General features: G+C 40.3%; 10 protein-coding genes across 12 annotated transcripts in view; 3 read left to right on the top strand and 7 right to left on the bottom strand.

The window, feature by feature from the left end:
* Positions 1 to 1,562, bottom strand: part of leg1.1 (liver-enriched gene 1, tandem duplicate 1) — a 4,207-nt gene extending 2,645 nt beyond the window's left edge. The window contains exon 1 of the mRNA XM_078274723.1: positions 1 to 1,562. This exon is cut by the window's left edge and continues 46 nt beyond it. Within this exon, the coding sequence (XP_078130849.1) occupies positions 1 to 252 (252 nt within the window). The 5' untranslated portion in view covers positions 253 to 1,562.
* Positions 1,563 to 3,611: 2,049 nt separating this feature from the next.
* Positions 3,612 to 11,458, top strand: stx7l (syntaxin 7-like). The gene is made up of 10 exons (XM_078274793.1): positions 3,612 to 3,713; positions 5,367 to 5,460; positions 5,620 to 5,689; positions 6,027 to 6,117; positions 6,263 to 6,400; positions 7,994 to 8,040; positions 8,143 to 8,233; positions 8,348 to 8,420; positions 8,831 to 8,913; positions 10,148 to 11,458. Exons 2-10 carry the CDS (start codon positions 5,376 to 5,378, stop codon positions 10,241 to 10,243), a joined length of 774 nt encoding a protein of 257 aa, XP_078130919.1. The 5' UTR covers positions 3,612 to 3,713; positions 5,367 to 5,375; the 3' UTR covers positions 10,244 to 11,458.
* A 32,850-nt stretch (positions 11,459 to 44,308) lies between these two features.
* ccn2a (cellular communication network factor 2a) lies at positions 44,309 to 46,835 on the top strand. The gene is made up of 5 exons (XM_078274376.1): positions 44,309 to 44,578; positions 44,812 to 45,028; positions 45,139 to 45,381; positions 45,502 to 45,713; positions 45,831 to 46,835. Exons 1-5 carry the CDS (start codon positions 44,516 to 44,518, stop codon positions 46,125 to 46,127), a joined length of 1,032 nt encoding a protein of 343 aa, XP_078130502.1. The 5' UTR covers positions 44,309 to 44,515; the 3' UTR covers positions 46,128 to 46,835.
* Positions 46,836 to 48,956: 2,121 nt separating this feature from the next.
* chga (chromogranin A) lies at positions 48,957 to 56,779 on the bottom strand. Its single transcript, XM_078274375.1, has 8 exons — positions 56,506 to 56,779; positions 56,159 to 56,208; positions 55,323 to 55,416; positions 53,754 to 53,822; positions 53,542 to 53,628; positions 51,988 to 52,296; positions 50,759 to 51,195; positions 48,957 to 49,705 (listed from the first exon to the last, which is right to left on the bottom strand). The coding sequence occupies exons 1-8, from the start codon at positions 56,549 to 56,551 to the stop codon at positions 49,622 to 49,624; spliced, it is 1,176 nt and encodes a 391-aa protein (XP_078130501.1). The 5' UTR covers positions 56,552 to 56,779; the 3' UTR covers positions 48,957 to 49,621.
* Positions 56,780 to 59,698: 2,919 nt separating this feature from the next.
* Positions 59,699 to 67,155, bottom strand: LOC144533849 (phospholipase B1, membrane-associated). Its single transcript, XM_078275415.1, has 16 exons — positions 67,098 to 67,155; positions 66,742 to 66,806; positions 66,103 to 66,193; positions 65,928 to 65,986; positions 65,556 to 65,623; positions 65,179 to 65,222; positions 64,301 to 64,421; positions 64,133 to 64,184; positions 63,896 to 63,976; positions 63,728 to 63,793; positions 63,541 to 63,632; positions 62,815 to 62,896; positions 62,461 to 62,562; positions 62,155 to 62,250; positions 61,815 to 61,886; positions 59,699 to 60,695 (listed from the first exon to the last, which is right to left on the bottom strand). The coding sequence occupies exons 1-16, from the start codon at positions 67,153 to 67,155 to the stop codon at positions 60,558 to 60,560; spliced, it is 1,287 nt and encodes a 428-aa protein (XP_078131541.1). The 3' UTR covers positions 59,699 to 60,557.
* A 259-nt stretch (positions 67,156 to 67,414) lies between these two features.
* sel1l (SEL1L adaptor subunit of SYVN1 ubiquitin ligase) lies at positions 67,415 to 78,341 on the bottom strand. Its single transcript, XM_078274391.1, has 21 exons — positions 77,754 to 78,341; positions 77,566 to 77,603; positions 76,581 to 76,776; positions 75,163 to 75,330; positions 74,372 to 74,477; positions 73,662 to 73,824; positions 73,465 to 73,518; positions 73,232 to 73,291; positions 73,061 to 73,142; positions 72,765 to 72,919; positions 72,494 to 72,550; positions 72,309 to 72,377; positions 71,802 to 71,879; positions 71,482 to 71,544; positions 71,132 to 71,219; positions 70,728 to 70,876; positions 70,449 to 70,614; positions 70,051 to 70,125; positions 69,693 to 69,865; positions 69,403 to 69,531; positions 67,415 to 69,233 (listed from the first exon to the last, which is right to left on the bottom strand). The coding sequence occupies exons 1-21, from the start codon at positions 77,839 to 77,841 to the stop codon at positions 68,961 to 68,963; spliced, it is 2,430 nt and encodes an 809-aa protein (XP_078130517.1). The 5' UTR covers positions 77,842 to 78,341; the 3' UTR covers positions 67,415 to 68,960.
* Positions 78,342 to 79,654: 1,313 nt separating this feature from the next.
* arhgap18 (Rho GTPase activating protein 18) lies at positions 79,655 to 101,355 on the bottom strand. Of its 3 annotated transcripts, none has more exons than XM_078274581.1 (18): positions 101,222 to 101,355; positions 93,200 to 93,428; positions 91,562 to 91,700; positions 89,256 to 89,338; positions 88,828 to 88,980; positions 87,764 to 87,827; positions 86,459 to 86,580; positions 85,486 to 85,557; positions 85,190 to 85,283; positions 84,440 to 84,531; positions 84,106 to 84,183; positions 83,768 to 83,927; positions 83,587 to 83,669; positions 83,281 to 83,487; positions 82,858 to 82,992; positions 81,886 to 82,007; positions 81,720 to 81,775; positions 79,655 to 81,509 (listed from the first exon to the last, which is right to left on the bottom strand). In XM_078274581.1, exons 1-18 carry the CDS (start codon positions 101,254 to 101,256, stop codon positions 81,421 to 81,423), a joined length of 2,013 nt encoding a protein of 670 aa, XP_078130707.1. In that variant the 5' UTR covers positions 101,257 to 101,355; the 3' UTR covers positions 79,655 to 81,420. The 3 variants fall into 3 exon arrangements, with proteins under 3 accessions (XP_078130707.1, XP_078130705.1, XP_078130706.1); XM_078274579.1 differs by lacking the exon at positions 101,222 to 101,355 and adding an exon at positions 99,924 to 100,282; XM_078274580.1 differs by lacking the exon at positions 101,222 to 101,355 and adding an exon at positions 99,924 to 100,282 and having other exon boundaries at positions 86,459 to 86,577.
* Positions 101,356 to 103,905: 2,550 nt separating this feature from the next.
* Positions 103,906 to 107,299, bottom strand: fkbp6 (FKBP prolyl isomerase 6). The gene is made up of 8 exons (XM_078274803.1): positions 107,106 to 107,299; positions 106,408 to 106,525; positions 106,218 to 106,307; positions 105,920 to 106,146; positions 105,434 to 105,553; positions 105,115 to 105,312; positions 104,206 to 104,315; positions 103,906 to 103,978 (listed from the first exon to the last, which is right to left on the bottom strand). The coding sequence occupies exons 1-8, from the start codon at positions 107,178 to 107,180 to the stop codon at positions 103,906 to 103,908; spliced, it is 1,011 nt and encodes a 336-aa protein (XP_078130929.1). The 5' UTR covers positions 107,181 to 107,299.
* Positions 107,300 to 107,762: 463 nt separating this feature from the next.
* On the bottom strand, positions 107,763 to 114,464 carry tmem244 (transmembrane protein 244). Its single transcript, XM_078275259.1, has 6 exons — positions 114,372 to 114,464; positions 111,020 to 111,105; positions 110,766 to 110,842; positions 109,101 to 109,226; positions 108,712 to 108,756; positions 107,763 to 108,512 (listed from the first exon to the last, which is right to left on the bottom strand). The coding sequence occupies exons 1-6, from the start codon at positions 114,462 to 114,464 to the stop codon at positions 108,415 to 108,417; spliced, it is 525 nt and encodes a 174-aa protein (XP_078131385.1). The 3' UTR covers positions 107,763 to 108,414.
* A 4,343-nt stretch (positions 114,465 to 118,807) lies between these two features.
* tmem200a (transmembrane protein 200A) lies at positions 118,808 to 138,408 on the top strand. Its single transcript, XM_078274921.1, has 5 exons — positions 118,808 to 119,520; positions 132,536 to 132,670; positions 132,971 to 133,263; positions 133,445 to 133,608; positions 134,056 to 138,408. The coding sequence occupies exons 2-5, from the start codon at positions 132,543 to 132,545 to the stop codon at positions 135,169 to 135,171; spliced, it is 1,701 nt and encodes a 566-aa protein (XP_078131047.1). The 5' UTR covers positions 118,808 to 119,520; positions 132,536 to 132,542; the 3' UTR covers positions 135,172 to 138,408.
* The last annotated feature ends 5,019 nt before the right edge of the window (positions 138,409 to 143,427 follow it).

Genomic DNA, 143,427 nt, shown 5'->3' with positions numbered 1-143,427 from the left:
ACTGTCTGTGGCATTAGTCCCCATTGATCCCATAAAAGGGTCTGTTGCAGCTATCATCAGACGGTAAAGACTCATGCGGTGAAGGAAGTGCCATGGGTCGGGGGTCAGGATGCCATTCTGTATCGGCAGGTCAGTCATTTGGCCGGCCGTTTGGGCCCACAGGATGGGCATGCCGTTTTCTAAAAATACAGCAGAGCTGCTAAGAGACACTGCACATGCCAGGAGAAGGCTGAGGAACGATGGACGCAGCATGACTGAGGAGCTGGGTGGGTCTACTCTGGACTGACACAATAGTCACAGAAATGCACAGTTTATATACTCAGTTTAAATGTGCTGACATACATATCACATGGACTAACCAGGTTCAATGGACCCTCAATGACAGACAGATTAGATAATGTGTGTAGAGCTCAATACTATGCAAATACTCAGATCGGAAAGTCTCTTTATCATGCACATACTCAACTCAACAAGCAGATTACCATGATCCATGATCACTGACAACTGACAATGTTTTTCACAGCTGAACCAATCAACTAACATGGGTTATATCACCCATGTGATACAATGTTTAATATTGCCTTGTTATGCTTACATTTTCTGTCTTAAAATAAATACATTCTGAATATCCAGAATTCAATCTATTAGTAAAAAATGATTGTCATTTGACCTTTGGCCAGATCACTTGACTCTGCATAGAAACCCAGAGATCTGTTCTGCTGACTGATAAGAGCAATGCCCTGTTTGTCAACAGTAGTAAATCCACATCTACAGATGTGACTGACCACCATACTGTTTGCCAATAATGGGGAAAGTGGGGGAAAGTGAATGAGCAGCGCTTGTCCCTCCCCTCATCACCACTACTGAGGTGCCCTTAACCCCAACTGCTTCAGTGAAGCTGCTCAGTGTCCAGCAGATTAGACTGTGGTTGTACTGGGCAGCTTCCAGGTATGAATGTGTACAGATTGTCGTTGCAAATGAGAAGTTATTCTCAATCGACTTACCTGGATATATAAAGGTTAAAAAAAATAATGTTGCATTGGTAGACTTGGAAGACTTTGGACCTGATGACCCATGTTCGAACAAAAACGCAGCCGATGCCTCTATGGTATAAAACCCAATTCCAATGGGACGTTGTGTAAAATGTAAATAAAAACAGAATACAATGTTTTGCAAATCCTTTTGAACCTACAGTATATTCAAATGAATACACTCCAAAAACAAGATATATATTCAAACTGATAAACTTCATTGTTTTTTTGCAAACAGTCACTCATTTAGAATTTGATGCCAAATTACAGTGGTTTTAGTAACTCAGCACTCTTATGGTTCACTTTTTACCTAACAGATAGGACACAAGTATGTGATGTTGAAGGGACCCTCCCTGATCCACAGAGTAAAACATGCAGGGTACCCCAAGGTTCAATCCTGGGGCCCCTGTTATTTTTAGTATACATAAATGACATATCACATATCATTGCTATTATATGCTGATGATTCTGCTTTACTTGTCCCATAGTGTAATGTAAAAGACATTGAAAATACTCTTGGCATAGAGCTTGAGTCTGTCAATCAGTGGCTAGTAGACAATAAGCTCTCTATGCATCTGGGCAAGACTTAATCTTGTTTGGTACAAAAAGGAAGTTGGCAAAATCAAATACTTTAAAGGTGACGTGTAACGGGTCTGAAATTGTATCTAAATCAAGTGTCACATATTTGGGTTTAACATTGGATCAATCACTTATAGGTGAATCCATTGCAGCCAAAGTTTTAGCCAAATGTGCCTGTAAGTTGAAGTTTTTATATCGTAAGACCAAGCTTTTTGAATTTTCTGTAAAGAAACAAACTCTGATTTAATGTCATGTGGATTTTGCTTGTTCTGCATGGTTTTCTGGTTTGACTGTGGTAATATCCTTTACATAATGATGTTGGTTTTTAATGCAGTGCCGCCTGAGGGATCGAAGGTCACAGGCATTCAATGTTGGTTTTCGGCCTTGCAACTTACATGCAGAGATTTCTCCAGATTCTCTGAATCTTTTGATGATGTTATGGACTGTAGATAATGAAATCCCTAAATTCCTTTCAATTGTACGTTGAGTTGAATTGAAACGTTCTTAAACTGTTGGACTGCTCACGCAGTTGTTCACAAAATGGTGAACCTCGCCCCATCCTTGCTTGTGAACGACTGAGCCTTTTGGGGATGTTTGTTTTATACCCAATCATGACCAATTAACCTATCCACCTGTGGAATGTTCCAAACTGGTGTTTTTTGAGCATTCCTCAACTTTCCCAGTCTTTTGTTGCCCCTGTCCCAGGTTTTTTGGAATGTGTTGCAGGCATCAAATTCAAAATGAGTGAAAATTTGCAAAAAAAACAAAGTTTATCAGCTTTAACATTAAATAGCTCGTCTTTGTAGCGTATTCAATTGAACATAGATTGAAAAGGATTTGCAAATAATTGTATTCTGTTTTACACAACCTCCCAACTTCATTGGAATTGGGGTTAGTAGATAAAATATGATAAAGTTCCCTCAATGCCCTCTAGGGTGCCCTTCCTGTTGGCTACTGAAAATGCGAGAAAATGTGAAGAATACCCTCCAGTAGAGAAAACGTGATCAAGTGCCCTCTAGTAGACAAGTACATTTTGATTGACAGCTTTTTAAAAGCCCGAACCTGTTTACAGCCCGACTGTACAAAAGGCCGTCTATCAGCAGTGATCAGAGTGCATGTCGGAGAATAGCGCGGACACACGCTTCACACCGCGAGCGGGCACACGCACCACTCGGCAGAAAAGGGAGAGAAAGAAAAAAGAGACTGCGCCGCACGCACACAGCTCTTTTGTCTTTCGTCAAGAATGAGTCATTTATACATTTTCTAACATAATTTATTCATGACTAACATAGGCTGTAGGCCACTTGGAAGTTGGAACAAAGAAATAAAATAAGTCCTCCAGAGGCCAGCCTCTGTTTCACCTCCTCAGCATCCATTTAGCCTACACACTAATCGAAACGCATCACCTGACCGCTCATTTACCACACAACCTGAAGCGCAAGCCCGAGCCTGGCCCGAGCCCGGTCCGAGCCAGTGTAAAATGAAAGAAATTCTGACTGAACCCGACCGAACCCGTCGGGTCGGGGAGAGATCTTCAGCTCTACCCTATAGGTTGCCCTTCTAGTGGTGAAAACAGGATTAAGTGCCCTTCCAGTAAAAAAAAAAAAAAAAAAATGTAATAAAGTCCCTTTTAGGGTGTCCTTCCAGTGGAGAATTGTGAAGAAATGCCCTCCAGGGTGCCCTTACAATTGAGAAAACGTGATGCAGTGCCATATAGGCTGCCCTACATGCTAGAAAACGTTCTGTGTGCTATTGCAACCCCCCATTGCACTCATATGACTCCATATTTTAGGTGGAGGAAGGCAAAAAAGTAACACTAATATAACATGTTTTTCACTTGTACTGAAACAGCTGACAAGCTGATTCCATTTAGTAGGAATATGCAGTGTCAGCATTTATAACGAGACATAGGCAATTACACGTATTGTCACAATATTCGTTTTCAGTGTTTTTTGTTGTTGTTGCTATATAGCCGTTCCTTTGTCATAAAGTAATTTCTACCAGTGATTTTTGCCTCCACTGCTCCAGACATCATGTGACGGGGGAGGGGCAGAGAATCAGGAAACACTGCTGCTGTTGCTGCTGCTGCAAGTCACAAGAAAGGTAAAGTCTAAACTTACATAACTGAGCTGAACATTTAGGAAGATTGACAACACTGATGGATTAGCGTGATAAACACTAAATAATGTTGCCGTTTCATCTTTAAGAGCTAAGAAATTAAAAGTAATTTGTTCTCCCCGGAAAACGAGAGAGAAAAATCTTCAAATTGTGCTGCGACTTTGTTTGTAACTTAATGACTTCTGCACCCGCTGCATGTTGGGTCCAACAGAGGAATAAAGTTATAATAACAACTTTAACCCGGATGATAATAAGTGGCTCGTTAGTAAATAGTGATCATGTATGCACTCCTCTTCTTGTCACTGGAAAGCTCCTGTGATTTCCGCATTATTCTTGCTGCCAGCTACTGTACTAATAAAGGGACATACACACACGGGCGGACAGGGAGGGTGCGACACGTTTCATTAAAGTGGAAGTCACGATTCAGTGTTTAAATTTGCCTAAGTAAAAACCACCAAACGTCTCCCCTCTCATAGCAATAAAAGGGCTGAATAGCCTCTGTTTGAGAGTTTCTTAACAGATTGGGATTTGCATGGTTTCAGTCCTCTTGAGTCAACAGTACAGGAAGTCTGCTGGGCTCTAGTAAACATCCCTGACCCAACCCTGTTACATAGGCTTTATATACAGTAAATAAGAGCAGATGCCCCATTAGAAAATGTATTACACTTTGCATTTGAAATTGACAAACTATTAAGAAGTGGTTTCCAGCCTTTTTTCCAAGTCCCTGTCAGATGAATACCCCGTAATAGGCCTACTACAATTTTCAACTTTTTACGTTTTAAAATGGATTTTAAGTAAATGTGGATATGCTTTTTGTTAATAATTTCTCCTAATGATTGATATGTTCATGTTTTAATGTTAATGTGGTCAAGTTTACATTTGTATAGAGTGTCAGGAGCATTCAACCATTTATCCAGGCATTACTTTGCGTATTATTCAGTGTCCCACTTCATGTGGATCTCTTCCTTTTTAGATGTGCTGTGTTTCTAATTGTCTTGCATATGTATGCCTTACTGCACCACAAATTGCCACTTGGGGACAATATTAATAAATAAATAATTATATCCACTAAATGTAGCCTAGCTAATTATTTCAACAGTTTATCTAATAGTTTTAGATAATTATATCAAAGTGAGCCATCATATTAGCTGGTAGCTTACTTGTTGCTGTGACATACATTGAATACATTTACATTAACGATCACATCAGGTCATACCAATTTGTAGTCATTTTTTGACACATTCTTTTTAATCAAATCATAATTTCATTTTTTTTTTCCCCAGTTAGGGGACTCCACAGTCTTTCCATTTCCCCTGTTACACCTGCTGAAGTACCCCTGTTTGGGAATCTCTCTTTTGGATAATAGTTTTAACATGACAATGAAAACTGTACACAAAGTTGGGTCAATAAAGAAATGGTTTTGTGAGTTTAGTGTGGAAGAACGTCCCAGTTTTGAGGTGTTCTCAAATTATGTATGGGTGTAATGTTTGTTTGGATGTCAGCCCAGATGCCCCAAAGGTTTTTTAACATCAGTCACCAACACGTTGAAATAACTGCAGTTACTATGGTAATGTCATAATCTCTGTCTCACTCATGAATGAATGAAGTGACAGTCTGTGTTGTTGTGTGTCCTCACAGCTCTCCATCATGGCCTACCAGGCTGGGTCTCCAGAGGAGCCCAGTGCTTTGGTTCACAATATCAGTTCCAACATCCAGAAGCTGACACTGCTGAGTAATACACACACACACACACACACACACACACACACACACACACACACACACACACACACACACACACACACACACACACACAATGTGAATCATGGTAGACACATGGAGATATTTCACCACAGATAAACAATGTCTGCACTCTTTTCTTCCTCACCAGCCTCGGAGCTGCAGAGGGCAGTTTCTCTGCTGGGAACAGAGCAAGACAGCAGCCAGCTACGACAGACGCTGTGAGTTATGGGGGAGCGGCAGGGTTTCATAATTGGTCTATTACGGTAAACATCTTAATACAAATGCAGATGGAGAAAAGGTTAAACCTTTGAAGCACACCTGTCTGAAAGTGATAAATCATAACACATTACATTGGGTCGATACTAATAGTGTATTTGTTATCTAATAAAAGCCTAATGCGGATATTGGCAACTCCACACACAGCAATGAATGTGTTGTTGTTTTTTCAGACAAACTAACTGTGTATCATTCCTACTGAAATTAGGGTCCTGTGATATCTTTTTTTCCCCTTTTTTCATTTAACAAAATAAAAATATATTTGTCTTTGGTCACCAGGCAACAGAAACAACAGCAAGGCAACCAGCTAGCGAAGGAGACTGACAGACTGATCAAGGCATTCAGTGCACTTCCTGTTGGCCCAGATCAGGTACTGAACTCTTAACTTCTTCCTTAACTATTGTTCAAAATCACAATTCCCCTACTTGTTAATTTCTTTTGTTCCACACTGTTTTGTTTCACAAGCTTTTATGTATTGTGGCCTTTCAGTTAACATTTCTGTTTCATGTATTTAGCGGCAGAGGAAGATACAAAAAGAGCGTCTGGTGAATGACTTCTCCACTGCCCTGAACAGCTTCCAAAAGACCCAGCGGCAGGCGGCCAACCAAGAGAGAGAGTTTGTGGCCAGAGTCCGAGCCAGCTCCAGGGTTTCGGTGAGTAACTTGCTGTTCCTGCAAGCTCACAAGGTCAGAGTGTAGACCAGTGAAAGGGACTGTGATGAAATAATATATTAATGAGTGACCAATAATCCATATGCCAGTTAATAATCATCATCATCCACCTTTTTTTCTTTATGCTTTTTTAGTCAAATAGTACGGCTGGGTATCGAAAAATGCCTCATCATTCAATACCCAATTTCAATACCGGAGTAAATAAAATAAGGAGTAAATCTCATCAGCGTCAGTGAGCCAATAAGCATGCAGCATGCTTCTACCAAGATCTAATAATGCTGGTGATTGGCTGTTTAATGTTACACGCCACAGAGGCAGGCAGGAAAAACTCTATGTTACGCACAGAGACTCACGTAGTAGGAGATGAAAAATAAATAAAAAGATTGCCGTAATGTTGTAATCTATTTTTGTTTCATAAAATGGGTATTGAAAAAAGTATCGTTTAGGAACCGGTATCAAAGTCACGGTATTGGTAGCCTGTCGGTACCGGTATCGACATTTTTATTAACGATACCCAGCCCTAGTCAAAAGTGTCTTTTTCTGGCCACCGTTCTAAACTTTAATATCATCACCAGCTTGATAAGTGTAAACAGACATATTAGCTGGAAAGTAAGAGGGTGGATAGTGTTCCTATTCAACCTCAGTTGGGTACAGATGCATACAAGTAAAAGGAGATGCAGTCTTCACACTGACTATTGTAAGATTCCTAGAAATGTAACAATGGAATGCTTCGACCTTCAACGTTTTTCATCAGACACACTTCCATGTGAACAAAAGGCAGACAAGAAATAACAGCTCCACCTACAAATAGAATAGGATTGATAACCTTTTCACTGTACTATATTTTTATATTAATTGTTACTGTCATATTACATATTTAAAATGTATATACAAAATTATATATATGTACTTGTAATCTTTGTCCTAATGATTGAGACCTCTGAGGACTTTGCACACTTCCCTAGATGTCTTCCTCGTCATGTCTCTGAATCATAAATAAATTCTTTTGGAGTTTCTACCGTCACACACTGCCCTCTTATGGATCTAAGATCAGTGACAACTGTATTCTGTAACAGTAATAACTATTTCAGGAAAGGTGCTGCTGAGCCTGCATTTTAGATCATTGTTGGTTTCTCTGCTTAAGTTGTGCATCTATATTTGTTTGACGTGAGAAAAGCTTCATAGGATGTACAGTAGCTCTCACATTATGGTGCCACTTAATTGTGACTGTTTTGGACACCGATTCCCTCTGCTGTGTTCAGGCTGATAAGCGGGAACAGTTCTTTACTGCTTTAAATGGTTGGCAAGGAACATATCTCGGCTGGGGGAGCTAAATGCTAAAGTACAGGTTTTATTTGCTCTGTGTCACCATGCATACATTTTCGACTACTGTTCTTTTGATACTTTATATACTTATATATTTAATGAGGTATTATGAACATGGGCACTGTAGGTTTTATAGCACCTTGTACATACTGAATTATTGCTGTACCCACAATCACAGTAAAGTACATTTGCAATAACAAGCACATAAGCACAGAATGTTTATTTAAACCTCTTAATTTCCTTTAACAGGGAGGACACCCTGATGACAGCTTTGGAAATGTGCCTAATTTCCTTGGGTAGGTCTACTATTTATGATCATTATCATAGTTTCTGTTATATTATTATTATTATTATTATTATTATTATTATTATTCCATCATCTACATTTGTCCCTGCAGTGATTCTCAGGTGCAGGCTCAGACTGAGGCCATCACTGAAGAAGACTTGAGGCTGATCCAGGAGAGAGAGTCGTCCATCAGGCAGTTGGAGGTACAAATAAGAATCAAATGTCTATACCAGCATGGCCACTAATGTGCTCAGCATGTCATCAGCTCTGTGTTTCCCTTTCACATGAACCATCTCTCTTCATGTTGCTCGATTCAGTCGGACATCACCGATATCAATGACATCTTCAAGGACCTGGGGATGATGGTCCATGAGCAGGGAGACATGATAGGTGAGCTTTTGTCACCTGCTAATAGATTTCTTGTCTGTTCCTCTAATAATGTAACAACGTACAACTGAAACGTTTTTACTTAATGACCTCTTTATTCAATGTAATAAAATATTTATAACAAAATATTTATTGAGAATAGCACTAATGTAGGACGGGAGGCACAATGATTTATGGAATTACATTTTTAAAATATGTGTGTGTACACTCTAAAACAAAGTAGAATTACAATATGAAAAAAACAGGGACAATATTATCTAAGTAAATAACATAAATGAAGAATATGACCTTGTCTAAGTGATCTTCTGTACTGACCTGTCTACTTATCTAGTGACATGTTTATTGCCACATGTGCTCCCCCTTCCTCCCACCTGCTGCATGTAAAATGTGTGTGTTTCCTGTGTGTTCTGCAGACAGTATAGAAGCCAATGTGGAGAATGCAGACGTGAATGTCCAGAGCGCCACACAGCAGCTGGCACGTGCTGCAGACTACCAGGTAAAACTCGATGGGACAGAGAGGATGATAAACAAAATAGAGGAGAGACACATAAGCAATGAAGGTACCAAGGAAAGGAACAAGGAGAGGATGAGAGGAGAGTCAGTCAAATAGATGAATGTTAGCTTGTAACTAGTGGACCAATTTTGAAATCTAAGCAAGAGCAATTGTTCTAGGGGTCTTTGAGGCAACAGTATGTGTGCATGTATAAATCCTCCACCTCCTGCACAAGAACTCCCTTGTGTAACCAAGTTCTTAGGGCGTTTTCACACATGAAAGTCCCGACCAAGGTTCATGTTTTTGTTACATTGTATACATTTGATCCGGTAAGTTTTGGTTTCACACTGCAGTTATGCAAGCGCACTAAAGATCTATACGTGACAAAACTACGTCCTGCCGTCATCACATACGTGAGCTGCGTCTCCAGATACTTATAATTGATTAGTTTGTAGACGGGCTTCCCCGTTTTCTCGTATCTCTCTCTGTGTCGGAGTTTTTTCAACTGACTGCTGCTTTCCCCTTACTGCCGCGGCTCTTTTTGTTGTGATGTTGAGAAGCAAAGACACGGGAACTTTCTGGAGACAAACGGAAACCTACACTGTACATTTACTACTACTTAACAAGTAAACTGCTGGTGTATTCTCTGCTCTGATATCCGACAGCTGTCTGCTCTGTGCGCATTCACCGTCACATACTCTCTCATGTAGCCTAAGCACTGAGCTATTCCTTAAAGGAGCTTCCCCGGTCTTGTAACACAAGGAGAGCCTGCAAGAGCTTCTTGTATTTGGTCCGAAAGTCCGAACCATCCAAAAATGTTTTCACACTATAAACGAACCGGACCATTCAGTTTGGTCCGGACCGAGACCACCTCTTTTTATCGGACCAAAATTTGGTCTTTTGATCCGGACCGTGGTCTGGGGGAGGTTTCACACCTGTAATTTTGGTTTGGCTCAAACTGAAAAGTCCGAAAGTCTGGACCAAATGAGGTAGGTGTGAAAACGCCCTTAGTCAGTTTGCTTTGGTAAATAAGATGTAGATAAAGAAGAACAAAAAGATGTAGATAAAGAGGCGTAAAGGAGAAAAGAAAAAGAAAAAGCTGAGTCACAAGGTGATCTGATTCATGCTGTGGTTGTGAGTCACTTCCTGAGTAAAAAAAATCCATCTCTCCATTAATAAACAGATTATATCTCATAATTATTTAATACACAAACAACCACTTTTTTCGCCCCTCCAGCGGAGCTCCCGGAAGAAGATATGCATCCTGATGATACTGTTGGCTGTAGTTGCTGTTATTATTGGACTTATCATCTGGGGCGCAGTCAAAAAATGAGGGCTTCTTCTTCTTCTTCCCCTCCTCCACCTCTCCTGTTTAGTCATCAGCCTGGACAAAGGAATGAGCACCGTCCTTCCTCTCCTCATCCTCCTCCTTTTCTCACCCCCCCCTCACGGGGGGAGTCAATGGGACTGTCTGTCTTTCTTTGACTTGATTATATTTTAAAGATGTTGCAGTCCTCATTGACAGGACAACACACTCCTTCACTGTGAAAACAAAACTAGTGCTGGTTGCTTTTTTGTTATAATCAGCTTTAATTGATTTTTTTCTTTCTGATTTAGGCATGATTGTCCTGTAACACAGGACAGGTGCAGCCATGTTAGTTACACCTCTACTGAATGTTCAATAAGATACAATACAGACAATGCTTCTGGGTGCAATGAAGCAGCAAATTGCTGTGGGCAGGTAAGAGGGACTTAACCTTCAGATCAGTTATATTGCTGCAGCTGCTTTCTTTTATCAGGTCAGATGTGAACAATTAAACATTGTATCAAGTGCACTCTGTAAATTTGGGAGTAAACTAAAGTCAGCCTTGGTCCATAGCACAATGAAGCCAAACTGCATTCAGCTTATTGTGCTTGCATTATCTCCTGTATTTAAAATTGTAATTAATTAATTAAAACAAATGGCTAATTTCTATTCAAATTCATGTAGTTGTAATTTTTTGATAAATCCATACTAAATTTTGTGATTTGTACCTTATATTACACTCCACTGTCAGCCAGCTATTTAAATGCAACATGTAATAGTTTGAGTTGTGTTTTATGGTTTGTTTAACTGTACTTCGGGATGCTTCTTTTAAAGACACTGCACACCACACAGGTGTTTTCAATTTCCTGGCTGATTAGACCTCGTTAGACAGTGAAGGCGGGCCATAGCTACGTCAATCATTCGTGGTCTACAGGAGAGGTCTAATCAGTCAAGCTAAGTGAAAACACCTGTGTGGGGGCTTTACTCATAGGAAAGTACCGACAGTCAATTATCATTAGTTCTCTGTGATTGACAACCCACAGTAACTTTTTTCCTAATATGAAGAAACCACAACCCGAAGTAAAGTAATTGAAACCAAACACTACTATCTATTTGCTGCTACTATTTGACATATGTAAAATTATGATCACATGTATATTTTCAATATTGAGATTTGGCTGCCTACCATGTGCTGAATTTTTATGCAATTCTGTAATTCTTAAATTAAATTGTGAATCACCACTTGAAGTTATTGTTTGTTTTTTTTTCGACACAAAGGTCACTAAAGAAGTCCTTTGAGTATTTGTGCAAGACTACAATATTCTGCAGTAAAAATACGGTATAGATTTGCTCATTTGCTCATTTTCATTTCATTTAAATAATCCCACATATTGCTCCTTTGGTTAAGACTATGCTACTGTGTTCCTCTAGTACCAAATAGCATAATTGTCACCAACACTGGAGAAACAGACTGTTCATTCAGTAGTTAGTTTTACATTCAACGTTAAATAAATGAGAGACAGACTAGCAGGTTGCTGGCTGACAGTCAGTTGATAGGTAGCTTTACATATCATTAGATGCTTATTTATTTAGGTGCAAGTGACTCCAAAAAAACAAAGATTGAATGTCATTGCCTAACCTTTGTCAAGAATTTGGATAAGACCATAGGGAAGATGAATAAGTAATGATCCTCCCATCCTCACTAACCTTGACTATCACCCTACCCTTGATCAAGTAATTCAACTTAACTGCTTCATTACAACTCAGTATCTACCAGTACAGGACAGTATATTGTCGGTGATGCTGGAAAAAAAAAAAAAGTGTGCCCAGTTGAATTTCCCTAAAGGTGAAAATAATGTTTTTAGGCCCCGATATTTGGACAACTACAGAAAAGATAGGAAAGGACATATGGTGTAGTGGCTGAACTTGTTGCACAATAGAGAATGTCAAGTCAGAGTGATGATAATGTAGCTATTGTACATTTAAGTAATTCACTGTATCTGCCTGTGATGCAAGAGTGTCTTCCTGTTTCTTGAGAACAGCATTAACTCAGCATTGTGCGAATGAAAGAACAGTCTACATTCTCAAGGCTAAAATTATACCTTATCAAAAGCTAAGTGCAGCTGAGTCAATGCCTCATTAACTGTTAGGGGTTAGCCAAACATGACAAGGTGTCAATTGCATAAACATGTCACAACCTACATTTTTAATATTCAGACATTAAAAAATACCTGTGGTAGCTACTCATACATAATATCTAGTCTGAAACAGTTAAAAAAAACCACATTATACTGTATGTCATCTCCTTGTTTACCATAAAAAAGCAGCCATGAGAGGATGAGATCAAGGAGCAGACAGGAGTTAGCTTGTATATGTCAGAACAGACGGTGTTGGAGTTGGATTGGGATGTGGAAGTAACAAGACTGCTGTGACGCAGAAGGCAAAAGTTTCCTTGGCAGAGATGTGGAGGATTTGGACACAATGTTGTAAATACATAACTCGGGCAGAGAACAGGTTGACCTGGGGCGTCAGTAGGACAGGGAGTATTTTGGGATGATTACACACACAGAAAGTAGCAGTTTGCTGCAAAGAGCTGAGCAGGATTTTCCTACAAAAATGTCACAGCTGAGGAGGATGAGGAAAGTCTGACCTGGTCTGGAAGCGGAGAGGTGTTTGGTTTGAGGTGGATAGACACAATTATTAGGTTGTTTTTGCCTGCTGATGTAGAAAAACACACATAATGGCAGAAATTACACTCACTGGAGGAGTTTCCCTCTGCTGCGATGCACATAAATTGGATAAATAACTCACTGAGCTCACTGTCTTTAAGGTGCGTCATTAGGGAAAAGAACTGAGGAAATAAGTTGTTAGTTTTCCTTTCCATTGGTAAGCTGAAAGTCTTTTCTAAATATGTGACTCTCTGGGGCAAAGACACAGGTTTATGTACCAATTCAATCTTATTTTTAACTATTTTTGTTTTTCCTTTTTTAGTTCATGTCATTTGTGTGCATTTTTACACCCCAGGAGATTAGCAACCACATTAGCAGAGGCTAATAGGGATCATACAAACTATAAACAATTCACATAGTGGAAGTGACTGAAGTCTTTCATTAAGTAAAGAGAAATAGTTTTGACATAATGAACTAGTGTATTGTAAATTGAATTGGTATTTCAGTTGCAGGTTGATTATACTGTATATGGATTCACAAATGTGAGTAATGTTTTATGTGCACATATTTGTACACAGTAAGATCTAAGCAATAGTATGTACTTCTAATCACATCTTATGTGTTCTGAAATGTGCACTTGCTGCCAGCAGGTGGCAGTGCTGGACTGTTTACCATAACACTAGTATCTAGTACCACTGCTATTACAGTGTATTGGTATTATTGTAGATACAATTATACAATAGCCACACCATATACTGTCATTGCCCACTCTTTACAATTGTACACAAATGCAAGGGGTAAATGTATTATTAGAATAATACATCTCATAGTATAGAGTAATAGAATAAAACCAAGCGCTACTAAACCCCTTTAGACTTTTGTCACAGCCAGTCAATGCTTTGATCTCTCCCAAGTGAGATTTTTCTGGTCCGATCCATGTTAATTAGTTTAGATCAAAGTCTGGACTATCCTTCAAAGTGGCTGCTCAGTTTCAAGCCCTCAAGACATCATGCTCAAGTGTCCTTGAGTGAGACAATGAATCCCTGTCTGCACTGTAATAATTATCATCAGATGGCGCAGCAATAGCTATAGAGTAGTACATTATTTTTTCAGCTGAAATTGTGTTAGCAATAAGCTTGCCCTGAATCCTCTCCTCTCCTCCTCCTACCCTACTCTCATTTCTCCTCCTGTCTGCTTTCCTCTCCATTACAGCACATCTTGAGTGCTGTATCCAGATGCCCTCCCTATTTTTAGGGCTAGCTAAAGCCCACAGGATGTCAGCTCTCTTTCAGGACAATCGTGACATCATTTCAGTGCTGTAGAGCACAATATACAGTAAACAGTTTGATTGTGTGTCGGTTAAATTGAGCCTTGTTTGTTGACTTGCCGAATACTCGACTAAGCCGTATCTTACCTGTATCAAGATTAAATCAGGCTTCATATGCAACAGAAAAAACTCAATTGAGAATTACAATTGAGATTACATCGCTGTTCATTTAATATATTTTGCATTTTTAACAGTCACGCCAGAATCATAGTTCCTATGAGACAAAGTGACTCAAAATGATCACTCAAGCGTCAACACTTATAATAAACAAAATGAGCTATTTATGCATTTTCCTCCTCAAGTCTGCAGATCTGATCAATGCCACACAAAGTTAAACCATTACAGTCTGTGTAAATGAGCCTGTGTTGTTTTATATCTTTAAAACTTAACTGTTACTGAGCATCCCAGTCTCCATCCATGATCCATGACTTCCCCAGAGGGCAGCATTCCTCCCAGCAGCCCAGGAATGTAAACTTTACTTTGGAGTCCAGCTCCGGTCCAGTAAGAGGAATGCAGAGTGTTTGCTGTTAAAATGTCCTCCCTGAGGTGTACTCTCTCTCTGAAACGAATATTTTGAGGGGAAAAAAAAGTCATAAATAAGGATGTGGTAGAGCTGGCACTGGTAGGATGACAACTGGCGCTAGAACAGAAAAACATGCTAGCGGGCAAGGAGTTTTTTAGATTTAGAGGCTTCTGTGTATTCTGGTAAATATTGATGTTTTTCTGAGGAGGAAGCTCTCAGGTATGTGACAGGATGTCCCACGCTGAGAGGAAACTGCTGCACTCACCTGCTGTTTCAAAGTTAAAATTCCTAGCTCGCACACCCAAGAAACCCTCAGTACACCTGTGCAGAACTTTTTATTCCCTCTACACTGAAAAACAAATACATAATGTAACTAATATCAAGTAAGCACAGATACTGTATCATATCTTTAAACTTGGACAGCATCTCGTATTTAAGCCTACAGCGGGTACCTTATATGCTGGCAGCTGCTGGTGGGAGCTACAGGTAAATGTCCGAACTAATAACCAGAAACCATGTGATGGAATGTCAGTAAACAGCAATCCATCAATGCAGCATCCTTATAAAGTGTCTTTTCAACTGCACTCTTATAAAACTGCACTAATCAATATTTTATATATAAACAATGGATGAAACGTCTATGCGTAATGTGATAGGGGTCGTTTGTTGTAACAAACCTTTAGAGATGTATCACCTGACTACTGCAGTTCTCTGCTGGATGTGTAAAATAGGCAACTGGCTATTACAACGTCAACTTCATAAGTTAATGATATGTCAAAATTGTGTTTACAGCTTAGTGTATTGCCCCCCAAGTGGCCAGAAATAACTTTTTGAGTTAGGTTTAAATCATCTTCAAAAATCTTGAAGACTACAATGAATGTCTTGCTGCTTTTGACTTCCCACTGCATAGCCCAGGACCGCAGTTTTAAATATAATTGTCCAGGTAGAGTAAGTCGTGGCTGTTGTCATATATCTGTACTGCTTCTAGCTCTAGCCTCTTGTTCCTCTCTCCTAGCCTGCAGTTTCTTGAGCTATTACCGTAAATGTTCCACAGGCCTATGTGTTCTACATCTATGCATCACAGGGATACCACCATATCGTAATAAGTCTGGTTGGGTACCAGAGTGAAAAACTTCTCTCAGTTTATGTTAAAAAAAAAAAAAAGTCCTATACAGTGCTGCTCATGAGTATTGGAACTCCTGCTAAAGTTGACTAAAAAGAGGAATAAAAAAATCATCTTTTGGAAATGTATCTTAATGCCTTAATTGAAAAAATAAGGAAAAATCCAACCTTTGAGAACAACAAATTTCTTTGTGAATGAATAATGTATCGTAAATAAATAAATAAATGTTCTTCCTTAAAATACAGGGGACATAAGTATAGACACCCCTATGTTAAATTCCCATAGACGCAGGCAGATGTTTATTTTTAAAGGCCAGTTATTTCATGGATCCAGGATACTATGATCCTGATAAAGTTCCCTTGGCCTTTGGAATTAAAATAGCCCCACATCATCACATGCCCTTCACCATACCTAGAGATTGGCATGGTTTTATTTCAGTTAGCCTAATAGCTGGTTTGATTTGCATTGAGACATGATCTTATGGAAAGTACCCCATGCCAATCTCTAGGTATGGTGAAGGCTATGTGATGATGTGGGGCTATTTTAATTCCAAAGGCCAAGGGGACTTTATCAGGATCATAGTATCCTGGATCCATGAAATAACTGGCCTTTAAAAATAAACATCTGCCTGTCTCTATGGTAATTTAACATAGGGGTGTCTATACCTATGCCCCCTGTATTTTAAGGAAGATCATTTATTTACTTATTTACAATACATTATTCATTCACAAAGAAAATTGGTGTTCTCAAAGGTTGGATTTTTCCTAATTTTTTCAATTAAGGCATTAAGATCAATTTCCAAAAGATGATTTTTTTATTCCTCTTTTTAGTCAACTTTAGCAGGGGTTCCAATACTCATGAGCAGCACTGTACTTGCTCCAATCCCAGTTGTCCCATGCTCTGTTTACTGTCTACAACTAGTTCCTATAGCTACTTGTGCCTTGTGGTTTAAATGCTGACCTTAAAACTTGTATGTGTTGTATGTGGAAGCTGATATTGGAGGATGATTTGTGTTAACACTTTCCTGAGCTCCTAGTTTCTCATCCCGCAGACATCTCCGATTACAGCACAACTTGATTTATTCTTTTGTAACAATGGAGAAAGTAAGAGAGGCCTTCATTAGCCTCCACCTCAAATATTTTCTGTTACATCCTGTGTGAACAAGTTAAATACCATCCTCGTTTGCTCACCTCAAATCATCTCCTATATGTGTAGGGGACTGTTTGTGTAGGCACACAAAACCAAGAGGAAAAAATGCAGGAAGACAAACTATGGTGACCTTGAGTAACGCAACAGACGTCATAACCTCCAGCTGCCTTGTCGTTGGTGGGAATGAAGAATGAAGGATGGAGGTAGGGATGGAGGAAGGCAGGGAGGTAATTGAGGAATGGATGTGTGTCTCCTAGGTGGCCATGTTGTTGCTCTGGAAGGATGTGGGCGCTGGTCAGACCACACACACATACACACAAACAGAGACACACATTACAGACACAAGTAGCAAGGCCTCGCCAAGCTTCAGCTCTTATTATTGTTATGTAGTGGTAAGGATTTAACTCTGGGGCTTCACCATGGAGGGACCATTGGAATTAGAGTCTGGGTTAGTCCACTGGTAGGTATTTAATTTTCGGTTTCTATAATGGTGGGTAATAAATTGTGGCCATTTGTCATGGGACTGGAGGAATTTGGCTATGGGTTAGAATTTCCTGTGGAACTACAGTTACACTTGGAGGATCTGGCTAAAGCAGGAAAAACATGCCAGCAGAGTAAGATAGACGGCTTCCCATCCAAACTGCATAATTTTAGGTAATTAGGGAACCAAATCTACATAATCTTCTATATTCATTGTTTTTCCATGATTAGAGCTATATGCAACCTAACACAGAGGTTCTCAATTTTTCTTTTTTGGTCAAAGATAGAGAATATACCTTATACCATGTATGTCCCTTGGAATAATTTAACAATTTTTACACTTCTATAGTCTTGGAAGAACAATACAAGAGAAATGTATTAGAAAGAAATTAGACATGCATTAAACCTATTTGCAGATTCTAATAGTATCTATCAAATAATAGATTTGTTAGATTAGAATGTAATCTATGAAGTATTATAGATTTGAAAATTGTAATATTGTTTGTTGAACTATGAAGCCCTTTTGTTAAAAAAGAGAACATTTTACATCATGATAATTTAAATGAATGAATCTGAAAACCCCTGGGGGTCCCTGGACCCCGTTTTGAGAATCACTGGTCTAACGTGTTTGGCTATTTAGACTGATAGCAGACTAACAAATGTAAAAAACAGAGCACATACCTAGTTGATAGTCCATGTGAATAAAATAAAAATAAAAAACATTGCAATAGCTTTTTAGCTATAGTTTCAATTCTTATGTATTTGTCAATTTGTCAAATATCAATTCAAATATCACTCTGGTGACAGCAAAATAATGGACTGTTAACAGTGTTAGCATTGCAGACTTTGCTAAATGATTAATTCCTCAAAAGTGGGACATGTTTCACAGATTTTCAAGATAAGTTTTCTTTGTTCGCACAAACTAAGATTAAAAATTGAGATTTAAAATACTTGTTAAGATGGATTAATTTTCAATTATCTATCTCAATGAGGCCGATTTACCGGACAACCTCACACGAGCAGAAACGCACGCCCATTATTTACAGATCCTGGCACAGAGCCCTGAGTGAATTATACCTGCTAATCAGCTTCATTGAAAGGCGTTTGACGTCAGAGGTGGACAAAGCTAACAGAACAAGAGCTGTGAAGAGTGTGTGCGTGAGCATGTTTGAGTAGGCAGGTGGGGCTGTCGGGGTCAAAGGTTAAGAGGGGTTGATGGGTGGGGCGGTGGTGGAGGTCGGGCGAAAGCTGCTAGGCAAACACAGCTTGCTGTCACAAACACACCTGATATATGAATAGGCACAAGTCTGTGAGATAGACAGGGGAAGGATAAGAGTGTGATAGAGGGAAGAGAGAGAGATAGACAGCTCACGAGAGGGAAAGAGGGAAGGAGCGAGGCCCTCGGTTTACTCACAGTGTTGTGATATGTTCGTAATGTTTTCACACCGGGGGGATTCTCAGACTGCTTGTTTCCATTTCACTGTCGGGCAACTGTGAAGATGTAGCTGAGTTTAGTATGGCTGATAAATTAGACCAGACAATATAAGATGAAGTATACAGATTAGATTGGACTTGTGAGGCAAGATGAGATGATAGATGTGATGAAAAAGGATATGAAGTGGTGAGATTATATAGCATACAATTAGCCGTGCTGATAAGAAATGAGACAAGATGATGTTTCTTAATGACATAAGTAATAATAAATAGAAAAGGCAACATGACAAGATATGAGATGAGTCAAATTAATTTTATTGACGAGATGACAACTTTGTGAGATGACACTGAGATGAAATGAGACAGCTAACTAAAATGTAAGTCATCTCTGTTTGTCTGTCTTTCTATATGTCTTCACACTTGGCAGGTGTATTGCTGGGGACCCAAGGAAGTGCAGTGTCGAGTTTGAGCTCTTGAGATCTACGGGACATATTTAATAGTAGAGCATTATGTACACACTGTAGGGTGTACTGAGAGGGGACCCATATTAACTGTTACACCGCCAAACAGCGTGCTGGGTACAGCTCACTCTCCATCGCTCGCTACAGTTCATTCAAGAACAGATGAAGAGGGAGAGACCAGTGGGACTGGAGATGTTACATTGTAGCAATCTCAAACATTTCAAGCTTCAGCGATGTAACTTTCGGAACGCTATTGTTCCCGGAAATAGCCTTGTCCAAAATAGCTAGCTGTTAGCAAATGATGCGTATACTCTAGCATTGCTAGGGGACAGGGGACGCAACTATGTCATGGCAGGTGTATTGCTCAGGAGCCATGGAAGCGCAGTGTCGACTGTGAAGTTGTTTGGATGAGCGGTTCTCGAGAAAGCTGCAAGCAGCAATACCGGAGGCAAAACGATTGGTCCGTTCTAAACTGGCACGTTTTGAACAGGCACTGCACTAGTTAAGTTAGTTAACATGAACTTTACTGAAGAGGCAAGGTGAGATAATATCACACAAGATGAAACAAGATGAGGTTAAATGAGAGGAAATGTAATGAGCTTTACTCATGAGATGAGACGAGATGAAATGTAATAAGATTTGATAACATAGATGACAAACTTAACTGATGAGATGTGATGCAATGAAATGAGACAAGAACATTGATGCATTTTTGTGAACATTTTATGCTTTATCTTTATATTTTCTCTGTGGCTTACATCCTTTCAACCAAAGATACACAACAAGCTAAACAGGCAGAGCTAAAACTTCAGCTAACTTCATCCCCATGTTTCTGTTCTGTGACCGGTTCAATCCGACCTTCAAAGCACAAATCTGCCACCACATCAAACGTTTTCTTTTTAGATCTCAGTATAGACTTTTGCTTTTTGCCTTAATTTATCCTGGGAATATTTGCCAAGCACACATGCTCTCTTTCATCAACACCCTGCTTCACACGTACAAAGTTACACACATTCCTACCTGGCAGCTGCCCAGTGCAACCACAGTCTTCTAGTGTAGGTCCACTGGGCAGCTCCACCAGAGTAATTTGAACATTAATAAATGTGCTCAAGGACATTTCTATGGTGTTAGCTGAAAGAGAGGAGAACAGGCAGCATTTACTTTTCTGATCTACATTTTTCTTGGCAAATCATGGATCCAACATCTCAATCTTCTCATCAGCCCACTTGTCTCAACTTAAACCTTGCACATATTGGAACTAGACCTTTTGTGTAATGAAAGACATTTAGAGGAGAAATAATCCAGCATTTGGTGAAATGATTTAAGAAATCATCAGCAGCAAATCAACAAACTTTTAGAGACGAGTCCCTCTAAACCTTTTATTTACTCTATGATACAAGTTACCCTATTGAGTAGATATAGATGGTGTAATGTTTATCATGTTCACCTTCTTAGTTAAGCGTGTTAGCATGCCAACATTTGCTAATTAGCATTAAACGCCAAGAATAGCAGAGGCTCATGAGAATGTCACTATTTCTGCAGGTATTTGGTCATAAACCAAAGTACTGAACAAATCTTGATTCTCGACTGATGATGGCGTTGGGTGAAGACAAATTAAGGGATGACCAAAGTAATTAAAATTCATCCTGAGGGGTCATGAATGTCTTGTACCAAATTTCACGGCAATTCATTGAGACGTTTCACTCAAAACTACAATTGTGAAATCTCATGTTGGCGCAAGATGAACAGTCAAGGGGTAACCAAAACCATTTGGGTTCATTGTCTGGGAAACATAATCTGCACATAATCTGCAATGTGGAAACAATATCTGCACAAAATTGAATGAAAATCACTCCAATATTTGTTGAGATCTTTCAGTCTGGTAAAGTGGTGGACCAGCTGACAGACAGACATTGCCAGATTAACCATGTAACAGCTCATCTACTGTAGACCTATGTGATTTCACTCCATTATGCTCAAAACCTTGGCACTAAAATGACACATGCTTTTCAACAAAATTGACATTATATAATTACAAAATCAAGTGCCAGACAGCATGGATGGTCATCCTCAATGGTTCAACTGTGACTTGCTGTTCCAGGCAAACGGCTCAGTGCTCACATCTTCATAAGAGCCCTCCCTTCATGCGGCAACATGTTGCTCTGCTCAGACCAGTCTGAACTGCCCCTTGCTAGGACACGGCCGCTCCAGCATCAAACGATATTTTTAATCAAGTGGTCAAAAGCTATTGCACAAACATTCTAAAGTAGCTTAGGTCAACAGTGCCCCAGAGCCTGTTCTGTTAGCTGGAATGCTCCTGTATGCTGCGAACAGACCTCTCTTTGTATTTCAGTCCAGCAGCCTCACGCCACACCGCACCGCTCTGGAATCCTGTTTGTTTTCTTTCAAATTTCTCAACCTAGTTCACTCCGATGTGGAAGCGCAGTGTGTGTGTGTGTGTGTGTGTGTGTGTGTGTGTGTGTGTGTGTGTGTGTGTGTGTGTGTGTTTACTATGTTTTAAGGTGTGCGCTAAGTGTGCATCTGCGTTTGTACCCATGCAGCAACAGTATGGCTCATTGAGCATGTGCTCATTTTAAGCTGGTGCCAAAGTTCACATGCTTTAAAGTGGAACATACTGGAGAGTTAAACATTATAAAGTTTGAGCCTGTGCAAATCCAGCCAGCTTCAGTGTAGGTTGTTTATGTAAAGAGTTACAGATAGCTGCCTATTGGACCAAAACTCAGCTTTCTGTAGCCAACAGGCCTGGTTTTTAATTCACATTCAATTCAAGCAATGCAGGATTTCTTGAGCAGAATTTGTCCCTGTATTTTAATGTTTTTGTCTTCTTGAAGATTCATACATGTTCCTCTACAAGACAAAACTTGAATCTGTTGTTTTACATTTCTGGACTCCCTAGCATTTATTTCTAGTCAATCCACTTATCTAACCAGTAATCTGCAATTATCCATAATACAGAGGGCTCGTTAACGCCCTAGGTGCTGACTGGACAAACACCTTCCCTCTCATACTGTTAGTCCTCCTCCCCCCTTTCTCCTAATTTCTACTGTTGGCTGACCATGCCAGAGGAATTCATTATCCCGGAAACGTTTTGCAGTACAGAGTGAGCCAAGCAGGGCAAGGCTATTCTTCTTTCCTGTCCTTCCTGACAATGAAACCATGGCATACAATCAACCTATTATTACTGCTACAGATAACCACTGTTCTTTTGCCATATGAACTGTAACCTGTAACTGGCTAACTCAATGTCCTGTTTTTACCCTGAACAGCCTGGTTGTATCTGTTAAGAGGGTAACCTGCATCTGATTCTTTTTTGTAAGGAAAGTGTCAGGCACATCACAACTTGCTCCAATAGTGAAGACACAGTTTTTTCAAAAGCTGAGAGTTCTTAAAATGTATTTGCTTATCTGTGTATAAACTAGGATATATATGAATTTAATTTGTGTTTCATAGGAATTTTGGTATGTCAAAAGGACTAAATTATGGGAAAAAAAACTACAGTTATTTCAACAAACTGAGTGGTCAATTCAATTTTAATGAGAAAAGAAATATATCTGGAAATATATCCATCCACTATCTCTTTACACTAATGCTTTGCAGGGTTGTAGGGAGCAAGAGCCTATCCCAGGTCACACTGGGCAAGAGGCGGTGTCCTACCTGGACCGGTTACCAGTCTGTGACAAGGTGGATATATAATATAGACAGGCAACCAGTCCCACTCACATTGACACCTACTGTATGGGCAGGGTTGACCTGCATGTCATGGGGATAACTCTACACAGAAAAAAACCCCAAAGTTGGCTAATCAACAAGAGATCGAAGGAGTAAGTTTACATATCACAAACTTATTCATATTACAGTAGATGACAAGATATATGCTTTATAAGAATGTGATATTACACAACAATTTATCCTGGACGTGTGAAAAGGCTGAGATTGTACATTCCCACAATCTGTTACTATTTGGGATTGTTTAGCAGACATAATATCGACTTTGGTTATTATGCAGAAAATAGGCAACTTTATGTCCCAATAAAGCCTGTTAGCGCTGATGTGTACTGTATTATGTCTTTCCTTGATGTTGTTAAGAATTGCATGCCCTGCAATTCAGAGCAGCATATAAACAATTTTGCAGCAGTTTTTCAAGGTAAAATAGTTACATAATGTTGCTTTACAACGCATTATCATGAACGGGTTAGTATGATATCTTACGAAAACGTATGCACAACGTGTATAATATCCTACGAAGTTACGGTGCGTGCAGGGCTGTCACATGATGACTGGTCACTTGACAGTTAAGTTGAGCAGCCCTTACAGTTAAATTTAGCCGAAAAGAGGTAACTGTGAGCTGGCTACAGGGCAACATGAGGCCCCATCGTTTCAGCGGCCGTTGCAGTTATGTTTAGCCGACAAAAGGTGACTGTGAGTCAGCTACAGAGCACCGCGGTAGAACTGTAATCTGGCCTTAAAAGTTCGGCCCGAAAAGGCCCGAGCCCGACAGAATTCGGCCCGAGCCCGACAAGTACATTTTGATTGACAGCTTTTTAAAAGCCCAAACCCGTTTACAGCCCGACTGTACAAAAGGCCGTCTATCAGCAGTGATTAGAGTACATGTCGGAGAATAGCACGGACACGCGCTTCACACAGCGAGCGGGCACACGCACCACTCGGCAGAAAGGGGAGAGAAAGAAAGAAGAGACTGTGCAGCACACACACAGCTCTTTTGTCTTTCGTCAAGAATGAGTCATTTATACATTTTTTAACATAATTTATTCATGACTAACGTAGGCTATAGGCCACTTGGAAGTTGGAACAAAGAAATAAAATAAGTCCTCCAGAGGCCAGCCTCTGTTTCACCTCCTCAGCATCCATTTACACGCTAATCGGAACGCATCACCTGACCGCTCATTTACCGCGCAACCCAGAGCGCGAGCCCGGCTCGAGCCCGGCTCGAGCCCGTGTAAAATGATAGAAATTAAAACCGAACCCGACCGAACCCGCCGGGTCCCGTCGGGTCCGGGCAGAGATCTTAAGCTCTACACCGCGGGCCCCGCTCGTCTAAATGGCCGTTTAGCTTAGAATACATACTAATTCCAGTGCATTACTTTTCGTAGCTATACAAACGAATGGTTCATGACAACAGCCTGTACTTTAATAGTATAATAAAAAATGTGATGGATGATCATACTGAGCACTTGTTGTTCATGATGTTTTTCTGAACATTCATCTTTTGCCTGTCCTTAAAACATTTCTTACTCTGATGTGTTTGACTTGGTTTCAAACCCTTTACTGCTCCATTTCCAGTAACCTGAGGAAATGCCTTTTCTGGGCTGTCCCACTAAAATGCCACATATAGGCGGCCCCTTCTAATACTGCAGGATAGGCTGCTCTGAAGAGCCCCTCCAAAATACTCTACAGGGCGGTGTGTCCTGAATGTCCTGCACCTGCATAAACACACCGAGCCAGGAGAGCTGCCTGTCGCCCTGCCAGGCACGCTAAACCACATGTCCAAAAGGCAGGAGAATAACATACCTGGGAACAGTTACCGTGAGAAGCGGCGGTAAAGTAGAATACAGTTAACCACAAAAAGGTTGCAGTCACAGGCACAGTAAGAAAGGTGCAACCATCAGTTTATACATGCTTAGTGAAAGTCAGAGTGCAAATTAAGGTTTAAGTTTTGCAAGTACACCCAAAACATACCTGGTAACAAAATAAATAACACTATGTATGTGTGATATTAAACAAAGAACTAAAAGATCCTTGGCTATCAAGAAAAAAAGAGAAACCAGATGGATGGAGGAGACAAAGTCAAAACTGAAATCAGAATTGGTTGATAAAACAATTTGGAAACTTCAGGGATATTTTAGTAAAATGAGCATATAAAGAGTAAAAGGAAAAATCTGTTAGGACCAGAGAGAGTGCAAATCAGGCCCCCGAGACAGGCTGCGTATTGACCCGCTGTGACAGAACACCTACCTGTCAGTCGTGCCCCGTAAAGGCTCTCGTCAGACGAACAAGGCTTTATATTCACACAGCATCACACGACACCTCGTGGTTACGTAACTGTCGCACCCTTCAATCATTTTACTGTAACTGAGACCTCACAAGGGGCCTGGTCATATATGCCGTACTGCTCTATAGCACAGGAGGCTCCGTTTTAGCTAGTGGGCCTCCATATTTGATCCTGGAGGAGTCTGTAAAAATGTGATCTCAGCAACAGCAACAAAAGTTGAAGAATTTAAAGCTATATTTTAATTGAGCAATGAAAATACTCTAAAACCCTGTAAATACTGGTAATAACTGGTCATTATGTGGTCACATCCAAATGCATTACATGAATTGTAAAAAATAATCCTAGTTTGCTGCCACTGATTTGACAGATAGCAGTGTGATAGCTCCTTCCTGCGTCATCGCCTCCTCCTCCTCTGCTGCTGATGGATTTATACACTGAGCAGGACTGGATACAGCTGGAAAAATAGCAGTGAACTTGCAGTTGATGATGCATGGGATACATCTAGGGTAACACGTGGTGATGAGGATACTTTTAACTGGATTAAGATTTGTAAATCTGACAAACTATCTTTAAAGCAGACATTACAGTATGTGGCTGTGTTTTGGCTCTTGATGAATGTTGATGTTGCCATTGCGCCAACCAGAGATGTACTGAGTACATTACTACATTACTCAGTACATTCAGAGTACTGAATGTACTGAGTAATCTGAGATTTAGTTGAACACAGTTTATACATGGACGTATATTTTCCACATTTTATTTGAAAGCTGCCTGACAACCTATGTGAAGAAGATTTGTAGAGACATAACGTTTCAGGAAATACACTTATTCGTGTTCTTGCTGAGAGTTAGATGAGAATATTGATACCACTCTCATTTTTGACTGATGGCTACCTTAGCTTGTCTTAGCTTAGCTTGGCATAAAGATTGGAAATTGGGGGAAACATCTAGGCTCAGCTACAGCCACGCTCTGTCTAAAAGTATTCAAATTAGCACTTCTAAAGGTAACACGTTATAGTTTGTCTTATGGCTGTCAAACAATTAATTTTTTCTTAATCGCGATTAATCGCTGAATTTCTATAGTTCATCGCAATTAATTGCATGTTATATCACATGATTAAAATTCTATTATTTTGCATTTTAGAACAGTTTTTAAGTGCATATTGACAATGGAAAGCCATTCTTACCAGTCTATCTTGATTGGGAATCAAATGAATGCAAAGAAAGTTGCTTTATGAACTTTTTGTATTTGTATTTCTTTATTATTTATTTACTGTAACAAAAGAAAAATGTGTGAATCTGTCATTATTGCACAATTCAGAACATGCCAACCGTAGTACGTCTTTAAGACCCGATACTTCTACGATGCTGACAGGTCTGCAGTTAGTTGCCACCCGTTTTGCAAGAGCTATAGTAATTTTTTTGGATTTGGTTTCATCCACAGGTCGGCAAGTAGCACTCTCCAAAATAGTGCTTTGCCTGAGCCCGCTAGCATCAACCTGAGTCACGTTAACTGTACTACTATGCTTAGCTCGTAGGTGGTAGCTCAAGCTTGACGTGCTTTGGTGATATTTTAATTCGGCTTTACACAATGTGCATATTGCTTTCGACTTGTCTACTGAGCCGTCCGGGAGTTTTGGAAAATAAAAAACACCATTCAGAATTGCATTGCTGCTGTCTTTCCCCATCATGCCTGCAGCCTGCAGCAGCAGGATGTGTTAGGAGGAAGTATGGCAGCTTGATGATAAGTAACAATGCGGCAAAGGGTCAAAATAGTAGCTTAGCTTGATTCTAGTGATTTTAAAACAGCTAAGGGGCGTTGTTAGGCACGACGCAAAGCCGAGTGAAGTGTAAAATAAATTAATAAATGGCAGCATGCGATTAAAAAAAAATGAACTCGTTATGCTTGGCCCTTAATCACATCGCGATTAACGCGTTAATGCTGACAGCCCTAGTTTATCTATTTATGTAAAATTGTAAGAGTAAAAGTGTAAAGCCGACAAGCTGCAGTTTCACAGGAGATTATGTGTTGGACTATTTCTTGGCTGGACGTATAACATCCGGGTGTCTTGTCTTGTCTTGCTAAACTAAGCTAACGTCTCCTGGCTGTAGCTTCATATTTTGAGTAGGCCTATCCATCTTCTCACTCTCATCAAGAAAGCTAATAGACATATTTTCCTAAATGTTTTCCAAAGTATTCCTTTAAGCTGATGTAAATTATGAAACATTACTATTTTAGGTAAAGACGTAGAAATAATAATAATAAATAAAATGAAGCTTCCTTAGATTGGCTGTTGTCCACATTGTAGTAAGTCTCATATGGACAGCATGGTTTACTCACCACTATTTTACCACTAAACTATTTCAAACCTATTACGTGTATGCTCTGATTCACTCTTGCTGAGAGTGGAAAACATATTTCGTGCTGTCTGTGCTGAGGTAGGAGAAACATGTGAACCTTGGGTTGTCTGCTGCCGGTTTGACAGCTAGCTGAGCAATGACTCCTTCCTGCGTCATCACTTCCTTCTCACTTTGCTGAGGAATCCACCTTCCACTGTTCCAGCTGGGGAATAGTCCATGTTGTTGTGGAGAGGATGATGGGAGCATAATACATTTCTGGTCAGTTTGGAGTGGGCAGGTATGCTGCAAGGTGAATAACATTTGTATAGCATAAGGCACAGTTGGATAGCATTGCTGTCTCTCTTGGTTATCATTAGCTTCAGAAAAAGTAGGAGCGGTTCTACTCAAGAAAACATGGTACTGTGAGAGCTACTTTTAGCAAAAGAGAGAGAAAGGAGTGAGTAACAACAGGCCAGCTGTGACCTTCCAGCTAACAGACACACAGAAGAGCACAGAAGGGTCAGATTGCCACCAAACAGACTAACATGGGGCAAGGGTGTAGGCTGCAGTCTGACCTTGCAGCTCTAGCAGACAGATGGGGAAAGGCCTTTCGTTCCAGACACACACACAGACAGGGAGGGGTCCAGTTAGCCACCGTGCAGAAACTTCATATCTGGAAACAATTAGAGCAGATGGGAGCCCTGGCCAGGCTGTTTCTATAAGACACAGCACAATTCTATCAGGACGTTATAAGGAACAGTTTGCTCCCCTTATGATCAAAACCCACCAGTCACAAAAGCGCAGTTCATTATTCCATCAACATCGTATGAAGCAGCAGCTGAAAATGTTGTTTTTTCAATGCCTTATTAAGTTAAGAACACATTTGTGTTTACACTGACAGCCGAGCGAAAGGGAAGGACCTCAGAGAGTAATATTTTCACAGCTGTTTACAAAGGAACAGTCCTCCTTGCGCTAATCGTTCACCTTTTGCTCATTTTCATTAGTCATCTGAGAACGGTGTTCCCTTTTGCAGCGTTCAGCACTAACAACTCTATCAGAGGACAGATCGGCTGTTGACTTTGAATGTTTTTTCAGTCAAGACACCACACAGATGCTGGTTTTGCCAAAAAAAGGTCCATCTGGGTTTTCATAGGTAAAGCCAAAACTCCAGCAGTGATGATAGGTGCTCTTCACACACTTCCCTAATAAGAGAGTTTTTGGCTTGAACAATGTTCTATGTTTTTTTTTCTCTGCGTTGATGTTAGTGCCTGTATGAGAAGCTGAATCTGTGGGCTGGTTTTATGTTCAAATCACATACAAAATACTTTGAAGTTTATAAATGTATGCCATTAGTCATACAGTTGCTATAGTCATACAGTGCTATGACTATTTCTGATTACATAAGGACAGTAGGCATTGTACAGACACACAAACCATTTTTATTGATCATCCATTTATATTATGCCTGTGTGAGCTGTGACAATGCTATTAAATACAAAGGACAAAGTATCTATAGGCAGATTTAAGTGTTCTGTTTCTGTGCCGCCTCTGATTTTGTCCAGCTCACTTTTATTAGTGTCATCAGCACAATCTTACCTCAAGGTGTAGTAGCTGTTCTGGATCATTCAGTCATGTGAAATGATCATCATTGGCAGATGGACTTTTCCTCAGTTGTCATGCAATTGTAGAACACTTTAAAGATGCTATATTCATCATTTTTTACATTAACAATGGACCAATTGACAGCGTGTATGATGTCTTTTCGCTCATTGTTTTAGTATTCTGACAAATGTACTGTTTTGGTTCACTCTCACCGCTCTCATCAGTGTTTTTTTCAGCCGCAGCAAGCAGCTGGTTTCCTCAAAATAAACCCAATAAACCCACTGTGTGCTATCTGCAGCACCAAACAGCAGGCAGATACTGTTAGCAGCTAGCTGGTGAACACAGTGGAGCATTTAACAGCTAAAGAGCCAAATATTTCCTTCAGGAGACCAAACAGAGCTAAAAAGAGAGTGAATATTGGACTTGCTGCAAGCTGTTTGCCAACAACTTTTCCATGTCAACTGGAACTACGACAATTTTCATAATTCTGACATTTTATTTCTATGGTTTAAAAAATGTTAGTTAACACAAACAGCTCTCTCACAAATCCAAAAACGAGAGTGCTAAAATGTGTAGTGTTTATAAGTATAAAGTCTGAACAATCAATAGACAATAAATTGAAAGATGTTTTAGATGACACAGAGCACCCAGGTTCTGAGTATATGGGTACGTATTCTATTCATTTTCTGTTTCTGTTACAATAGAATAAAGCTCATTTGGGAATAAAAAGAAAACAAGCATTCTGTGGATCCAAAACATTAGTCTCTCAAATAATAATATCTCTGGTTTTGCTACTGCGTCAACAGCCAACCAATAAGTAGTCACTGCAGACTGACTCTTGTTCGATTCTACTATGGCTTTTTTCATGAGTTTTTTCAACTGCTGACTCTGACCCCTGTTCGATTTTCAGTCCGGGCTGGACTTTTTTCGACATACTATACTATGACTTTTTTTCAACATGCCATACTATGACTTTTTAATGGCTTTTTTTTGACATACTATGATATGAATGTTTTAAAACATAGTTTCTTTCTTTGCACAGTGGCTCAGGGGTTAGTTTTCCTCTAACAGTCAACCAGAAAGTAGTCACTGCAGACTCTAACCCGTGTTTGATTCCCAGTCCAGGCTAGCCATGTTTCATCATACAATACTATGACTTTTTTATCACTTTTTTTCGACATGCTATACTATGACTTTTTTTTGACATACCATAAATTGACTTTTTTATGGCTTTTTTTCAACATACTTTCGTATGAATGTTTTAGACATACTGTAATTTCTCTTGTGGCACAAGGGCTCAGTGGTTAGCATTGCTCCAACAGCAAACCAGCAAATAGTTAGCTGTGGAATCTGACTCACGTTCAATTCCCAGCCTGGGCTGGATTTTTTCATGACTTTTTTTTTACATGCCAGACTCTAACCCGTGTTTGATTCCTAGTCCAGGCTAGCCATTTTTCATCATACAATACTATGACTTTTTTTTATAACTTTTTTCAGCATGCTATACTATGACTTTTTTATCACTTTTATAAATTGCTTTTTGCGACATACTATGCTATGAATGTTTTCAGTGTAATTTATTTTGTGGCACAGTGGATTGATGGTTGCCACTGCACCATCAGCCAACCAGTAAGTAGTCACTGCAGACTCTGACTCATGTTTGATTCCCAGTGCGGGCTGGCCTTTTTCATGACGTTGTTTTTAACATATTATACTATGCTTTTTGCATATTATACTATGCCATGAATGTTTTCATCATCAGTTCTCTTGTGGCACAATGGCTCAGTGGTTAGCATTGCTCCAGCAGCAAACCCGCAAGTAGATTATTGCGAACTCTGACCCATGTTTGATTCCCAGTCCGGCCTGGACTTTTTTCGACATACAATACTATGATTTTTTTACGAATTTTTTGACATGCTATACTATGACTTTTTTCGACATACTATGCTATGAATGTTTTAAAACATTATTTCTTTTGTGGCACAGTGGTTGAGTGTTCAAATCATATATGTATTAGTAAGTTTTGAGGTCCAATAAACTAAGTGAAAGAGACAAATATGCCAAAAACATATCTTTCCAGTCAGGTCAGATAGCTTAGGGTGATAACAAAATGCTTGGAAGACAGAAGGTTGAGTGTTGGAATCTTATAAGGTGCTATTAGTTTCAAGACCTACTCTACAGGAATGAAGAATTCAAAAAGATTAAAGGAAAAGTTCTAACAGACTGGTAGCCTAAAGGTTATGTTCCTGTCAGTCTCTTTCCCAACCAGTTGTTTTTAAGAGATAAATGCACTTATCGACATATTATACAATTACTTTTTCGCCCACATTTTTTGATGTACTATCCTATGACTTTTTTAATCATTTTTTTCGAGATACTATACTATGACTTTTTTTTATCACTTTTGTCAACACACTATACTATGACTTTTATATCACTTTTTTTAAATATTATAAATGATTTTTTTCGACATACTATCCTTTGAGTTTTTAATCACTTTTTTTGACATACTATAATATCACTTTTTTTCGACATACAATACTATGACTTTTTTTATCACTTTTTTCAACCTACTATACTATGACTTTTTGGTCACTTTTATTGACATACTATACTATGACTTTTTTATCACTTTTGTCGACATACTATACTATAACTTTTTTAGACATACTATACTATGACTTTTTTTATCACTTTTTTTGACATACTATATTATAACTTTTTGATCACTTTTTTGGACATACTATGATATCACTTTTTTTCGACATACTATACCATGACTTTTTATCAATTTTTTCGACATACTATACTATGACTTTTTTGGACATGCTACAACATTACTTTTTTCGACATACTATCCTATTACTTTGTTATCACTTTTTTCGACATACTATACTATGACTTTTTTATCACTTTTGTCGACATACTATACTATAACTTTTTTAGACATACTATACTATGACTTTTTTTATCACTTTTTTTGACATACTATATTATAACTTTTTGATCACTTTTTTGGACATACTATGATATCACTTTTTTTCGACATACTATACCATGACTTTTTATCCATTTTTTCGACATACTATACTATGACTTTTTATCCATTTTTTCGACATACTATACTATGACTTTTTTGGACATGCTACAACATTACTTTTTTCGACATACTATCCTATTACTTTGTTATCACTTTTTTCGACATACTATACTATGACTTTTTTATCACTTTTTTCGACATGCTATAATATGACTTTTTTATCACTTTTTTCCAACATACTATCCTATGACTTTTTTGACTTTTATATTACTTTTTTGACATAATTATACTATGACTTTTTTCGACATACTATGACTTTTTTATCACTTTTTTCGACATACTATACTATGATTTTTTATCACTTTTTTCAACATACTATACTTTTACTTTTTTATCACTTTTTTCGACATCCTATACTTTGACTTTTTTCAACTGGCTATACTGACTTTTTTAAGGCAGTTACACACCAACCAGACGGCCGACCGTCGGCAGAAAAGGCAGTTGGACTGATCAGTCTCCCCGAGTTGGTCAAAAAAGTGCCTCTGAACACACCGAAGCGACGAGACGTAATACGTCTACATAACAGCAGGCGGCGCTAATCTATTATTGCCCAAAAAATGAAAACCGGCAGCTGATTGGACGAACGCGTCACATGGATCTGGTTGCTGCTTCCGGATTTTGGATTTTTCGAACGGCCATTACTGACAACTCATTCAGATTACGATCTCATATTGTACTAAATATTTATATATATAGTTCACCAAAACGTGTTTCTAAAAACATTTTAAGCGAGAAATAGGCCATGCAGTTGCTGAATCTGTCTTCATTTCAGATCGACAAAGGTCAGTTTTAAAGATTTTCGTCAGATTTTGAGAGGCTTAGTCACGCTCATCCCGCTCACCATTTCCGGGGTGAGTCCCGACTGCCCTGTCTCTGACTGAGCATGTCAGGTCGGGCCAAAATGAAGGCCGACAGCTCCTCCGACGGACGACGGCACGGAACACACCGAACAGACTCGAGTCACTGACCTCGCCAGACTGTCCAGCGGCCGATTATCAGCCCGGTGTGTAACTGCTTTTAGGCATACCGTACTATTACATTTTCATGACGTTTTTCGACGTATTACACTATGACTTTTTATTACTTTTTTCTACATACTATACTATGACTTTTTTTTCCATATACTATACTATGACACTTTTACCACATTTTTTTATATAGTATTCTATGACCTTTTCCGACATACTATACAATGACTTTTTATCACTTTTTTGACAAACCTATGCTATGACTTTTCGACATGCTATACCCTGTCTTTTCTTTTATCAACTATTCTCACTATGCAATTATGCCAGCAATCCAGTTTAGCTTTATCAATTAATCTTAGCATTCACATGCATTTTCTGCAGAAAATGCATTTTCTAGTTCTTAATTTAGGTTGTGTTCCCCTTTAAGATACATACTACACATGAATATGATATGATCAAATGCTCCATAACAGGTACTAACTGGATCTTGAAGTGAGATTGTTTTCAACGTCAAGAATGAACTTTAAACCTCAAATGTTTTCATTATGACTGCAGGGAATAATCCTACAAAGACACACAAATCTCTGCTTGCAATTCATAATTCTAAATAAATAAGGTTCTGTTAGAGGGTGTAGGTATGTTCATATATGGGGTAAATAAGCAGCTAAACCATGGTAAACAGCTTGTAAATAATTTGTATGTTTGATTTAGGTTATGTAAATTGAGATTTGTGTTACTGGCAGCTGCTAAATGATCAGAAACTAGTCAACAAGTTCTGTAGCAAGAACACTCTGTTTCTGACAGTAAACCAACAAACTGTAAAAGCAGTCACTAAGCTTTATATGAAACTTTTTGAGAGCACATTTCTCCTGCTGACAGCCAGTAACCCATCCAGTAAAACAGACAGTAAATACACACTTTCAAGACCAGGTTGACATCTCAGGCAACCTCAGTGTGAAAGAAAAAAAAATACATGAATATAAATGAAAGCTTTAAAAAAGTCTAATGATAGAAAAACAGTCAAAGTTTATTTGATGTTGAGGAATGTTAAGGTGAAGTCTTGACCTGGATCGCTGCACATCACGGCTTAAAACACCTGTCTTGGAAGTAGAAACCCACAAAGCAAAATGTCCGTTTTTTCTCAGCTTGAAGTAACATTTACCTTGGCAGCGAATGAGACAAAGCAGCAGCGTGTGATTAAAGCCGATGTTTTTATTTAAGGCTTTTACAGGAAGCTAATTAGCCCAGGTATGCAGTCGTGTGCCAAGCTAATAAGGGGAAGCTGACATTCCTGCAGGGAAGCGGTGGCCTCAGAAAGCTACAGAATATGTATTTACATTCATTGCCTGCTATGTGTGAGCCACAAGACGTTCAATTCAAACACTTCACAACATGGATTTTTTTTTTTACAAATTCAAATATTGAAAAAGGTTAGGATGTGGTCTGGCTCAGGGAACCACAAGGTGAGTAAATTTGAGAACACAGAAAATCTGAAGAGGTTATTTGTTCTGTTGTCACTGGATGATAAAAGTCACTTTTAAATAAAAAAACAAAAAAGACTGATTATGGTGTTTCAGAAACTGCCTCATTGGGCAAAACAGTGTAATGTGCCAGAGGCCATGAAAGAGCAAAGTGTTGTAAGAGAAAAGCACATGCAGATTGTGTGTTGTGTTATGTGTGCTAGGCTGGTCCTCAAAAACATACTAGTCACACACTCTGTATCTTGTTTGTTTAATCCATATACACACAGAAATGTAAAATGTCAATTTGTGATTTTAGAGGTAGTAACATGCTGTTGCTATTTCTTGACGAACAACAGTTTATCGATCCAACTCTAGAAAGAAGTTTTTACACCCGGCTATAGTCTAGGTAAGTTTTTAACAGCAGAAATTTTGACCAGTCCAAGCACAGGTGTTACTGATAACATTAAGGATGGCTCTGTTCTATAAGTGTCCCAGTGAGTCATGACAGTGTAACAGTGAGCTAACATGAGTAGGATATAATGAATACAGTATAAAATATCAGACACACAGCACACATACAGAATATACATGAAATAATAAATAGGACAGAATACAAGAACAAATATTTCAAATACGTACAAGTTAGGAATAAAAATGTACAACTACTTAAATAGTATTAATAAAGATGTAAGTAAACCTATTGTGCAATTTGCACTTATTGCAGTTGTGATGTATATGAGTCTTATCTAACACTCAGTGATGAAGTGTTAAACAGTTTTATTGCGTGTGGTAGAAATGATTTCTTGTAGCGGTCCGTGCGACATCGAAGCTGTCGGAGCGTCTCAGAGAAGGTGCTCCTCTGTTGGACCAGCGTGGGGTGGAGAGGGTGGTCGGGGTTATCCATGATAGATAACAGTTTGTTCAATGACCTCCTCTCCACCACAACTTCAAATGTGTCCTGTTTGCAGCCAATAACGGAGCCAGCCTTCCTGATCAGTTTGTTTGTGTCGCTGGCTCTGATGCTGCTGCCCCAGCAGACGGCGGAAGAGAACAGAGCGCTGGCAACAACAGACTGGTAGAACATCTCCAACAGTCTGCTGCACACGTTGAAGGATCTCAGCTTCCTCAGGAAATACAGTCTGCTCATCCCCTTCTTGTAAACAGCAGTGCTGTTGATTTTCCAGTTCAGCCTGTTGTCGATGTTGACACCCAGGTATCTGTACTCCTCAACCATATCCACATCTCCACTGAGAACGAAATGGTGCTGCGGAGCCGTTCCCTTCCTCCTAAAGTCAAAAACATCTCTCTGGTCTTGTCCAAGTTCAGCAGCAGATGATTCTTACTATCCCACTCCACAAAGTTGTGTATAATATACATTATATATATATATATATATATATATATATATATATATATTCACCTAAAGGATTATTAGGAACACCATACTAATACTGTGTTTGACCCCCTTTCGCCTTCAGAGCTGCCTTAATTCTTTGTGGCATTGATTCAACAAGGTGCTGGAAGCATTCTTTAGAAATGTTGGCCCATATTGATAGGATAGCATCCCCCACACCATTACATCACCACCACCACCAGCCTGCCCAGTGGAAACAAGGCATGATGGATCCATGTTCTCATTCTGTTTACACTAAATTCTGACTGTACCATCTGATGGTACAGTGATTGGTACAGTGAATGATGATTTCAAGAGAAATCGAGACTCATCAGACCAGGCAACATTTGTCCACTGTCCAATTTTGGTGCGCTCGTGCAAATTGTAGCCTCATTTTCCTAGTTTTAGTGGAGATGATTGGTACCCAGTGGGGTCTTCTGCTGGTGTAGCCCATCCGCCTCAAGGTTGTTCGTGTTATTCCCATTCTCCTCTGACCACTAGCATCAACAAGGCATTTTCACCCCCAGGACTGCAGCATACTGGATGTTTTTCCTTTTTCAGACCATTCTTTGTAAACCCTAGAAATGGTTGTGTGTGAAAATCCCAGTAACTGAGCAGATTGTGAAATACTCAGACCAGCCCGTCTGGCACCAACAACCATGCCACGCTCAAAGCGACTTAGATCATCTTTCTTTCCCATTCTGACATTCAGTTTGGAGTTCAGGAGATTGTCTTGACCTGGACCACACCCCTAAATGCATTAAAGCAGCTGCCATGTGATTGGTTAATTAGATAATTGCATTAACGAGAAATTTAACAGGTGTTCCTAATAATCCTTTAGGTGAGTGTATATACATATGAGTGGGCTGGAGAACAAACAGGATATACCATTTTATTTATAGAGCTTTAGGGTTGTTGCCAGGCCAGCTGTTTCCCCCGTCTTTATGCTCAAGACTAATCACCTCCTGGTTCAAGCTCCATATTTAATGTGCAGCCATTAGAGTAGCATCAATTTCCTCATCTAACTCCCGCTAAGAAGTAAATAGGCGCAGACCTTCAACAAACTGACAAGCTTAGTCATTCTCAATGTGCTCTAGTTAAATACTTCCATTGTGGCAGTAGCACTGTGTGTGGCAGGACCCATGTTATATTTAGGAACACCTGTAAAGGCCAGACCATCTTTAGGGTCATAGGCACTATATGACTCTAAGACTTATGCCTGGTTTCATCTGACCATCAATAGGACTTCAAGAGAACAAAGTACTCAGTGAGAACTAAGAGTGTGAGTGTGTGAGTGAGAATGTCTAAGATTAGAAACCTCCAGCTGAAAGGTCACTGAAACAGAACAGAGGCCATCCTCGACCCACACAGAGCTGTGTTTAAGTACAGACCACCTGACTTTCATATCCATGTGTGTGGCAGTAAATCCACAGCTGAGATGAGTTTCTGCTGTTTGTTGAAAGAGTAACAGCCCAAATTCTCATCAGTGTCTCTAGTCTAAACACTTTCAAAGGACACAGGTTTGAAAAAGGCACTTTCCACTCTCTTTCTCTCTCTCTCTCTCTCTCTCTCTCCCCACCTTTGACATTTCAGCCACCCATTAATCCCCCTTGTTATATTTGGACAAATGTTCCCATGCACTATATCAAGTGCAAGTTTCCACCTGTGAGCTTCTGCCAGTCAAAAATGCTTTGTCCAAGGTAGATGAAAGCAATATCTTTTCGTTTGTTAACACAGACTGGCAAATGCATTCCCTTAGATGTCCCTTACTAGTTGATTTATGAGAAAATTTAACCAAAAAATGCAAGTCACCTTCCAAATATGCCCCTCTGGCATCTAACGGTCAATATATTATGCCTCGGTCCATTACCCCAAGTAATCCTAAACCCAACTATTTTGTGCAGATGTGCCTGAAAAAGATTGAGTCTCATGCGTGTTTCCAGTATGAACATTTTCCACCACTCTAGGCTTTAAATAGACACAGTTTCCATCTTGACAGTTCATCTGCCCACCAACCCCATTGTTAAATCTCAACAAATCATCCCAGCCAGTTTCCAGATCCATTATTAGTTTCCACTGCTTGTCTCTTCATAGGCAGGCTTGAAAAAGGTTCCGTTCCAAGTCTTTCATCTCTAAGTAATTCACCTATCCCTTCTTCATTGTTAAATTTCAACAGATCACCGTCCCATCCATTCAATATTTTCCCCATGAGTGTTTTTGCAGACGGGCTCCAAATTGTTGGTTTTTTGATTAGTCTGTTTGGTTCACGGATGAAATACATAATGCAGATGACACTGTAATGTTATGCACTTATTCTACTGTCTTGTCAAGGTTGTTACCTTGGTTGGTCTGTATTCCTTATATGTGGCCTTGTGTAATGTTGATACAAATATACGTGTTTTTTTTCCCACTGCACTCGTAGAAAGTAAACTAAAATGCCCAAAGAATTACAAAATAACAGTACTTTCTCTCCTGTTTGAAACCATGTTGTTTTCAACTTCACCCTCACCTTCTCTGCAGGCAGGCAGCCCAAGAGTTCAAAGAGGCAGAAATATACAGGCAGGAAAATCATTTTGAGATTTTGGTTTCATGTTCAGTTTACACAGTGGTATATAGATGGTTGGTTTGAAGGCTAAAGCCAAGGAACATTCTTCGAATAGCCTGCCAGCTACCACTAATGGAATTTAGTTTAATGGATAGCTGAGTTGCAGATAGCACGACCAAAGCTTCAAATTTGGACCCAGTTTGGGAAAAACACTCTGGGTTTGCTTACATATATATATATATATATATATATATATACTGTGCATATACATATACTGTGCATATACATACACACATGCATGTAGTACACTATAGCCTCCAAAATGACCCTAAATTTGAATTAAGAAAACGTGAATATTTTAATGAATATGGGTTTTATTGCACAGCTGTTGTACTGTTTTAACTAGGTTTACCTAATAAACTAAGTGTCCATATAAAGTAAAGTAAAAACTGCAGCATGGTTTGGATAAATGTCACTTTCACAACTCATCATTGTATTATGTATGAAAAACTTGCTCTACCATCACCCTCAATAACAAGACATCAGCATTGGCTGCAGTTTATTTATAAATGTATACATTTCAATTACTCTAGTTATCTAAAACTGCCTATGGTACCATTTTCCTCTACCTACCACTTGAAACACTCTACACAACTTTTTTTTTCTGTCCCTGCTGTATCTTTCGCTACAGCTAAGAAAGCCTTTAGGTTTAAAGCCCCCTCAGATTGGAATAATCTACCTGTGAACATTCGATCCATTCTATCTTTTCACTCCTTTAAAAATGCCCTGTTTTCCTATTATAGTACCAACTGTACCTGTCCATAATCCTCTACAACACCATGATAACACCTCTTCTAATATTATTATTAATATCCAGTTACATTCTTGCTCTGCCTCAAACTTGCCTATGGTTGACTGATTATGATGTTTTATTTATTTAGTTTTTTGGTCTGTTTTCGTTTTGTTAACTGTTTAATTATGATTGTACAGTTTATTTATTTATTGTTAAGGACCCCCTCAAAAACGAGATGCTGCATCTCAAGGGGTTACTCCTAATGTTCAAAAATGTTCAACAAATGTATCCACTAAACCATACACCTCTTTTTCAAGCTGGCATAGAAGGTAAAGTATACAAAAGCAAACAAAGACAGATGATTTTAGAAATGCTACATGTACTAAAAATGTTTACTGTGAAATTAAATTCTATATTTGGCTCAGTGTGAAAAAAAAATGCAGCCTCAGTACAGAGTGTTGAGTGCATCTGGCCTTTTTACTTCTAAAGTTTATCTTCCTATTTAGCTTTAAAAGTGCCAGGAAGGTATGACTGCAGCTGTGCTGAATATGAGCAGTGTGTGGTAACCTTTGAAACAGCTAGAAGAGACCTCCTCTGTGACATCAGCATCGGGTGTGACATCATCAAGCATGGTGGGATGGAACTGCACGCACAAGAGGTGTCAAAGAAAACTGGGAATAATATCCACTTTCCACACCTGAAAGAGAGCGTGGACAGTGTCGATACCAGAGTGAAAGAGATAAGAATCTAGCCTGGTCAGATGCTGAGTCTGTCATCTCCACACATCCTTATGTTGGAAACTCCCCAGCTGTCACAGTTATGTACCGCTGTGATGTCACACAGTAGCTATAAAACCAGCAGTGAAGTAATGAGGCTATAAGTGGCCAGCAGTGATGTGCGTAAATCCAGACTAGGATAGAAGGCAGGCCTTGATCTGGAATAACTGCACACATAACCTTACATCAGTATGACTGCAGAGCTAAAATAGAAACATCACTCCATCAGTTGATTCCCTTGGTAAGGGGGGAGGTGCTCAGGGTACATTTTCATTTTGTAAAAATAAACTATGAAACAATACATCAGTATGGTGTTATTATTGTGGATTATACTGCCGTCAGCTGTATTCCTGAGACTGATTCCAGTGTTCCGTGTTACTGTATACGGTATGTCAACTCTTGGCCCTGTTACTGCAATGCTGGCATGACTAATGCCAGAAAGTAATTATTACTGTTAGTTGAATATTTTCCACATCTGTCACCTGATTTGCCTATGTGATATTGGCGAAGGCATGACCCGCCCGACTCTGCCTCTGATTGGCTGATCTAACCAATCTCACACCTTATGCCCAAACGTAACCAACCCAGCCAATGAAGGCAACGAGTACTAGCCAATCAGAGACAGAGTAGGGCTGGTCATGTATTAGCCATCCTAGGAAAACAAATTTGGCGTTTGCCTACATTTACACTTTCAAATGTTGATCAACGTTTTCTAGACTAAGGGACTTTACTTTGACATACTTCCTCTTGAAACACAGTGTTGCAATTCTACTACCAAGTTAGCGACTAGCTGGTGAACATAGTGTAGCATTTGGCTAAAGAGCCAGTTTCCCCTCAAGAGCTGGTGCATGGAGACCAAAACAGAGCTAAGAAAAAAGAGAGTGAATATTGGACTTACATTAATCAGGTGGACACAAACACAACTAAACTAAATAGGCAACTGTTTGCTGCAGTTAACTTCACACGGTGTTAATATGGCATTGTTCTGTTTACAGCTTGTTTCCGTTGATGACTAACAAAAATTCAGTCATTGGAAGATTAAAGCAAATTAAGGCCATTTTCTTTTATAGAGGATGTGGAGGGGCCATATTTTGTAAATGTGTTTAATTGGTTGGAGTTGTTATTATACCTCTACATAACAACAAAGAAAAATAATAAATTTTTCCAACATGTTACAGGTTACGCAAGTATGTTCAACAACATAGATGCCAACAAGCACAAAGCGAAAACAGACACCCCTGACATGGTATCACCAACACAGTTCCATTACTGCTTTTAAACTACAGATACTCTCTTAGACAACTATATTGGTCTATACTTAGCCTTGACATATCTGGGCCTACCACACACAGAGCCATGTGTTTCCTTTGGCCACCGCAGTCAACCCATCCACACATCCAGGTCTGCAGAACAGTGAAGCACGTGGCCAAAAAGCCTGCTGATACTCAGCACAGGAAACCCTGAGACTGACAGACTGCAAAAACAACCAGCAGCATAACAACATTCAGAAAAATATCAGTTTCCCAACTTACAGTCACAATATTACAGCGACCATGCAGGAAAAAACTATATTTATTTTGTTTTCTTATAATCTTGCAATTGATAGACTTCTTTGTCACAGTACACCACTCAGGTGTCCTTTCAGTACTCTTACACAGTCAGACTTAATGCAATCTGTTAAAAAAAATAGTTAAATCAAACAAAGCTGAGTCAAACATCCCTTAAAACCATTCAAAAAATGTGCCTGTGATGTGAGATAAATTGACTTTATAAACAACCTGACAGAAACTGCAATACTCTGCAAGACAAAACGTCAGCCAAGTTTGAGTGTTGTTTTGCAGCGTGGCCGGAGCATGTTCCTCCATCAAGCTGTTTCCTTTAGATATCATGGAGTTGAAGTTTGGGCCCTGAAGGTGTAATGACGGGACTGACAGCACACACACACACACACACACACACACACACACACACACACACACACACACACACACACACACACACACACACACACACACACACACACCACACTTTCACTCACGGCTGTGTTTTTCCTTGCTCAGATGGTCTAATAGGAGTCCCTACTGTACTGAGCCAGCATAGAGAAAGAATACATCCATATTAGGAAAAGAGCAGACGTCCTTATATGGAAAAGCTTCCTCTGTAGTAACAGCCCTGTCTGCTGGCTTCTCACTCACATTCCTTAAGCTCCAGGTTTCTCTGGGAGTTTTTCATTTCCGATTCGCTTGGCTGTAGAAGGAGCAGGGCCGCCTTTCATAAGAGTCTGGCCTGGTGTGTGATCCCCCTTTTTCAAAAAAATACACAAACCTCCGTCTAGCCTCTTTCCTGCAATCCTCCACTTTGGGGTTTGATGTAGTAAAATAAGCCTGGCCAGGGACAGGGCACACCTGGCCTTTTTAAGTTTGTCATAGACTAAACCTCATTAGGCAGGTGAGAAGCCAGAGAACATGTAGCCTTTGTTCCCGTAATATCTGCCCCTCATGCCTTCATGGGCCAGGCTACACTTTCACTAAAGTCGACTTAGGATTTTTAATCATGATTTGTCCTGACTAAGACCCTTAGAGTCAAAACGTCCAGTCAAATGTGAAATATAATCCTCAGCCTTTGTTTTCAACAGAATCCTCTGAAAGAAACTTTGCCTTTTTGGGAAGGAAGAAAAGCAGCCTAATGTGCCATTAACTAAGAGCATTAGTCTTTGTCCCCTAAATACCTTTCCTCATGTAAGCCTATTGTACTCAAAAAGTATTTTGGGTACTGCCATTTTATGATACTTTATACCCATAGTGTGTGTGTATATATATATATATATATATATATATATATATATATATATATATATATATATATATATATATATATATATATGCTCTTCCACTACATTTCATAGGGAAATATTGTACTTTTTACTACACTACATTTTAGTTACCAATTTTTTTGAAAGAATTTTAACAGGAGATGTAATGTAGGACTTTGACTTGTAATGGAGTATTTTTTACATTGTGGTATTGCTACTGTTACTTCAGTGGAGGATCATAATACATAATCCATCATGTGTTTCATACAATCAAACAGGATCAGAGGAAGTATTTGTGAACAAAATGCTCCACTCATGCATAATAGATCATAATGTGTTTTAATGTTCAGTGCTTAAAGCTGCAGTTCAGCCACTGATGTCAGTACATAAACATGCCACTGCAGTGTCCCAGATGTATCAGTAACCACACAAGTACAGAAGACAAAGTTACAAGAATTTTGCAGCAGTTGCAAAGTCTCTGTGTACCTTGTTAGATAACCAGCTCAAGTTAATGACTCAAATGAACTTCCTTTCCCTAACAGCAGACTGTTAATGTGTTAAAGTACAGGCTGTCTGTGTGCCTTTAATGCCAAAGCTGAGGAATGCTGTAGTGGGCCTACAGTCTTAACCACCCATCACACATCAATCAGTTTATGTAATCATCACATGTTGATGCATCTTTATGAGTTTCTACCTGTTTTTATTTTTTTAAACTATTCTTCTTTCATTCAAAGCTCTTTGTGCCTTCCTTTTTGAACTGTTTAACTCTTCTTCTTTTTTTTTTTTAAATTAATATTTATAGGTACCGGCTGTCTGTTTGTGAAGTCAGTCTTTAGGAATTCCCAGTGTGGGGTCCCAGGCCTCTAACCAGACTAAACCTCCCATTCCAGATGAAAGCCGCTCTAAGAAAGAGAGAGACAGTGTTGTTTGGCCGAGCAGCAGAGCCTTGCCTTCAGACAGCAGGAATGTGGGATGTCTGGAGTGGGGGTCAGGAAGTGAGGAAAGAATGCCAAGTATGTCCATGTTTGTCCAGGGCTGGCTCTCCATTCAGCCCCCAGTGACGTGCTACGAGGGCCAGTAAGTATAAAGGGAGCAGGGCTCTGCAGTCAGAACTCAGATCAACTCCTCTACCGAAGCTAAACTCTAGCTTTCACCAAGAAAGACTGTGACCGGAGCAGCAGAGACACGCTACGAGACAAGAGATCAACTTGATCAGAAACGGTTTCTCAAGCTCAAACTCTAAGACTAAAGGAAAACTTTCTCAACAAGACTTAAGGAAAAACTAGAATCTATTTCTACAAGGAAGAAAAGATGTCTGCTGGAATGAAGAAAATGATTTTGCTAACTTTCCTGAGCATCATGCTCTCATACATGGTAAGTCAAAAAAACTGACTTTATACTGCTGCTTTTGTTGTTTTGGGCTTAGAAGCTCAGGCTTTAAACATATAGGCAATGCTTTGAGTCTTTAAACTTTACTCTTGTAAATGACATAGCTCCAACCTTAAAATATATTGTGTTCTCCATGTGCTGGATGTGTAACTATAACTACTGTATAATACACTTTGTGGAGATGATATTTAACTAAGCATGTGTCTGTGTGTGCTCAGGCTGCAGGTCAGGAGTGTAGCAGCCAGTGTTCGTGCCCCTCCACTCCCCCTCAGTGCCCCCCAGGAGTGAGCCTGGTGCTGGATGGCTGCGGCTGCTGCAGGGTATGTGCCAAACAGATGGGGGAGCTCTGCACTGAGAAAGACTTCTGTGACCCACACAAAGGCCTCTACTGTGACTTTGGATCCCCCATCAACAGACGCATAGGAGTGTGCACAGGTGAGCCATTGAAAAAAAACAAATGTTTCTGTGACGCCCTGCTGTAGAGCATTAACTGTCCCTAATGTATGAACCGACTTGTGACCTTTCCCTTGTCGTTTCCCCCTCAGCTCGAGAGGGAGCCACATGTGTTTTCGGAGGCATGATGTACAAGAGTGGGGAGAGTTTCCAGAGCAGCTGCAAGTACCAGTGTACCTGTCTGGATGGAGCCGTTGGCTGTGTCCCTCTTTGTTCCATGGACATCAGGCTGCCCAGCCCAGACTGCCCCATGCCAAGACGTGTCAAGGTGCCAGGGAAGTGCTGCGAGGAGTGGGAGTGTGACAGACACAGTTTCATGGGCTCTGCTTTGGCCGGTAAGTTTGTCTCCTTTGCTTTTAGGTAGACAATACTCTAGTTTTTTTGTTGATCTTTATACAAAGAGGAGACATAATCAGAATGTCTTTCTAATCCAGTGTTTGCTCCCGTGTTTACAGCCTACAGAGATGAGGAGACCTATGGCCCAGATCCCTCCCTGATGAGGGAGAACTGCCTGGTTCAGACTACTGAATGGAGTGCATGCTCTAAGACTTGTGGCCTTGGGATCTCCACCAGGGTCACCAATGATAACCGTGAATGCCGCCTAGAGAAACAGACCCGGTTGTGCATGGTGCGACCATGCGAGTCACAGCTGGAGCAGAGCATTAGGGTGAGTTCTTGTTCAAGTGCACTGCTTTTTTTCATGAACTGTACAGATACAGTATAGCACTTAAATAGCCAAAGAATGCCTAATAAAGTTGCCTTGCTCTTAATTTGCCTCCTGCAGAAAGGAAAAAAGTGCATCCGTACTCCCAGACTCTCAAAGCCCATGAAGTTCGAGATCTCTGGCTGCACCACCACCAAGTCCTATAGGCCAAAGTTCTGCGGCGTCTGCCTGGATGGACGCTGCTGCACCCCCCACAGAACCACCACCCTGCCCATGGAGTTCAAATGCCCCGACGGGCAGGTGATGAAGAAGCACATGATGTTCATTAAGTCCTGCGCCTGTCACCACAACTGCCCCGGGGAGAACGACATCTTTGAGTCCATGTATTACAAGAAGATGATGGGAGACATGGCGTGAGCCACTGAAGGACGATCACAGCTTATGACTTGAAAACAAACAGAACTCCATCTCATTTTGCAGCTCAGTATATATGTTTTTTATGTTTAATTTTTCTCATTTTCTCATTGTAAAAGTATGGTCATATGTTTTGTATGGCTGGCGCACATCAGCCACATAGACTCAGACAGAGGGTTGCATAGCAGCTCCAAGAGATTCCTGCACTATAACTTCTATTTTTGACAAACCTACTGTCAGGTTGCCGCCCATTCCCCTTGAAATCCCTTTTACAGACCCGTCCATTTTACTGTATGCATTTTTATACATTATCTAAACCTTGACGTCCTCTCTAAATGAGGTGCCTAATAACTCCCCCCACCCTTCGAGTCCAGACCAGACCTGGAAACTCTAAGCAGCTGTAGATGGAGCATGCAGACCACAGCAGGCCAGTGTTCCCCTGTCCAAACAGGTCTGAATATGTCCTTGTATGTGTGTGTGTGTGTGTGTGTGTGTGTGTGTGTGTGTGTGTGTGTGTGTGTGTGTGTGTGTGTGCCTGTTAGCACAGGCCTGAATGTCAGCCTTGTCTCTGCGTCTACGCTGTTCACCCTGCTCACAGAGTAGAGGAAAGGTCAGAGTTTCCGCCTCAGCATGTGGATGAGAAAGCAAGCAGCGTGCTGGGTTTAAGGTTAGCTATGGAACATAGTGGGCTTTTCCACCGCACTGAGAAAATGACATGTTGACTATTACTGATTCAGGTCAGAAGGAAGAAACCAAGTGTCTATAGGAAAAAAAGTCTATTTTGTACAAAAAATAGAAGAAAAGACTGGAAGAATTGTAATTTCATTCCTTTTTTATTGTTGATGTGTAAATTATGTATATATTTGTACAGTTTAAGTTAATTTAAAAGCCAAATTTGTTCTGTGCTTAAAAATGCATCGATAGTGTATTTTTTGTCGACAGTATTTTTTACTATTTTATTGAGAAGTGTGACAAAAATGTTACATGTTTCACTTTGTAGCTGGAAATAAAATGTTATATTTTTTTATACAAACATGAGTTCTCCAATTTGTCTGTCTTTAAGTCCATGATATACAGTACTATGGGATCTATTGACCAACGCCTTAAACTAAGCATACTGAACAGGCACAGGAATCACATAGTGATCTGCACACTGTAACTATTACTTGTTCATGTTTAACTTTAGACATCTTTGCCAGTGCATGTATTAATTTGTAATTAACACAAAGATCACTCTCCCAGAGTGCAGAGAATCAACCTTGCTCAGTCACTACATCAAGTATGCAGCTGAAGTGAACAAAATAGTGAAATGATTTAATCAGGTGGGAGTTTTCTTTATGATAATAAATATTGTTATATTCCCACCACAGGAATAACATATGTTGGTTTGTTCTTCCACTTTCCACTTATGTAACATTATTTACTCTAATGCCTTGTTCAGTAAACACAGAAGTTTAAAAAATGTATAATATGAATAATGCACAGGACTGGTGGCTGTTTACCAAATTGCTCCCTATTGATTTGTTAGCTGAACTGAAAAAGCATAACATTGTGATTTAACTGTATTAGTTTATGCATTGATGCATGCTTTTTTTCTGTTTACATATGGATATATGATACTGTACGTTCTAAAGAACAAAAATTAAATGTCTCAAGGTGACAACGGTGGCCTTTCAAATCTCCCTTGCTGACAGCACTCACCTTTTGAAAAGAGGACTGAGACAGTCTAATGTCGCCATCTGGTGCCCTTTTCATTTGGTTGTCATGGATTCTTTTATAACATTTTCAGCTTGTTTTGGCAGCCATACGCATACATCTTATCTTCATAACCTTAAATGAATCTCTCTGATCCACAGTTGTAATTGTTGGTCAAACAGTATAACGGTTTGCTGCAGAACGTTCTAAATATATGTCTAACAAGTATGTTACGCTGTTGTGTACAAATGCCCAATGGAAAACAAAAATGTCAAACCTGGCTGTAATATATTATTGTTCTTCTTCTTCTTTATCTTTCTTAACTTTGAATTGTAATACAACCATTGCTATGGTGTTACATTTTCTGTTTATAATGATACAAGAGACCACCCTCCAATAGTTGTGATTTTTAGCTATGCTTAGCTTATCATGCAGATTAAAAAACTTTTACTTCAGGCTTTAAGACTCTTTGTATTTGCATATATCGGTGCTGTTACTGTGCATAGACACTAATCCTAACGTTTTCAGTTTTCAGTTGTGTCTACAGCAGCTACATGTACGTAAGCTGCCAAAGAAAGCAGAACTTGTTTTGCATTTTTTTTAGTCTTTCCTCTGCCCACATTCTATTATTGCTTTCTTTCAATCCATTTTTATTTTTTACTTCTGTTCAAGAGCTCTCAACATTTCGCTGTCCAACCACATGATTCACTACCCTGGCTCTTTTTATCTCAATAGTATTAACCAATGAATAATGCAATGCTGATGCCAAAACTAAGAGTTAACATGTTGTTGTCTTGAATATACTGTATAAACAGCTTGTGTGTCAGAGTGATGATTCATGTTCTCAGCTTCTTCTCCCACAAACACAACCAAGTGCAGAATGTATCTACAGTATGAATCAATGTCTCCTTACAGTAGGAAGCCAGGTTCACAATGAGCTGTGTGAGTAACAAATACAGTAGATGTATAAATTAAACAGTATTAAATGACTTAATCATCAATTGTACCAGTTACACAATCCATTAACATACCTACACAGTTGTACATTTGTTAGTACGCTGAGTTTATTGCATTGATCATCATATGCAAATATCCATTTGATTTTAGAGGCATTGAAATGATTTGCCAAAACAGAGATTTCTAGTTAAACTTTTCAATTTATTGGTTTTCTTACATAAATGAATTACAGTTCATTAGTCTGCTATAAATGTTCACTTATTGCCTTGGCTTGATTAGAATCAACTGTATCTATAATAAGTAAGCATCTACGTCTTTTCCTTCCGCTTCCCCATAAGTAAGTAAGCATCCCAGAAAGAGCTTTGTATGCATGCCGTTACTGTACAACCTCACCTTGTCAGTGTGTGTTTACCTGCATCTGCGTCAACTGTTCACATAAATCAATGTGCAGTGTTAAAATAATTTCAAAAGCAGACACAGAGATACATCTGCAGAAAGAGAGAGATGGTTGTCAGAGAAAATGAAGTAAAACAAGCTGTCAACGTTAACTGACAAAGATTTTTCATGAATATTATATGCATGTGTTTGAATGCACAGAACTTTTGTTTGTTTTTAGTACAGTATGCATGTCGAATTGCAATGTGCATCTATGTTAATCTATGTGAGGGACAGGATGTCACAAGGGAGGCTGCAGCAGTGTGTGCATCCTCGAGAAAAATAGCGAAACATAAAATCTTCACATATTCAAACTCTATCTGTGGAAACTAGGCAGCTGGTAAAGCGGAGGAGGACGAGGAGGTTGCAGCGTCAATTATTTTAATTTTTTTTATAAAAATCTTTCTCTCTCAGCCTCGCCGCATCTCATGGAGTTTCTGGGCAACGTTTTCGAGCTCTGACTCAATGGCTGCCAGGCTTTCAATCTCTGGCTCCTGCAGATATAATGAGAGGACAGAAAGTGGGGAAAAGATAGTTAGAGTGCAAACAATCATATATATGTGCAAACCTTTCATGCACCACAGCTCTAAACACATCTTGGCACAATCAGCTTCCATGCATTGCTGTTTTGGCTGTTACCAAGGACACATTATGACCAGAATTACCTCCTATAGACTCACTGTTACAGCAAATGTGTAACAGTTTTTGGCCATTAACGCTGGTACAGTCTAAAAAGCTTACTTTGAACATGCTGCCAAATAGCCGCTGAGCCATTTTGTATCATTGTGGTATTCAAGCTGTGGAAAGGATTCTGCTTCATAATTTTTTACAGTTACCTTTTCACAGAAACCTAATCAGCTTTTAGACTTGAACTAGCAAACCAGACTGCTCAGCGCTACAAAAAAAGAAAGAATTAGCCTTGTTATGTATAATGCAACTTGGGAAAAACAGTTATTCACCTTCTGACGAGAGTAAGATGAGAAGATAGATACCATTCTCATATCAGTACACTAAATATGAAGCTAGCACCAGTAGTTGGTTAGCTTAGCTTTATGTGAAGACTGGAAACAGTTAACAGTTAGCCTGTCTCTGTCTGAAATCCCTCAACCACCACCTCTAAAGCTCACTAATTAACATGTTATATTGTTTAATCAGTACAAAAACTTTTAAGAACAATTATTGCAGTGTATATATATATATATATATATATATATATATATATATATATATATATATATATATATATATATATATTTAACATGTTAATAAGTGATCTTAAGAAGTAATGATAGATGGATTTTGTTAACTATGGACATAGCCATGCTAGCTCTTTCCACCTGTTCCCAGTCTTTATGCTAAGCTAGCTAACTGGCTGCAGCCAGTAGCTTCACATTAACCGTACAAACACGAAAAAGGTATACATTTTTCTCATCTAACTCTCCGTAAGCAAATAAACTTATTTTCCAACATGTTGAACTGCTGTATTATTCTCAGTCGCTTCACAAAATGCCAACACTTGTTGGGAGATAAAGGGATGGACAGCAAACCTCTGACTTCCGGCTGGCGCTGCCCTCTTCCTCCAACACCCTCCTCTCCTCAGGTCCCCTTCTAGCGATCATCTGCAGCTCCTTCTCCTCTTGACTCCTCTGCGTGTTTCTTTTCTTCTTCTTCTTCTTCTTCTCTTCTTCCTCTGGGACCTCTTTGGAGTGATGTTGCACTTTCTGCTGACTGTTGAGCTGCTGCGCCTTCTTCACTAGCATCAGCTTGCCCCTCTTGGTCCATCGCTTCAAGCTCTCCCTACTACTCTCTCTCTTCATCTCCCCTTCATCCTCCTCTTCCTCCTCCTCCTCCTGTTGCTCCTCTTGTTTAGGTCTATGTGATAAAAATGCAGATCTCTTGTTCGTCTCCCCTTCATCTTCTTTATCAAACTTCTTCTCTTTTGATTTGATTCTGGGTGCATTTCTCTTTTCACCAGATCCGTCACCTGGGAAAATGACAAATAAAGAATGAGATTTTTTTCCCCTTCTGTTTCCTTACTAAAACACCTACCAGACCGCCAGCAGAATACTCTCCACCATCAGCAAGATTCCACTTCTTGTAATGAAATATTTCTTGCCAGCTGGCAGCGTTGCCCCCAGTGTTGCTAGCTATGCTTTATGGGAATTAACAGCATGGCTGGAACATTCAGATGACTTGGCAGAGGCTCCCTTTTATAGTATTTCATTGTCCTTTGTCATTTTAGCTTAGAATATATATATATTTTTTAATCTGTTTAAAGGTCTGGAGATAGAGAAAGCTACATCTTGATTGCAGTCTTGCAGATTGTGGTGAATGATTCCAGCTGTAACCAAGCACACCAGCTCATTTGAATTCTGGGACATGGAGACATTTGATCATTTCTGTTGGTGTGCTGTCAGTGTGCCAGCCATGTTGGCTCTGCTTCCCTGATTTCATCATGAAGATGGAAGCTCTTCCATCAATCACCCACTTCTGTGGTGGCAGGTGGTTTCATTTACAAAGCATTGCACTCTCCCTATCTTAAGATTCCTCTATCTGCCTTTGGTCAACTTTATTACATATTTTAATTTGCTTGGATGAAATTTATCTCTTGAATAAAAATAAATATGTCTTGACTGGCACTTAAAACATCAAGCCCTAAATCTGAATATGCATGTTTCCTGTCATCTTTCTTTTCCTTTCTGTGCTTTTTAATTGTAACTAAGATGGATTGCAAACAAAACACAAGCATGCATAAAGGAAGAAGAAATCTACTTGCCTTTCTTATCCTTGATCATGTTTTCTTCCTCTGAATTAACTCTCTTCTCTTCATATTCTTCTTCTTCTTCTTCCCCCCTCTTTTCAGCTTTGCCTTCACTCCACTCATCCACAGACTCAGAGATGTGACTTCCTGGGCTCTCATCATTTCCCCTCTTCTCTTGCACCTCTTCAGCGACATCCTCCTGTGACTCATCATCTCTCAAATTGACATCCTTGTCTTCCTTTCCGTCTCTGTTTCCTGTCCTCTTCTTCTGGGACAGGATGGATCGTTCACCTGGGCCTCCTAAAGCCTCCAACATGGATCGATCTGAAAAAACGGGAGTGGTTGGAATTTAATTTACTAGAGGACATTGATTTTCCCGTGATGTTAAAAGAAGGCACTTACACAAAAGCACAGTTTATTGCCAGGGGCATTTTGTGTACTAACATCAGATTTGGTATGTTTTTGCTCAATCATGAGCAGGTCAGTATGTCAAATTTTACGTGACAATAGCAAAATTGTGTGCATGATGATCGTGATGCTTAAATGTGTCTTTGTAATTTTCTCACCGAAAGCCTTCACTAGCATGAAAAGTAATATAAGTTTCACATAAGAGAATGTTAAGGTTAATGTATCATAATGTAATATCCTTATACTGCAAGTACTGTTATAAAACTGTATACCAGGGTAAATAACACACACACATTCAGTCCATGTATGTTATTAAATACATTTTCTTAAACCTTTTTTTCTGTGCTCATCTTTTAAACTCTAAAATAATCTTTGTCTAATAGAGCTGAGAAAGAATTTATGGAAATCATTTCAGATACATCCTTGATTAGACACATACCTGTATGGGTGAAAGTTCACTCATTATAAATATACATTTTTAACATTGCCAGTTACTTAAACCATGATCAAATTCATTATACTGATCTGTGACGTCATAAAGAAAATACATTACAGAGCTAAAATACACACATATTCAGTGATTATAAATCAAATCACTACATTATCTCTACTGCATTCTTCATGTTTATCTTTTCATTTTACCTCAGATGTTTAAGATACATAAATATATATATATAAAAGTTGCTGCATTGTCCATTGTATACCTTAACTCTTTTAATACAATTTGATAAGTTCTCATAGCGCTCAGAAGCTCTTAAGGCTGGCTGGCAGAGTTTGGTGCACCGTATTAGTCATTACTATTTGTTCTTGTATTGCTACTTGTCCACTGTGTGCTCTACAGGGAGTCTGGCACTAACATTTAAAAAAAAGCCAGGTGTGCTGTCAGATGGAAGGACCTCATCTATGTCCTGCTTATTATATATTATTATATTAAATTCCCATCAGCGTATCTCCTCTGTCATCTCTGCTTTGCTGACAATATAAAATCAGAAATAATAGAAGTAATACCATTATCCATATCATTTTGGATAATGCTGCTGGTAGATTTTAAAATGTTGATTAGAGATATTCCCCAAAATGGAAGCGACTGAAATGTTGTTGAACTGTGATAAGAAATAAACAGCGTAACAATGCAGAAAAGCATGAATCTGAGCTTCTCACCAGCAACATCATCTGCAGTCTGAGGACTCTGAGTGGTTGGTTCAGGTGCACCAGTGTCTCTCTGCAGCTGAGCTCTCCCCTGACCACCTGGAATACAAAATAAGTCATTCAAGCTTTCTATCTTTGCCATATTTCCTATCTTCAAATACATGTAAACAAGTACGCTCAGCACCCAAATATTGGAAATCAGCTGTGCGCGATCTGTGACTCACCTTGGACAGCGATCTCCCGCAGCTCCTTCAGAAAGGTATGATGGCGAAGGATAGAAACAAGCCTGTCATCTGCACGACAAGCAAGCGAGCACAACTTCATTTATATAGCACATTTCATTCCAGGTGGAAGCACAATGTGGTGCACAACGTGTGAGCTACCACGCAAGTTGCAGCCACAAACACTATGCAGACAGCGTAAAGATAAAACATTAGACATAAATAAACACAATTAAAACAGACACATGAATAATACTTGTGATTTAAAAACATTAAAAAGTAAGACTAAAACTAACTTAAACAGTAATTAAGGCTAACAGTTGACCAATAACAAAATAATGACACGTGAATTAAAACCAAATGAAGAAGTAAGAAAAATGTCTTACTTAGTTTTTTAGTCTTGATTTAGTTTTAAAGGATGATGAGCTTTATATATATATATATACAAACACACATCAAAATGAAGCAAATGAGTGGTTTAATGTCTCACTCTAGTAAGAAAAGAACAGACAAATGACAACAAAGGGATCCTGCAGGGTAGTAAAAGTAAAGCACAGACATATGTCTTTCCCTTTCACTTTTTCATAGGGCTCAGCAATTTTGCTTCAGTGGCTCATCAGAGTTAATTGCCCTGAAATGTACTGCTTTCGAAGCAAGAGCACAATTAATCATTTGGCCCACAGAGACTCCCCAAGTAAATCGCAGTGAGCACTGGACTTTCTGCTGACCCACAAACAACACTGCATACTGTATGCAGCGAGCACATAAGAGACTACTGTACAGTGCTGTGCTCTGATATCAGCCTGTGATCTTTCTTTCTTCCCCCCTTTCTTTCCATGACTTTGACTCCCCAATTTTTATTTTTTTTAATCCTCTCCTCTCTTTGCATCCCTTTGAAGTTTCGCTCTCTCACTAGCAAACGCTTGGTGAGTAATGCTCGGATTGATTTTTTTTTACATTAGCATCAAGGTAATACACTGGCTATGTAACTGAATAGTCTTTACTCAGTGCTAGTGACCCCGCTGCAAATAACAGAGTGAGTTTTATACCCGGCAGCCATCGTAACAATCCATTAACCTGATGATGTGGGCATCGCGCTCTACATAAAAAAGGAGAGTATATATTGGTTCTCTTAGAAAGGCGGCGTGGCTCCAGTGAGGGCTGATTTGTGTCAGTCCTGGTCCTAGTTTCTAGGATGGTGATGTAATAATGAAGCCTTCACTACATGTCAAAATAAGAATTGTACATTTAAAATTCATGTTAAATAAGTATCATTGTATCATTGTAATACATCCTTAAAATAAAAATGACAGCCTCGGGTGGAATTTGTAAAAAAAAAACAAAAAAAAAAACAAACATTATAACTGCTGAGTGCATAAACAAAACATGAAACACTGTCTTCCGGGTCAAAACTGTAGGAAACTCACTATATTTCAGCAGTTAATTAGGGAAATACATCAAAAAGGATGACATCATCTTTACCCTAATTGATGTTACCATTATCAAAATTGAGAGAATTTGATTATAAATACTGAGAGATTGAATTGCGTCTGTCCTTTGGGTGGGGCTCACCTGTCTTCAGTGTGACCAAACACTCCTGACTGACAGGCATGGGGTGGGGCCTTGAGAGCACATCTGCCAACGCCTCCACAATGCATTTCATCACCTGCAAACACACACACACACACACACACACACACACACACACACACACACACACAAAATGTGACATTCTGATTCTTTTGATATTACTGTAAACTAATGAATTAGGGATGTTCTGGTAAAAAAACTAATAAACATCCTCCACTTGGTGAGGGCTATATGGGAATAAATCTTCACAGTTTTATAGATCAAAATGAATCTGCTTCTCTTTGAATGCTGCTGTATCTCGCCCACTTATTCAAAGATGTGAAACTAGCAGAGGAGAGAACAAAATCATTTCAACTCCCATTGTGCGTTCAATGTCAAGCCAATTCCACATGCCTGATGATTTCTCACTCATTTTTTCTTTTCAACGCATTCTGCTTTAGCCTGCCAGATCTTTGAAACTCCTGTCCCTCTTTCACACATCGTCCACATCTCGCATATTCTCATCCCTCCAAACCCTATTCTAGAAACTACATCCTTCTCTCTCTCTCTCTCTCTCTCTCTCTCAAAAGTCAATACCAAAATCATGGCAGTAAGTGCTCTTGAATTGATTTGAACAAGGTCATACCTTAGTACAGAATATACTTAAGTGAGTTAAATTGCTTGGATTAAGTATTCCTAATCACTGCTTGCCCTTTGAATGTTGCAAGTAGACAGACTTTACACTGTAATGAAGTAGCAGGTTACAGGTTACAGGTTCTATAATAATACTAATATGAATACAAATAATACTTCAAATGCTGCTAATAATAATGCTTTACCTTTACGTCCTCATTCTCCAGCTGACTTGGAGTCACTGGCAATGACAGAACTGCAAGAAAAGCAAGAAAAGACGAATCATCCTATCATTATCATTATTTCTACAATCCCTAAAGATCTATGCTATTCTCACTGTTACTAAAACACGCCGACTGTTTCAGTTACAGGGGGCTAAATGTGCCAAAGGTGCAGGTGAATTGGCTCCATCTTCCGCCGCAGTTAAAGATGTGTGTGTGTGCCGCTGTCCTTGGTGCTGAACCCAGGCACTCACATCTCTAATGCAGATTTCTCTCAGAAAACTATACCTATACAGCATGATGTCACTTAACTTCAATGAGCATTGCCTTACCGCAGTTGGACAGTATTGTCAAAACGAACAGTCCTCTTCCGATCATGATTGGAAACGAGGCGCATAAAGCTCTCCAGGAATAGGAAAATAGCGAAGCTTATATCAGAATGTGTGATTTTACCCCTTTGCCGGTGGGTCAGGTGGGACAGCCGGTGGGTTTACGAACGCATCCTGAACTAAACTTAGTCGCCTTTCGGTATTTCTGGAGAGCTAAATTTCCTGCAGAAGCATCCGCGACCCGGCAGCCTTCGTCCTCGACACCTCGCTGCAACAGAGCCCGCTTTTATAGGACGACGTGGGGGGAGGGAAGTGACATCATCCTGGGGCAAACTATTGCTATTGTACCTGATCATACCTCGATGGTTGTCAGGGCGTGTACAGGTTTGAGAGTACCTCATATAGCTATGGAAGCATCCATGTGTACTAATAGAGTAGATTCTGAGATTTCAGCTTTTTAAAATGTTATTCATAAAAGTTTTGGTCTATTATCCAGTGATCAAAACAAGACATAAAAGATAAAAAAAAATAAAACTTGTATCATTGGAAAATGCCTTTAATCTGATCAAGCAGGCGTGTCAATTTGAATACAGATGCACAGACTTTATGTCTCTGCCTCCATTATGTTGTGTTCCCATACAGGACAAAGCTCTATCATCATACTGTATTTGCTGATTATGTCTCTTGACTAGCTGAATGTGTTGCTAGGCGACGGTTTATTGAAAATGATTGCTGTAATGGCTGTGACTCTGATCATGTGAACAGGTGGATTCAATGAATGGATAAAAGAGACCTTTTCCACGCTTCATAACCAAAGGCAATGCAGCTTTAATCCTTCTTATCAGAGACTAAATGGGATCTGAATTTAAGATGTGTGACATAATAGACAACATACAGTATATGTTTATAATTATATAGCTAATAACACATATACAATAATACATATTGGTTAATAAATATCATGGATATTGCCATACACATGACCATTTTGAAAATGGTTATTGGTGGATTCCTCCTGGACAGTCTTTTGGTGGACCATTTAAGATGTATAGATGACAGTTAAAGACAACACTTTATAATAAGGGGTACAAAATATGGATAAATAATGTGTGAATTCCTGTTGCTCGCCATAAATAAATGCTTGAATCACTTTGACTTCATGGGATGAGTTAACACCTAATGGATTATCAGTTAAAGAATGTTAATTCACAGTTATTTCATACATCTATTTATACACCACCAAATGAGATGGAATTCAGTTACATATAAGGTATTTCAGGGCCATGCATTTGATCATCCTCTCTGACCGTCCACCTGTTGTCACAGAAATATGAAGCTGTTTTTATATCACGATCCCCGAGGATGAATCCTACTGACTTTTGGGAACCCCTAACTTTTCCACTAAATAGCGCCACCAGCAGGTCAAAGTTTTCACTTATTCTGTGAAATATCTCAACATCTACTGGACGGATTAGCAACACAATTTGTTGCAGACATTCATTGTTACCAGTTGCTAACTCTATGTTGTTTCACAATTACAAGCTATGGGATGGCATGTGAATTTTTTATTTTTACTTTATCATTATATTTTGTGTTCTAAAGAAGTGTGTAGCAAGGGAGAGAACGGTGCACTAAAACCAAAAACATCTAGCAAGTGCCAGTTGACAAATCATGGCAGAATGGACCGACATGTTTAAACATGCATCATTCTAATAAAGTGAGAAAGAAAGTGTCAGGAATCTGATTGTGACTTGTCCCCATTACTAGAGACTGAATATTTTGAGTGGGTCAGATGTTTGAATGCCCTTTTCTGTATCTAACTGGTTTCCAGAGACCGATTCCATCTGATTTGGTTGAAACATAAACAAAGTGACTGTAACTTAACACTTATGACCTGATGATTCTGCATTATTTTATTGTTATGTATTACTCAAGCATGTGTGTGTTGGAACATGTTATAAAGTGTTACAAAACAGCCAACAGTCATTTTAATTTAAACTTAACGCACAATTGAGTTTTATGTTTTGTAGAGTCATTAAATAAAGGTGTATTATACAACCAAACTATGGAACATCCAAATATTGTTTGCTCTCTTCTACCTCATAATCAATCAGTCAATTTTATTCGTCACACAAAATCATACGAGGTACAGTTCCTGAGTCCCAGATGTACATGAGCCTGTGAGGTCATTTTTTACTGACACATTCATTAAAAAACTGACAGACAAAAAGGTTTCCAAGGTGTGGGTTGGACTGTGTGCGGTTTCAAATTGCCTACTCCACCGTCCACCGAGATCCCAAAGATCTCATTACACTTTCAGAGAGACAATAAAGGCCAATTTGCGTCAGTTCCATATTTGTCCCGTGTAAACCTGCAACGGACAGCTTTGTTTAAACATGAAGAGGGTTTTCTTTGAATGCAATAATAAGGTCATTTTGAAATCCAACAGCTACGGGGACTGATTGAAATTCAGCCCACTGCAACATGCAAGAGAAATGGCAGAAAACTGGGACGCAGGAAATATATATTTTAGATCCTTTAAGTGTTTGGTTTACAACATACTGGTAACAGTTTCACTAAATAAACACATTAAAAGGGACCTCTCCCATTCATAGTCAATGTTCAAACAGTTTTGCCTGTATTGTGTAAGACATGTTTACCTCGATAGGTTCAGAAAACCATTCCATTCTTCTCTTTACAACCCTACCTTGCTGAGTACACCCTGCATGGTTTTCATTTCCATTCAAGAGCTAAATTAACATTTCTATGAGAACCTGAGCTGTGCTTAGTATAGCTTCCACCTGCCCTCATAGTTATACTAAATAAACAGAGTCAATACATACTGTACTGTACACTCTTAACCAAAAAATAAGATGAATAGGGAACTAATCTTTAGTAGATGATCATATACCACAGCTACTTATGTTAGATGGTCATTTATGTGCAGATTAACAACAATGACTCCTCTGCTCACCATCGCGCACAATATTGGGAGTTTTTGTTCAGTGTACTCACTCTGGTGGATTACTCTGGTGTCTCTTCTAGTGCTGAGCACATACAATGCAGCTACTGGAGGACAGAGACGTGAAAGTGGGCCAGCAGCAGCAGACTGGAGATCTGAGGAACAGACGTGAGACCAAATTGTCTCTGGTTTGAAAAGTCACATCTTTTTGGTAACATTTAGCGTGGGTAAGATGGATGACAAATCCTTTTCCATCTTTCAATTTATATCACTGAGCTGATCAGGTTTAATAGGGCTCCTCTGTGTGCGCACGCACACTTGTTGGAAATGAGAATTTAGGCCCCGTCAACCTCCCAGCTAAATGACTTGTAATGTTATGATTGATGCCATTTTTATATCTTTTAAAAAACATTTTCATTGTCAACTCAACAAACACATTGAACATTATACACGTTGTTATTATCATAAAATAAATAACAATTTGAAATAGTTGAGGGTTCAGGATTCTTAAAGAAAACATTTATTTCAGTTTTGGGCAAAGTCTAATAAGTTTAATGTTTTATAAGCATGTATACATGTCAACATTTTTTACTTCATGCTTCGCTTGTTACAAACTGTAATGCAATTAATATTAGGTAATACAGTGCAGACATCTCCTTAAAATTACACCTACAGAATATTATTCTCATTACAAATGTGGGTGTACAATTGAAGATCTTCCCCACAGTTAGTGTGTGGTCAGATCAGGTAAATCATCTTGGTTCAGGAATGATGAATGGAAAAGCAAAATGGAAAACCTTATGCTTTGAGCAGCAATGTTTTCATCCAGAGGAAGCTTCTCGCTCCAACGACCACCTCCACCTGCCTCTAATGCTGAAATATTTAGGTTGCAGCATTCACTGTCACATTATCTATGTGGTTTCAGAGCTTAACACCATAGTCCTTTCCTGTATGCTGCTATATGGGGCCACAGACATGCAATGTCTAAGAAGAGTGGCTCACAGACTCTCCTTTGAAGGTGATCCACTGTATCGCCTCAACAGTAACCAGCGTAGCAGTAGCATGATTGTAAAATAGTCCAGCAAAGTAAAAGCTATAGAAGTCCGAGACATGCCAATCCCACAAGGAGCAGGAGCAGCACGAAGTACGCTGCCTGTGACGGAGCGCCAGACTGCAGAGGAGGCTGATCTGACTTGGCTGCAATCGGTCGGGTGAAGATATACGGCTGTTCCTACAGATAGGACATGGAGAATATGGGATTATATAATCACTTTGTGTTGTGCATCTAAAAGCATATAAAGGATCATAATCTTTAATTACACATCATTGGGGACCATTTTCCAAAGCAAGACATAGTTGATTTACAATCATCCAGAAGGCCACTCTAAAGAATATTAATCAACTTGCCGACTTCTAACTTATGATTAAAATTTAATTTATTTCTACTTATTTAATTATTTTCCTTTTGGTCTTATCGTCACATCAGTGTTGCATGGTAAAGCAGTTGCAAACAGGGACAGAGAAAGATTTCAAATTACTTTCTGCTTGCAACTGCGTGAGCATAACTTTCACAAAACGAAAACGCTATAAAAGCTAAACTATGAGTGAGTACTGTATCTTAAAGTGCTCATATTATGCTTTTTGGCTTTTTTCCTTTCCTTTATTGCGTTATATATCTTTTTTGTGCACGTTATAGGTTTACAAAGTGAAAAAGCCCAAAGTCCACCCCAAAGAGACTTACCATTTTTCAGAGAAAACACTGTTCACAAACTGCCCCAAACAGCTCTGTTGTAGTCCAGCCTTTACTTCAGAGACAAACGCGCGTCACTTTGTAACACACGTTATAATGCTCGCCTAGCTGCTAGTGTGGCGCTCTCTCATGCTCTGCTTCTGACTGGGTAGTAGTCCTTACCTAGGTACTGCGCATGTGCGACTCCCAACAAAGATGGAACAGTAGCTAAAACAGAGAGCTCAACACACAGGGTGAAAAGAGGAGAAAATATGGTGTTGTTTGAAAATTAAACCATGTAAACCTATTCTGGTACAACCTCTAAATACAATTATGAACCTGAAAATGAGCATAATATGAGCACTTTAAGAAGATTTCAAATATCTGCAAGATTATTTGCATTCCATGTTTAAATTAGTAGAATCAATTTGATAGGAAATTACTATAAAAACCAACAACGTCCTTTGGAAAATGCGTTCAGCTCGCTATAACACGTTATTAAGAGTAAAGGTCAGTTTCTTCTTGTTGAGTTTAGGTGTTTTATCAAACGTTCAGGTTAAAGACACTAGAAACATATGCTGCTCTGGTGTAACAACATTGTCGTATAGAGAGCTGCCTTACCATAGGTGGACAGATGAGACTGATAGGGTCAGAGAAGCTGCTCACAATCATCTTTCCCCCCTCAGGCTGAAACTGTGAGCAGAAGAAAGAGACAAAAAGGAATTCATTTGTGGCATTAAATAAATCAATATGTTGTTGTTTTTTGTAGTAATAATGCTTAAAAAGCTGTGTCCTTCATTTTCCTACGCTTGTGATCTACAGCTATTTCCTATTGAGTCATTCATTATTTTTCATCCTTTTGTGACATTTCTTTACATAATAAATCCTTCTAAATGGTAATGGATTGTTGACCTTTAACCTCCTGGTCCATTAAATACAAACAGTGTGACTCATTGTTCACCATGTTGTTCCACAGTCCCTTGGCCAGCTCCTCGTGCCCCTTAATGGTGAAGTGGAAGCAGTCGTGAGTGAAGAAGGTCATATCGATCTTCCCATTCTGCTCAGAGAGACAAAACATAAAGTGGTGTAGATTTACTGATGGAGCGTGTTGTTGGTGTTAACAAAGCCAAAAACGTTACAGCAGTCACACTCGGGATCTTAATGATTCAATCATTACTGTGCAATGTTTCACACTGATTCATCTCCTGAGAGCAGACACCTCTTCCACCTTGATATAGTAGTGGCCTTTGGAGTGAGGATAGATTACCGGGAGGCGGGGGGGGTCAGCTTGTTTCAGAAAGGGCTGAAGAACGACGGCGAAGTCGTCCCTGAAGAAACGATTGCTATACAGCAGCGACTCAAGTCTTTTCTGTGGACGAAAGTAACATCAATTACAATCAATTTATAGAAACAGCAATCGTGCAATCTACTTACAGAGAATTGTTAACATGAAATCAACACGTGCTGTTTTGGGTCCATGCAGCACTTTGTACAGTAAAGTGATTGAGATGCTTTTTTTTTTTTAAATAAAGTGATCTTGCAGGATGGTTGATAATGATTTAACATGTTATTTGTTATGGATAATATGCACATTCCATAAATCTAGAGTTATATACTATACCTGGAACTCCAGATTGACTTCTACCAGCTCCTGAAGCTCAGGAGACTTTGCTTCAGGTGCTATCAGGCACGAGCAGAACGACCTAAATTAGAGTAAAAACGAAATAAAATTCAGCGGGGGAGATTGCATACGGGGGGTATGAACTTGTTCTGACAGGACATTTAGGTGCAAAAGGAATAATAAAAAAAAAAAAGATGGTTTTCTAATACCGGTACTAAACATTGCAAGATTAAAAAAAACAAACACAAAAAGCACGATGGCTACATGTCAAGTACTTACAGTAGTTTATGCTTCTGCTACAAGATTTGGCTACTTTAAAGATCCCCTCCAGACATGTTTTATGACATATAAAAATACTTCACTATATACTTCATATATATATATATATATATATATATTTCGAAAACTTTAAATATAAGATGTTCCCTATGTCACTGAGAAGTCTATTGTCAGTGCGCTGGAGTGTTCACGTTTCAACAGTACACTTATATAGGTTGTATATTGGACCATGATTGGCTTCCGAGTTGTGATGTCACAAAATCCTGCTGCTATGTATGAAAGCTTTCCTTTTCAGCAGAGGAATGTGAAAACAGCCTTCTAGTGTCAAACTCTGCAGAGTGAAGATCAAACATCACAGGGATGCAACAGTAAACAAGCAACACATTTTTGAACGGAGGGGCACTTTAAGGCTCACGTAAATGTTATTGTTAAGAATGAGCGTCTCACCTTTGGAGCAGGCACCCTGGGGTGGGCTTCTGCACCTCCCTCAGAGTCTGCATGGGCAGGATCTGAACCACATTAACGATCATACGGGGAACCTGAAGCACAACATGAAGAAGCCACGCTGCAGTGAATTACAGCACCGTGCTGAAACCTCACTCAGACCAAATATGTCATGTTTCTTTCACTTTACCTCATTCATAAGCATTTCCAGGGACATGGTCATATAGTGAATGTAGTTATCCACTGAAAATAGAGCCTAGAGAGAACACGGAGACTCTGCAGAGATTAATGACATATTTCTGTAAAGAGACATTTTTATTGAACTAAACTAGTCAAAAAAAAAAAGAGAAAGACAGACCTTATCTTTGCAGTAATCGCAGATGTCATTCATGCCCATGAGAATGGTCAAAAGCTTCCAGTCCTTCTCGAAGTTCAGACCCTAATGGAACAGACAACAGAAGGGTCAGAGTGTATAAAAACAGGTTCAGGGACAGCATCTTGCTGCAGGATATCTCAGACTCCGGCTGTTGAACTTTAAAAAAAACACCTCCATTACTGTAATCGTCCATCCCTCTGTTGTTACACATTACTGTACCTCAAAACCTCTCAGTGTGTCGATCAAATGTCTTGTCTGGCCGGGGAGGTTGCTATAAAGACAGAACAACAACATACGTCTAAGCATCATAATACATAATAACAAATGAAACAGAAGGTCACAGTTTGAAACAAAAAGTCAAAAACAGTCACACTGATGATTGCTTACAAGGTGTTATGTCCAGTCACAGCCAGGTTAAAGCCTGTTTCGCTGATATGACCCTGCATCCCATGAACCGTTTTGCCCGGAGCAGCACCAAGCAGATTGGGATTGAACAGCTTGATGATGTCTAAAAAAAAAAAAAAGCACCAGTGGAAGAGAAACGCATAAAGATGATGTATCGTTTCTTTTCTTTAGCTCACTGCGGTTTATATCAGGGGTTTTCAAACTTTTTGTGTGTGTGGACCACTATTTGTAATCAAGAATTTTCGCGGCCCACCTCATAATACACATAATAAAATATGTATAGCCTACACACAGTCAAACCTGAATTAATCCACACCTCTTAATAGGCCTTCTAGCACTAAAGCTATAACTGGTCATCGCATCAGTACAACAGGCTTGTTAAAAGAGAGTTTACTGCACACAACGGCTGCCACATATTTAATTTATTTATTTACTCAAGCGCCCGAGGGCATAATCGGGTTCATTTGAACAACAGGCTTATTTCCATAGCAATTGAGTATTAAATCTATACAGTAATAAGAACACTTGGATATAGTAACAATTTCGAAACCTTTGGCGATTTTAGGTTTAGGGTTAGGGGAGCGCCACTAGCCTATTTTAGTAATCACACAATAACTGGACAATTTAATTTAAATTTTATATCAATACACATATTCTTAATGGGAATTTCCTGGTAAAATGAAGGTTAAAAAACTATTATTTTTTATATATATATATATATATATATATATATATATATATATATTATATTTTCCATGGACCACCTGCAGTACAGTCCGCGGACCACAGTTTGGGAATGGTTTATATGACATAATGATGTCAGGAGATCTGAGATATCATCAGTGATTAAAACATCTTACTTGCCAAAGTAATGACATCCTGAAATGACCCGTAGCCTCCAATGCTGCAAGATGAAGAAATGTCACATTATTATCAAAACTAATTGTGTATTTTTTAAGTAATGCCAATTCAACACTGTTATCTACAAACTGAAAATACAAAAAAAAAAAAACTATCTTAAACAGTCTGATGAACAGGGCAAATTACCTCTCTAACATAAATACACAAATGTTTTTGATGAAATGTTGAAACAAGTTGATTACTTGATTAACTAGAGCATGCACATGCATATTAATTGTACAGTATCATATACTGGCCCTCTACCTCTTGCATGGATAATAACCTTTATTATCCATGCAAGAGGCCCATTACAGGTTTCACACATGGTTTCTGTCACCTCCACGACACATGACGGAACTCAATAGGAATCCCGAGGACAGTGGTGGCGTTGGCACCGATGGCAGTCTGAAAAAGAAAGACAAATCTGAGGAAAATATGATCAGAACTTTGTCAAAATAAAGAAATCTTGATTGTTTGTGTTTGGAGGAGGTGATTCTGGTATTATCTACTGCATTTTAAAGAGGTATTGTATCCTTGTAAACGACGGATAACTGACATTTACGCTTTTGCTTTAAAAAGAAAAAAAAAAAAAAAAAAAAGTAATCTGGCAACATAACTGCCATTGCAACATTTAGTCATGATTTCAATTGTATATTACTTATAATGTATTAACTTTGCATCTGAAGAAAAACAAAAACAAAATACCTACCGTCAGTGAATCCCCCAACGCAGCGATGACTTTGATATCTGCTGCCTTTACAAATTCAACTACACCAAAGGGTGAAAGGAGACATGGCAATGCAGAGAAAAGAGGATGGAAGAGAAGAAATGAATCAAAAGTTTCCACTGGGTAGAAGATTGATTTAGATGTGACCCTGACAGACCTGAGGTGGGTACAGAGTGAGAAGGACTCATGTCTGGGCACTGGAACACAGGATGTTTGAAGCTCGCCGGCCGAGTTTTCTCTGGAAACTCCTGAGAAAGAAATAAGAGAGAGAGACCTCATCACGGTCAGGACTAATCTCTTATTTTCAAATACAGATTGAATGTGTGTCCTATATGTGACAGTCTTCCTTACAAGAGGCAGTTCTTTAGAAACAGATGAACCCTGTATACGTTTTATTTCTTATTTTTTTATTTCTTCTTTAGTTCTCCTTTAACTTGTTGACACCATATTCAACTACGTTGCCATTTCACTCACTACCCCTTGCTTTGCTCTGTGTCTTTAGTCTGATACAGCGATGCTTGTTGTGCGCATACGGATGCCTGCTGGTCCATATGCTGCGGTTAGTTGTCGTCCCATGGTAACCTGCCTCTTATGTTAAAATTAGGCTACCCATTATTATATACTCATATTGTTTTCGTTGGTTTTCCTTTTGTCCATTTGTGTGTCTTTAATAATAGGTACATCAAGGCCTTGTGGTCATAGTCTGGCTGTTTAAATGATAAACTAAATAAAATTCTATGAGAATTCAATTTTTTTTTCTTACCCACTTTCTAACAAATCCAGGTGTACACAGTACCTTGTTGAGGGCCTCCTTGCTGTAGTGTCGTATCCCCTCCTCATACTCCCACCACCAGTCGTTGCCTTAAAGAGGATTATTTCCAAATTTTCCATTTGAAACATTCCAATAACACACATTTATCAATTAAACAGTTTTCTTTTGACAATCCTTTACAGCACAACAGTAGGCCCTTTTAAAAAAGGCACATCAGTCTTTACTTATGATCTGATAACAAAATACACATTTATATAACATTCTACACACCATAAACAATCTGTCTAAATGAAAGGCTCTGTTTCAGAGGCTGTTGTAACAATAAATATAGCCCCACAGCCTCACGTGTGCTTTGCCCTCTTGCTTGTTCTAGCACTTACCTTTGACAGAGCAGGACGTGAGCATACATGTTGCCACAGCGATCCAAAGCCACTCCATAGTAGTGCGTATGGGCCAGTCAATGGGTCACCCCTACAGAATGCACAATGTGATGCTCAGCTTTACAGCGCTGTCACTTTGTCTCTCCCACCCTCTAAAGCGGAGTGACACCCTGCGGGTCCACTGAGAGCCATTCGATCAATGTCAGCAATACAATACCTCATAACAATAACAAGGTTTCACAGGTTTTCCGCATTACAAGCTTTGCGACTTAACAAATAACCACCATAACAATGAAGAAAAACATTCTAAACGACCATTAAATATCCATATATCATTTATTATTTCTTTATAAACTTGTATTTGGGATGGTAAAAATGCAGTCTTCTCAACAATCTTGACCAGTGTTTCATTTTAGACAAATTGTGAGTAGTGTGGGTGTCGATGTGTGAATGCAGGTAACAGTTTGGAATCATTTATCGTTTCCTTTTTGACTTCATACACTACATGCAAACGTATTGGGAGATCAATTCTCAATAGTTCTAACAACAAGCACATACTGTGGAACTGAACAAATGGACTTTAGAGGGGAAAAACTGTGGCAAAAGAAGTTTCTAATTTTGTTTTGATAAATACTGTAGGGCTTGGCATGGCTTCATTTGTCAGATTTAGGTCCAACTGAGCTGAAAAGTGTAGGCAGGGATCCAAGTTGATTTTTGGTGAGTGGGTGGAAATTCTCATAACAGCCACACGCCACAGACACACACGCACTGCCTCAGCTAACTTGAGGCACAAAAACGAAGGCAGATGTGGGATGAGAGGAACTATTGAGCTACCAACCACTAGAATAAAATCAAAGCCTGTTGATGGGAAAATATCCCACCAACGTACAGTACATCTTCAAAACTGTTCTTTTCCTTCCACTGGACTGTATACATTCTGCAGATCAGGCTATGCTTGGAGACGTGTCTGTACGCATTTTTAAACAGAATCTGCATCAGGGCTGAAGCTTAGTGGCTTTATCTATCCAGTACAGCTTTTTCATGGATTCCTGTAAACCACTTAACAGGTATCTGTTCTCATTCTGCTGACTTCATTACATTTTAGCACTGTTACTAATGCTGAAAGAACATGAATTAATCTCTCTCAGTGAATTGCAGGTATGAAAAGGTACAGAATCGACATATTAACTAAACAAATAACCAATTAATGGAAAAGGTAATGCAAGATTTGTTCACTCAAGTATCTGAAAAAAAAAGGTGCCTAAAATTAAAGTCTGCAAAATGATCAAAAAAAACATGCAAAACCATGACTTGCTTTACCAACTAGACCGGGTCTAGCAAATAAAAAGTATTTGAATTCACATTTTCCTGCCTAATTTTTTTTCTAAATAATGCGCTAAACTAGGATTGAGGCAGTTCCACTTAGAGCGATTTTCTCAAAAAGAGAAATAGGAAGAAACTAAAGCACATATTATATCCCAACTCTTTTGACTATGTTGATTAGTCAAATCCAAAAAGCCTTTAATCTTGCAAGCAAAAGGCTATTTCCATGGTGAGGACACAGCTGCTTCTGGCAGTATCCTGAGTCACACACTAGCAAGTCCCAAGTCCTGTGTTCTGTAGCATTGTCGGTAAACACCCCCAGTGTCTTTCTTCAGCCCAGGACCAGCATATATTTTAAATGGAGAAAGGGAGATGTGAGACTGCACAGTTCAGCAGCCACCTCAGTCTTCTTTTAGCATGTGGAGTAGGAGAGGTACTCAAACTAGCAGGTATTCAGCTAGTAAGCACCAGCTGCTCCATGGGGCGGCTGGCAGAGCCTCTTGTCTGTCTTATACTGCCCTCGCTCCGTCTGGCTTCCTCTCACTGCTGCTCCTCTTCCTCCTGGGCCGGGCCCTGGGCTTGCGTTTCTCCCTGTCCCTGGGGCTCGGCCTGGGCTGGGGACTGTTCCTGAGGTGGTCTAGGAGGGGGCGCTGGGGCAGGGACCGGTGGACGAGGGGGAACTATGATCTGGTGTTGGCGTTGCCTGTAGGCGATGACTGTGCCTAACAATAGGGCGATGACGGTCATGAGGTAGAGGTCCCACTCCGGGCCCAGAAGCTGGTCCAGGTCCACCTGAGAAATCAGGTCCTTTAACTAACAGGAGCCAAAGACAAATGGAGAGAGAGGATGGAAGACAAAGACACATATGATTCATTTCAGTTCCCCCTGATGATGGAGCTTTCTACTTGGTTGTATTATAGGTTTGACTTTCAAAGCCAAATTGTCACAGCTCCAGTTTGAGAATTTAAGACAAAGTACTCACATTAAAATCCTGCAAGTACTGCAGAGTGTAAACCAGGCCCAGCTTGCACAGGGCCATAAAAACTGGGACCTGGGCATCAGGACTGGCTTCAGCGGCCATGTCGTAGAAACGCTTGGCTAAATGGATGTCCTGCAGAAAGAACCACATGAAAAAAAGTCTGAATCACAAATCAGTCCAGTGTCTGCATCAGTTACACTCTGCATTCATAAATCAATGTGACTAAGTGGACACAAGTGAAATGCTAAGAGCAAGCTGATGTTTAAGAGTCACCAGTGGAACTCTGTGCCCACCTGTTTGATGCCCAGGCCTTTCTCATGCATGTAACCCAGGTTAAACATGGCCTGGGCACTGTGCTGCTGCTCTGATGCCAGCCTGTAGTGGATGACAGCGGTCTCATAGTCCACATCTGTCCCGTAGCCGTAGAAGTGGTAGTCCCCTAGTTTTATCCTGGCCACAGTGTAACCTGGGAATGAGAATTATGTGTGTGAACTTTCATCCGAAGTAGCGGGTTTTGTTTTGAGCAGCCAAAGTCAACTAGTGTTCTTAATGTGAAGCAATCATAGATGCATTCCTGATTGAGAAGATATGCTCAAAATAAATCTGGCACAGACGTGAAATGGATGAGGGACTGAGTGCGTATGGACTCACCTTGTGCTGCAGCTCTTGTCCAGTGGAGTAAAGCACGAGGGTAGGTCTCATTCTCACTGAAGATCTTTACTCCTTCTGTTTGTTACAAACCATACAAATACAAAAAGAAGATTCAAAGGTTAGGATGTTACTTCTCCCAAAGTTGGTAGTTTGTCAATACTTTTGGGAAATTTGCATAATAAAAACAGACAAGCATGTTTGGCTAAATTTGTTTCACCAAATCAATTTTGCTATTGTTTACCACAAAGTAAACCAACCGTGATTAAACAGTTTGCTAATAGAGACGTTAAGCCTAATGTAAACCCTAACTGTTTCATGGCATTTGGACCTGATGTGCTTTGCACTTAAAACACACTCTTTCCACCCTGGCATTATACTAATGTCCCGGTTTTTCTTACTCTGGTCCAGAATGAAGGCCACGTTGCTCTGGGCCACCTCGTAGCCTTGCTCAGCCAGCAGCAGATACTGGACCAGCGCAGCGTCAGTCTCACCCTCCTTAAAGCTGCCGTAGGCCGTCATGAGACGATCTGACCAGCGACCACGTTCACACACGTTCTTGAAAAGCTGCAACGGAGATACAGACACACGGTGTGACAGAACAAAAAACTGGGTCTACAGTGGCGCACAATGATGTCACAATCAAGAAAGAATGGAGCAGCTGCTCCAGGGTGCCTCACCTCCACAGCAGTGTGGCAGGAGCGCATCACACCAGTACCAGTAGCATGCATCTGGGCCAAGTTGTAGAAAGCCAGGATGTGGCCAGCCTGTGAGGCCAGGTTGAAGAATTTAAGTGCCTGCTTGTAATCACGCTTCACACCAATGCCATCTGAAGAACGACAGGAAGAAGAGAAAGACAAACACTGAATGGAGGAGAAAGGAAAAGAAGTATTCTAGTCAACAGAAATTAAAATGATGTGAAGAAGGGCCAGTAAAAGAAAGAGATTATTCAAATCTTCAGATTCAGTAACAATATTTAAAACAGACAGACAAGAAGGAAACAGGAACAGCTATGACAGGAGGCCAGGACACATTGTGTACCACAAGAACAAACCATGCACAAGACTCGGCTGTAAACACTCACTGTAATACATGGTGCCCAGCTGGAGTTGTCCGTCCACCCAGCCCTGCTCGGCTGCCTTCTGGAAGTATTTCAGTGCCAGCTCATAGTTCTGAAGACACAAAACACACACGTTTTAAATGACTGCTGTGATTCCAGCATGGGGACGCTCTGCTAGCTTGTTATCAACCTCGTAAACCAAACGACTTCACTGGGATTTAAATTTCACCTTTTTCACATTATTCCTAGTGCCAAAAACTGTATCTGCCAGGTTAGCAATACAGAGTAAACTGTACATTAAAATGGGTCCGAGACAGTGCATCTTAAACTTAGACAGGATTTGAAAAAAGGTGCAATGTGTAAACGTTTCTTACCACTGGGACACCCCTTCCATATAGGTAGGCCATGCCCAGGCCACTCTGTCCCACTGGATTACCCTGGATTTAAAAAAAGAAGAAACAAGTAAATAAAAAGGGTTGCATCCAAGAAATTAATGACAGTGAATGACACGTCAGCTAAGAGGTAAAAGTGTGTACAGTAACAGAATATCTCCAGAATATTTGGAGGGCTGCTTTCCCCTACAGGAATAACTGTAATGATAAACGTCCAGACATACACACAAATATACATACAAACACTAAAGGGTAAATTACCAAGTCCACATAGAGATAAATACTTTTATTTTAGTTTTTACCAAGTCAGAGGCCTTCTTAAAGTACTGCAGGGCTGTCTCGTTGTTCTGAGGGATATAGTCGCTGCCTTCGGAGTACATCTAAAAAGGACAGAAGGATTCACAGCTCTTAGAAATCAAAACACTTGATGCACGGCCTCAAATACAAAAGGCACTGCACCGCCCTCTGTTAAAACAGCAATGCCAAATCACTGGCTTCATTTTTTTTGGATCCAATTTAGACCATCTCTCTGCTCTCCAACTCGCAGGCTGCTTCTCCCAAGTTCTCACACAGTATGGGCGACATTTTTAATATTTACAAACAGATAAGTGAAGCAGATGGGTAAAACATAATACTATTTAATACTACTATTTGATTTAATAGGCAGGGGACACTGTCCAGCAAGCTTGTCAGTATAAAAAAAAGAAGAAAGAACTGTAATATAACTCTCTCATTACAAGCAACTAAATCAGCACCGTTCCCACAGGCTAAAAGAGACAAAGGACACGACAGACAGACATCTCACCCACCTTGCCGAGGAAAGCCATAGCGTGTGTATTCCCTGCATTTGCAGCCTGGTTGAAGTAGTCATACGCCCTCTGTTGGATAGGAAGCATCAGAAATACATTTACTAGTGCAAATTACAATCACAAAAATAAAATACTTGCATGAATCTTTGAAAAAATAAAAAATAAATAAATAAATAATAAGTCACCTGATGATTCTGTTCTACTCCACGTCCTCCATGCAGGTGAAGCTGACCTAAACCCACCTATCAGGGGAAACAAACAACCTAGTTAACTTCAATGACATACAATTAGTATTTTAAATATGAAAATCACATTTCAGATACTCTATACACTTTATTTATGATACATGCACTGTAAAAGACACCTCATACTCTCAGTGCAGAAATAGGTTGTCATGAAAGAAAATGGTTGCTGCATGGAACAAATGAACACATATTGCTGATGACACTAGTTTACCTGAGCCTGGACATCTCCTTTCTCAGCCAGAAACTGATAGTACTGGATCAAGTCCTCCTCCAACATCCCACTGGTAGATCCTGGGTTCTCCACCTCATCCAGCAGCCTGATCCTCTGCACCGCTGAGCCCCCTGTCAGGGACACGTCACTGGCCACTGGAGGTGGTAGCGTAGTGTACAGTGAAAAAAAAGCAGATGGAAGAGAAATAGTTTTGATCAGGTTATTTGCCCAAGAAGAACCAGAACATCACACCTGAATATTATATTGTAAAAAAACAAAAAACTAAAAATGCTCACCCTGATTTGCCACAAGCCTGTAGTGTGTTAGTGCTGACTCACAGCTCTGGGGAACACCCACACCTCCCCAGTATCTGTAGCCCTAAAAAAACCAATAAGAGGAAATGTCATTTTGAACGTCAAGACATAACGTGACTGCGCATTGCTCCACTGACAGACAAATCAACTCACCAGGATCATATGAGCTACCAAGTTTCCACCCAGTGCGCCAAAGGTGTAGTAAACCAGGGCCTGACAAACAGAGGATGTAGGCAATATGTGAATAATTGTTGGAAAAAGACACAGACATTACATAGCATTATTTTCTCAGATGCTTTTGTCGAAAGTAACTTACAATAAGTACATTTACAGTAAAGACATAACTTCAGTCATACAGAATTTAAAAAAAAATAATAATAAAGTACCTTAGCCTGACTCGAGTTAACGCCAAGTCCTGCTGCGTACAGAAAGCCAAGAGCCTTTGGAAAAGTAAACAAAGCACAGTGTTACACAAGTGATACTCTAAGCACAAATAAACAGCATATCTGATAAGATGTCAGGCCAAAAGGGCTTTCAACACTTTTCTCAAGTAACACGTTAACATTTTGGATTAGATCTTCACCATCTGAGCTTTAGGCGAGCCCTCCATAGCAAGCTTCTCAAACATTTCTTTGGCCTTAGTGACATTCTGGTTCATGTAGTCTCCAAACAGCATGGCATACGCCACCTTCTCCATGGCTTTCTGGTGGCCTTTCTCTGATACTTTCAGCAGTTTTTCGTATAATCTGAAAATGGTTGGATAAGCAGAGGTGGCGTGAGTGAGATTGGATTGGCAAAAGGCATAATAAAAATGATATGGGTACATAACAACAGTAATGACATGACAATCTAAAGCAAATGAGGATGTGCTGAGCAAAGTCACATGGTAATAAAGCACACAAAATAGATAAAGCCATACCAAAAAACTAAATGAACAATCAAATCAGGTTATTTTGTCTGTTAGATACACAAGAAGTTAAACAAGTTTGAATTTGCTGGTTTTTTCCAACAACAAAAAAGACAGTAAGCTTGCAGGTCTTTAAGCAGCCCTGATGTTTGAAATAAAAAAAATGGAGAAAAGATCCAACATCGTTAATGTGGTTAAATAGATGAAGCAAAATTTTGTAATTTCTTTTCCCAAACAAAATCACGCAATCTTTGTCATAGCACCATTTTTTATAAACATATTCAAAGGCTTCTTGCAAAACTACAGATGTCTTCAACACAGAAGATTTAAAAGCAGGTTGGTTGATAAAAAGAACAATGAAATAAATCAGAAGAAAAAAAACTAACTCTTTCTTCTGGGCCCTCCTGGTGGTGGCATTGAGCATACGTAGGACAGTCTGATACTGCTCCTCAACCTCCTCTGCCTGCAGTCTCTGCTGTGCCTGCTCGTCCGCTAACGGAAAGAGAATGAGAAAATGCAGCAGGAAATGAAACGCATAGCAATTCTGAAAATGAAACCATAATGTGCCCTCGGGGTGGATTCCATCATCAGTTTCAGTAGCTGTTGAGCTTTTGAAAGGCTTTTATTTTGAGAAGGAAAAAAATGATAAGTAAACAAATTCGACAACTATTTCTCTTTATTTTGGCTTCAAATAGGGATGCACAATGTATCGGTTTTTTTTATCGTTATCGTGATAACTTGCACAATAAAACGCATTGCGAAAGGCTGCGACACATCACAAAAGATCCTTGAATGTTGAAAGAAAATATCAGTAAAAAACTGCACTTTAAAATGTAACCGTTATTCTTTTGTATGCATTGTGTTGCATTTTATGTTCAATGAAAGAATGATGGAAATACCTTTTTTTTAAGGGGGGGGGGGGGGTTAATTCAACAAGCATTTTTTTTGTAATTTAGCAGAATACTGAAAGCAGCAGAACTGAGTAACCTTTAATATCTGTTTATTTATCGCAAGTCAAATCGTTCAATATTCAACGTTATCCCATTTCACATATTTTCCTCATATCGTGCAGCTCTAGCTTCAAAATAAGACACTGAAGGTAGTTTATAGCTTTGTCATATTTGCTTTTGGTAAGTGTTCGCCTTATGACAAGCAGGGTATTAAGTTGAAGACTTACTCTCACAGAAACCCCACTTCTTCTCCTGGTCGTAGTCATAGACTGTGGCGCACCACAGCCGTCCATCCCCCCGTCCATCAGTGGTACAGTCATAGTACTCCTTCCCCTGGAAGAGGAATGGGAAGATACAGGGCTCTCCGTGGTCTGTACCTCCATTCACCACAGGAACTGGGTAAAAAAAACAATTTAATTTAAATAGATTATAGACTAAACAAAAAATAAAGTGAAAATAACTGGATATAGTATGATTTGACCATGTCCATTGAGATCTCGGTTTTCAAACAACAGTCACGGATTTCCAACTTCATATTAAAGATACAAAGTCTGTTCATTCTAATAAATGTCAGGAAATGTCCATCTTAATACAAGCTCAATATTATACTTGTGCAAGACAGCCGCAGGAAAATTACTAACAATCCCACAACTAAAATGATGTAACAGAGTGCAAGAGGAGCCACAGGTGCAAGGCGCTGTTCAATTCTCATGGGCTTTATCTGTTTATCTAATCTGGTGCTACCTTGAAACCACACAAGTCTTTGCTCAGAGTGAGCAAAACTCAAAACAGGTTAGCATGTCAAGACTTAACAAAGCTCACAAAATAAGACAAGACAGTCTTCATTCTCAAAAACAGATGTGACCTAAGACAAGGTGAAATCCTAATGGGGAATGGAGGAGTCAGTAAAGCTACTGATAGACTATCACTGCTACAGGCCAGCCACATGAGCCATAAATGCTTATATAAGAGCTAAGATGTTGTGACTCAGAGCTAAACTCTATGTTTTTGAACATCAACATGTTGAAATTAGTTTACGATAGTCAGCGGTTATATTTGAAACTACAAAGTGCAAGGCTCAACCTGAAATCTCCCTTCATTACAAGGACGACCAGAGGCCCACTGGCTCACCAACCCTTCTTAACACAGATAGGTGAAGCCTTACACGATAAATGACTGAAAAAAATCAGCTATCATAATGTATAATCATGATATTTTACGGGTGTCCACATGTAACTGCATGCTGCTGGAGCCATATTTTCTAGTGTAAAGTCTCATAGCTATTCCACCCATTACTGGCTTTAATTGGGCAGGCAAAACCACTCTACTCAAAAGTCTGCTACCATGGACAAAAAATATGCCAGCTCCTGATTTTTTTTTTTCCCCCTCACACAGACATTTGGAGACACACGCTTAAGACAAGAACCATGGCCAGAAAAAGCAGAGTGTGTTCAGTAGTTAAAACAGAGACGCTCAAAACTCAATTCATAACATTCAACATACTATGTTGTGTGTATGTTTAAGGATTTCAAGTAGCTGATTGGACTAAGTGCAAAGTTAACTAACTAGTTGTGATTCTTTTTTTCTGGCTGCACTGCATGAGGTTCATACAGCTCACAGTTTGAGCTACATTTTTAGTCCTTACCCTCTTTAGGTTTTTCCTCAACTGGGGGAGGCTGCTCCGGTAGGTCCTCCTTCTCCTCTCCCTCCAGCCCATCCCCAGGTGACTGTTGCTCTTCTTCTGCCTGGGAGACTTCATGACCAGAGGTCACAGAGCCCCCAGCCACAATTCCTGATGCCAGACGGACATCATCTTCTTCAGAGTCTGGATCATGGTAAGACTGGAGCCATAGACAGGAAGTTATTGTAGAGGAACAGATGAAAGAGGGGAATCACATTGCATATCAAAATAGGTTGAATGAATACAATTACATAAGGCAAAAGCTACAGATGTCTGTAACAGAACATTTGTGATATAGATTATTTGCAAACTTAACAGTGATTGTTATCTCTCAAAAGTCCTGCAACACTGTTATCTGCTCACTTCTTCTTTATTGCATTAGACAAATAATGGAAAAGAAACTTTTTGATTCCTCTGTACCTGAACAGCTCAAACTTGGGCTCCAACATTGCAATTTTTCTCATGCAATAAAGAAGACATTTAATGGGAGTCATTTGGAATATAGAAATCACAATTTTTAGAGTCAGCACCTGAAGAAGCTAGATTAGGTTTTCTCACTGATACATTTAAAACGGAACAGTGCTAAATTGTGATTAAGTATGATTAAGAGTAAAATAAACTAAAACATCTGGTTAACATCAAGGTGCAGTACATATAAAATGTACAGTATTTTAGCCAATAGCTTGGATAGGCTTAAATCAACTGCTGTGGCGGTGTCAACATCTCATGTAGACAGATAATAAACACACAGGGTAAGGCAGTACATGCCAGATGCAATCCATAAAACCCATAAGACACTGGGCAGCAGATAACATCCCGAGCAATTATACCAACAGCTGTTGGCATATTGGTCTGCTTTCAACCACATCTACATTTCTAACAGAAATCGTTCATCCTCAGGGTTTGATGTGCTAACTTCAAGACAAATATTAAATAGCTCATGAGGTACCTTTAACTCTGGTCCGTCATTGCCGTGTTGCTCTTCATCTGAAAAGTATTAATATGGCAGGAGTAAACAGAGTGTAAACTTGAGATGGACAAAGCTGCTCGCTAAATATAAACAGCAGCTTGCAACAGTTTAAGAAACGTAGACACTTATGTCCGCAGACATTAGCCAGTCATATATTTTATACTTACCAGCTGTTATTCCTTTGACGAAGACTATCAGCAGAATGGTCAAAAAATAAAACTTCCTTGCCGTCTTTAAATACCTTTGATAGCCCATTGTTGTTGATGTTGACAAGCTAACAATCTGCTAGCTGTAGCTGCTGCTATTTCTATCACCAAACATCCAGTTACAGTTGAGTCACACTATGATATTGCATAAATAAACTCACACACACGTTCAACAAAACAGAACAGTATCCTCTCTGGATAATAGTAGTTAGTTGATTTTGACTACTGTAGCTGTCAAACACCCTAACACATGCAAAGCTACGCTAGCAGGGTGAATGTCGTTTTATGTTAACGTTAGCTAACAAGCTAGCTAGTGTTAACGTTACATAGCCGCACAAAAGACCAACCAAACAGCTCAATACTTGCAAGAGAGACGCAACTGCTCGGTCTAAAAAATGGTTGCCTAATACCTCTTGGTATTTCAAAACTTCCAAGTTTAACACCGACATGCAAAAGCTTTCGACTTCGGTTTTTATACTAGGTTTGTATTAACCAAATACTACTTAGCTGGCCATGTTAAGCCCCTACTACTGAGCGACACTTCCTATTCTCGCAATTTGACCAATCACAGCGCGTTTAGTTTTACAGTAGCCAATAAGCGTGCGACAGAGAAGTGGCAGCGAATCAGGTGCGTACACAATTATGTTTCTAGTTGACGGGTTTGTCTCATACAGTCAATGGTTTGTCCACGACACCAAAACAAGTTGTTGTGATAACTAACTTACCTAGAGGCGGTTGCTTTGGGCACGCTATTACTAGCACCATAAACATAGTGAATCCGAAATATATATATATCGTTTATATATATATCGTTTATATATAATTATAATAATAATAAAACAATTGTAAATGTTTCTGTTTTGTAAATAGGCCTTGAATGTATATATTTTTTAATGCTTCTTATTTTCTTAATATATTGTATTCTATTTTATTTTGTATTCACTGTTTTCCTTTATTGCTTCATAGATTTGTTATTTTATTATAGTATTTACCTAGTCTATTTCATTATATTCTAATATGTCCCCTACATTTTCTACTTACTGTTTTTCTTTAATGGAGCCTCCCAGCATGCTTTTCACACATATCCTCGTACTGGTCATCTTGAATCGTGTTAATTATAAGGTTGATATTTCAAATGTGAAGGAAAAGCACACATAATTACGTGTTTTACTCTGCACTACTGTCACTTATCTTTATGACACCAAAACATGGATATTATATAACAAGGTATGGGGCCTTGAAGAAATTCGAAGATTTCAAGGAAATAAATCTAAGGATAACATTTTTAGTTGTATGGAATGCTTGGCATCAGGTAAAGAATAATAATAATAATAATAATAATAATAATAATAAAAAAAATACCTCTCATGAGTTTATTTTAATACATTTCTGTTCCTTTCTGAATTGGCTACAATATTGTTCTGTTGCCTAATGGTTTCAGCAGCTTAAAAAAAATATTTTCCTATTTAAATTCAAAACACTGTATGGCCAGTCTTGGATATTATTGGGCTCAGGTTCGACTTCAATGGCTACCACAGGGAGAGGTGATGCTCTGTTAGGTTTGGTGTCTGTCTCTGATGCATGGTAAACCAGTGCACTTCGGCTAAGGCCCTATAAGCCCCACTAAAACCATTAGCACTCTGACCATTTGACTGACTGGAGCTATTAATTCTTACAGGACATTATCAGGACTGTCAGCTGGAGAGAAGGTACTGTACTGTAGGGAGGTTTGCACATTTAACAGTGGATATTAAATTCATATGACCCAGAGAAATGAGCCAAAAAAAACACACAGACACAATGGTATTCAACGTCACCCAAGTAATTGGTCTTTTCCACACATAAGCACTCATACAAGCAGATGCTGTTATTAATTACTGCATGTTTATTTACAGGCTGCTTTAGTGGTCATTTTCGAGGTGGTAATAAGACAAAGATCATTTTTTTTTGGAAAAAACTAAACATTCACAGTAAACAAGATAGCACAAGGCAGAGAGTTACTTAGTTCATAACATTTTCAAACAGGGACAAATTATTTGTATTCTACAGCTTTCTACAAGAGTAATATCCGTGATGTTTGACTTTCTGGTGCTGAAATGATCCTCCACAGACTGTTGAAACTGTAAGAAACTACACAGAATCAGATTAGACTTGTGTTGAAAGCCACTAGAAGCACAGTTATGTGCCAAAAAGATAAAATGGAGATTTTCTATTCCTGGATTAATACAACTTTCGCCAGTGTGCTACATCAACTGATCCAGACTGAAAAGCACAGAGCCAAAAATCAAAACAGCAAAAGCCAAAAGTATTAGTGTCCATATACCTTTGGAACCCATCATGTGACAGCATATCATTGAAGGCCATTTATACAGTCAGCCATTTGTTTTTGGTATATATATATATATATTTTAAATATCTTTAAAATGATTAAGTCTTTGGTACAAAATTTGTAAGGCAATTGATGAATTCCATGCGAGCAAACACATAGGCTACTATATACATATATAAAAATGTTTGTTTACATTTGTACACTGGCGAGTAGCAGTTTTTGTAGATGGATCACACGTTATCATACTCAAACATCAACGGTTTAAAATGTTATAATGTACAGCAGTATTAATGTACCCTAAAAACAGTGATGTCATCATTGCATGTTCTGGTTAGCTGTCAGTGACGACATTATTACGAAAGGTTTTGGGGTCACTATTGAGGGGCCCCTCCCTTACATATAACTTACAGTACAGTAGTACTTCATCACCACTCCTGAAGTCCCCATCCAGCTTTTAAACGCCTATATGTCCATTCACTCCAATGTTCATCCCTTTCTGGTTACAATCAAGTGCTTTGATATATTCACATTTAATATTGTGACCACATATTTACTTTTTGGGCTCTTAATAAAAATAAAAATAAATAAAAGCCAATTTTCTTAAAATTAATTGTACAGAAAATAGACCTAAAATGTTATGTAATTGATTCATGATTTAATTAGATTTGATATTTCCCCAAACTATATTATCTCAGCATATTACTGAAGACACAACAAAGTGATTAGTGGCAATAAATCACAGTATACAACTGCAATACTTACAGTATCACATACTATTAAGAATCACAATGTTGTGGCTTAATTGCTGACAAACTGGGAGAAACGGTGTATTTCAACAAAAGTGGTCTGTCAGGACTCCACAGATGACAAGGTGGTTTGATTTCACCTGATCAACTGTCTGATGCTTTAGGCTAATGGTAACTGAGGCCCAAAATTCCAACATGTAGTATAAGGCAGAGTGGAAAAAAGTCTGTGTTGTGGAATATCCAAGCACATACTTATCCTTGTTCTTGTCTGACAATGTGGTTGTTCAATTAATTGAAAAAATGATTTCACCAAAAGGGATTCATATGTTTTAAAACTGCCATTGGACTAGTTATATTTTTTTGGCAGTTTTCAGGGTACCAATGCAACCACCTGTACTCATAAAGCAACGTTGCTACAAGCAAACAGTCTGAGTACATTCAGAACCAGCAGAAACCAGAGAGATCCAGGTGCCGTCTGCTCTTAGTAGCATACATTGGGGAAGATTTGGAGCAGTCCATTATCCAGCAGGGCATGATGGTAGGAACGAGTTTATCACTGCACAGCTTTGATGACCCATTCTGCTGCAGGGTTCAGCTGGAAGAGGTCTTTCATGTAAGTTTCCCCATCTAGACATCTCTCCTCTGAGGGACGACAAATAAACAGGAGAGACCCATGATCTTAATATGACTATAACTATGATGGATTACTGCGTTGTGGCCTTTACACAGGCCTACAACAGGAAGTACATTTTCCCCCATTAGGCCTGTTGGCTCACTAGCTGGGTTATAAGCAGATAATATACATCATCTAAACATTGTAATTAATCAGATTTTAATAGGAGCAGAACTTACCGATGTTTCCACCAATCTCATAGAGACACAGCTCTTCTCGTTTCACTGCCACTAAACTGGGAGGACAGAGAGAAAAAGGAACATGAAGAGAGGACAGGACCTTATATAGCCAAAAAACAAATACTGTGTGTGTATTTGAATGAGCACTGTACACACAACCCATTACCTCTCCTGGCTGAGGAAGCGTGTTAATACATCAGCAGCCTGCAACTCTTCAGTAAGCTGAACTGCCATGGACACTTTACTGAATTGTGGTGCTTGAACTCGAATAAATCCCTGTGAACTCTCCTGTTTGTGAACACAGACAGAGAGGGAGAGAGAGAAACATACATTCAATCACACTGCCAAAAACACTGTCCTCGTCACACACAAACACTCGCATGAGACGGGGACTTCAGACCACAAGAATGTGGATTAAATTCCTGCTTGTCTGTTTAATAAACTCCAAACACTGTTTGGTCTCATAGTGCTTAGCTGAGCATGCAGGGTCAAGCGTTGCCATAGTTACTGTTATTGTCAAGAGAACAGTACTCTCTAATATGCTGCTATACCTAGCTAGTTGAGCTATCTTTCAGTATTATAACACCTGTTTGCCAAATACCTACAATAAAATCAGTAAATGTGTGTGAAATTTTCAAATGTTTTGTGCTCATTGGACATTACTAAACACATCCAATTCAAATAAATATACTGTATGGAAGGGTGAAAACCATTGCACTGTTGTGATAGGGATACGTATCTTATGACTGGTTGACTGACTGTCCTGTATTTGGCTCCTGATGCCCACATGTTGCACCATGGATAAAATATACCCACACAGGAACAGTCCTATACATCACCACTAGATGTCACGGTTTCTCAATATACTGTATTGAGAAATACAATAGGATGATTGGTTGGTATCAAATTGTCACTATTAAGGTTTTTATGGGGTCTTACTATTTCAATTTAGCTATAATTTATTTATCTAGCCCTGACATACAGGGTCAGTATTAAAAGAAGGAGGTTTGTTTACTGTTGTTATTGGAGTTGAGGCATACAGTGCTCTACTCTGAAACAAGCTGGATATGGGTGTCAACTTAACGACTCAAATCAATATGTCGCTGACAGTGACATAAACATGAATTAAACCTCCTACCTCAGAGACAGCTTTATCAGATGGTTTGTCGGTGGTAATCTTCTTCAGCAGCTTTCTTACAGCCCTCTCTTTATTTAGTTTCCGATGGCTTTCCATGTTTTGTTGTCTGACCTGGGTCATAATGAACTTAGGGATCTGGGCGCACACACACACACACACACACACACACACACACACACACACACACACACACACACACACACACACACACACACACACTAATCTTAGTACACCCTGTATCATCCTCCATACTTGAAACTTGAAAAATGAATGTAGATGCTTTTTTGAGTAACTATGCATTAAGAAATAATGTTCTCCATTGATTTCAACGAGTGTTGACATGGACACAAATGTTTGTTTATAGTGGTGACTTGAATGGCAGAATATATCAAGCCAGAGGCATTTTTTTTTTTTAATCCTTACTGTCCATAGAAGATTCTGGTATCGAATCAGCAGCCGGACGATGTTGGCTGTGCTAGTTGCCATGGAGAACTCCTGTTGTTCTGTAACTTTGGAGCGGAAACCTTTGAACATGAAGATGTTGGGTGCCATGACAACAGAGACATTGTTAAGAGTCATTTTATTCTTGGCCTGGTGGTCAATCACACGCTGGAAAAACTCCACTAGTGCCTGGGGGAGCAAACAGAAATCACATTTACAACCAAAATAGTCAAAGGTTTCTCATTTATTAACATGAAAAAGCACATTTCAAATTCAGTGTGCATTTACCTTCAAAGTGTCCCGATTGGCCGTAGGTAACAGAAGGACCAACAGGTTCAAAGCCTGCAACTGCTGCTTCTTTGTGGGGAGCTCTTCAAACACATACACATGAATGCTTAATGCAAGTAAATGTGGCTGCAAAGCTCTAGTGATTAAGCAGAATACTTTCATAAACAGAGGCTATACATACTGTTGACAGCAATAAATGCGTTGAGGTACTCCACTGTCAGCAGTGGATGGGGTAACTCCCTGATGAACAGCTTCAAAAGGCTAGCAGCATCGTGCTGCTTTAACTGTTGCCATGGAAATATCCCGTCATAGAAAGAGGACTCAAGCTCCTGGCACAGTGACTGGATTTGGGACAGATACACACAAGCAAGCTTGTTTCACTACTTTACCAACCTCAAGGACACCTCTTGATGACAGGCTGGTAGTAGAAACATGTTCTTCTTTACTCTGCTAATGCTACTAACAGTTTTGCCATTTTACATGTATTTGTAGTGATGGCAGTCAAATGCTTTAACAAACCTTGACTCTGGTGGCTGCCCCAGGGATCCGTAGTAGCCCCTCGGTGTCTAATCCCTCCTCCTCAATATGACTAATAAACTAGGAATAAGATAGAGCGATATAAAAGGTAAAACATCACAAGTACAATATGTAAAGTCAGTCCCATATACTTTAGATTCAGGTTGCCCTGTGTGTAATGTAAATTATGAGATTAATATTGGAAATACAGTAGGATGCATTGACATATTGATCAATTGTTATTATACGATTTCCTCTCATCATTGCTGTAATGTTGACTCCATGTTGAAGTCCATGCCTCAGACTGACAATGTGACTGGCCGGCATGCTCACTCACCCTCTGCAGTATGAATGGCACTTTGGTCCCAGGAGCCCGCCTCTGGTCCTGATCCAATAAAGTGGCAAGGGGAACACCAAATAGACCACTTTCTGCACACACACACAAGCACAAATATTTAGTAAAACATACATTTTAACATACATTAACTGTACATGTTTATCTGGACAAAATAATAATTTATATTAATTTTATCTATTTCTAATGACTTGTGTTTGCATATATCCCTCTTTTTGTGTTTGTATGTGTGTGTGTGTGTGTGTGTGTGTGTGTGTGTGTGTGTGTGTAAATGCTCTTATTTGTTGTTTTGACTTTTTATGTCTTAGTTTGTGTCTCTGTGCTCTGAACAATTTTGTGTGTGTGGGGTGAGAAAGCATGTTTATCTTCAGGGCTTTAGCCGTTGTATACTATACGTCTGTGTTAATAGAGTGAGTGAGTGTGAGTGTGTGTGTGTGTGTGTGTGTGTGTGTGTGTGTGTCTCTCTCAGCAGAAACAGAACTGAATGTTGAAGTGGCGTTTTCAGAGCAGGCACTCACTTACAGCTATTTCTAATGACTTGTGTTTGCATATATCCCTCTTTGTGTGTGTGTGCATGTGTGCGCGCGCGCGTGTGTGTGTGTGTGTAAGTAAATGCTCTTATTTGTCGTTTTGACTTTTTATGTCTTAGTTTGTGTCTCTGTGTGGGGTGAGAAAGCATGTTTATCTTCAGGGCTTTAGCCGTTGTATATGCATGTGTGTGTGCATGTGTACCTTTAGTTTTAACTTTGACAGCTTTGTGCGCCTTCAGGTCTATCCCAGCGGTGTCAAACAGAGCAGTTGACTCCACAAGCACCAGTCTACGCACCTGTCAGAACAATACAAACAGACAGAAATATATAAGACAGATATTAATTAGTAACTGGTTTTAGGAACAACTCAACTAACTAATCTCTTATAGGGAAAGATGTCTCATGAAGGCATCGTAATCATAAATAATAAAATAAACAGAACTATATGCATCACTGATCATAATGTATCAATCATATAACACAATTTTCCTTAAGTACCTTTTTCATATCCAGAGGAGACAGATCTCCTATTCTGGTTTGACCTGTTTTATCTCGGAGCAGCTTAAAGTTCTGGAGAGAAAAAAAACAAAGAGAGAGTGGCGTCAGTGACATTAATGCTATGTAAACACTGTGCCTGTAAAAACAGAGCACAGTGGACTTAATATGTTGTCCCAGCTTCAACCACCAGATGGCACTACAGACCTGCACTCAAACTACTCACACACAAACACACTTTCTGCCGATATGTAACACAACCTGTGTGTCATAATTTATGTTTAGTGAAAGCCTAACTGTACTGTATAACTACCACTAACTATACATATGATATTCTAATGTATGTTGTTGGATTTTACATTGAATTCCCTGTTCTATATCCTGTTTTTATTACACCACAGGGCCAAATTGTTGACAAAGCAACACAATAAGACAACCTGACTATCCTATAACTTAAGAATAACATTTCTCAACACAAGCTGTAGCCATGTAGATCCACTTTAGAACATAATGTAAAACTTGTGGACATTAAGTAGATACTTCTATGGTTGTACAACAGCAAGACAAACATCCAAGGGTCATCCTAAATTTTTATTATTTTAAGAATGTCTCTGATTACATTCCATTCAGTGGTAACAAAGACCTTTTGTCACACCTAAAAGTACACGGTGAGCAGTAAAAAAACAATCCTACGATGTAAGGTTCTTAAATTTCTGTTGTCAAATGTCTGTTCTGCTATCATGGTAATTATTGATCCACAACAATTAATAAGTTATCAATACAAGCTCTAATATACCCCTGGACTACAGAATGCTCACAGCAAAAGGACAATTCAAAGTGGCACTTCATAGGATTGCATGCTATGTATGCTAATTGTATGCTAATCAGTGCACACAGTTCATTAATTATAAAGAAACAGGTTCAAAAGTTCAGGGAGTGAATGTACACATTGTGTGTATATATATATATGACTCACTGGTAATTTGTCGTCAGGTGAGTTAGGGCTAGCGATGACGTTTAACTTTTGGTTGTTGTCCCTGTAAGTGAGCGCCTGCTCTGAAAATGCCACTTCAACGTTCAGTTCTGTCTCCGTTTCTGCTGAAACACACAAACACACACACACACACACACACACACACACACACACACAGAAATATACGTCCACATAAATAGTGAAGTACAAATGTGTTTATGTAGGCAAAGTGCAGTTGTATATACACAGATAACTAATGTAGTTGATAACAGTGTTAAAGTCACTGCTGCACAAAGAGGAAGAAAGAGAGGCCTGCTGCTTTTTCTGTACCTATAACTTCTCTATTGGTGAGTAAACCTGACTTTTCCACTCAATTTAAAGTGATGTACTAAGTAGAAAAGTCTATCATTCTGATGTTGTGTAGATCTGAAATGATGGAAATGAAGTTACATTGTATTGTGTAGTGTTGGATTGTTTTCTATTGTATTGTTTTTCACTGTATCGTGTTTCATTTTTCAATTCTATTTGTGTATTTGGGCCTCAGTTCGTCATTCTCTATGGTGATTCATACTGTGTGTGTGTGTGTGTGTGTGTGTGTGTGTGTGTGTGTGTGTGTGTGTGTGTGTGTGTGTGTGTGTGTGTGTGTTCATACTGTAGCTCTGGATGAAGGTAAATGATTAACTCCTAGGACGTGAAGTGTGTGTCTGCCAGGTTCAAATCTGCTTCCCAAAAAAAGAAAATCTTCTCTAGTACATCAAAAAAGGACATTTTTGCCATTCCTCACAAATGAAAACATTTCAATTGGCGAGGCTTAAGTAAGGCAACGAACATCAGTGGGGGAGTGACCTGCTAAGTTTGCTATCTTTCAAAACAAAGAGGGACAGCAAGGAGTCAGTCAGCATGTTTCTACATGTCTTATCACACAGTGCTTAGACTAGATCCTACTGGGAGGAAGGGAGAAAGGAGAGGAGATGGTACCATAAGGAGAGAGAGAGAGATATAGGAAAACGGAAGAAAGCAGGGGTGAAATACAAAGTACCAAGTAAAAAGGAAAAGGAAAGACAAGTCCCAGACGAGGTGTAGGAGGAGAGGAAATAGATGAGGAGGGGAGTGGGTAGAGGGAAAGAAAAGAGATTGGTGGAAGGATGGAGAGGAGGTGGTTAATTGTTGTTAATTGTTATAAAAAACCAGATCAAAGTGTGTGCGTCTATATTTACCTGTGTGTGTGTGTGTGTGTGTGTGTGTGTGTGTGTGTGTGTGTGTGTGTGTGTGTGTGTGTGTGTGTGTGTAGGAGTATGTTCAACGCACCAGCTGAAGTGATATCTTTTTGTCCATTCTCACTTCCCCCTTTGAGTTTACTAGGCTCCCCATCCTGCAGCACACAGCACAACACAGACACACATAACTGTACAGCACACAGTGTAATGTTCAATCAGTCACAAATTAACACAGAGCTTCCCCTCCCCGTTACATTTTTCATGTCACATATTATCTTGTCTGTTAATTAGTGGACAAATTGTGCATTCAAGTGAAAAGATGTGCAAGATGGTTTAAAACAGTTTATTCTGCTGACCGCAGTAGTTTGAAGTAGCATTAGTAAGTTTACTTTTAACTAACTCATTTTGGATCCAGTCTGTCCAGAGAATTAAAGGGGACTTGATTTTGCAGTAATGGAGCAGGATTTGGTGGTGTAAAAATCAGCTTAGTAAATGGTTAATGATCTACCGCAAAACTGGAGAAGTAACAACAAATGCAAATTTAGCAAAGTTATGACCACTTCCTTAAAAAAGGAAATGTCTCTTGTGTGTTGTGGTGGGATGTTCTATTCATGCTGTCAAAGAGGGAAGAGCTCACAAAGGAAATAACAGTATCAATTCAGTTTGAAATTATTTTTTTTGTCTCTTGATACCACTTTCATGTCTATCAAGTAAATATAAGGCTACAACCAGCAGCTGGTTAGCTTATCTTAGCATAAAGACTAAGCTTACAGTGTTCATCAGTGAGCTTTAGAGGTGCTGGTAGGTGGATTTTGTTACTTAGGACAGAGCCAGGCTAGCTGTTACCAGTCTTAATGCTAAGCTAAGCTAACAGGCCACTGGCTCTAGCTTCATATGGAGTGGTATCAATCTTCTCAACCAATTCTCAGTAAGAAGGTGAATAAGTGAACTTCCCAAAAGATTTTTTTTTATGATGTCCTAAATTATGAGTTACACCGATTAAAATGTTTGATCAATCAATAATAACCACTGTCACAGTGTACAGCTGAACACCTGTAAATGTCATTTCTCTGGCGTTTCAAGTTTACCCTCCCAGATATTCTTTCATGTTGATACACTATCATTAGTGTGTGCCTGTGTGTGTGCATCTCTAACCTTTTCAGGAGGTCTGAATATATCCCTGACATCGGGAACGTGTTGCCGGTTGCGTCGCCGTAGCCATGTCTGCTGTAGTGATGTCACACGACGTTCTACAGCTGCCGCCTGAGATCTGGTCAATGTGGACAGGAACACCGCGCTGTCTTCTTCCTGTCAATCAATCAATCAATCAATCAATCAATCAATCAATCAAACAGGCTCAAGCATGGGTCAGTAGGTATCATATTTATACAGTGTATCCTCCACCTGTCTAATGTCTTCTCTGTCAAACACATTATTACTCATATAAGCAGGTATCAAAGCATGGCATAACTAAACAGTACAGTTTATGCTCACTGAAAGATGTGAACTGCAAATACAAAACTGATAAAACTATGACTCAAGCTGGACTATAACTATTTAAATAAGGGATAGACAATTGATACCTGATCCTGGTCAGCTGCTAGTGAATCATCAAACAGCCGTGCTAGCCCCGCCTCTGTAAGCCAAGCCTCCTCCTGTTCGCCTTCTGAAAGAGAAAATCAGAGGAAGATCAAGGACTTTCATTTCTAAATGTGATTTCTGAGATTGGTACATCACTATTACAATTTGTGATTGAAAACGAGGGAAAGGGGGAAATAAAAATATGGACAAAAATGAGAAATAAATAGGGAGAGAAGCCTCCATTTATTCCCATGTAAGACACAATTCTACACATGCAGGAAAGGTGGAACCACAGATGGAGCAAAACACACATACTATACAGGAAGTGTGTTTGCTCCAGAACAATAGTCTTCATAAACAGGCTAAATAAGACTCACAGATATACACGAAAAGAGGTATTCAGAATTGCATGCTTGAAAACATGAGGCACTAAAATACTTTCCAACTTAAATTATGTAGATAAGAACGCAAAGTGAGTGGGGGACGTTTACATGTCTGTGCCCAAGGGCCCATTGCATCATAATCCATCCATGTCTGGAACCAGACCATGCCTATAATCAAACTGTGCAACTACATTACCTCTTCTGTGAGTAGAATGCTCTAAATCAATAATTAAAATACCTAATGTGAATGTCCATGCCCTATCTTACACCCGGCGCAGCGCAAAGCCCGACGCAAGTAGGCTTGTTCGAGATGAACTGCGCCTCGCCTGTAAGGTGGACGAGAGCAGGCGGCAGCAGCCGGGGGCAGTGACAAAAATCCGCTGTCAAGTCGGACAGTTTCCAGCCGATTTCAGCAGCCTTCAGGAAGTGACAGAAACACTGTGGTCCGATTCCGATTTAATAAAATGTTATCAGATCCATATATCAGCTCCTACACTGTCTCCAGTTGTTCTTATTCTGACAGAGTAGCTGTTAAAATGCTCTACATGTGATCTGTTGCTGATTTTAATTAACAACAGACTGTAGATGATCCGTAATCTGAACAGATTTAGTCTCTCTGACTTCTAAACATAACTATCAGTCACACAACATGTGTTCTGTATAGAATAAGCCTTTAAATCAGACAAATAGCAGTTGACTCCCTCCAAATCAAAATCAATAAAAAAATCTATATAAAACGTCATGTTGAGTCGATTCTGAACCAATCAGCTGTTAGATCAGCTGAGAGGCCGGCGTTTCCCAGCATGCCCTGGGTCCGCCTGGTCCTGTAGTCGGTGGAGAGCAACTGCAGCGCCTGGCTCTAAAAACTGCGGCCGCCTTGATCTCGTGAGGTTATCGTTGCCCACGTGCGCATGACGTCAGAGCAAGTCGAGATCAAGTTGGATCAAATCGGACACAAATCTAACCGGCATGCATTGGGCGGCGATCGCCGGTGATCGATTCTGCGCAGTTCTGGCTCATCTCGAACGAGCCTATTGTCTTTGCTAGTTTAAGACCGACGCAGTTGTCATTTTCCCGTCCAGCGCCCGCGTCGTTTAAATAGCAAATGCACCTGCGCCCATCTTTGTGCCCATGGGCGTGCTGGTCTTACAGGGAGGTGTGTTCAGGTGAATTCTTGGCGTATTGCTGCGGTCTTGAGGCAGCGGGAAGTGATCACGCCATTGACCAACAAAAACCTGGTCTAAAGTCAATAGCGCAGTATCTCATTGTTATTTTAACAGCAAATGTGCCTAGGCTTATGCACAGTGCACGCACACTATGCTTGTTACACACACACTATGCTTGTTACACACACACAGGGAAGCACAGCAGCACACAAACATGCAAAAGATTACAAATAAAAATGTTACAGTGCAAATCCGCCATCATAATAGCAATGTGCCAAGGTACAAACGCGCCTGGCTTTTAAAGGGAATGGGAGATGACTCTCTGATTGGTTTATTGCATGTTACGCCCAAAACACATCTATGAATTAATGAAGACACTAAGTACAACCCTTATGAACCATGCGCCCAGCGCACGGACCCTTTTTTCCGCCGTCAAACTAGCAAAAGTGGATTTGGACACGCCCTAAACGCACCTGTGTCAGGCGCTTCACGCCGTGCGCTTAGATCGTTAAAATAGGGCACAGCGGGGCGCCCAGATAGCTCAGTTGGTGGAGTGGGTGCACATATATAGAGGTTTGCTCCTCGACGCAGCGGGCCCGGGTTCGACTCCGACCTGCGGCCCTTTGCTGCATGTCATTCCCCTCTCTCCCCTTTCATGTCTTCAGCTGTCCTGTCAATTAAAGGCCTAAAATGCCCCAAAAATAATCTTAATAAAAATAAATAAATAAATAAATAAATATAGGGCCCAGTGTATCCTACCCTCAGGAATTTTCTGCTGCTCCTCCTCTTGCACTTCACGTTCTCCTCCACCTTCTCCCCTCCCTGCTCCTCCTCCTGAGCGAGTGATGTTCTCCACCTCCTTCCAATAGTCGTCCATCTCCAGCTCGTCCAGAGATTCCTGCGAGACAAGTGAAGATACTCATAGATACATATGCACAGATGAGAATTTCAACATTTTGTTTCAAGTTCCTATTTGTGTTTCATATCTTGTTTCTGTCCTGAACAGGAGCCTTTGTTGATCAGATATGAAGCACAGAAAAAGCAAAACAACAGCACAAGATTTCCAGCAGTCTGAACAAGTCTCAAAAGTGGCCGTAACTGGCTCTGCAGATTCTCTCAGATATACACACTTATCAAACACACGGACATATTTTACATAAAACACCTATAATTTAAACAGACATCAGAGCATGTTTCTCCAGTTCCCTCTGCTTTTTTTTTTCTTTCAAAAAGGCATTTAATTTGAGTTAATTTGTTGGGTTATTACTAAATTTCCATGCTGTTGTTGAGCCAATGCTTATTCTCAGAGCAATTACCAATGAGACTGAAAGTACACCCTCCCTGAGAGCTGTAAATTACTGAAAACATATGAGGAACAACAACTGTATGCCTGCCAACCAAACCCCCTGTAAAATTTTACCGGTTACGATTTAGACATTTTAAAAAGCAGACAATCTTACATGAGTTAGTACAACAGTAGAAAAAGATGTTGACTATGAATCCCACTGCCACTAAGAGTGTAAAGTGAAAGGCAACAACAACAATACTGGGCTGATCATTAATATACAGCCATTATTATTTATGGAAGGCAAACAATATAGAGAAATATAAGCAGAAATATGCTAAAGATTTTGCATTGCTGTCTGAATGGTAATAACTGTTTTGTTGTTGTTTAGGTCATTTAAAATGATATACAGCAGTAGTCTAAGTGTTCCAAAAATCCAAACTTTGACAAACTAAAGACAGCAAAATAGCATCCCATTACAGTGGATGCTGTTTTCTTGGAAAACACAGTGCAGAAACACTCCATTACCTCCTTTGCACTAAAGATGTCCCCCAAACAAGAATCCCACAGTTGAATGTTAAAGGTCCTATGACATGCTGCTTTTTGGATGCTTTTATATAGACGTTAGTGGTCCCCTAATACTGTATCTGAAGTCTCTTTCCCGAAATCCAGCTTTGGTGCAGAATTACAGCCACTAGAGCCAGTCCCACAATGAGCTTTTCTTAGGACGTGCCATTTCTGTGTCTGTAGCTTTAAATGTTATTGAGGAGGAGAGGGGCGGGGCAAGGTGGAGGGTGGGGGTGTGGCCTTGACCAGCTAGCGGCCACAGTTGTAGCTCTATTTCCTCATGGGCAGCTGTGGGCGGCGGACAAAGCAGAGAAAGGGGAGGTAACCTTTCCCCTTATGACATCTTAAAGGGAAGATTCCAGATCGGCCCATCTGAGCTTTCATTTTCTCAAAGGCGGAGCAGGATACCCAGGGCTCGGTTTACACCAACCTTTATGAGGTTTAAAAAACCTCATAAAGTGAAATTTTCATGCCATGGGACCTTAAAGAAAATCTGCTCACAAGTGAGGTACTACCACAGATTTCTCACATCATTCACAGCCTACCTGAGAGTTGCAGCGCTGACATGGTGGCCGCGGTCTGGACCTGGAATTGGGACTGTGTCTGGGGCTGGAGGAGGGCTGAGACCTGGGGCAAGCGACAACGCTTGGGTTTAGTAGCGACGCTGGGTCAGTGCTGGTGGTTCTTGTACTGTTGGTGGTAGTGGAAGGCCCAGATTTGTCTCCATGATGCAGGTTCTGGTTCTGTTGAACAGTGTAGTGGCCTGTTCTGCGACTAGGAGAGAGACAGACAGGTAGTGGCAGAGACTGGTCAGTCAGATAGTTGACATGCCCCAACAAAACTATTAATCTTGATTTAGAATACGTTGCCATAACGGGTTCACTTATAGATGTGCACTTTGCACCTGTTTACCAGTGAGAGAGAGAGAGATAGCTTGTGACACAACTCTGTCAGTGAGTCAGACAGACAGACGAGCCAGCAGTATGTTGAATTCCCAACCAGTCAGCTAATGGGGATAACATCAGCGGGGACTAAGAATAGAAGCTGTCACACAGCCAGCTCATCTCAGCATGCAGTACACTAGTGTTGTTTAGCCTAGCTTGGCTAACGCAAGTTCGAACCATTAGTGCTAATTATTGTTAGGATGACCTCATACAGGTTGTCGAGTTGTAATCACTGAAATAGTTTATGGTCATACGGAGTTTATTGTACACACAGATGTTGGATATGAAGAAATCAGTACACAGTTTAATGATGTTGTGGGTGACAGACTAGAACTAAACATCCACTTAATTTAGGTTGTTAATGCTTTCTGGTGCCCAAATGTTTTTAATTATGACCACACAAAATCCTTATTTTTATTTACAAGTCCAACTCTGATATATGTAAATGCTGTGTGCCTGCAATTTACAAAATTTAAATTACAGATGGGGCTTTTTTTTAATGCCCTAGGGCTGTGTCTAATGTGTGACAGAAATGTCATAGCTTTAATATTTGTTGCATGTGAGGCCTTAATGTCCTTTAACATCTTATCTACTGTATTCTGTAGGGTGTCAACAACACAAACACATGGCCCCAGAGCTCCCAAAAAGGGCGACAGTACTGCTGCTAATACTAGCATTACTAGTATCCCTACTCCTTTGTATTGTATTGTATAATTATAACATCTGAAAGAGCGACAACAAAGAAATTGGTCAAAATGCATTACCTCAGGGCATTTGGAGGAGATTAGATAGATAGAAGTGCCAATAAAATATGTTTTTTTTTATGAGTCTCATTCTTTAGGCTTTGCCGATGTCCGCCTGAATGCACCCTTTGTTGTGACAGGAAGTTAGATCTGACACAGCATATCCCATTCTCTGTTTCTCTTCCACTTGAAGCTATGGAGTTATTATAGAGTGAGCAGCAGATACAGCTGTACTACAACTAGCTGATGGGGTAGCTGCCTACAGCAGATCTGTGGTTGCTGTGACCCATGCTAATCATTCATCCATCTCCCTCAACAATCATCAGTTGAGCCTCACCTATTCAAAACACAGCTGTGTATTTGTCAGTGGGGCCGTTCAAAAGATGAGTCCTACCACAGTAACAATGGACACAGGATGTGTTACTGTAAGAGGAAACCACATTTCAAGTCTCTGCAAGTTGATTTGATAATATCATACTGAAATGAAAGCAACAACACAACGGGAAAATAAAAAACATACAGACTGGCTTAATAGTAATGCTTTAAGTATAGGTCAATGTTTTAAAAGGATGTAGATGCTATAACTCTGATCTAAAAAGTGTGCCTTATTTGTAGGAGATGACACATTAACATACATGGAGTGAATTTAAAAAATGTGAATATCATGTCTCAATTAGGCTTCTAGACAGCCCAGTCAGTAGGAAATGGGAAACCATAGTAATATATTTTATTATTTTATATTTAAATACTCTTGATTAACAGACTATTAGGACATGATAGTAGCAATTCTAACTGAGATGAAAGGAAATAAAATGACGCCGTGAGGCTAACAGGGAAGTCAGGCCGAAACACCATTGAGTTGATGTTTTATATTAATTAAATTGGAATTATCAGCAGAGCATTATACTAAGGGTTCTCGCTGAGCCAAGGCTACATACCACAGCAGACTTCCTGACACACACACACACACACACACACACACACACACACACACACACACACACACACACTTTGATCTTTAATAAAGAACATATGGTATTTTAACAACAATTAACCTCCTCCTCTCCATCCTTCCACCAATCTCTTTTCTTTCCCTCTACCCACTCCCCTCCTCATCTATTTCCTCTCCTCCTACACCTCGTCTGGGACTTGTGTCTTTCCTTTTCCTTTTTACTTGGTACTTTGAATTTCACCCCTGCTTTCTTCCGTTTTTCTCCATACTTCACCGTTAACTGTCAAGCCACTAAACCTCTCTCTCTCTCTCTCTCCTTATGGTACCATCTCCTCTCCTTTCTCCCTTCCTCCCAGTAGGATCTAGTCTAAGCACTGTGTGATAAGACATGTAGAAACATGCTGACTGACTCCTTGCTGTCCCTCTTTGTTTTGAAAGATAGCAAACTTAGCAGGTCACTCCCCCACTGATGTTTGTTGCCTTACTTAAGCCTCGCCAATTGAAATGTTTTTATTTGTGAGGAATGGCAAAAATGTCCTTGTTTGATGTACTAGAGATTTTTTTTTTTTTGGGAAGCAGATTTAATCTGGCTGACAAACACATAACGTCCCAGGAGTTAATCATTTACCTTCATCCAGAGCTACAGTATGAACAGTTTGACTAAACCATAAATCAGAGGTTGGCAAACAGACACACAAACATATTAACACACATTAGTTTGACAGTGTTGGTAGTTCTAATTATTGAAGAGATTAAGCACTGGTTTATTAATACATTCTATTTACATGTGTGAACTTGCTTAGACCCCAAGTTTGATAGTTTGCTTGCTATCTGTGTTCACACTGATCTTACATTTGTACATCTAGCCACGCCAAGGGCATGACTCTGTCGATCAGTCATTCGGTCCACCACTTTGGTCTAGACTGAAATATCTCAACAACTATTAGATGGATTGGCATGATGTTTTGTTCACACATTCATGCTCCCCAGATGATGAATCCTAATGATATTGATGATCCCCTGACTGATCCTCTAGTGCTATCATCAGGTCAACATGATTGTTTGCCAAATACTTTTTCTTGCCAAACTAATGACATTCCCATCACCCTCAGCTGTACTTTGTGTTTATTAGCATGTTAACACGCTAAACTAAGATGATGCACATGCTAAACATCATACCTGCTAAACATCAACATGCTAGCATTGTCACTGTGAGCATGTTGCCATGCTAGCAGTAGCGTTTGGCTCAAAGCCTCACAGAGCCACTAGCATAGCTGTAGAATCTGATCGGATCTGTGTGGATGGTTTACATGCTGTAGTTTAGTGGCAGTGTGTAGGTATTTCTGTAGATATTTGCAGTTGATCTATAACACCACAAAGATACAAGATATAGAAGGTTGTGATGCAACCCTAGGCACTTGCTCTGAACTATCTGATTGGCTAAGACACCTCGTTTTCCATTTAACTATGATCCTGTAGTGGAAAACACATTTACAACCATGTTAAAAATTGAGCTTTGTAGCTTTCAAGTAATTGTTGACCACTCAGCGATTTGTCAACCTCAAAAGCATGACAGGCATGCTTCCTCTGAGTGAACTGGTTTTGGTACTGAGATATTTGTATGTTTTTGGAGTGCAGGCTTCATAAAGTGCAGTTAAACACACACAACAAAGCAAACTAGTTGTTCAAAGCTTTACACACAAAAGTGCACATGACTTAGCTCTCTTAGGCACACACTCACAGAGGTCAGTTGGGCTGCCCTTGTTAGTAAAACAAAAACAGTGCTGTAGCTGTGTGTGTAATTGTTCTACTCTTTGTACCTTTAGCCGCACACCTTTTATCACCTGCTTAGAACTGTCGACACAGAATGAGTGTTTGTGGAAAGAAGTAGCTTGTAAAAGTAAATCTCACACTGCACAGGACTTTCATTCAGGAGAACGGGTGTCACGTTTCCTAAACTCAACCGTCGCTTTCTTCTTTTCCTAAAGCCAAACTGTCCGCTGTATACGGCGCTCAAAATGCGTGCAGATGTGTACATGTATGTTTACACGCCACTTGTAGAAAGTGGCGTGTATGTTTACGTCTGCTGTATACAGCGTAGACATACACACGGATAGCTCAAAATGCGTACAGATAACACGCCACTTGGCTTAAGAAAGTGGCCGTGTATATTTACGCGAACTCATGATATCACGTTGATCAGCGACAAAGCTCCCAACTGCCATTTAGTTAAAAGAAAAAGATAATTCTGCATGTTCAGTACATTTACATGAATATATTGTTGATATTATTTTTTTACTTAAGTCAAATTTCAACATAAGAAGGGGAAAGAGGATGAGAAGTGTGTGTGGTATTCCCATGCAGATCAACAGGTGCCAGCTGTCTCTGTGGAAAACAGAGGCTGCCTCTGTTCTGCTCTCTCGCAGTCACTGGTCTCAGCAATGACCCACTAGTTGAATAAATCATCTGCGAGTTCTGATTAATTGTTTTTCTCAGTCTTTCTGCCTCCATCCCTGACAGGCACCTTATTTCTTTTGCTATCAGTTTCTCTTGGTTATTCTTCTAGTCATTGATAGAAGTCTATAGTCATTTTTTCTTATCCAAAGTTCACTTGATGACTGTTTTGTTGCAGCCCATGCTTGTCTGACATCTTGTAACCTTTCACAGCTTCTCTTCCTTTCTGCAGATGTCATTTCCTATGCAGCATTGTATTTCTGCTGTAGGGTCAGGCTGTCTGTTGCATCACACAGTGAATTAATTCAAACCACGTGTTTCCACTGACTAAGTCACATTACATAGATGCTTCCAGAAGCGATGGTTCCTACATAACAATGGACAACACAACAGGAACACGCTTTCTTTTAGCTTTTTTTAGCTAAAAGCTGAACTTCTCCTTCTCAGAGCACCTAAACGTCTACGTGCAAGACACTCCCAGCGGACACACAACCTTAGGCCGGATGTCCACTGCTGGTAAAAGTCCAGAAGCTTTTTGTCTGTCTGTCTGTCTGTCTATGTCTCTCATTTCCTGACTTGGGGAAACAATGACCACAAAACTAAGCCTTCACGTCAGCCTTGACAGGACACACACACTCTGCTGTGGGAGGTGAGACAAAGGCAGGCTGTAACACGATGCTGTTTTTTTTTCAAGTTAGCTGGACAAGCCATCTGGAACACACACACACACACACACACACACACGTCTGAACACCAGCTGGACTGTCGCTGTATGAGTTGTTTACTTTCAGCACACCACGGTTGTTGACAGCAGTTGTTTGCTGATCTAAACATGCATCGGACACACACAGCCAGCTCGGCCTGGACGAATAAACAAGTGTGCTCTTTTATAAATAAAACACTGTGAATATAGGAATCTAGAAAATGCAGATGCTTCTCTACTGTTCAGGGCTGACTTAAAGGTTTAATGAGTTTGAAAATCATCACATCATAAAAATTCCAAATCAGGGAGTACATCGTTTGGAAGAATGGTGTCCACCCCTCCAGTAGAGTTCCAGAAACTCAGAGAACCTGTATGCCAAGAAGCATTGACGATGTTCTGGATGCTTGTAGTGGCCTTAACACCTTATTAAGACACTTAATGTTGCTTTTTCCTTTCATTTGTACCCATGTGTATATTTTCACGCTAAAATATTATACATAATATTATACATTAAACGCTTGGCCGATCGTTTGAGTCATTTATCAAGATAAAAAACCAAACATTTGCTGGTTTTCTCCAGGTTTTCTCTGTTGAGTCTGCTGGTTCTCCGTTTTATATCACTCTAAACTATTTGAGTTTTGGATGGTTGGTCAGACAAAACAAGACATGAAGTCATTGATGATGTCACATTAGGCTGTGAGAACACGTGATGGGCATTTTTTAATTATTTTAATAGGTTAAATGATTAATTGCAAACACGCTGACAGGTTTATTCCTAATGAAAATAAGGAGTACTTGCAGCCTTGTAGCTATATAGAGTATTACTGCATTAAGACTAGTCTGGTTGACACCAGACCCTTCTCAGAGTTTGTCAGGGTTTTCCCAGGCTACATTAAGACATGAGTGTAAATCAAACTCCTTTTAACCTGCTTGTCCTACTGCAATTCAGCATACTGTGCTTGTTTATTTTATATTGCAGACACTGATAAAGAACAATGGTTTTTATATAGCACATTCTTAAAAAAGATTATTACTAGACCTACAGCGTAGAAGAGTTAGATAGGCAACCTTGCCAAATCTGGGCTGCTAGTATAACAAAGCCAAGGTTAACCTGCTGATTAGGAATGTGGTAAAGGAAAAACATAACCCAAGGCCAAGCTAGGGCGGAGTTGGCCCCATCATGGAATAAGTGCAAAGTTGCAATTAAGCAAGTTGTGCTGTGAAGTTCCTGCTGGGTTCAAGTTCTCAGGCAGAATGTAGTTAACAAACTGAAGGATGATGGCATTCATTCAACTATTCTGTACAGCTCTCAAGTTGCAAATGAGGGAAATAACACTATCACTGTGACCTTTGCTCACTTGCTCACTTGCTTTAACACACACACGCACGCACGCACGCACACACACACACACACACACACACACACACACACACACACACACACACACACACACACGCACGCTCTTGTCCCACCTGGGCACAGTGGACTCGAGGTCCTGGGCTGACGGACAGCTGGGGTCACACGGTCCAGTTTTCGGCAACAGTTCCGCGTTGCTGTGGTAACCCGTTAAAACCACTCCCTGGGACTGCTGCTGTTGCCGGCTCATGTTTCTCCTCCTTTTCTTCTTTCTTCTTCTGCTTCACATACAGCTGACGTCCACTCACTAACTGATATAGTGAGTGGATATATCTATTCAACTATTTATCTATTCACCTAGCGTTATCTATCTGTAAATGCTTTCCATCGCTGGACTGTTATGTTTCCGACTCATTCTGACAACAAACTCTCCTCCTCCTTTCCCTCCGTCTTCCTCTCGTCTTTCTCTACAACTTGTGTGCTAGTGAGCAGACGGAGGCTGGATTACAGACACATCACAGCACAGGGATTGGCTGAAACCACAGGGCAACGTTTTATAGGCGTTGTCGCCCCCTGCTGCTCCGAGAGTGTACCGTCTACTTCCTGGTGCAATTCCCAATGCTTGGAGGCTATTAAATATAAGACTTTTTGGAGGGTGTTTCCATGAATTATTAACAAACCACACCATTTTCTGTCACTCAATCTTAATTATATTACTAATATTGCATCTCTTTATTATATTAAGTGCACACCAACTTCATAAACATGCTTTCCCACTTTTTGGAACGTTTTTTTTAATTTATTTTTTTTACTATATGTAGCATCAGGGTTCTATCTTTCAAAGTAGTAAGTAGCAACACTACAATATGAAACATGACATTGTTACTAACTAGCGCATCATCAGTAATGTAATCATCCAAGGCACTCCTCATTGTGAAGAATGGTCCCTCTCAGTTTTAAATTAGTAATGTGGTACATGGAGATCTCATTTTAATAGGTTCAGATGGTTGTTTAAAATATTGCCATGTCTCGTAATTTATACGTTTATCATATAGCTTGCTGAAGGCCAAGTATTGCAAAATACCTGGTAACTACAGCTGTCAGGTAAATGTGGAGTAAAGTACATAAAAACTGGAAAAACATCACCATAAGTGTTTTGATTGTCAACATGCTTGCATTTGCTCATATTATGCACCTCTTATTTTGAAACCGGCCGTTTGTTTCAACATACATAAAAATGACTCAATTAAGTTTTTAATATTTGAAACTCCAAATGTCCAGGTGTTGTGGATAATGTAAGCTATTAGATTGGTAAAATATTGACACCTGAATGTGGAACTAATGCCATTTTTCCTAAGAATCCAAACATTCGCACTCAACACAGCAACATACATGTGTCTCTCTCGTTCCTCACCTGAGATGAAGGTAGTAGGTAAGTCTGGAGACCATTGTGTCCGCCTGTGTCTGCGTCCAGTCACACAGTCTTTTAACAGCATGACCTACTGGCCATATGCTGGGAGATAATGGTAAAACACTTACACACTCACACACACACACACTGAAAATTGGATTAGCCAAAGAGGTCAATCAGATTTTTCTACTCCTCCATCTGCCCCCCCTCATCATTTTACCTCCTCCCCCCCCCCCACTACTCGGTCTGCCCAATCACTACAATTCACTCACTTCACTCTCCTACTCCTCCCTCTGCTGCACTGTGCCAAATACTGCCTCCTCACGCAACAGCAGCATGTTTTGGTGCATGTGATGAGGGCAGTTAATAAGGGCAGTGAAGAAATAGCTTCATCAGGCTGTCATAAAGGCAATAAGGTTGGTGGCTACTAACAGTAGCTCTGGGAAACTCACAATGAAGCGTGGGCTTTGGCCAATTTAAGAATATCTTCAAGCAGTCCGTTCATACTAGACACCTTAACTTTTCAGATTTTAATGGTCAAATACCTTACATATTAGTTGTATTTTTTTTTTTTGCCAAAGCTTGACTTTAATATTTCGACTTAAGTTTTACACTTTCTTAAATCTCATTTTATAAAATGAGCAGGTTGCTGTTCTGGAGGCACAGATTGTTCAAGTCTGCCCCCTGGTGTTTCTTAGTACACATGAGTAGTAGCCCTTGAATCAAAATGCAAACGATCTCCAAGTACCGTGTCACACTGCTCTATTGTCTAGATGTTGCCATGCTGCAAGCCAAATCTCACAGGCAGCACAAAAGAGACATGAATGATGTCAGCATGTTAAATGTATGAAGAAATTATCATGAAAACATGCATTTTCCAATTGATCTAAAAACAAAGACAAGATAGCTTAGAAGTGAAAAACATTTTTATTTTTTTATTTTTATCATTATCATCCCAAGAGTGATCAGACCCCATGCAAATATTTAACACCCCAGCAAATGTTCTACCAGCCTTTAGGTATTTCAGGTGAAAGCAACTTCTGCGTATCCTCAACCAAAAAACTAAAATGTTGAGCTACATTATTAACAAACATCTGAAGAATTCTACAGAACACAACTAATTATTTTAAAGGAAATTAACGTTGCATCAGTACATTATTCCTTTTCACAACATATTCAAAAAAACACAAAAAGGTTGCATAGTTCGCAGCGCTGGAGAGCATATGTGCCGTTGACGATGAAGTTTGTTCTTTACACTAACATCTGCAACACACAAACATTTTGTCAATGAGATCAGTCTCTCTGAAAAGCTTAAAGTTCCCATGGCATGAAAATTTCACTTTATGAGGTTTTTTTAACATTAATGTGAGTTCCACCAGCCTGCCTATGGTCCCCCAGTGGCTAGAAATGGCGATAGGTGTAAATCGAGCCCTGGGTATCCTGCTCTGCCTTTGAGAAAATGAAAGCTCAGATGGGCCGATCTGGAATCTGCTCCTTATGAGGTCATAAGGAGGGAGGTTACCTCCCCTTTCTCTGCTTTGCCCACCCAGAGAATTTGGCCCACCCATGAGAGAGAGGCATCATGGCTTTCAAATGAGCAAAGTGGCAGTTGGTCAAGGCCACACCACCACCCTCCACCTTGCCCCCCCCCTCTCTCCTCCTCAATAGCATTTAAAGCTACAGACACAGAAATGGCACATCCTAAGAAAAGCTCATTGTGGGACTGGCTCTAGTGGCTGTAATTCTGCACCAAAGCTGAATTTCGGGAAAGAGACTTCAGATACAGTATTAGGGGACCACTGAGGCCTATATAAAAGAGACTTCAGATACAGTATTAGGGGACCACTAAGGCCTATATAAAAGAGACTTCAGATACAGTATTAGGGGACCACTAAGGCCTATATAAAAGAGACTTCAGATACAGTATTAGGGGGACCACTAAGGCCTATATAAAAGAGACTTCAGATACAGTATTAGGGGACCACTAAGGCCTATATAAAAGAGACTTCAGATACAGTATTAGGGGACCACTAAGGCCTATATAAAAGAGACTTCAGATACAGTATTAGGGGACCACTAAGGCCTATATAAAAGAGACTTCAAATACAGTATTAGGGGACCACTAAGGCCTATATAAAAGAGACTTCAGATACAGTATTAGGGGACCACTAAGGCCTATATAAAAGAGACTTCAGATACAGTATTAGGGGACCACTAAGGTCTATATAAAAGCATCCAAAAAGCAGCATGTCATGGGACCTTTAAACATGATGCAGTGTTAAATTACTATCTAACGTTTGTACTGGGCAGTAAAATTTAAGCACCTGATTATTTTCATCATAAAACAAATGTAATGTTGGCACTAAAAAACTACTGGTCCAATGATATTTCAACTAGAGCTGGGCAATATATCGATATTATATTGATATTATATCGTGATATGAGACTAGAAGCACCAATTGTCAACCCTACAATATCGATATCGAGGTATTTGGTCAAAAATAGCGTGATATTTGATTTTCTCCATGTCGCCCAGCTCTAATTTCAACTATGTGCCTTTTGCTAAGAATCATGGGAACTGTAGTGTGGCATGCAGGCAAAAGTAACTGTTGTGTCTTGGTTAAGATTTGATGAACATTGACGACCCCCTAACAGATAGACAGGATTTCTTACCTTCTTCGTCATCTTTACTTGCCCCTTAGGTCTCTGAACATCTTGGAGTACAAGTCTTTCTGTTTGTCCAAGCTGTCTTTATAGCATCTGAAACATGGAATCAAGTCAAGGGTAGCATTGCCATTTTAAACTAAAACACCAAATATGCCATACAACAAGCATAGGTGAATGCATATTTTAAAGCCAAAAATATAAGCTTGATAATTCTCCGTTACCTTGAAACTAATGCCATTTGTGGGCCAACTGAGCCGTACTGCCTTGACAAAAGTATTCATTCTAAACCTCCTGAATGTGTCAACAAAAGTTAATCTTACATTGCCACTTTCCTCAGTAGGTTGTTAATGTCACAGTCAAAGGGCTTCTTTGCTTGAGCAGTTATGAGGCAACCCTGGGCCCTCTCATACTCATGCAGCTCCAGATACGCCTGACAGAGATGACATCAGTCTGAATAATGGAATTGTTATCTAGAGAGTACGCAATTAACAACATAGAGACCTCTGGGGGTGAAAGACAGGCTGCACATGGATCCCTAGTGGCATTTGTGGCTCACACAGTGTTTAAAGTTAAAAAAAAACATGTTTTACAAAATGTTATCATTAGTAGTTATTCATGCAACAAACAATATATATATATATATATATATATATATATATATATATATATATATATATATATATATATATATATATATATGTTATTGTATGTCTACTGCAATCACATGGGAAAAGTAACTACATTTACATACTGTGAATCTGGTTTTTTTTTAAGATTATGTTTCTGGGCATTTTCAGCCTTTATTTGGTTAGGACAGCTGAAGACATGAAAGGGGAGAGAGGGGGAATGACATGCGGCAATGGGCCACAGGTCGGAGTCGAACCCGGGCCTGCTGCATCGAGGAGTAAACCTCTATATATATGGGCGCCCGCTCTACCAACTGAGCTATCCGGGCGCCCTTGAATTGTTTTTGAATCACAAATTGATTTTGAATCGAATCTGGAGCCTAAAAATCAATATTGAATCGGGACATTTTCTGAATCGTGCACCCCTACAATTCTCCAAGGATTGAACATCTATTGGCGCTGGTTCTGCCTGTGCCGTCATCATCCCTATTTTTAACCTTCTTAGCGACTTCAAAACATTTCCTGTCAGGCACAAGACCTCCAAGAGCCTGCGAGGCGTTTTATCTGATGATTTGGGAAACAAAACGAAAAGCGCCATCTGACCTGACCACAGCGGAAAAGAGCCTTTGTGTTGGCAGAGTCTATCTCCAAGGCTTTGTTGCCATATTTCAGGGCTTTGTGAGGGCTGTCCAGACGGAGCTCAGTGAGAGAAAGGTTCAGATAGAGAGGAAGCAGTGCTGTCTTGATTGCCTCCGCCTCTGCACTGCTCTGCGTTTCCCTGTTCCCCAGCAGCTTCGTTGCCTGGCGGCCAAGCACAGAATCCATTACAAAATCCATTTTCATTTTTACTAGTACAGTAAAATGAAGGCAACAAACCCCTGTAAATAGAGCGTGGTTTCTTTATGCACTTTTCAAGATCTACCTGTTTATAGCGATCTTTGGCGTTGTCATAACGGCTCTGGTTGAAACAACGGTTGCCAAAGCTGCGTAGTGTGTTGACAACTTCAAGGAGCGTGGACAGAGGAACTGTGTTCTGCTCCTCCTGAAGACAGGTAAGAGAAGGAAAAAAGCAATGCAAAGGAGATTTTTCTACCTCCTCCTGTCTTATTTTGGCTATTAAAAAGAATTATTGTAAAAAAAAGCAATAGGTTTTTTTTTCCCTTTGGTTTAAAGAAATGCCAATAAACCAGAGCACGTTTTTCTCCCATCCCAGAGTGCTGTGTGGACTAGTCAGACTTGCATGTGCGTAAGTTCACTAATGATGGATGAAACTATAAATAAGTCTCCTTTAAGTAGCGTGCCATAAGCATGCATTTGCTGTCAGGTGGAACAACAATGTCTTATGTCATTTCTGACCTGTCAGTATTCTCGGACTGTGACAACAACAGGACACCTGAAGCCTTCCTACCGGACTCATTGCGATGAAGTCGTCCGCTTGTCCCGAGTCGAGGAAATCGAGGATCTGAACCTCATACAGAACCACTGCAGCAGCGGGAATTAACGGAGGACAACCCATGTCCCCGTATGCATACTGGGGCTGTAAGAGGAAACGGGAGAACTCTCCTTTCTTCATGGTCAACAGACCCAGCTCTAGTCCAGCCAGCGTCACATCTGTTTGCATGATCATTTCAAAAACTGTGATTTTTTTTTTTTTTTTTTTAAACAAAGAGAGAACTTCTATTGAATCTGCACAAAGAATCACTGACCTCTCCCTAACTTCATCATTTGGGGGTACTTGCGGTGTGTGGTGGTTTCAAAAGGCAGGTCGGAATATTCCAGGAAACCAGAGTAATGGACTATAGAAGGAGGAGAATGAGGATTAGTTACAGCAGGACAAAATCTTTTGGCAAACTGTGCAAGGTTTTTTTTTTAGAACAGAATTTCACTTGTAAATACTCAATACTGAAGCATTTTGGGGCACAGGTGGGCCCTCTCCGGGTTGGACCACCTCTTTCAGGATCCCTTCATCTCCCAAGACATCATTCATCTGCTGGCGAAGCTGATCAAATGGACTCTACAAGTGGCAAGAAGTTCGATTTAATTCTACTGAGAGGCTTTGAAATAAAAACAAATCTACAGTAGTTACAGAAATGCTGGTGAGAAAACTGCTATGATACAATCTCTAAGAAGGCTCACAGCATTTTATTCTTTTGTCAGCTCTGATTTTGCTTTAGTTGGCGATTTGTTTTGTTATGCTGCAGTGCTACATGGATTAGTTTCATAGACTAATTTTATACTAATTTTTTATTCAACATTAGCTACATGCTTAACTTAAACTGTTATGATCACACTTTAGCTTTAAATAAATGGTGAACATGTGTCACATTTCCCACAGATCTATAATTATATATTTTTTTGAAACTTTAGAAAAGACCGATGCTGAATAACTTATTAACATAAGTTAATGACCGCAACTTAACTAACGTAATACTGCAGGTCTGCAGTATTGTGAATTTTAAACGTATTTTCTACAGTCACACGTGGCTCTAACATAAACGTAACCACTTAGCAAGCTAGTCAGTCTTTGCAGCTAACGTTAGCACTTATTTAGCTAATTAGCTAGCCATGCTAACCCCTTCAACGCGTTAACTTACCGGAGTGCTCCGCACCAGCCGCTCTTCAGCGCTTATTAACCTCCGGATACTGGAGACTAACCCGTTTCCTGACATTTAGTTGGTAGGTAAGTTACCGCTACCGTTAAGCAGTTTTTTTTTTAACCGTAGTTAAACAAGTGGCTTAATTAAGAGTAAAAGTAATTTCTTACTTTGTTTTGGCGCTCATGTTTGGGGTCACTCAATAAAGCAATAGGTGTGGCCCGCAAGAAGGCGGGGTTAGGCCTTGATAACAAATCGGACGAAACTGTGGGCAGCACAGAGGTACAAACAGCATGCCTCCGTCACGTTTACTGACTACTGCTGCAGTTCCCTTCAGTTGGTCATGTTTTATTTGAATACAAATCACCCATTATAAAAAAATATATATGATGCTCAAATACAATAATTTCTGTAAGCCCCAGATTCTCTTTCACATCTGTCACTTTAGGATATATCTAAATAGAGTGGAGACGACAGACAGAGCTATGATTCTGTCTTTGTTACACAGGCAGGTGCCACTTTAGCCGGGGCTCTTCTAGTTGTACACATAACGTCACAGTACACAACACACAAACATAATTTCAAATAAAAAAGTATTTAATGTAAGTCCAGTTTTAACTAATTTATACAACTAGCATACAGGTAATACATGTCTTCATTTAACAGCTGTAAATGTTATTTCTTTTTTTCAGAGATCGCTTCTATTAGATTTAGCTTATAGTACGAAATTTGTAAAGAAACAATACAAAATGAAAGCTGCATGCAGCAATGAAAGGGCCCTCGCACATCCTAAAACTTCTAAAACGTGTTTGTGAAATGAAAATTAACGAACAAAATCCAAGATGGCTGATTTCCTGTCAGGCAAAAATAATTCAAAAAAACTTAAAATGTTCTTAAAGATGAGAGCAACGCTCCAACCAAATTTCTTTTGGTGGAACTTTGCAATTTTCTGGAGTTTTCTATTATCCAAAGTCCCTCAAAAATGTGAATGTGCAGCAGCAGTCCCTGGCACTTTCATTCTCAGGCCCTAACAATATTTAAACAGAATATGCTGTAGAAAATAGACAATGTTGGGCCATTTGTACATGGAAGAATCTGACTATAAGCTAATGAACAAAGTTGGTTTGTAGAGAAAGTGTTTCTTGTGGTTGCTTTATAAAATATATACAGTCTTGATAGACATACTGTAGTTGCTCATATCGATGCAACATGAACCTAGCAATGCAGTCTTTGAAAAGTAAACCCACTGGGATGTATCCAACCTGAGATTAACCAGTAAGCCAGTTAAAAGCTTTCCTTGTTATGTTCATTAGAAGTTCTGTAGTTCAGCTGGATAGACAAAGTTGCTTCTGAAGAGTTTATAGGCCACAAGCTGTCCTCCAAATATCATCATCACCAGGCCTGAACCTGCACAGAGAGGGATTAAATAAATAAGAAAAAGAGATCAATTAAAGGAAGGTTTAGTCGGCCAGTAGCTGTCCTTAAAGCCTGAATCTGAAAGGATGTGAAGTGAGTTATAGTGAGTCTGGGAACAGGCAAAATTGGGTTGGAGACAGATAAGGATACACATGGAGGGGTAGAGAGAAGAGGAAAGTAGGAATCTTACCCAGAGCTATCCACCATTGCTCAGCTGAAGGGAAGTCTGACATCACTGCAGAAACATGGAAACAGTGTCTTAATAAACTACCTGTACATAAAACTTACTGCATATTCACTTTCTTTACAAGTGAAAAATGGAGGATATTTTTCTTTAGGTCCTAATTTTGAGCATTTATTATAGTTTAGTTTGTTTTCTTTATTCTATTTGTAATCAAATGGCTATCAAAAATGTATGTTGGTCCTTTAAATTCTAAAACACATAGTGCATGTCTATGTGTGCCTTTATATCTCTGAACGACAGCCACTAGATCCAGTTACATAACCAGGCTTCCAATCCTATCAGCTGTTCCGCTCTATTGAGCTACTTTCTGTGTATCTGTGTGTGTTTGAGTTTACCTGCTACAGTCATCGCGACATGCAGCAGTGTGACAGTTATGGCGTAATCCCAAACCCACTCCTCTACAATCCAGGCGAATACCAGCCCTGCCAAAACGTAGGTCACTTCTGTGGAAATTACACCAACTGGAGGGAGGAAGAGAGAAGACAACACATGAACACATTGCACTTAGCTTATGTTCCGCCTTATCTGTTTCTTCTCTAATATGCTTTACAATCATCGATTCAATTGTCATAGCATATCATATCTACCATTTTGACTTGTCATAGTAGGAAAGGCATGGGTTTGACCAATTAACAGGATGCATTAAAGATGGCTCTGTTCTATTCAACTATCCCAGTGAGCCATGACAGTGAGAAAGTGAGCCAGCAGGCACAATACTGGGACCCTTCAATTGAAGCAGCTAAATGGAATTCAGCCATCATTCATCGCCACATGTGTAAATGCCTATTGAGGACAGAGACAGACACAACCAATGAAGATCTTTCCTGCCAGTGGTGGCAGAACAATTCAGATATTTTACTTAAGTAAATGTAGCATTACTACAATGCAAAAAATAATGCATCAAAAATCTTCCTTCAGTAAAAGTACGCACTTACTAGACAAATGTACTTAAATGATCAAATGCAATATTAGTCATGATGCAACAGAATGGCCCTCATTAGTAATATATGATAAACCATATTATACAATTAGATTATTATTACTGATGGATTAATGTGTGACCAGCTTTTCCATGTGGTTGCTGGTAGAGATGGAGCTACTATTACTTTAATGTACAACAGTGCTTATCTCATAAACCCGTCACATAGATCATATGTAAAACTAGTAAATAAAATTGTCAAATTAATATAGTGTGGAGAAAAGTACAATAACTGCCTCTGAATTGTGGAAGTAGTAACGAAAGTGTAAACCAAAAGACAAATTGATATTCAACACATACATAAGAGTAAGGTCATCATGTAACATCATGTAAATAATTAAATTACTTAGTTGCTTTTAGGCTGCTATTTAATATGGTTGATGCTAGAATGGATGGTCCGGAGGGACGGAGAAGGCATGACCCGCCTCTGATTGGCTAGTACTAGTTGCTTTCGTCAGTTAGGTCATGAGGAGTGAGATTGGTTAAGTTGAGGGTAAGAATATAAGGGTAAGCCAATCAGAGGCAGATGTCTGCAGATGTGGGCAGAGCTCAATGTAGGCTTCTTATCATACATCCATGAATAGAGGCGACACTGTGCACACTCAGCTGATACCCTGGAAGAGATACTTGTTGTAAATGTTTCACCTGCCGACGCTCAGCCGTCAGTTGATGGGAAGGGTGTGGAACGGCGTTCGGTACAACTTATGGGTTATGGTTTGCATTATTGTACCTCGGCATATTTAACATAAGTGGTCGTGAAACTGTTCCAGTAATGTACACCCCCCCTCTTACTTTTACTTGAGTAAAATTAAGTAACTAGTACTCTTTCCACCTCTGCATTCTAGCATCAACAATTCAATATCTGTAGCTATAAACCTACATTGAACGGGCCGTAACCTCACTCCTGGATGTACAAGAATAAAGTAGCATAACATTAACATACTCAAGTAAACGACAAGTACCTTTAAAATGTGACTACTTGAGTAAATGTACTTAGTTACATTCCACCAATGCTACTCACCGAGGTATTTGGGGTTCTGCCATGACGGTTGTGTTGTGTAGTCAAATGGAGTCAAAAAGCTGTTGATCTCATGAACCCTAGAGACACACCAGAAGATGAAACAGATACAGTGCACAAACTATAAACAGTAAAAAAAAAATAAAAAAAAAATAAATCTACTTCAATTCTTATTCTTTATAATATTAACTTTATCTTAGGAGCAAATTGTCAAGGCTTATCTGATTTTACTCTATATTATTGCAGCGTGTGTGTACCTGAGCAGTGCGATGCAGAGACCGACCACGATGTAGTAGAGAGAGTAGAAGCACACCATGCACATCAACAGATTCTGCAGGACAACCTGAGGAGACGGAGAGAGAAAGAGAAGATGAGAAGTAATTATTAATAATAGCCTGTGGGTTTGAGGGTTTTAATTTTACATGAAACCTGCGGTTTTTGAAAGAAGCAGTAGTAAGAGTGAGGAACAGATCTGTAATTGAAGTTACTGATATTGAATAGTACTTATATCCTAATAGTAATATGTATATACTGCATCTTCCTGCCACCACGTTTACATAATTTTCATTTTTCCTTCATTTGGTTGCTGAAAAAAGCTGAAATTACAACCTTGGCAGAGGTAAAACACCAAAATCAATTACATATATAACAGCCATAAATGGAGTGGATGAAATTCTACGCTTTTTGGCTTTTGAGACATATCTTCCATTGACCATCTGCGTATGTTTGCTTTAAATAAACAAGGTAATAACAGAGAAAACAAGACTATAAATACCAAGAGAAACATAAACCTTTATGACGGTGATTTTGATCTGACTAGAAAGCTATGCATTTGGAGATATTTACTGGAAAGACGTCATCATTATTTTATGCATCATGTGTCTTCCAAAGCTAACAAAAAAGAATCCCTGTTCTTCTCTTTTATTTCCACTTCTCTTCTCTTTCCCCCCATGACCCAGAAAACTATTGCTGGTGACAGTAGTTAGCAGCAGACAGTCGTTGCTTGCCTGCTAAAGTCTCCTTTCATAGATGATTAACTGCAGCCTATACAGGAAATGCGTTGCACCCTTGGAGGAGAGATAAAAAGACCTTTTCCCTCACAGCTGACATTTCGGCTTGTCAAACACAGCTGTAAGTAATTACATTAATAATGGGCTGCATTCCAGTCAGGTGCGCCGGTGCCAAGGCCCTGCACGTCGGCTCACTGGCACGGATAGAGTCATCGTTAATTTTATTAGTTACACCTGTGCTTTTCCTGCTGTGTCAAGTCAAACGTCTGCTGTGACCACAGATGACGTGAATAACAACTTTAAATACACTGTCTGAATCGAGAGTAAACTTGTTGCTTGTGTTTATTGTGATACATCGTGACTATAAAGGCTGCGACTAACAATCATTTTCTTTAACGGTTAATCTGTCAATTATTTTTTATAATTATTGAGTAATCCTTCAGTGTATAAAATGTTAGAAAATTGTGAAATACGCCTATCGCAATTTTACAAAGTGCAAGGTCTGATGTCTTAAATTGGCTTGTATTTTTGTTTAGTGCTAATTAGCAGATGTTAGCATGCTAACACACTAAACTAAGATGGTGAACATGGCGAACACACCTGCTAAACCTCAGCATGTTAACATTGTCATTGGGAGAAAGTTAGCATGCTGACGTTAGCGTTTAGCCCAAAGCACCACTGTGCCTAGGTACGGCTTCTTGTTGTTTTGATAAATGACTTAAACAAGAAATCAACTAATTGTTTCAGAGCTCTAATGACTGCAACAATTAAACGAGAGGATATCTGTTGGCATGACATTGTCATTAGACCAGCAGTGGACCCCCTGCAATTTGCCTACTAGGAGAACATTGCAGTGAATGACGCTATCACTTACCTGCTACACTGGGCTTATTCTCACCTGGATAAGGCAGGTGCTACAGTGAGGATCAAGTTCTTAGATTTCTCCAGTGCTTTTAACACCATACAGCCTCTGCTGTTGGGAGCTCAGGGCCAAGCAGGTAAACACTCCACTTGTGTCCTGGATAACGGATTACCTGACCAGCAGGCCACAGTTTGTTAAGACTGAGAAACTGCGTGTCATGAACTGTGATGAGAAACACAGGAGCCCCTCAGGGCCCTGCCCTCTCCCCCTTACTGTTGACTTTGTTGGGTGGTGCAGATTAAACCATCTGCAGCTGATCATAAGCAAGATGGAGGAGCTAATGGTGGAGTTCCACAGGACTAAGTCTCTGACCCCTGTATCCATCCAGGGTGAGGATGTGGAGGTGGTTCACCCCTATAAATACCTTGTGTGAGTGGACGACAGATTGGGGGGGGGCTGGCCTGGAATACAGGGGCCTTCTAAGAAGGGCCAGAGCCGGCTCTACTTCCTGTGGAGGCTCAGAAGACTTCAATGCAACAAGATGCTGCAGATGTTCCACCAGTCTGTGCTGCTGTGTGCTGGGGCTGGAGTGTGAGATGCTAACAAGCTCAACAAGCACTGACCCAGGAGATCACTCCTGCCGGCGGCCATCAAACTGCTTAACTCATCCCTGCTCTGTCACAGTCTGGGCATCAGTGGACTGGGAGGATGCTGAGGTCTTACTGGACTAGCAAACTTGATAATTACATTTTCCATAACATCTGGCAAAGTGAAATACATCTTTGTAAATAATAAAATACTTAACTATGTAATAAAATATATAAAATCATCTTTGTTTGTTTGTATATTCCATCTACTGGTATTTATCTATATACTTTTTAGTGATGATTTATGATGCTAAGGTGCATTAACTGTCTTAGTTTCATTCCTCCTGTACTTTCTTTTTGCTTCTACCTCTTTTTTTTTTTTTTTTAAAGATTTGTTTTTGTTGACATTTTTAGGCTTTTATTTGACAGGACAACTTAGACTTGAAAGGGGAGAAAGAGGGGGATTGACATGCAGCAAAGGGTCGCAGGTCGGAATTGTACCCATGGCCGCTGCAGCGAGGACAAAGCCTCTGTACATGGGGCGCACGCTCTACCAGGTGAGCTACCCAGGCGCCCATTCAACCTCATTTTCATATTGAAAATGAACAGCAGTGAGAAGTGGAAGGGAAGAAAAGCAGTATTTAAAAGTATTGGAAAAATTCCAGTCTGTCTCTTGAGGCTGTAAATATAAAATTAGGGTGTGGGTTTGACTGAGGCAGGAAAGTAGCTGAGCTCATGCTAATACACTCAGAAACCGCTAAACACCGGCTAGCCTGGTGTGTGTCATCTTCAGACTAGACTGCGCTTTAAAAAAAGAAAAAGAACTGCTCTACAAACCAGCTTTGAGAACTTTTAAATCTTGTTTTGGCTGATTACTCAAAAGCATTCTTGAAAAGAGTAAACAGTCTGATTGTGACATTAGGACCTCATACACTAATCAGTTAAATGCTGATTATGACTGTAATGATGATGACAAAATTCAAATGACAGTCAATAAAGCTGGAATAATCTAATTCATGAAAACAGGCAGTACACTTGATTAGGAGTACCAATTAGCTCTGTTAGACATGTTGTCAACATGTTGCTGTGCACCGAGACCTTACAGATGGTCCTCTCTATTCTAGCACACTCACTTATACAGTGCCCTTACCAAGGTATCACTGGGTGTAGTCTTGAGGGAGAAGGGTCCATGGCGTTTTATGAGTGTGAATCCAAAACGACGACAGCAGTAGTCCAACAACATGAATGGCTGCTGGTCTACATGAGAGAATGTAGGCTAAGTGTGTCTGTGTGTGACAGAGCATGTTGGGTGGGAGGAGAGAGGACTGGATTAGAAATGGGATTACTACTTAGAAGTCTGAGTACATCCCCCAAAAGGAATAAAGGTGAACATACTCTAATGTAGGTGTGCACACATTCACATAAGCCAAAAGAAGGAAGTTGGTTTTCAGGCTAAATACTTCAAGAAGTGTTACTGACACAGATTTATATTTGGACTACAGTATCTGTTATTGTACTTACCTTCAGGTACGTTCCTCATACCTCCAGTGTGTCCTTCTGCTTGTTCTCTTTTCCCTTCCAACTAAACATGACCTTTACATGTATTTTGAAGGTGTGACTGGATGAATCTTGCTTACCCCCATCTTGATCCGTGATTCATCCTGGAAGTCCAGCTTTTGAGTAATCTGCAACAAAACATCAAGACAGCCACAATTACAATCGTGTCTGGCAGTTTTTAGTATCAACACTAGGTGGCAGCATAGCCTCATACACAGGGTGAATGTAATCCACCAATGAACAACCTACACAAGAACAAGACATGACGATAAGAGCCACATACACAGCACTGGCAGCAACACATAAGATGCTTCCTGATGCACCACTCATGGATACTTATGTATGGATTTCTGATAATCGCCATAAATGATTCTGCTCTAATATTTATTTAACTTTAAGATCTTGAATGAAAACAGGTCAGAGAGGGAGATGTGTTCCTCCATCAACTGCTCATAAAAAGAAAGATAAGAAAGAATAGAGGGTGGAAATGATGGGGTGATGGAGAAAGTGATGGAGGCAGAGGTTAATGCAGAAATGACGACAGCTCAACATCCCCGTCTCCCTCCAGAAATAGCTAAAGAAACTACAATTCAACTCTTCAGCGTCACAGCCTGCGTATGTCTGTGTGTGCGGTAAAGCACATGCATGTGCACCTTTGTGTGAGAGTGAGAGAGGGGTTGGCTTGGCTGCCACGGTAACCTGCATCATTGTAACCATAGTGATGGAGAGCATGGAGGGGGGTGGGGGGTAAGCAAGGTAGGCATCATTCCTATTCATCCCCCTGTGTGTGTGTGTGTGTGTGTGTGTGTGTGTGTGTGTGTGTGTGTGTGTGTGTGCGCGCGCGCTTACAGAAAACTAATCATACAGATCTCGCTTTATTATTTAGCAGGTGATTATCTTAGCTTAACATAAAGACTGGAAACAGGGGGAAACAGCTAGCCTGGCTCTGTCCAACACCTCTAAAGCTCTCTAATTTACATGTTATATCTTGTTTGTTTGATACGTACGTATAAAATGATAATCCATCATTTTACTTCAGGAAGTTATTGGTCCCAGCAAAGGAATATTCAGGCACACAATGATGACATTCATAAAGCCGCAACATCAGGTCAGTGATCTAATCCTTGTTTCAGCCCAACACAGCTGATGCTCAGCAGTGGGTGAAATAACAAGAACACTGGAAAGTTTGAAGCTTAAAAGCATTGCAGATGGATTTCAAGGCACTTATGAATTATTAAGCCCAAACTAAACCTCAGCCAGGCCTTTTTCCAAGGAGCACAGTGAAGATAAAACAAACTACAATTCTGGTAGTCAGTTTTTTTTTCTTTTTTTTTTTCTATCAAATAAAACGGTTGCAGCACATTAAGATATCAGTATGAAGCATGATATGAGTATGAAAAATGGGACTAACGGAGAGAACACAACAGCGTGCTCCTGTATCTAAAGGGAGTGTTTACACTACATGAGTGAGTTTAAACAATCTGTGTCGTATCCACAGCAGCAGAGAAATGAACACACTCTGCTTTTAAATTCTTTGGAAATTAATTCAACACAGAGAGAGGGGTAGAGATGCTTATGAGAACACTGAGGTTCATTGACCTACATGACAATGTGTTGTAGGAGCAGAGAGGCTGTATTTATCATTCAGTGTGTGTGTGTGTGTGTGTATTTTCTGACATTTTGTTGAACAAAAATTAACCGAAAATGATAATAATTGCTTGTTGCCGCCCTAAACCATTTTGTCTACACGTCCCTCCCTTTTTTAGTCAATTAGCCAATCATCACCTTGCATGTCCTCTGTTGGCTTTCTTTTTTTTTAAGTTTCTTTTTTTGGGCATTTTCAGCCTTTTTTTGATAGGACAGCAGAGGACATGAAAGTGGAGAGAGAGGGGGAATGACATGCTGCAAGGGGCCGCAGGTCAGATTTGAACCCGGGGCCGCTGCGTCGAGGAGTAAACCTCTATATACGGGCCCCTGCTCTACCAACTGCGCTATCCGTGCGCCCCCTCTGTTGGCTTTCACCATTCATACTTTGATCCATTGAAATAAAAAATGCTCAAGAGGACCAATTCTGTCCTCTCCTCCGCTCTCCTTATTTCACCTGTACTCTACTTCCTCACATTGCCTCCTCTTATCCTAGCCTGGTCCTACCAGACTCTGGTACATTTCATTTGTACAGAGAGTCTGGCCTCTCTCCATTGACAAGTGTTAACTTCCTTGAAGGCAGGTACTCTGTTGAACTTTAAAACTATTGGATCTGCCCAGAGCCACTCTGGATCTGCCATAACCAATCGCTAACGTTTGGTCGTGACATCGGCTTAGCATCGCTAGCGTTCGCCTTAGCCAACTCCTTCAACACTAACGGAGCGAGCTGGAAAATCTAACTTTTCCCGAACCCCGTGGGAAGGAGGGCCACAACATCATGGCCACCAACAAAACTCAGCAAAGATTGTTCTTGCTCGAGCTTTAACTTCTGGATATTCGGCAGCGTTGCCACAACGGACCGAATGGCTTCGCTCGCATCTTTCTCCGCCGCCATTACGGAACTACAACTCTAGCGCACGGCCTCAACGTCATCGTTCTCAGCCACTCCCTCTGTTCGCTGATTGGACCGCCAAAGATTTGGCCAGAGAGAACCCAAGACTATACCGCAAACCCAGACAAAGTACAGAAGGGAAATGAAAATTGAGCGGAAGTACGTAGGAGAGCGGAGCCAGGCTACTCTTATCCTCCACCTCCCCTATTTCCTCCTCTCCACCTTTTTACCCAAAATCCTTTTCCTCTCAGTTACATTTTCCCTTTAATTATGTAGCTACAGGCCGCTGTCCACAGCTGCTTACAATAAGTATAACTCAAAAAGTCAACACATTTTCTAAATCTCATAATCCCAAGTGGGCTCGTAAACAATAAATGCAGCAGTCAACAATGTATGGCATTGTTTTTCCTCTCTTTCTCCCACACTGTCTCCACATCTCTGTTGTTTCTCTCTGCCCCTCTACAGCGTGTTTTCATTTCCATCTATTATGGAATGTAAATAGAGCAACTGACTGGCCACTGCACCATGGATACGACTTCAACAAGAATCTCCACAAGAGCAAGAGAAAAACACTAAGTGGGAATGCTCGAGGACCCCAAAGGTTTATTTTTAGCGTGTGTGGTGCAGAGTTAAGGTTGGCGTCATGTGTGTCATTGTCAGGTTTAAGGTGGAAAGATGGCACCCGAGGACCAATGTCCTAATGATTGTGAACAAACGTGTGTGTGTGTGTGTGTGCACGTGTTCAGCTGTACAAATCTGGCCTGGGTGTTTTATTTCTCGCCAACTTAATCTCAGCCATGTGAACAAAAAATTGTCTTTCTGTGTGTGATACACACACACACACACACACACACACACACACACACACACACACACACACACACACACACAGCTTATTGTACAAAATATCTGGCCAAAACGTCTGTCTTACATTCTCTTCACCTCGCCCCAGTTGGTGTATTTTCATTAAATCAACTCCAGCATGTAGATGCAGGAAATGACACGCATGCCAACATCTGCAACATTTTTTGCTGCCCTCTCTTTCTCTTGTGTTTGTGGAGACAGAAAAGCTGATAAGTTGAACAAAATAACACGCTGCTCTGTGTTTTTTGAAAACTCCTAACCTCTGGGCATTTGAGCTGTATCTCACATGAACACACAAGGAGTCACTCATGCCAAAATTACAGCTGTGAAACACTTCAACACTTTTTCTGTTTTTTTCTTTTCTTTTTGCTTTGTTGCTTCAGGAATGTTGTATTTCCTAAGTTTTGCATGCTGATACTGTATACAGAGTCCTGCTGTGTCCACATAGATGCATTGAACATCACAAGCTGATGCATTTTTCTCCTTGCTGAGCATCACCAAGGCTTCTCCCTCTGTCTTTCCTTATAACCAGTCATCCCCTTATCGTCTACGCCCTGCACATGCAAGAAAAGCATGGCACAGTGCCTTGTTGTCCTCCATAAGCATACATCTTCCCAGCGCTCATACAAATCACACTCTCTCTCACACGCGCGCGCGCGCGGTGAAAGCCTCTCACATTCCCACAAGCGCTTTGGAGGAATTGGATGGAGCTGCCGCGTCTCTCTCCGACTCAGAGGAATAAAAATACGCTTTACTCGCCGTTCAACATGTTTCGTTCAGACGGAACAACGTGATGCCGAGAATTTCTACAAGAGAGTTGTATCTTTTTTTCTTTTCTTTGACGTGAACTCAAGTTTTTGGATGCGAATATCGGGAGAGAGTTTTACGCCCAGGAGGGATTTCACAGCAGCGGCTTTTGTAGTCTTCCCCCCACCCCCTATGAAAAAAGGAATATTTTCCGCAGGGAAATTACAACCTGAGCGTTTACGACTTTAAATAGGCGGAATGTTTTAAAGGATTTCCCTCGAGTCGTAATAAGGAGCGCCCTCATTGTCCTGAGCGCACATCGTCTCCGTATGGCGGAAAACGTGCTCCGCGGTAAATAAAGTCAACAACATAAGACACCTTAAAAGCTCGCAAACCCAACTGAACTGTGCTGCTGTTCCCAAGCCCTGCACGGGAGTAGAACTGCCTCCTGTCATTTGATTTTTTTTTTCTTTTTTACGGAATGACATTTCAGTGGAAGTTGCCTTCAAATGGCTTTTCACTTTCCCCCAGGTTATGGCTACCCTTCCCATGCCTAATGGCACAGTGACAGTGAAACACTCGGATCTTTGCAAAGGTAAGACCTGAGCTGTGTTTGAACTCTCCAACTCTTAAACAATCCAACTTGACAACTATCCAGTCTATCCTTTTATTCCCATCCATATTTAATGACGTTTTGATTAATATTTAAAGAAAAAGAAAGTAAAACATAAGCAATCAGATCCTGACAGACTGATAACCATTAGTGGCTACATCAATGAGCCATTTACTGTAATTGATGGTGTTTTAAGCTTTAATATGATTTTAAGATAGCCCAGCTTATTGTAGGCTATGCTTGTGTGTGTGTTTTATTGATTTATTGGGGAGGGAATACAACAATACAACTGTTCATTGTGGCATCATTGAGATGATCACTATAATCTTAGTAGCCTAATGAGACATTATGTCAATATTCATGCTTTCAAAGATGAGTCAATCAATTCATCATTGGTGATTTGCCAATAAACCACAGCATGTTTTTCTCCCATCCCAGAATGCACTGTGTGGACTAGCCAGACCCTCCTCCGTAGCACTGTGGAGGAAGGTCTGGCAAAGCGAGACTACATAACGGGCAGGGAGTTGCAAGTCCATCGTTTGGCCACTATGTACAATTTGCTTCAATGCCCGGAGCTAAGTCCCTCTTCCCAGAGCCAGCAGTCACATGCATGTGTTTTGTGGGAAAAAAAGATGATCAGCAACGTTTGATTGAATGTAACAAGATATTACAATTAATCTAAATGCGTCAGTATGTTTTTTTTTTTAAATGTCACAGAAGTGAGTAAAAGCATTTAGCACAATTTGGTCACTTGGAGGTTTTTGGACACCAGTGACATCACTTACTGAAAAGTGCTTAGCTCCCATAAGGTTAGGCCTAGAGGATTGAAACTTTATACAGGTGTTGTTGACAAGATATAAAAATGTATGTGTGGTGTTTAACATAGCGTGGCATAAAGCATGTTTTAGTTATTGCTATTAAAATGTGATTTCTTAAAGATGGGGACAAAAAAAAAAAAAACTGGTTTTAACCATGTTTAAACTGATGTAGTGTAGGTTGTGTTTTGATCACATGCTAAACAAGCACATTTTCAGAAATTAGAAGAATTTAAGTTTCAAATGCTGCCTACAACCATACATGGCCCTGCACAGTGAAGGTCAAAAATCAAACAAGACAACAAACACAATGTTTAAGAGGAGGGAGGACAACAGAAGCTCTGGCGCTGGTGTTATCGTCTTTATCGTGTGATTTGCATGTGGGTGAGTTAGGAGTAACTGTCACCTTGAGAGCTGTTTGAAATACAAGGGGAACTTACTGAGTCAAATGGCTTTTAGTGAGACATCGTTCGCTGCCAAACACTTTACGCAGTAATGCATCTGAGTTTAATTTGAGACTCATTAAAAAGTCAGGCGACATATCAGCTAATGCTCCTTCACACGCATCCAGTAACTGGATAATCCTGTTTAAATACCCCTCTGGGACGTTAGCACTTCCTTCACTTTGTCGCTCCGAAGACTCCCAAAATGATAGACATGCCCACCAACCACCACCTGATAATACGATTTCATCCTGTCTGAGGAAAATATTCAGGTGTATCTGATTTAAGACATTATTCCTGCCTCCGCTGAGAATGTTCTAAAGGGCAAATGAAATAAAAACGGTTATTGGAAAACTTTATATTAGTGGAATAAAATTATTTCTGAAGCTGTGGAGAGTGGGCCTTTAGAATCCAAACATGGATACCACAAAGGTCCCAGGACGACACTGCTGCAGGGCAGTCGGGGACAGCTCCTGCCTCAGAATGAGTGTGGGTGACTGAGTGAAAACCGGGGCTGTGAGGGAGACAGAATGAGTAATTTTGCTAGAATTAACAGGGGGATCACACACACATACACACACACACACACACACACACACACACACACACACACACACACACACACACGGCACCTGGCATGACGATATGATGATTCAAAGCTTAATTCAATTGAAAAGAGCTGAATTTATCAGTGTGAAGGATGCAAGACTTTGAAAAAAAAAAAAAAAAACGTATGTATCATTAACATAATGAGGAAGAAAAGCAAACAAGATGGTGAAGACGGTGCAGGATTTGACACTCGAGTGCTTGCATCAGAAAATGTGCTGCTGAAAGGTCAGCAGGAAAACACAAAGTGACATATTCTCCAGACAGATGACTCACCATTGACCGTGAGTCTGTAGGAGTAAAGCAATGCACAAACACATGCTTGCTATCTTTTTATCTTTTGCTCATTCCTGTGATAGAAATTCCTCCTTCCTCCTTTATTCCTGCTCAGTGATCTTGTGATCACATCAAATGGACACGAAACACTTTTTCAATCAAAAAAAGTCTGCTTCTTTAAAGAACTACAAGGACAGCAACATGACATCATGACTTCGCGTAAACATACACGCCACTTGTTATCGCGAGGCTACGGTTGGGTTTAGGAAATGTCACATGCGGGTTGGGATTAGGGTTAGGAAAAGAAGAACGGGGTTGGGTTTAGGAAAACAACAAATGTGGAAAGGAAACGATCCCCGCTCTCCTGGGTGAAAGTCCTGAGTTTTACCCATCCACCACCCCGACTAACCTCCTTATGCGGATTTTCGTCCTTTCATACTACTCGCTACGGCGTCACTTCACACGCAATCGCAAGGTAATTTAAGTCAGTGGAGGCCAAACAGCATTGATAAACACGCTAAAAAGCGAGTATGCGTCTTAATAACACACAAATAATGGCATACGAATTGGCGTGTCATGCATACGCCACTTCATGAGATCAGTCTGAGGACAGAGACCTTAGTCAGGAAACAAGACGTTGAATATTGTGAACCAACTCAGCATTCGAAAATGTCATAAGAGAGAGTGTGTGTGTGTGTGTGTGTGTGCTGATAAACACTCACCCACCAAACCCCATAGGATGGCGGTTCCTCCTCAAAGGTTTCCAGTTTTTTCCCCCATGTGGTGAGCTGGTGGCCAAGGTTCATGTCCTTGTCTTTCTGGAAAAGCAAATATAATTACATTAGGGATTGACAAATGTGTGGTAATCCATGTCACAGCTTTGTGTCACATCATCTCATCTCTCTGTGATGCCTTACTGTCACATATTGCCAGGTCCATACTAATAGTGGTCTTTCATGTGGCAGCCCATTATAACTACTCTGTACTGTTTACTTTAGGTTTGTGGGGACCATTTTTACAAAGCATGCAACACAAGCTTGAATTTGACTTTCCACCCTCTGGGCAGCTATTTGGGTTCAGTTCATATTCATTTCACAGCAGGAAGTAATGACAATCTACTTAATGAAATTAAACATCCTAAGATTATCTCCTCACGGGAAACAGCTTATTTTTGCTAAATTGTGTTATCATTGTGTAGTAATTAGGGCTGTCAGCATTAACGCGTTAATCGCGATGCGATTAAGGGTCGAGCATAATGCGTTAATTTTTTTTAATTGTATTAATCACATGCTGCCATTTATTAATTTATTTTCACTTCACTCGGCTTTGAGTCGTGCCTAACAGGCTACTATTTTGCCGTACTTCCTCGTAACACATCCTGCTGCTGCAGGAATAGCAACACAGATTTCGGTGCCTCATTCTGGTGCCACTGATATGCCTGCACTTCTCTCTGATGCTCTGAAAACAGATGTTACAGGCAACAGAAACATCGCTGCACGTGATGCTAGTTAACACTATACTCGACAGCAGCTAACGTTAGCCTACCGCTAGCTAGTAGCTGGATTAAACACGGTTACAATGCTGACAGCTAACACTAAACGGTGTAAATTGTGACTGTGTTTCACTGTAGAGGATTCAACACCGGGATGTAACAATCTGCAGCTGCTGTTGTCGGAAAAACACAAACGGTGCGTTGAAACTGGTGCATTCAAAGTGTTAAATTCAAATGTGTGACTAGATTAAATATATAATAAACAAATACAAATCTTAAAATCAAGTTCATAAAGTCACTTTCTTTGCATTCATTTGATTCCCAATCAAGATACACTGGTAAGAATGGCTTTCCATTGTTAATATGTACTTAAAAACAGTTCTGAAATGCAAAATAATAGAATTTTAATCATGTGATAAAACATGCGATTAATCACGATTAACTATAGAAATTCAACGATTAATCGCGATTAAGAAAATGTAATCGTTTGACAGCCCTAGTAGTAATGTAAAAGCAGGAAGGTAAGTTTTAAATACTCCTCCATGTTAGTGTGTTTATGGCAGCTGTGGAGATATCGGCTGTTCAACAATCGGTTGCTAAAAAGCATCACATTTGTGGGCTATTTAGTCTGAGAAATAAAACCTGGGAGGCACAAAAAGGCAATCATGGACAATGTAAAAGGGATCACATGAACATCTTCCATTATAGGTTAATGTTTTATTTTGGTTTTTGTAAGAAACCCACTAAGAGGATTTCCAAAGACTGTTTTCTATTTGTCACAGCATTTCCCCCCAGCACACATTTGGTATAGTGATTATCTACTGATTAATGTTATATAAAGTGCACACAACTTGTAGTTAATGGGCTGAAACATGCAAAACAGTAAAGTCCTTTAACAGACATAAAACATTGGTCCTTAGACAGTTAGTCCACTATCCTATCCTATATTATACTATAATATATTAGATTGTATATATACTAGACAGTCAGCAAACCTCTGAAGGAAAATATTTTTTTATTTAATTCATGAGTTTAAAAATGAGGACATTTCCAATGTGTTTCACTATCATTTGAGTTGACTTCCTCTGTAGAGTAATGTGCAGGAAAACTACTTCAAATTGTTTGTATATGGTCAAGAACATTTTGAGTAGTAATCCGTTACGCTTCTCTGCAAACCTAATATAGAAATGGATTTATCAAATCAGGACTTCTTTGCTGACGGTTTTATTTGTTAGGTGTATAAAATGTGAGAAATTAGTGCTGGAAAGCGAGTTTTTCTTCGTACCGGTACCGTAATGGCACGAATAGACGCACATCAAAATCAAAGCGCGGCTCACTAAACCGCAGTGTTCTACGGTTCTGCTCTGTCTATCTCGTCTGTCCCATGTCCCTTTTCCTGCCGCAATGTTATCAGTATGTTGCACACCTCTCCCTCTATTTTTGCCTCTCTCTCGACCCTTCACAGAAAAACAGCTGATCTCAATTCAATTCAAAGGGGCTTTATTGGCATGGGAAACAGATGTTTACATTGCCAAAGAAATTGTGAAATAAAACAAAAACGAAAAATAAACTGTGGTTGCTTTTTAGTATAAAGTGTAAACACAGCTGTATAACATTGTAATCAAATATATAAATTAACTGCCAATTGCGCGAGTTGTGTGACAGTTGGCAGCCCTGACTTATGCAGGTAATTTCCAGCAGGCTTTGCAAGAGAACAGAACGTAAACAACCTTTCTATATTCTGAACATTTGCCAAATCTCAAATGTGGCCATGATACACAGAAAAAAAAAAATACTAGTGTTGTTTTGAGGTTAGTCTTTGACTCCCAGCTCAATGATATTATGGCAGATGACCTTAACTGCAGCAGCAGGGTGTTTGTCTGTTAAATCCAGCTCAGGTGGAAAAAACATTTACATTTTATTAGAGCAATTTGGCCTCAGTTAACCTTACCAGTACAGTTCATGACACACAAACAAAAACACATAGTAAGTATAATGGGAGACATAATGGATGATCATTGTTCTCTCCCTACCACACTCTCTCATTACATCTCTCCTCTATGCTTTCCTTCTTACTCCATCTGTGTCCATATTAGATGCCTTCCTCCATGACATGTTAGCATACAGTTCACAGAGTTGTGTCATTTGAGACTAACTTTTCTCAGTGTGTTTCTAGAGTCAAAAAAATTATGAGTTTGTTACTCATAGATCAAAGCACCTCCTCTATTCTCTCTCTCTCCCTGTCTTCCCCCTTTGGATGTCTTCCTATGATTCTGATACTTCTGCTCTTTTTGTCTTTCTATCCTACCCATGCTGTTCTCTTTCCTCTTCCACACTCTCCGTCAATTTCTCTCTAATGCGTGGAGAATTGTGGAGCTCCAGCACAAATCGCATAGATGAAGATGCAATTAACACCCCGAACATGAAGCTAACGTGTAAATGTTGAGTGTAAAAAAAAAGAAGCAAGCACCTTTCTGTTGCTCTCATCCTCTCTTCATATGTGGTCTCTCCATTTCACTACATCCTCTTCTTATTTCATCCAACTTGCAAATCCCCCCCCCCCTTCTCCCCAGTTCTACTCTGGCATCCTTTGTTGTCTCCTCCTTTCCTCCACCTTTCAATAACGCATCTTTGAAATTGATGGAGAGGTGGAGTGAAATCAAACCTGTGCAAAAAAATGTGCTGTGAGATAAAGGTTTGTTTTTGCCCAAAATCTAAATGACACGAGAAATGCATTATGATATTACCTGTCATTCCTGTGCACACAGCTGGTAGTTGCTATAGAAACGTGTCACCTTGCAGCAGCACATGTAGTTGCTATAGGGACAATACATCACGTGACATCGCCTATAGATAACATCACAGAGGAAGTGATATGTAGAGGAGGAAATTTCTGCTCTGAAAGGTTTTTAAAATGTAACTCATGTAACAGTAACAGAATAAATCTGCTCCCTGATGGGTGAGTTACGTTTTTTAGTAGTTTTGTTGCCTCACTGTGAGTTTGCACAGATAAATTCATTATTAAAGTCATCACACAGAGGCTAAGTAATGATTTATTAAACACTAATTTAGGAAACTACAATTTATATTCAGTTTGCGTATGATCACCGTGTGATTAACAGAGCCACAAATTGGGTGTTAGGTGTTGAGCACAAGTAACTGAATATTAACTTGTCGTTTCATGTGGTCACTGCCGGTGCGTCTGTTACGGCAGAATTTCGTTGGTTTCTTACTCCTGCCTTGTTAAAATGACAGATGCGCTTGGCTTGTTTTCTGCTTCTGTCCTGTCATCACCGGCAAGAAAAGCACTCTCCTTTATTGCTAGGCCTTTCTTTTACACTCATCATTTCACCTTGTCTCCTTCAAAATAGTTTTTTACCATTGTTGTTAACTGTTCAGCTTTTTGTTCAGGCTTTCAGTTTCTGGTCATGACTTAGACACATTTTCTCTCTTTCCAGTCTCCTTTCCTCTATCCTTCCCCTGTACTCACATCCTTCCCTCCCTTTCTCGTCTCTAAGGTAAACCGAGGAAATCTCTCCCCCTGCTCTTGAAACATTGTGTGGGTTCCTATTTGACGCACACCAAGGAGCGAAAGGAGCGAATCAAGTAGAGAGAGAGAGAGAGAGAGAGAGAGAGAGAGAGCAGAAAAACCAGAGAAACAAGGCTGGTTGTGTTTGTCCTTGTGTGATTCACCATCTGTGGTAAAGCACTTTCCTACTGCAGTATTACCAATAAGATGATTGACATGAAAAATACATTAAGATGTGAGAAGGAGAAAAGAGGGTAGGAGGCGAGAACGTCTGGTCCTGTGTGTGATTCACAGTTACTTTCAATACTAAAAGCTTTATATGTAGAAGAAAAGGAGGGGAGAAAGAGCGACGTGACCAAATAAAAGAAAATTAAAATTAGAAACAGATTAAAATAGATCTGAGGGGAGAGAGGCTAGGGGGAGGAGAAAGACAAACCATGAGTGATGAGATGAGAAAAAGCAGATAAGAGAAAAGGAGAGTCACAACCAGAATGCATTAGTTCACAGACTGAAAGAGAGAATGAAAGAAAGATGAAGGGAGAGAGATCTGCAGACTACAGTGCACACTTCTTGGAGGAAGAAAGAGAGGCAGAGAGAGATGCGGAAGCAAGGAGGGAGAGAGAAATTAGAAAATAGACAGACAAAGGTCATGGGTGTGTTCTTGTTCCCATGCTAAATCGGTTTAATCTTCTTATACAGTATACACAGACATGCACACGGCACAGAAAACTGGTAACCAAATAGATACCTCAGAACAACTTTGCTACTTACATCTTAATACACTTTTTTGTCATTTAAAAAACACAACCTATTATTAATCTACAACATCATAGTGAAAACATGACGACGCGTAAGCGTGGCATATAGCCCGTGAAGCATATAGGCCGATAGAAAGAGACAGGATGAGTGGGCAAAACTGTGGTAATTATATGGCCTATATGTGGCTGTGTGTGTGTGTCACTCTCTCTGTCCGTCCGTCTCTCTCTCCGTGTGCCTGATTGCGTGTCTCACTGTGAGAAGTCAAGACAGCCAAAATCACCAGGTGTTTTTATTTTGAAATGTGTTTTATTTTTGTAAAGTATCCGGCTGCACTGTGGTTTTCCTGTATGCGATTACCTGCCTGGCTTGACGCATTCGCTTGCGTCACGCCCAAGAAATAGAGGAGACGCGGAAACGATTGCTGCAGCGTGCAGGCCGACGCGGCCGCTCCGCGCCCGGTATGAACGGACAGATTGGATAACATGGGCGCCGAAATAAAAATAGCTGCGCTACGCCGCAGATCTTCTAGATCTTATACCCTCAAATAATGCTCATGATTAATACGATTTTTAAATGCTCTATGGCTATTCAAGAAGGCTGAACAGCGATATACAGTGTATGTCTGGGGACAACGTAATGCTGTGTTCACACCAAAAAGGGATAATTTGTGTTTTTAGTCGCGTTACTCGTGTGAGTTGGCCAGAGGATGAGGGGCTCCATGTAGATACCAACAACGTTTCCTGCCGCCGTGTCTTTCTGTCATCAACCATGGCCCAAATAACCACTAAATAACTACTATTGTTGCTTTGTACATGTTGTGGAAGTCTCTGATACGTCGGAAAACCAAACGCCGTTGTGTCTGGGTTCATTATACATCATCCGGAGGCACACACAGCTTGGTGAATTTCACCGCCCACAGACGGCTGCAATCATGTTTTTCCTTCATTTCGGATTCAGGAGTCAGGAGAATCTCAACGCTGGTAGGCCTTTGCGACATAGCGTGACGCGGATTGAGAATACGCAAACATTCTATTCCCGTGTTTGCATTGACCTTGTATGTAATTGAGCCGCACGAAAGATATGCTTCGAGTTTGGTGTGAATACACCATAAGTATGTTAAATGTGTGTAGGAGCAAAAAAATTATGCAAACTGTTCCATGTGAAGGTGGTGCTTAAGCTGAGGTGGTGATTCAATCTTACCAGTGTAGTACACCTGACACCTCAACTGCTGGGGATTACTGTGGTGACTTTTAGTTTCATATTTTCACCCAAAGGGCCCTATTTTAACGATCTGAAATGCAAGTATCAAACGCCAAACGCAAGTAGCTTTGTGGGCAGATCTCAGGCGCTGTTGCTGTTATACCGGCAAGATAAATGACTCTTGCGCCCGACGCAAATCTAAAATGGGCTACAAAAAAAGTAGCTACAGTACTCATAGGTGTAGTTTGGGCGTAACGTGCAATAAACCAATCAGAGCGTTATCTCACATTCCCTTTAAAAGCAGGCGCGCTTGTTCCATGGCGGATTTGCTAGGCGCACGCTCTTAATACATCCATGGGCGCACGCCAGGAGCGGTTCACAGCTGAGGAGACAGACGTTTGCTATTGATTTGATTTTAAAGAAATGTCACAAAAACATACTTTCCAATGTTTTGGGCTCACTCTCACTGAATCACGAGGTTATGAAGGCATGGTGATATTTTTGCAATGTAGTCTAACATTAGACCGAGATTACCTCACTATCGACGATGCAGCTGTTCTGTCTCTCCTCTCCCGTGCTGCTGCTGGGGCATTTGGGTTTAGTGACATCGGCCCATGCAGTTCAACATCACATCTCCTTAAGTCCTCTAATATTTCCACATTTATGTCATCAACACATCCACGATTCATGGAAATGTGTAAAACAAGGTCATATTTTTCCTTGTATTTATGTATGGTTTGCAAAAATGGGAACTGCTGGGTCCGTGAGATGAGAGAAGCAAAGTGTATGCGCGGTGTGCACACTCTACATTACGGCCAAACATGCGCCCTTAAAATAGCATCTGAATAACGCGCCACTGACTTTAGACTAGGTTTTTCCTGGTCTGTGGCGGAATTGTTTTCGGAAACTGGGAACCAGGGAACGTTTGCGCCGGAACACGCCTCCTCTTTTTGCTGAACCGCCCCCGGGAGCGCAAGTTCATTCCCTAATTTACCGACGTGAGTCTGTGGAGGGAAAAGTCCGCTGTGCGTCGGGTGTACAAAGTCAATTGCGCTGGGTGCAAGATAGGGCCCAAAATGTTAAAGTTCAAGAGCAGAAGTAACGACATGGCACCAAACAAAAACAGTCAATTCATTTGACGCAATGAAGTTAGCTACCTTTGCCAGAATTTGATCTGAAGAGGAATACTTGAAATTGCCATCCACCAGTTTAATCCTCTTATTGCTAAACAGGACAGTGCTAATGTTCATGTGAGCCCAGGTTAACAGGTATTTAAAAACCAAATGATTCTTCCAGAATAAGCCTGTGTTTGTTGTAAACCATTTTCCCTTTAAAAACTATTATTAGACATCTGAGCAGCTGGTGAGCAGAGAGACTATGATTCATTTGAATATTATGTCATAATTGCAGCACTGTATTTCCAATTTTATAACTGCAACAACAATGTAAATAGTGACAACAATGCCAACAATAAAAAATACAAATGACGAATTTGAATTAAAATGAATACAAAAATGATCCAAGATTTTTTTTTAAAACACAAGCCATGTGTGTTTATCTCTTATCTTGTTTCCTGAGTTTCTCTCTCATACACACAGGGAGAAAGCAGTCAACAAACCTCCTGCAGGCGTAAATGTTTGACTACACACACACACACACACACACACACACACACACACACACACACAGCCCTGCACGTTGTCCTGAAGGCTGACGGCCAAAAACAAAAACATCACCAGTAAACAGAGGCGATTGTACTGGGTGTGTACATTTTTTGTGTGCTTACATCTGTATCACTGCTAAACTGTCAAACAGCATTTGTTGAACTTGAAAAGACGCTGAAAGTCGGGCACACTTTCCCTGTAAAAGTGTGTAAAACTGTCACCTACAGGCAGCTTTTCAGAAGCCACTGCTGTACGTGAGGCGACACGTCTGCGTAAAAAAAAGACGACAAATAGTGCTGCTCAATTGTGAGAGATGCTGCACGTACATCTCATATATTCAGAGCATCTGGCAGACTTTGGCTGTGCTGATTTGTGTATCCCTACACCTGTTTTTAAAAATGGTTGTTGCTAGTTATGTTTTTTAATGTGAACTAGTGCAGTGCCTGTTCAAAATGTGCGTGTTTGGAATGGGCGATTGCTTGGCCTGTGGTATTGCTGCTTGTAGAATTCTTCAAAACCAAGTCTGAAGTCTACATCAGAGGAAGACATTGTACTACTGTATTTACCCGACGGAGAACGTAATCACAAAATATCACAATGAAAATGTGGAGTAATCAGACATTAGCGTCATGGACTCCTGGCAGTGTGCTACCCATCCGGCCCCACATATCTGCGTTCATCAACCACCAGAACCGGATCGTGTGTGTGCGCGCACGCAGAGAGAGAGAGAGAGAGAGAGAGAGAGAGAGAGAGAGAGAGAGAGAGGTTTAGTGGCTTGACAGTTAACGGTGAAGTATGGATTTGATTCCCAGGGGTATTTTGGCGACGGTAATGTTATTAGTGTTGTAAATAGACTTAATTAACCCGACCCAGGGTGAGTCTGAGGAAAACTGATGAGTCTGCCCGGTTCAGCTCTGAGATTTTCTCGCATTGCACAGCGCTGTGAAGATATAATCTCAGAGATTACGTTATGTTCTGCCAACTCACAGCAACTTAATACAATAGCAGGAAAAGAGTCCCACCCGCTGTTGTAAAGCGTTCTGCATGTGGCGTCTGCGTGTGATGTGTAGGTTACCTTCCCCCCAAACACGCCCCCAAACACGGACACACATATATGTCTCGTTGCTACTTGTCTGTAGCTGGCTGTGCTTTGCATGTGTGGAATTCTGAAACTCTGGAATTCGGGAATTGTCGTTTGTTTATTCAAAGTCAAAGTCGAATGCTAGAGCAGCAAAAGCCAATGTGTGCTCCTTTTACCTATATATTTAACAATATCGTTTGCATTTCTAATCCAAACAACGTCAAACTTGGCACTGCCCTTACTCGTGCCCGTAGCAAGACACCTGTCAAGTTTGAAATCCATCGGCCTAACGGTTCGAGAGATATGCGCGTAACACACAGACAGACAGACAGACAGACAGACAGACAGACAGACAGACGTTCCTGCAATTTATAGATAGATGTATGTACTATGCCTTTATCAAATAGATGTTTGCTGTTTTTTTCATCTTTTCGTGCAACAAACTTCAAACATCAGTGGTCGTTTAGTCCCAGGGTACAAACGTGCACACACTAGATGCTGGACGTACATCCATCCATCCATCCACCTTCGTCCGCTTATCCGGTATCGGGTCGTGGGGGTAGCAGCTCCAGCAGGGGACCCCAAACTTCCCTTTCCCGAGCCACATTAACCAGCTCCGACTGGGGGATCCCGAGGCGTTCCCAGGCCAGGTTGGAGATATAATCCCTCCAACTAGTCCTGGGTCTTCCCCGAGACCTCCTCCCAGCTGGACGTGCCTGGAACACCTCCATAGGGAGGCGCCCAGGGGGCATCCTTACCAGATGCCCGAACCACCTCAACTGGCTCCTTTCGACGCGAAGGAGCAGCGGCTCTACTCCGAGCTCCTCACGGATAACTGAGCTTCTCACCCTATCTCTAAGGGAGACGCCAGCTACCCTCCTGAGGAAACCCATTTCGGCCGCTTGTACCCTGGACCTTCTTTCGGTCATGACCCAGCCTTCATGACCATAGGTGAGGGTAGGAACAAAAATTGACCGGTAGATTGAGAGCTTTGCCTTCTGGCTCAGCTCCCTTTTCATCACAACGGTGCGATAAATTGAATGTAATACCGCACCCGCTGTGCCGATTCTCCGCTGGACGTACAGTACATGTTAAATGTATTACTAATATGCTGCTGCATGTGTATCTGCAGGTTAAGTATGACTGCAGCAGCAGGTGTGCTAACAGGCTTGGCTAAGCTAAAACGCCAAGACTCCGCCCGCTCTCAGCACCGGCCCTTACCTACATCGCCGGGCCTGGGAAACTCCGCCCCAGAAGCTGCCCCCAGGTAATTATCTTAGTCTTCTTTTCATAATTTCAATAGTAATACAAAGATTACTAGAACCTTTATTTGCAAATGAGCTTTTTTTTATCCACTACTTTTGTGATTTATGAGTGACACTGGTATTAATGTAAAAAAAAAGCCAGCGTCGACTATTCACAAAAAACCTAGTGAATAGGTGTTACGGTCCATGCAAATGCTTTGCAATCTCTGTACACTTTTTGTATGGTGGCTGTAATGATGTCACTAAATATATGTCTCCAAAAAAACTATCATTTCTGTTTTCTTTCCATGCTTTTCATTTAGAAAGCGGAAGCGACGCACCGATGTTGTGGTAGTACGTGGTAGGCTCCGCCTCTACTCCGCCTCCGGGTTTTTCCTCCTCCTTGGACTGGTCATCTTGGCCGTAGGGATTGGCATGGCGACGCTGGGTTACTGGCCGCACAGTGAAACCATGCCCTTGGCCAGGGCGCCGACCGGAGGAGGATCTAAGCCAGCAACTGCTGGAGGAACATCTGCCACAGGAGAAGGAAACAGAACCATGGTGGCCATCACAGACAAGGACGTGACTAACTCCAGCACGAGTCATAATGTGCAAGGTAAGTGAGCACAGGAATGAAAAGTTAACCACGATTGTTTCATTAAATTGGTTCTGAAGGGTGATTGTTTTTTAAATGGACTGAGTCAGTTTATCTGTACTCTCGCTAAACACCTTTTTCTGCTCCATGGTTCATGAATTCAAATTCCTTATATTGAATGGCTCCTATGCTCTGCATGTAGGTACGCCCTCCAAGCAGACTGGGGGCGCTCTGACACGGTTCCTGGAACAGCATCGTCACTCTGAGAGGATGAAGATGTTCGGGCCCTTCACAATGGGCATTGGGATTTTCATCTTTATCTGTGCTAATGCCATTCTTCATGAAAACAGAGACAGAGAAACTAAGGTAGGTAGTAGAAATGAAATACTAGAGTTGCCAGTGGATTTTGAGGGTCTACATGCTAGCCGATAAACTGTAACAGGAAATATAAACAGAACTGATATTGCCTTGCCAGGAGGGAAACACTGATATGTGCAGAGATCGGTTGTACAAAAGGTTATGAAGGACAATTTAGAACAGGTTTTTCAATTCTAAAACACAAAACCTGAGTCAATAGAATATGTATGTTATAATATTCCTCCCCAACACTGTATTCTCATTTCAGTTCTTCCTCCACTCTCTACAAAATGAGGAGCATGCACAGTGCAGTCATCCATATTCATCATCTCTACTGACATGCAAATCATATTTCTGGCAAACTCGTAACATCCCTAGAATGCAATTCCCTTCTGATCACATTTCCTCTGCTCTTATGTCCTCTCTTTTTCTTCCTTGATTTCTCTTCTGCACTAGATAATCCACATGAGAGACATGTACTCCACCGTCATTGACATCCATCGCCTCAGGCAGAGAGAGCAAAAACAACACCATCACCGCAACAGCACCTATGCAAGAGAAGTTGGGGATCTTCGAACCTTTGGAGCTGATAACGCAGCCTGGTTGGCCAGCAACTCTCCCCTGGCGTATTCCTCTCGGGCCGGAGGGGGAGGGTCTACAGAAGAAGAGGAGGTGCTGTTAGGGGACGAGGAGTTTCACAGACACAGGGGGCAGGCTAAGATGGATTGTAGCTTTGCGGGGCTGCTGGCGCCACTCTACAAGGATCGCCCCTTCTGTGGCCCGGGCCTCGGGCTGGCTCGCTCGGATTCAGTACGCCACCAGTGGTCGGTGGAGGGAGATGGGGGGAAGGGAGGACACCATGCACGCTCTATTGTTTCCTCCTCCATATCTGCATTTACTCTCCCTGTTATAAAACTCAACAACTGCGTTATTGACGAGCCGGAGATGGAGGCAATTACTGAGGAAGAGAGAGGAGGAGAGAGGAGAGGCGGTCAGACGTCACAGCCTCTGAGCTCCATGGAGTCTCTGGTGGTTCCTGTACCATCTGTTGCCAAGGCCTCCAAACCGCCATGCTTACACCGGAGTAACTCGGCCTCCTCTTCCTCTCACTGCTCCTCTGTCTCCTCTTGCTCCCTCTCCCCTGCTCTCTCCTCTACCTCAGGCTGCTGGCTCTCCCCGGGAGCAGCAAAGAGTGACTTTGGCTCCAACTCCTCCTTGCACATGCTCGGCAGCCACTCCAAATCTCTGGACCTGGAGCGTAGGCCGAGCATGCTCAGCGTGCACCCCGAGCAGCGCAAGCACCCTAGCTGGCCCCGCCTCGACCGTAGCAACAGCAGCCATAGTAACAGTGGCAATCGGGGCAGCAGTAAAGGCTACATGCGGCTAGAGGACAGGGAAAGCGAGCAAGGGGAGCGGCTGTTAGATGCGTCAATGTCCGTTACAGACAGGCGCGACTACAGTAAGCGGGAGAAGCTGCTAATGATATCCAGGTCGCATAATAATCTGAGTTTTGAGCACGACGAGTTTAACAGCAGTACACTGAAGAGGGGCAGCTCTGAGACTCGATTCTGAAGACGCTGAACTAAAGGTTGAAGACAGTTCTGTAAATTTGTCTCCAGACAGTATGAGTGTACAGTGCATTTTTGTCAGGTGATGCAACAGCTGCACCTGGGAGAGAGGAAACTTAAAACGTGGTTTCAAAGAAACTTTTTTTGAGCAGCGGGCTGGAGAGTAGTGAGTAATGGACCATCTTGTGCAGTAGAAGGTTCAGGGATGCTGAACGCCTGCTGTACCAGGTCCAGAGGTGCTGTTCCGTATTTGACCCTGACCTGTGAGCTCTGTCGAGGGAGACCTTCCCTACAGGGATCAATAAAGAATAAATCACATCATCAGTCTACTTTATACATAGTGTTAAATGCTTTCATTCCAGCAGCTGCTGGTGAAATCAAGGACACATTGGAAGCGCTTTGAGTACGTTTCTCCCTCCGCAGGTGGCAGTGACACAAAGGCAAATCTTTTATAACAATGTCACAAGGTACAACCTGAGAAATAAGCATGGACAGTTAAATATCAGAATACAAGAAGCTTTAAAAAAAAAAACAAAGCTACAAAGTGCTTAATATGGTTGTATAGACACACTGAGGCTAATAATGATCATTTTCAAAACAGATATGAAAACATAACCAGAATCAGCTTGTAACGTATAGCCTGGTGTAAACCTATATAAGAACACGTAATGGCATACTGCAGCGGCGAAGCTCCAAAAGACATATATTGTTTATAAGGTGGTTCATGTACGTTTGTGTGTCTGTTTGATCCTCAGATCGTAGCAGATGTAGAGATCCACACAAGTCAAACAAAACCATTTACTATAACGTAAATACGCTACAGCACAGATATGAGTTAAATCAAGATGCTGCAGGCTGCAAAATACAATAACAGAGTCAATGTTGTCCTTGCTGCCCTTTTCCCCCAAGAACTATAGTAAGAAGTTTTGTATGTCTGCTAGAAAACTACAAGTAACAATCTCCGTATATGGCTTTGATAGAGGCATCTTGAGTTTATTTCTTACTAGAAAAGATCTTGATTGACTTCACTCAGGATATCACGTTGTCTACGTTGATCTTTTTTTTTTAGAGCTATTCACAAAGCTATTCAGTATTAGAGAAAGCCCTAATATTTGAATATTTATAGACTTGAATTGAATTGGTTGTAACCAATGATTATTCTCATTAGTTTAGTATTTTTGATCAATCAATGCTCTATGAAATGCCAAAATGTATGACAAATTATCACATCTGAGGTACTTCTACTTGATAAATGACTTAAACAATTGATTAAGAGAACTGTCATTGATTCATTTCAAGTCAATCAACAATTTGTTTACTCTGCACTATTGAAAAAAACTATATTTGAAACAAAAATCTGTAAAAATGAGAGTGTAATGTACTGCCATTTCACTCGAGCCAACAGTAAATCACCATGTACACATTTATCTTGTGCTATATGTATAAACTATGTGTATAAATCCAGGAAGCTGTAATATTTAAAGTCCAACTGAAGTTGTCTTGTCTGCTACAGCGTACATATCTGCTTTTAAACAACAACCCACATTTGCTTTCCTGCTAACGTTTCCTCCTTGTCTAACCTACAGAATTGAAAATACACGTCTTGTCCTTGTAGTTGTTGAACGAGCGACCAAACAAACATTCACTGAGGAAAAGTGAACTGCTAACATTGGTTTGCAGGCTACCTAGCTAATTAGCTGCTCAGCTGCAGCACATTAAACAGCATGTAGAAGTACCTGCAAACAGAACTTTGGTTCAGTTAGATGCTGGTTTAACACCGTCTTCACATGACATGCACACTACAGCACAAGTTTGTTTACTTTGTCGCTTGTTCCCTACGGTGTTACACCGGCACTCTGGCAGCCTGCAAGCTGCTGTCAATCAAACAAAGACACGCCTCTCCAGCCGGCTGAGACAAAAAGGAGCATTTCTGTTATTTCCCCCAAGACCTTAAAAAACTAAAAACTATAAACAATGCATGAAAAAAAAAAAAAAACATGTTGACATTACAGATTTGACTGCAAAAAGGAATGACCAAATGCAGTTTCAGTTGGACTTTAAAATGTAAGCCATGCCATTTTCTTCTACAGTTGCCTTTGGCACATCTTGTGTTGCTTTTTATTTGTTTATAATCTTTGGGACAATATTCACCACGTGATGATGACGATTGCAGGTTTGAATTCAGGAATTCAGCTACTGAGCAACATAGTAATAATGTCTCAGCATCAGGAGAGCTTCATCAACTGGTTCCCAGCAGTTTATGGGTCAACGTCCAAAATAAATAGTGTTTTCACTGAAAGGTTGTTTTGTCCCAATGAGTGTGTTTGACCAATACTGATTCCTGTGCAAGGATTCACATTTAGGAGCTCTTATCAGGGGTCAGTGAGAGGACACACACATACATGTACCAACACACGTCTGACCCTACATCTAAACACCACTTAATACATCACTTATTCCTCCTTCTCTCTTTCCTCCTCCTCCTCTCTTCGTCCCCTGCATAACAAAATAATAAGCAAAGGTCTGGATGAGTCATTGAAAATTACCCTATGCTCCACAGCTCTGTGTGAACAACACACACACACACACACACACACACACACACACACACACACACAGCAGTTCAAAAGCAGGAGACTGATGATGCTGTCTCATCCTCTCTGTTATCGAGGGCACAGATGATAATCCTAACCCTTTCCGGAGGCAAGAAACATATTGAGGCAGCAGAGAAGGATGATGTCGCATCCAGTTAACATTAAGATAATAAAAAATAAATAAAAAATGCCTCGTTCTGTTAAAGCTTTCCTTCACTCTCTTTGTCAAGATTTTGATGTGAATGTGAAATGAAAGGCTGAAGTCCTTTTTGAAGGAATAGTTCTGCCTTCAGCAGTTCACTCCGTGTTGCAATTTTAATCGTATAACATTGGAGCATCTTGTTGCCAGGAAACATTAGGATGCAGGATTGACCTTGTGTCCCTTCTACAGTCCATTTACTGTCATAAAAGAAATAATCTAGACAACCATGACCCTACCGACCTCACAGTTTTTGAGTCTTTTTCCCTGAATGTTGCATCAAAGTCTCACTAGCCAAGGCACAAAGGCACTTGGGATACAGGACTTCCTATAACTACATTTTGGTTGCTAAGTGCATCTCCCTTTAAGACAGATGGCTGAGTAATGGAAGCAATTGAATCAAATGTTCCTAATGTTTTACTGTGTGCATGGAAATAAACCCAGAGAATCTAAATGCAAGTGCCTCTTCTCAGTAACCCTTGATGCTTCGGCAGGTGGTGCATCCACATCTCAGTTCCCTCTTTCTGAGGTAGCACATGAACATGCTCCATCTCTCTGCATCATCTGGGTGTTCAATCGCGAGCCGATGTGTTACGGAGACACAGCTCGCGCCTTCTCACCTCCTCGGCTGTGACACATACTTGAGCTAGCTGAGGGACTGTGAGTCTGTTGGAGAGACTCACAGTCTTGCAAAATTGTGCAAAATGACATGATGTGCACAAGGTATATACTGTATGTAGATATATGAATTAGCTTGTAGCTGAATGCCAAAGACAGTGTATGGAGAAAAAAATCGACAGAAAAACTAACACATTGTTGATTTTGGTCTTTTCTTGGGGTTTGTTGGCAATATGAGAAATATGGAACAACAGCCTTATACTTTAACTTGCAAAAGACTTATTTATATTATATGATATTGTTATTAACCTGTACTCACGTAATGAAAGCTTTTAAATTTGCTGTTCTAGACACCTGATTTTGCATCGCTTTCTCTAAGAAAATGTGCAGAGAGTGAAACTTTTCACATTTCACGGAGCAGCAACAGCAGTCTGGAATAAACAGAATAAGATCTGGGTAGTGCACTGAGCAGAAAAAGCTACCACGGGTGCAGGGTGCAGCTACAGAGTCTGTATATATAAAGGAATGACTGAAGACCTGAGACAGATGAGCTCTCCCTGGTCACAGGGTGCAGAGAGATGATTGATTTTTCATACATTCATTTATTTAGTTATTCTCTCTTATAATAACTATATAAAAAATGTTTGTGCATGTGTGTTGGTAGATTGTGAAAAACAACATTGCGTGTGCGTGTTATGTCCTTGTCTTTTTGCCAGTGATAACAGCAGAGATGAGGGCAGTTTACCGACATAAATCAGCTAATAAACAGACTAATTATTATGACACATCTGGAGGGTAAATTGAATGCTTTGCAGATTAGCAGAGGAGAATGGCTGCCAGCAGAGTGAACTGCATTAGCACAGCTGCCCCCGGATAACAACAATGCATCGTGGTTTGGGATGAGCTGTGCTGAATTAGTAATGGAAGTGAGTCATCCAGTCAGTAACATATTGGTTTCTAGAGCGGTAAATGCTCTATTATTCATATTTTCTGATAAGGAAAGGAACAGTAAATGTTTATTTTATGACACCGTATATCGTATTACTTTCCAGAAGGTTCAGACAGCAAACTGTGCTGCAAGTCGTACGGTACCGATTGAAATGTAGATTAGTCTAAATCACTTTCAGACTCCACTTACTAACAGATGTTGAGGAGGAAGTTATTCTAAGAATCACTGCTTCAGAATAGAGGGGAGTCTCTAGTGTGAAAAGGTCATTTCCTTCCTTAAACGCGGCCATAGGTTCAGCTGACTGAACTGTCATGGTTGTTACCTCACTGCCATGTTGTCTTTATGTCATGTTGACTCCTCTCTCCATCTTTCCTCGTCCCTTGCACTGACTCCTGTGTAATTAGGCAGAAATCTGAGTCTCCCTGCAGTGCGTGTCACTGAAGGAGCCTTGCGGTGATAGTTCCAGTGTGCGAGTGTGTGTGTTTGTGCGTCTGTGTGTTTGTGCACTTGCCATGAGGAAGCAGTGGGGGTGCCAGCCTAGTTGCCATAGCAGCCCGAGAGGTGCTTTGGACCCCTGCCGGAAGAGTAAACTCACACGCACAGACGTCCACACGCACAAACATGAGCTTTTAAAAACAATATAACCCATAACAGCCGGGCGTTAAATGAAGCCCAAAAAAAATCTAAACGCTAAAGTAGAGCTTTAATCCTGGAGTTGATCCAATAGCTGCTGCTCCCACAGTGGTAATGACAGATCATTTAACAGTGTTTCCCACACACAGACTATATCAACACCTGCCGCCGCACATTGCGTTTCGTTACTTTTTCTTTTTAACGCTATTTAAAACACGCAGCATTCGTTCAGCTGCATTTCCTTTCCCTGCTCTCCTCCGTCTCTCTGTCACTCACGTCTTTCTCACACACACACACACACACACACACACACACGCACACACACAGCCCCTCGATCATCCCCCCGTACATTTAGCGTCTGTCTCCATGAAAACACTGTCTATGGAGAAGACGGCTGGCGAAATTCACAAGTTCACGAAAGGTTGGTATCTCGTGAACACCTTTACACAATCACACATTAAAAAGTGCTATAAAAATATTTTATATTCTGAATACAATGTTGTCAGTGTGTTAATGTTGGAGTCCCGACCTGACTCTTAGCAAACAAGCGATTGTTTGCTAAGAGTCAGTTTGCTTTAGAAAGTTAACTAGTCGCAAGTTTGCGGTAAAAATGCAGTTGGGTTGTCGAGGTCAAAACACTAGGTATATGTAGCAGCTGTGAATCAAATACAGTTATTATAAATAATGTTATGTTATTGTTTTACTCTTACACTGAATGTTGTATGTGAATGTAATGTTGTTGATGAGTATTGAAAAGTATTTTCAACAACTGAAAAAGGCACGTGTTGAGGATGAGGACCAGCCTGAACCGGAGGTATCAGTCTGAAACAGAGCTGAACAGTCCGACCAGTGTAATTAGTTATGTTATTAATTTGTAGAGATGGTCCGATACCATTATTTGCTTCCCGATACCTGAACTTGCGTATCGGCCGATACCGAGTACCGATCCGATACCAGTGTGTCATATATTTTATTATGTTTTAAGAACTGTATACTACTATTCCTGTATGGATGTGATATGATTTCTATCTTTGTTGTCGGTCTGGCTCAGATAAACTCTTTGTGAAACATGAACAAACACAAACAATGAACGCCACAGAACATTCTTTTATTATGCAGTTTGACAGACAGTTATAACGGAAAAAGAACATAAATAAACTACTTTAACGTATTTTTTCTTTAGGGCTTTATTACGTGGTATCGGATCGGTGCATTAACTCCAGTACTTCCCGATACCGATACCAGCGTATTCCCGATACTGATAGCAGCTGAGCAGACAGAGAGCAGAGAGGGCGACTCGGCAGTGACCGCGGTATTGAGGTAATGCGGTAACCGTCCCAGCCCTAGTCACAGCATGTACAAATAACAAGGTCACATGAGCCACAGCCATCTTCTAGCCGTATACAAACTGGGAACTATATTCTCAGAAGGCGAAGCACTGCTACTCGGGCGGATTAGCGCAACACCTGAAACAAGCAACACACGGGGCTTCTCGTGTGCTGCGAGCAAATCACTCCGCCCAAGTAGCAGTGCAGTTGCTGGAGTGAGGTGGAGGCTGCCAAATGTTTAATGGTCTTTACTGTACCAACAGAGTATCTAATTAATTTGATGTGTAGAAATGCTTTAATGGCTCTTAGTAGAAATCCTACGCAGCGACGGTCGGCACGCACGCAGTTTGTTTAATCCATATAAAAACCGAAGTGTAATAACTACAATTCGCCATTTTTTGAGAGTTTATGTACAGTACTCTTCCTACCATCTCAGCAAAGATCTACACACAACATACAGCAGCATTTTTTCTCTTGACCAAGAACAATTTGCAAACTGAGATCACATCGCAATGCGGGCATGATCAAGATAAAAAAGCGTATTTATAGCAAGTGTGTTGATCGTTCATCCAACACACACAAGGAGGGAAGTAGTATTCCTATCTTTTTTACAAGATATTTGTGCTAGACAGAAGTGTTTACAGTAGGTATAATAAGGTGCCCATTACAAATATTTCTTTTATGGCGTCTCCTAGAAGTAGTTTGTGTAAACACATTTAATCAAGCATACACAAGTTCATTTGATTGGATTAGATGGAGGACAGGAGGAGCAGATAGTAAGACATTCTGGAGGTTTGTGGACGGACGCATCCATGGGTAGAGAGCACGCGAGCGTGGGTAGATTGACAGAGAGGTAACGTGTGTGTTTTGTGTGCATTTGTGGTGGGACTTATCTGACTCTTAAGAGTCAACAAACTAAAAGCTTTTTTAGCACGCACGCACGCACGCACGCGCACACACACACACACACACACACACACATTTATGTCTGCAGTTCTTCACCACACATATAATGTACAAGTACAGTGCACTGTGGCGTGTAGCTCTCTCTCTCTCTCTCACACACACACACACACACACACACACACACACACACACACAGCTGATGCAATAGTCGCTGTAGGAAGATGCTTGGCCTCTGTCCTCATTAATAAACTACAGTGCATGCATGAATGAGCTAATGTGTGTGTGTGTGTGTGTGTGTGTGTGTGTTTTGAATGAGAGAGTTAAAAATAAAATGTCTGTGTGTGTACTTGTCTGTGTCTGTATGATTGTGTGCCTGTTTGTGTGTCTTTCAATGTGTCCTAATGGATGTGTGTACTAACCATAATAATTCACACAAATATATGTAAATATATGAATTTGCATGTGTATGCCTGTGTGTGTGCAACTGTGAGCAAATGTGCTGTATCTCTATTATGGACAAGTTCAACTGTGTGTGTGTGTGTGTGTGTGTGTGTGTGTGTATGTCCATGTGTTTGGCTCCCTGTGTGTATGTTTTAAAAATGTAAACACTCCCTCTTGTATTTCCTGTCTCTGCAGGCATCACTCAACCAATCAAGAGAAAGCATCCCACATCCTTCTTAACGAGCCAATTAAATTAGTGCTGCTGAAAAGAACAACCTCAGGGCACTAACCCCCCTCCTCCTTCTGCTTCTCTCTCCTTCTCTCACTATTTAATTGCTATTCCCCTCTTTCTATCATCTCCCCATCTGTGGCTCTCTTGCGGTTTATCTTTCTTCTTGTCTCTCTCTACCATTCATCCTTTTGTCTCTTCACGTCCCTTTGTTCACTCGTCTCTGTCTATCTTACCAGAGGTTTCTCTCCTTTCCTCTTTAAATATTCTGCCCATGTGTCCCTTATCCATTCTTGCTTTGACCAGCTTAATTGGGCTTGCCAGTCTTCTATGTTGTTATCGTATTATAGATTGGCATTAGGA

Source organism: Sander vitreus, chromosome 18, assembly GCF_031162955.1.
Source record: "Sander vitreus isolate 19-12246 chromosome 18, sanVit1, whole genome shotgun sequence".
In the NCBI taxonomy this organism is placed as follows: Eukaryota; Metazoa; Chordata; class Actinopteri; order Perciformes; family Percidae; genus Sander; species Sander vitreus.
Note: the sequence above shows the minus strand (reverse complement) of the source record. Positions and strands in the feature narration are given on the sequence as shown.

Excerpts from the sequence above, each read along its gene's own strand:
- LOC144533849 (XM_078275415.1), bottom strand. The coding sequence starts at position 67,155 with ATGGAGTGGCTTTGGATCGCTGTGGCAACATGTATGCTCACGTCCTGC. Across the intron at positions 66,807-67,097 it reads CACGTCCTGCTCTGTCAAAG|GCAACGACTGGTGGTGGGAG; the intron begins GTAAGTGCTAGA and ends ATCCTCTTTAAG. Across the intron at positions 60,696-61,814 it reads GTCTCATCTGTCCACCTATG|GAACAGCCGTATATCTTCAC; the intron begins GTAAGGCAGCTC and ends TCCTATCTGTAG.
- arhgap18 (XM_078274579.1), bottom strand. The coding sequence starts at position 100,057 with ATGAGCCGGCAACAGCAGCAGTCCCAGGGAGTGGTTTTAACGGGTTAC. Across the intron at positions 81,776-81,885 it reads CGCTTCCTCAGCCAGGAGAG|TTTAGTGGCAGTGAAACGAG; the intron begins GTAATGGGTTGT and ends CTGTCCTCCCAG. Across the intron at positions 81,510-81,719 it reads TGAGATTGGTGGAAACATCG|AGGAGAGATGTCTAGATGGG; the intron begins GTAAGTTCTGCT and ends GTCGTCCCTCAG.
- tmem200a (XM_078274921.1), top strand. The coding sequence starts at position 132,543 with ATGACTGCAGCAGCAGGTGTGCTAACAGGCTTGGCTAAGCTAAAACGC. Across the intron at positions 132,671-132,970 it reads GCCCCAGAAGCTGCCCCCAG|AAAGCGGAAGCGACGCACCG; the intron begins GTAATTATCTTA and ends CTTTTCATTTAG. Across the intron at positions 133,264-133,444 it reads CACGAGTCATAATGTGCAAG|GTACGCCCTCCAAGCAGACT; the intron begins GTAAGTGAGCAC and ends CTCTGCATGTAG.
- fkbp6 (XM_078274803.1), bottom strand. The coding sequence starts at position 107,180 with ATGTCAGGAAACGGGTTAGTCTCCAGTATCCGGAGGTTAATAAGCGCT. Across the intron at positions 106,308-106,407 it reads CCAAAATGCTTCAGTATTGA|TCCATTACTCTGGTTTCCTG; the intron begins GTATTTACAAGT and ends CTCCTTCTATAG. Across the intron at positions 104,316-105,114 it reads CTCTTTTCCGCTGTGGTCAG|GCGTATCTGGAGCTGCATGA; the intron begins GTCAGATGGCGC and ends CATCTCTGTCAG.
- ccn2a (XM_078274376.1), top strand. The coding sequence starts at position 44,516 with ATGTCTGCTGGAATGAAGAAAATGATTTTGCTAACTTTCCTGAGCATC. Across the intron at positions 45,029-45,138 it reads ACGCATAGGAGTGTGCACAG|CTCGAGAGGGAGCCACATGT; the intron begins GTGAGCCATTGA and ends TTTCCCCCTCAG. Across the intron at positions 45,714-45,830 it reads AGCTGGAGCAGAGCATTAGG|AAAGGAAAAAAGTGCATCCG; the intron begins GTGAGTTCTTGT and ends TGCCTCCTGCAG.
- sel1l (XM_078274391.1), bottom strand. The coding sequence starts at position 77,841 with ATGGGCTATCAAAGGTATTTAAAGACGGCAAGGAAGTTTTATTTTTTG. Across the intron at positions 76,777-77,565 it reads ATGACGGACCAGAGTTAAAG|TCTTACCATGATCCAGACTC; the intron begins GTACCTCATGAG and ends CTATGGCTCCAG. Across the intron at positions 69,234-69,402 it reads AGTACTTGCAGGATTTTAAT|TTAAAGGACCTGATTTCTCA; the intron begins GTGAGTACTTTG and ends GGCTCCTGTTAG.
- tmem244 (XM_078275259.1), bottom strand. The coding sequence starts at position 114,464 with ATGTTGTTGGACTACTGCTGTCGTCGTTTTGGATTCACACTCATAAAA. Across the intron at positions 111,106-114,371 it reads CTACACCCAGTGATACCTTG|GTTGTCCTGCAGAATCTGTT; the intron begins GTAAGGGCACTG and ends CCGTCTCCTCAG. Across the intron at positions 108,757-109,100 it reads TGTCGCGATGACTGTAGCAG|TGATGTCAGACTTCCCTTCA; the intron begins GTAAACTCAAAC and ends ATGTTTCTGCAG.
- stx7l (XM_078274793.1), top strand. The coding sequence starts at position 5,376 with ATGGCCTACCAGGCTGGGTCTCCAGAGGAGCCCAGTGCTTTGGTTCAC. Across the intron at positions 5,461-5,619 it reads CCAGAAGCTGACACTGCTGA|CCTCGGAGCTGCAGAGGGCA; the intron begins GTAATACACACA and ends CTTCCTCACCAG. Across the intron at positions 8,234-8,347 it reads CGTCCATCAGGCAGTTGGAG|TCGGACATCACCGATATCAA; the intron begins GTACAAATAAGA and ends TGCTCGATTCAG.
- chga (XM_078274375.1), bottom strand. The coding sequence starts at position 56,551 with ATGATCGGAAGAGGACTGTTCGTTTTGACAATACTGTCCAACTGCG. Across the intron at positions 56,209-56,505 it reads GACAATACTGTCCAACTGCG|TTCTGTCATTGCCAGTGACT; the intron begins GTAAGGCAATGC and ends CTTTTCTTGCAG. Across the intron at positions 52,297-53,541 it reads GACTGCAGATGATGTTGCTG|ATCGATCCATGTTGGAGGCT; the intron begins GTGAGAAGCTCA and ends CCGTTTTTTCAG.